At 34.6% G+C, this 141,411-nt stretch overlaps 2 protein-coding genes and 1 long non-coding RNA gene across 7 annotated transcripts; 1 reads left to right on the top strand and 2 right to left on the bottom strand.

The window, feature by feature from the left end:
* Positions 1 to 3,245: 3,245 nt before the first annotated feature.
* LOC127860966 (uncharacterized) lies at positions 3,246 to 12,874 on the bottom strand. 2 transcript variants are annotated; one of them, XM_052399299.1, is made up of 6 exons: positions 12,555 to 12,874; positions 8,583 to 8,723; positions 6,577 to 6,699; positions 5,385 to 5,687; positions 4,746 to 4,895; positions 3,246 to 4,098 (listed from the first exon to the last, which is right to left on the bottom strand). In XM_052399299.1, exons 1-6 carry the CDS (start codon positions 12,616 to 12,618, stop codon positions 4,001 to 4,003), a joined length of 879 nt encoding a protein of 292 aa, XP_052255259.1. In that variant the 5' UTR covers positions 12,619 to 12,874; the 3' UTR covers positions 3,246 to 4,000. The 2 variants fall into 2 exon arrangements, with proteins under 2 accessions (XP_052255259.1, XP_052255260.1); XM_052399300.1 differs by having other exon boundaries at positions 6,577 to 6,706.
* A 36,588-nt stretch (positions 12,875 to 49,462) lies between these two features.
* Positions 49,463 to 119,640, bottom strand: LOC127860965 (clumping factor A-like). Of its 4 annotated transcripts, XM_052399298.1 has the most exons (8): positions 119,505 to 119,640; positions 116,853 to 116,939; positions 114,181 to 115,111; positions 113,480 to 113,645; positions 113,227 to 113,329; positions 112,749 to 112,818; positions 51,067 to 51,146; positions 49,463 to 50,339 (listed from the first exon to the last, which is right to left on the bottom strand). In XM_052399298.1, exons 1-3 carry the CDS (start codon positions 119,534 to 119,536, stop codon positions 114,217 to 114,219), a joined length of 1,014 nt encoding a protein of 337 aa, XP_052255258.1. In that variant the 5' UTR covers positions 119,537 to 119,640; the 3' UTR covers positions 49,463 to 50,339; positions 51,067 to 51,146; positions 112,749 to 112,818; positions 113,227 to 113,329; positions 113,480 to 113,645; positions 114,181 to 114,216. The 4 variants fall into 4 exon arrangements, 1 of the variants encoding a protein (XP_052255258.1); XR_008039985.1 differs by lacking the exon at positions 114,181 to 115,111 and having other exon boundaries at positions 119,505 to 119,565; XR_008039984.1 differs by lacking the exons at positions 114,181 to 115,111; positions 119,505 to 119,640 and adding an exon at positions 117,122 to 117,149.
* A 5,216-nt stretch (positions 119,641 to 124,856) lies between these two features.
* Positions 124,857 to 130,109, top strand: LOC127859994 (uncharacterized). Its single transcript, XR_008039558.1, has 4 exons — positions 124,857 to 125,017; positions 128,050 to 128,245; positions 128,769 to 128,895; positions 130,036 to 130,109. It is a non-coding gene; the product is annotated as an uncharacterized LOC127859994 (long non-coding RNA).
* Positions 130,110 to 141,411: the final 11,302 nt, after the last annotated feature.

Below are 141,411 nucleotides of genomic sequence, written 5' to 3' on the forward strand. Positions count from 1 at the left end.
AATTCACAATGAATAAACTAATAAGGATCTTGTGTATTCATTTTTGATACAGTGTATTCATGGTTCAAATCTCATTATTGCTGGTATGACACACCGTACTTTGTACGACTAAACAATGCAAATGAAAATAAATCCAGAAACAGAAACTTAAGTGAAATGGCGAGTTGATACGGATTAAACTGTATATAGTTCAATATAAGTATTTACAAATATACACAATCGATCTTTAAAAAAATAACATGTTTTTTTAATTCCGTAGTATTGTTCTGATATTCTAGATGTGTTTAGAAGATCATCATATTTGCCAAACATTTACAGGGATATTTTTATGATATAATATAATAACATTATCACTTACAAGCGGGTTTTTAAATTGCCTCGATCAAAATTACATTCTCAACCTTATTCAACATATAAATTATTGTGTTCTTTATTAATTAGGAAACATACATGCATTCCTAAATGAAAACTTTATTTTTAATATACATTCTGTTTTTGACGGTGAATTGTTAGCATGAATTAGCTTTACACATAAGTATATAGTCTCTGTATGGGGGAATTAGGTAGAGTCCGACAGATTCCTGTACAATTGAGGTTAATAAAGGCAATATTTCAAGGGCCAGAACTTCCTAAATATATATAAGCAATATATAACTCCCGGCATTAAAGTACAACTGCATTTCGCCCTGAAGAATGTCCATGAGTATAAATGAAAATCCATTGAAATAATAAGAGGAGATGCGTTCACAAGAAATTATTCTGATACTAAGTATATTGAAAAAATAATCCAAGGGTCATTATTTCAGTTTAACGGTAAGCGATATTTAAATTTCCGAATAAAAGACGGGAGAGCTTATGTCCGCCCCTATGAAGTTGACGGGATGGTTTTTATCCGGATGCCTTATATCCCTATTATATGCATGTAAAGTGATAATGTCGAAAGAAAAGCGTGTGGCACGAAAATTGACTTTAAATACTCCAGACTAAATTTTAGGGTCGGCAAGAAAAAAAACGTTGGGTCGGGTTACCGGAAACAATTTTACGCTTTAAAACTGTACCTTTAAAACAGAAAATGTCATAATTTGGTAGGGAAATCAAACATTTTATACCAACCTACAGCGCACATCTGATATTGAAAAAATACTCTTGCATATTTTAGGAACGTCATAAATTTTCCTTCACAACGATATTATTTTAATTCAAGTCGGTAGAAAATATTGCTTTTATAATTACTTTTATCTTTTCCGAATTTTACGCAAAACATAATTAGGCATTAGAAATCATAAAACTTTACCAACTTTGGACACTAACAAGAGTGCTAATTTATATTGTAAAACATTATTGTTGCATGTTTAACAAGAGTGCTAATTTTATATTGTAAAACATTATTGTTGCATGTTTTACAAACCTAAGAGGACCTCTCTACTAGGACACCATTATAATTTATATGAAAAAAAATATATAGCTTTAATAATCACTTAAACATAGGTTTTCCTTAAATGTCGGTATCTCTGTTTTTTGTATTACATGTATATATTGTGGAAATGCGCATTTTTCAGCTGATTCGTTTGATATAATTAAAATTGTATTAAGAAAACATGTACATCACATGCGCAATTTTCTGGATGGACGGACTTTTTGACGTTACGTCATAGCATATTTTGATAATAACATGAATATAATATTGACACATCATTTAAATGTTATTAACCTATACAATTACAACTATTAACGTAACACTTGATCAATATCAAATTTTGTATTTTGCAAGATTTGTTTTTGAATACACGTTTAAAAACAACAAATAAAATAAGTTGTAAATAAAATTAGTTTAACACAAGACAAACACATACCATATCTCCAGGTTAATTTCAAAACTGTGTTGACTGCCATTACTACGAAAGTACACGTTTTTAAATGAAATAACGAAAAAAATCCTGAACTTCTTCCATTTAGCTTTTGTTTTGACATTTTTATTATCTTATATTTATTCAAATCAAGTTATACATGAACAGCACATTCGTCTTTAAATACTACTTGTATGTATGCGCTGCCCTGTATCTTTTTGAGCAACAGTATTTAAAAGTATTTTATTAAAATAATAGACTTGCAAAACCAGCATAAATGTTGATAACATGTCATCAGGCTAACGGAGTTCACATTTTGCAAATGCATTTTGTGTTTTGACCTTTTTTGTCAGTCATCCCGGTTATTCACAACATCATGAGGCGTTTATGACACAAAGGTTGCATTATATCAAACCATTCAGAACAGTAGTATTATGTTATAACGTATTGGGTTGTTGGTTACATGGTTAACACGTACTACAGTATTTTTAAAATGGTATCAACGACATTGATAAGAAATGAAGCATTAGGAAGACTAGCAAGCACTGATTAACAAAATATAAAAATGAAGTGTCTTGAACATTACACGTGTTTATATTTGCGTACACAACCGGATTTATAAGCGGGATATTGTGAGTAAAACGCCGAAATATATTGCTTACATCATTATTTTGTTTACCAAATATCTCCGCTCAATATTTACGCAATTGCTTTCGGATTGGCCAAACGCGTCCAATTATGTCGTATCATATGATCAAATGTTTAAGTTATCTTCTTTGTGAGGAAAATCTATTTTTTTCCTGTTTACGTATGGTGTTTTATCTCAACATAATCTTCCGGTCTTTACATCCATGTCAGTTGGATTTGAATGAATTTTCTTCCTGTCCAATTGTGTCGTATCATATGATCAATTGTTCAAGTGTTCTTCTTTGTCAGGGAAAACTATTTTGTCCTGTTTACGTGTTATTTGGTGTTTTATCTCAACATAATATTCCGGTCTTTACATCCATGTCAGTTGAATTTGAATGAATTTTCTTCCTGTCTTTTTAAGTTTCGGTTTTGAATTATAAAATTGGAAACCAATCAAGCACACGAGAGTAAGTTGTACTTCAGGAAGTAGTGTGATTTTGCTTTAAATGTATGATATTGCTTCATAAGCTCACCTGAAAATACGTCATGATGTTATAAGTCAGTCGTAATTGTATGTAGTGAGATCTACCATTCAACACGGTTAAAACCACAGCGGTGTTTTAAAACAGTATTTCAATATATAATTTTCATTTTTGCAGATGAAATAAGCCAGGAAATGTAATGTTCAAATTATACATTATATATATGTTTTTTATACATAATGACTATTTACCGTCTTTGTTCAACTTTAATATAAATTGTAGTTGATTTAAACGGAACACTTCACCCAATCAACGGAACTGTACGTAATCCAACTCGGCTTTCGGCTTATCACGTCCCAACGTCTCGACGTTTGTAAGTCTAGAAATTTAGTTAGGTAGGAGTGATGTGACACACTCTGGGTTTTCCGGAAATTTTCGGGTTTTATACCTCCCTTTTGGTATTAATAATGCATTTTAAAATTTAAGACGAAAGTTCAACATTTACGGAATAAACGAGCAAACCAGTCTGTACACTGCCTATTAAACAGACGGGCCGAATGTTGAAAATGCGGCATGCTAGCCTCCTGGTCTCTTATCATGCTTGTAGAATAAGCGAGACCATTGTGCAGGAGAGTGCCCATATTTTAGCTTGATTGCTCCGCAAATAGCACTGACAATGTTATCGGGTGCCAACATCCGGTTTTGTAAATTTTAATAACGGCTTTAATACAATCTATTTTTTTTTGTATTTATCAACCCGACTGGTTGTCCACGGACAACTTAATGAAAAAAAAACAGTTGCCCGGACAAGCAAATGTACGACTCGGGCAACTCGGACATTTGATTTCGCCACCCATGGTAAAACAGCTCAGTTCCTCATGAATGCACATCGATAAACAGCTCAGTTCCTCATGAATGTACATCATAAAACAGCTCAGTTCATTATGGGTGCACATCGTAAAACAGCTCAGTTCCTCATAGATGCACATTGTAAAACAGCCAAGTTCCTCATGGATGCACATTGTAAAACAGCCCAGTTCCTCATGGATGCACACCGAAAGAAGTTTGTTGTTCTCGAGCACTAAAAGAAATCTTCCCGTGTTCAACGGACACATGTAGACCGTCAAACGCCGTATCGTCTGAAATCAACAGAAAATGACTGGATTTAGACGTGTAAAGAAAACGCCACGTGCGCAGAGTGGGCGGTATATTTGCGTTTATAAATTCCGGTCACTTTACTATAAAAACAACGTGAGAAGGGACTACCTACTGACCGTACTGCCGAGGTGATTTAAACATAAATGTCTTAAATTTTACGACCACGTGACTATTTTACCGCGTGAGTGGGGACTACTTTCTCAGACCACTACCGAGGTGATAAGACTGTAACCGCTTTTCAAGACATAAATAATGCAGAAATGTATGGCTACTTTAAGCGTGTATGAGGCTGGAATACCAACAGACAAAAATCTTTAAAAAAAATCCGAGAAGATAACTGGTCTGAGGAGCTGCGCAAGTTTATGCTAACTGGGCTACAACTATGGCTTGTTAAGTATTCACAAACCTTTCCCTTTATTTGCTATGTTGATTTTTAAACCAGTTTCAAAATTCAAACGGTATATAAATAATTTTTATGAGCAGACTCGAAGTTCCCTTGAAAAAAAAACATACTTCATGGCCCAACGGAATTTTCTTTGATTTGAGCGTATAACATAGTTTTTGCATGCCCCATTTTGAACTCGTCCGAGATATGATTGATAAAATAGGCATGGTCTTACAGACTTACCCCGGTTTGGATCCATGTCCCATAGGAATCGTTTGCACTGCCAGACGACAATCACGAGGGCGAAACCCGCGATGAGGACAATAAGAGCGCTAAGGATCCCGATCTTAACCAATTCCGGTTCCGGTGTGTTGGACTCATAATCACGAGTCGCTGTAATAGGAGTGATTACACCTTAGTAGTGATCATACATTAATACACCGACACATCTACATATTAAACATACTCAAATTACAAAAAGCGTTTGCCAACATTTTCTAGGCAATCGAATGTCTCCATTTGCCTTTATTTAATCGATTAATTCATAAAAAACTTTCTTCAAATGAGCCTCGTTTAGGTAAAACTGGGCTAAAGGATATGCGTAAAGTACCTACCCAGATTAGCGTGTGCACTTAAAAGAACTATCTATTGACCTAAATAAATAGTCGCATTATTTGCAATTTAAAAAAAAAACTATGTTCTTACTATGGTGCATTTAGAACTCTTTTTTTCATCTCTTGCTCAACTGATTGTGCACTGTTTATCAGTTTAAGAACAAGGTGTTTCATCTTTGTTCGTGTAAGAATTTTAACTAAACATATTTATGCCACTTTGCTGTTTAAAGCTATTCCCACCAAAACAACAAAAGATCGACATATTTACAGGGTTCCGTTGTATTCTCTGAAGACACTGAAATAACTTTCGTCCAGAGTGCTTTCGTAAAGTTATAAGCGGGAGAGATTATCACAGATAACATGAGATCAGCGCTGTCGCGAATGTTCCACGAGAAAGTTTCGCAGGACACAACCCACGTGTCCCGTTCTGCGCATGAGCGCACCCATGCGCGAACGCTGGTATTGTCTCTTGACCAATCCAGAGCGATTTCGGAAGCATTCACTCCGGATACGGCTAGTCTTGCCGTCACGTTTGTAAAATGCGACTCCGTACTTAGCTGCACGTCTATACCTGGAAAAAGAGAATTATTTTATATAAACAACGATTTTGGGTAATATTTGTAATGTAAATATATGTTATGCATATAAATTAGTAGTTCCGTTTCACATGTTACAAAGTGCTTAATAAAACCATATGCTTTATATAATTACATGTATACATGGTTCCTTTTTATTGGCCTTTATACTTTAGTATAAGTAAGTTAACACAACCTTTGAATCTAGCATAACATAACAAATAATGAAAGCTGTTTATGAAGCATAAAATGTGGAAACACTCTGATTTAACATACACAAAAACAACACTTTTGAACTAGCATTATATTAAGACAAGCTTGTATTACAAGGTAAAGTTGGAACAAGCTTTATAACTAATACTGAGGGGTCAATAGAGCTTTTAATCTAGTATGACAAAAACGGACCAGTTGTAAGTAAAGCATTTAATTGGGGATTACAAACTATTTATCTGCTCGCTAGATAATATTTTTTCTTACATTGAATATTCCAGTGTAGGGACAGAATACGTTTTTCTCAATAATTAAACGGAGACAAATTACAAATAAGCATTACATAGGTTCAAACTTTCAAATTAGCATATGCATTATGTCATAACCCGGCGTGTGCCACAGCACTTCTACCTATTGAATTATTTAATTCATTAAATTTGGTAATAATTTTTAATTATAGCTTGAATTTCCAGCTACCTGTTTTTAAGGAAAGATATTTTTGATTTTAGTGTGATATTATGTTGTGAAGCGAAGTACCACAAACCAAACTGACTTACTTCCGGGAACGGGCATTGAGCACGGTACCTAGGTGGGAAGCGTGTGTACCAACCACTGCGCTAACCGGGCTAAATTCGGCTCAACTTCTTTACATTAACTATGACCGAGTTTTCGTACCAATCAGGGGCACCATGTAGGTGTCGGCTCTCTCCCATAGCCCCGTGAGGTTGTGCCGGTGTTCCAACGCAGTTGCTATGGGAACGGATGCACATTGGACGTCGGTAGGCAATGCTTGTAAATCTGAAATCTGTATATCTTGCAATACTTGTGTTCGAAATATGTATAGCAACGATTTTATTCGAATGTCCGAATATTCGAATAATACAAATTAATCGAATTTGTCTGCGATTTGATTCGAATACCTGCTTGTCAACGTGTTTATATTAAGATATAAAGGATTTGTGTCAAAACCGACCTTTCGTCTTACTGTTGTATTTACGTGTTGACCGTTTAAAATAACGGGTAATCCAATATATTAAATTATCAACCATGGCCTATTGTAAAGCGAATAATATTATTAGTTTAATTAAACATTTGTTTTCTGCGACTTGCATTTATTGATTTTGAAAAAAAACTACAAATAAACAATTGAGTCGAATTCTGAGAATACTGGGCATAATGCATGTGCGTAAAGTGTCGTCCCAGATTAGCCTGTGCAATTCACACAGGCTAATCAGGGACGACACTTTCCGCTTGTATGACAATTTTCGTTTAAATGAAGTATCTTCTTTGCAAAAATCCAATTAAGGCGGAAAGTGTCGTCCCTGATTAGCCTGTGCAGACTGCACAGGCTATTCTGGGACTACACTTCACGTGCACGCATTATGCCAAGTTTTCTCAGAACGCGACTCAATTGTTCATGCATTTCTGTTATATCTACGCGTCAAAAGTCTCTAATTTTTAAGTGAGTAACGTAACATAACCGTGTTAGAACTCGAGAGCCATACGGATGACATTTCATGCTAAAGTAGGTCTGTTTGTATGGCAACTTACTGGATCCATTTACCCTCAAAATCTACGAATATTTTGTACAATATTTCGAAAAAACTATAGTTGACACATTAATAATCAATGTTCCTAATAGCAATAGCCAAACTTTCAACGCTTGATGTGGTCTTTTTGTAACAAAGATCAAAGATTTAACCATCGTCGGACTGCCCCGGTATATTCATTACGTTACTCTCCATTCCTAGATAGATGAGCGGAGCGTAATCAGCAGCCGTGGGTATCCGACGATGAGATTTCACAAGAAACAAAATACTCATTTTTGTGTGGGGGATGCGTAAAAATATATTAAATACGTTTGTGTACAAAATTTGTGTACGTGTGTCGTGTGGCGGGAAATTAAAAGTGCCCCCACACAAAAATAATGAACGAGCATTTATCTCTTTAAATACATATTACCATACCACATCTAGCGTTGAAATATTGGTTGAAATATTGGCCATTTCAATAAGGAACATTGATTTTTATGTGTGAACTTTATTTTTTCGAAATATTGTACGATATATTCGTTGAGTTTGAGTATTTATGTTACTTTAATTGTAGGGCCTGATGTTACTTTAATTGTAGGGCCTATGTTTGTGTATATGTTTTCATGAATGTTCAAGAGTGTGCTTTATATTCATGTATATTGTTACACGTTTTCATAATAAGTGTGTAACAGCTGTGTTCATGATAAAATATCATATATACTAAGATCTTGTTCACATAGTTTAAATACCAGGCGATCTTATATTCGAATAATTTTATAACCGAATATTTGAATACCAATTGGCTATATGTTGCCATCTCTAGTTCGTAATCAAACGCGCTAAACAACCGTATGTTGACAGAAACAATTCTAAAGTCGACGTCCGTTCACGAGACAATTTCATGTAAATTATCACCATTTCTTGCACTATAAACATGTTTTTGCATTTCACGCGTCTTACCGACTGATGAATGTATTATAGAGTTAAATACTTTACGAATATATCGATGAAATAATTATTACATTCTTTATTATTTTTCTGTTGTAACATACCGATGTCAGTCCCATTTGTTTTAAGATTACAAATATTCCGGCAATAACAAATAGAATCTTCCAAACTACGAATAAATTGATTTTCTGTAATTAATACCTGGAAATTGAAAAGTCATCGTTTCGTTCATCCATATTGCATCTCCCCGTTTCCACACGACAACGTGGTCATCACGTGACTTTTCGTGGCCACACGTGACATTTGCAGGTGCTCCTACTTCTATGACTTGAGGTAAAAATGCTTTAAAAGAAGCATTCATAATAATAAATGAAACATAATTAAGCCGATTTAATTGAAACAAGCAAATTCGTTGAATTGATATCCACCGCCAAATAAAGTGTGTTTATGGATGAGTGCAAATCGCTTGATATATTGTATGGTCCTAAAATAGTTAAGTGTAGGGTAATTGTTTTGTGCAATCAATTCCCCTCATCTCATTGATATCTATAAACCCATGCAATTTCATATTGAAATCGTGTAGCGTATCTGAGATATAGCCCTAAAAAGTTACACAAAACAAAAACAACAAAGGGCAATAACTCTAATTTAGAAAGGTGTTTCTTGTGCATGGTTCTTGTTCAAGGCACTTCTCATAATTGATATCAATATACCCATGAAATTTTATGTTGCAGTAGTGTATTGTATCTGAGATATAGCACTGAAAAGTTACATCATAAAAAGTAGTGTTTTGACTCATGTGAATTGCACTTCTCCTCATTGATATCTATACAACGTTGATGTTTCAGGTTGATATCTTATATAGTTTCTGAGACATAGCCATGAAATGTTTAGGAACAGAGGGATGAACGGACTGACGGAATTCCAGACTAACGGACGGACGAACAGATGGTAGGACGGACTGACGAACGGAGAACTCCATGTCTATATCCCTCTGCCTTTGGCGAAGGATAATAAATAGGAATTTAATATATAAGCAAAATTTAAGCGAATCTAGCATTGATGTTTGATAGCTATCTATTCTACAGATAAGGTAAAATCTATATAAATATTATCTTCTAAAAGATGTTTGAGGTTTGCTAGCTGTTTATACTACATGAGATGAAAACATAAATATGAATTATATTATCCTTCTATATTCTACAGGATTTGAAACCCGATATATTCCTGCGATATGCTAATAGAGCGCTGGGGTTTGGTATCTATACATTCTACAGGAGATGTAAACATAAATATTCATGCGGTTTACTAACAGAGCAGTTAGGTTTGCTTCCTATATATTCTACGGGATACGTAAACATAACTATCCCCGTGATTTGCTTATAGATTAATGAGGTTTGCTTCTTCTATATTCTAAAGGCTATCTCGATCTATCTTCTCGCGCGATTCGCTAATAAAACCGTGATGCTTGCTACTTCTACAAGATACATGCCAGTTATACCGATTCATTCCCACGAGTTGCTAATAGAGCGATGAGGTTTGCTTCTTATATATTATACAGCTTATGTTAACCGATATATTGCTGCAATTTGCTCATAGAACAGCGACGCTTGCTTCTTCTTTATTCAACAGGCTATGTATAGGAGTCGCTAATCAGGGATGACACTTTCCGCTGTTTGACATTTTTCGTTTAAATGAAGTCTCTTCTTAGCAAAAATCAAATTTAGGCGGAAAGTGTCGTCCCTGATTAGCCTGTACACAGGCTATTATGGGACGACACTTTACGCACATGCATTATGCCCAGTTTTCTCAGCACGCGATTTATATATTACTGTGATAATATTAACAGAGCAGTGATAATACTAACAGAGCAGTGATAATACTAACAGAGCAGTGAAGTTTCCAAACTTCAATATTTTACTCGGTGTGTAAACTATTTACATATTCTGCATGCTATGTAAAGTAAAACCTATATATTCATGCAATTTACTTATACAGCGATGAGGTTTCCTGCAATCGAGGCTGATTTACATATAGATTAAACAATCACATCCGACACCGAAATAGATGATAGTAGTTCAAAGCGTAATCGGAAATGTAAACAGCCCGGGTTCTATTTTGAACTTTGACCCGTTGAGCGCTACATCAATATGCGTCTTCCTTTCCACTCTGGTAACCACATCCGCGAAGACTTTACACCGGATGTTAGCCTATTATCGATCACAAATTTGCAGGCAAAATACTAAAAAAAGATTAGGCAGTCGCCAATATCAAGTAATATGTTTATAATTATTTTCTGAATTACATAATAGACCACAATACACTAACGTTTGTTTGCATTATACTAGTATATATGAAACTCAATAATCTGTAATTTTTTATAAAATGCTCGCTGTCAAAAAGCAGAACAAGTAGTGGGGACCGGTAAATGCTCTGTGATCATTTGTTTTTAAATAATATTTTTAGACACAAATGTATTCCAAATTCAGCTGGCTGTCTTTACATTATAATCTGTTAAAGGGGCCTTTTCACGTTTTGGTAAATTGACAAAATTAAAAAAAAAGTTGTTTCAGATTCGCAAATTTTCGTTTTAGTTATGATATTTGTGAGGAAACAGTAAAACCATGCTCTAAAATAGCCATCATATGCATCTTTTGACGATTTAAAAACCTGAAAATTATTAAGCGTTGCAACGGGAAACGATAGATTAATTTGGAGAGTTCTGTTATTGGCGTTAAATTTTGTGAAACTGCGAGGATAGCTTATATAAAGTATAAAATACATCATTCATTGTATAAGGAAGGATTGCCGAGTGATCTAAGTGGTAGGCTTTTTACTCCAGGACTCCAGGAGTCAGTGGTTCGAGCTCTGCTGAGGGTTACTTTTTTCTTTTTTCTTTTTTAAATTTTATTCTTGATTTTTAAATTGAGCTTTTTAGATCCAATGTTTACATTTATAAATATAAAGCATTTTACTGACAAACTTCAAACATGCCAAAATCTGTGAAAAGGCCCCTTTAATAAAATTTAACCAACGCATTTCCGTAATTATTTTAAGGAATGGTACATTTTCGGACAGTGTCATTTTATCCGAATTCATCTTAACGGTATTGGCGTTAATCCCATCACATAGCACGCGTGTGTTTTGCAACCAAATGGTGGTCGGTCATAAACCTACAAGATTAATACAAAGGTCAGTGAACCGTTCCGTTTACAGTATTTGGGTAAATAGAAATGTGTACTTGACACAGCTAATGAATTTACCCGATAGTTTTATGTATTTACACAGTTGAAACGTTTTTCGCAAGGAAACAATACGATCTGCTTAATGTATTGTTTGATATTATTTCGATGAAAACTGTTTTCAAACAATGGCTTTTATTATGCCCCCGTGGGGCATATAGCAGTTGAACTGTCCGTCAGTCAGTCAGTATGTCAGTCCGTCCGTCCGTCCGTCCGAAAAAAAAATTTACGTGGGCCATAACTTTTGCAATATTGAAGATAGCAACTTGATATTTGGCATGCATGTGTATCTCATGAAGCTGCACATTTTGAGTGGTGGAAGTTCAAGGTTAAGGTCATCCTTCAAGGTCAAAGGTCAAAACAATAATATTGACGAACACATTTCTTGTTAAGAGCCAATAATGATAATCTGCATGCTTAAACATAGTACTTAGTTGGTAAATGCCTAGTAAGATCGTTGTCGTTATTTAAGGGAACATGCCACCGCTCAAAAACTGAAAGGTGAAAAATAGGCTCCAGCAGTATTGCACTTCATATGAAGTAGCTTAAAAACAATGATTTAAGTACTAACAGCGTAATAATTGTAAGCTTACTTATGGTACATTTCTGTTGAATTTTAATAATTAAAGGTTCATACTACAGTATATACAAACCAATGTGTGCACTATGCGGTCAAAGTTCAACATTAGAGTATATGTGTCTGTAAAACAGCACCAAACATATTGACGTCGATAAAATAGGCATATTTTCATGGTATCTGTTAACTGTCGGACATTTACTTGTGTGAATAGTTTTGTGTTTCTTAGTTTTCCAACAAATTTTGCTTTTAATCATTTTTAAATGCCCCAAAAATTAGAGAAATCACGGTAAAAAAATCGGCATTTAAGTGATCCCATGTGAAGTAAATAACTAGCTAACGCAATTTACATACCTGTTACGAATTCACATGTTATCGCAATAGTTATTACAACACTTCGCAAACACAAATAAACCATCTATGATCCACGTATACGCTCTTTTACATTAAATGAAAATTATTGATAGCATAAACACAAACGTGCTAACGCTAATCGTACAGCGCACTCCATTTAAATAATATTCGTATAAAAGGTTAAAGCAATAAGAAGTTAAAAACATGTAAGTTTATGCAATCGCAAAACAACATTCCACACACAACTGTTGAACTGAATCGGTTTATCTTTATTTAAAACGCTTTGAACAACACAGCCGTTTGCCAAGTGTATATTTACATGCTGCGCAATGAATCGTGACTAAATTGAATACCGTATATTGACAGTATATAACCGTACGCTTAAAATAAACACACGCAAGGTAACCGTCTAAAAGATGGCAACGAAGAGCAAATTTGATATTCAAATACTCGGTTATAAAGTATTCAAATATTCGATCGTTCGGTGTTCGGTTATATGTGTGAACCAGAATTGACAGGTTTTATTATGCCCCCCCCCCAAAAAAAAAAAAAACATTTTAGGGGGTGCATATAGTCGCCGCTTCGTCTGTCCGTCCGTGTGTCCGTCCGTGTGTCCGTCCGTGCACATTTTTTGTCCGGGCTATTTCTCAGCAACTAATTACCGGAATTCAATGAAACTTCATGGGAAGCTTCACTACCATGATATGTGCATATTATCAGCGGGTTCTGGTCGGATGATTTTTCACAGAGTTCTGGCCCTTCAAAATTTTCTATAAAAAATTATTGTCCCCCCCCCCCCCCCCCCAACTACTGTGCCCTCAAGACGTTTCCTTTAAAGGGATCTTTTCACGCTTTGGTAAATTGACAAAATTGAAAAAAGTTGTTTCAGATTCGCAAATTTTCGTTTTAGTTATGATATTTGTGAGGAAACAGTAATACTGAACATTTACCATGGTCTAATATAGCCATTATATGCATCTTTTGACGATTTTAAAACCTAAAAATTATAAAGCGTTGCAACGCGAAACGATTGAATAATTTGGAGAGTTCTGTTTTTGTCGTTAAATTTTGTGAAACTACGAAGATTGCTTATATAAGGTATAAAATACTTCGAGTATATGTACTCGGCGGAATAGCTCAGTAGGCTAAAGCGTTTTTACTTCAGGACTCTGGCAGGACTCCAGGGGTCACTAGTTCGAAACCTGGTCCGGGCAATGTTCTTTTCCTATTTTTAATTTTATTCTTGATTTTTACTGGAGCTTTTACGATCCAATGTTTACATTTATCGATATAAAGCATTTAATGAATAAGTTAAAAAATGCCAAAATCTGTGAAAAGGCCCCTTTAATCTGAATATATAGTGCAATATTGTGACAAAAAAACCTTTGGGGAGCATCACCCGTCTCCGACGGTTATTTGTTTATGAAAGCTGCTACAAACATACTATGAAAACAGGCAACACTAAAGTTTAATTTAGTTTAAACCTATATATTTTAGCTTGATTGCATAAAAAGCCTAAAGCTTATTTCAAACACTATCGAGTCCGTTTTCTGGGACTAGAACCAGTTCTTAGTGTCTATGGGGGAAATCTAAAGAGCGATCCCACAGTTGGGATCTAACCCGTGACATCCCGATCGCAAGGCGGACACCTTATCAATAACACCACTGCGACTCTCATATAGGCAACACTATACATGAAAATACCCAACAATCAATTTAAATAAAAGAGATTAACGCGTACATATGTCTTTCTTACAAGTAATCAGGTTGTCATACAAACAGATCGACTTCAACATGGAATTACATCCATGTGGCTGTCGAGTCTTTCCGCGGTCGTTTACGTTTCTCACTTAAAAATTGCATTATTTGATGCGCAAGTATTTGTTCTGTTATAATGGGAATGCAAAATTATAGTTGTTATTAGTTTACAGATGCAGGTTGCAATAAGGATTAAAGATTAACACCATAAAGCACGTTTAAGTGATTTTTATAATGCGCTTGATAAAAGACAATGCTTGAAACTTTCATCCATTGGAATAACCGTTACATTGAACTGTCAAAACGTTAATACGTCTTTAGGGTGAAAAGTCGTTTTGACACCAATCATGTGTACCTGAGATAAATAGGCGGAATGATATTTTTAATCGGAGAAATATAGTTGTTTTTTGTGTACTGTTTGCGCTTTTATAAAAAAAAAATAACAAATTAAGAAACAGGTTTTCCTATAACAAAACATATTCGAATAGTGTTCAATATTTGAATATTCAAACATTCGAATATTCGTTCCTATCGCTAGTTTAAAGTAAATGTTTAAAGATTTAAAATTAATGTATTCTATCATATTTCATTAAATTGTGTAAGTTTGTAGAACAAATCAGTTCCACATTGGAACTAAAGAGCTTCACAAAAAAAACAAGATAACGATTTCAACAAAAACAAAATGTATATGGTGCACTCCAACCGAGATTCGAACCGGATTCCTTCCTTCGGATTAAATGAAACCGTCCTACACATTCGGGCACCCCGACTATTATCGGCGATCGTTTGCTGTGAAGCTGACTAAAATCACGTTTAACCTCAATTACGTAAGTTAGATAATTACTGGGAAAGGTATTAACACATAAAGTAGCGAAGATTTTCTAATTTTTAGGAATGCAAACTTACAAGAACAACATTTCCTCAATATCTGCTGCATATATATAGGGATAAAAATTTACACAATAATTAACACAGTTGAAAAAGTTATCAATACATCTTCTTCAACAACACTAGAACTGATTATTAAAACTGGTACTGTTTCTAATTGCATGTCATTAACGTGATGTTTTATTCATTCCCATACTGAAACGATCATGTTTACGCCTAAATACGCGCACTAGAAATAGCAATTATTAAGCTCTAGATCACTCACGGTCCCTTTAAGTCCATACTCGACAGCATGACGATAATTAATCGTCATCGCGAAAGTACGATCGTGCTGTCATGCTATCGTTATCATACCGTCAAGTATCGAGATGTGACTGTTCTGTATGTAAGATCATGCTTACAATAAACACAACGGTGACGTGTTTCAGTAGTTACACAAAGAACAGGAACCGTGATCTTGTATTGTTCACGTGAATTTGTTAAGGGAGGCCGTTTAACAAATATAAATTTAAGCAAGTACTCCGCCATATTCTGTCCCAGACCTGCGCTGAAAAAGGAGGAGGTTTAAGCGTTTGGTCAGCAACCATACTCTTTCAAAACCTTTTGCTGCAAAAAAAAACAAAATACATATATCACCGACCTGGGGGAGGCTAAAGGGCGTTTGACGACGCACAATCAAATCCAGGAACCACAACACTATCGGTACATGGAATGTCCGAACCATGTACGAGACCGGTAAGACAACACAAGTTGATGCAGACATGACAAAGTTCAACCTTATCATCATAGGAATCATCCAATCAAGATGGCCTGGTTCTGGCCAAAGCGGAAGACTTCCGGCGATGTTCTCCGAGCATGTCAGGCAAATGCAACACACGCTCAGGGAGTATCAATTATGCTTTTGTAGTCGACACATAGAACTCGGGTGGGAGGAACACGGACAACGGATCATGACAGCCTCGTACCATACGAACTAAAAGACGGTAAAAGACGGTCACCTAATCCAGTGTCCTCAAGAAAGACAGTAAATAATGCGAGGGAAACTTTTATAAAAGACTGTGAGACAAAACAGAAATAGCATCATTGTAATGGGCGACTTCAATGCAAAGATCGGCAGTTACAACCGAGGATATGTGGATAGCATAGAGCATTAAGGGCTATGCGCCCACGTAGTTGTGTTCCTGGTTCGCACAGGCAGAAGAGTTGGACAGAAGTTTCAGCAAAAACCAGAGTTACAACACAACGCTGAAAGCATGGAATGAAAGGTTCAATAATACTCTCTCCAACAAGTTCCAAGTCCTAGAGGAGCTGCTTAAAGAAGATGCGATATAGCAGAAGTGGCAGAAAGTGAAAGTAAGAGTTACCTCAACATGCCAAGAAACATTTTGGCCCAAGTCGTGCACCCACAAAGAGTGAATTTCAGGCTCTAGAGAACGTTGAAGAAAGGAAAGAAAAGAAGACAAGTATCATAACAGCAGAACAATATCAGAAAATGCAAATGAACAAGAAGAGTGCACAGACCCAAACAGGAACGTCAAATCAAGTTTAATATGAGACGACGGAACCACCTAGTTACGCTGGCAACAAAAGCAGAAAAGGCAGCACACCAGAACAGATTAAAGGTCCTGTCCTTCATCATCAAGAAAACGTGTGCCAAGCGATAGATGCCAGTAAGTGACAAAAACAGAAGAATGATAGGAGTTTACGAAGGGTGGTAGAAGAGTTGTATCGAACACTTCCAAGAGCTACTACTCAGAACGCCAGATTTTGTTTGATATGTCAATCAAGTGCTCCCAACCCGCGAAAGAAGTGATCCGCAGCAGCATCCATGTTTTCGAGTTATATATATATATATTTTTCATCTATTATAAAGACTGTTTTAAAACGGTTGTATCGAGGACGATTATCAGATTGATATTGTATCGACGTTTAATAATAATTATAACCCTCATACTTTTTTTTAACATTGTGTGTGGCTATTCACCTATCTCGTATTTTAAATTGTGGTTGTTTTTTATGTTATATAAAATCCGATATGCTTCAATCGACTTAATTGTTACCACAAGGGTCACAGATTTTCATTGCACCTGTATTTTAATAAATCCATGCATACATGTTAGGTATGTGAAATATTAAAGCGGGTATATACGATCTTGTCAAATATTTATTAATTAATAAAAAATGTGTTAAAAACTTATTGTACATATATTTCAATATAAACTAAAATAAAAGTGAAGAATAACATGCGTCGAAAAATGCTAAATAAGCCAGATATTTAATTCTGAAATCGAAAAGAGCTGTACAGCCAAATTCGCCAACATGTATATAATGCATGTACGATGCGAATCTAAATTTAGTTTTACGGTTCATTTGAAATTCCTGCAGTGATATCGATTCATACGACGCACGAACACTTACTAAAATGACGAATGCATAGGTTATTGTAAGAAAATATGTACGAATTATCTTCGTCACAATCGGCTCGAGGCGCTAATTTGTATTTGCTGCATTTTATGAAATTCGTCTTAAATGTATAAATTTTCTTGCATATTGTGTGTTATTATAACATATTTGTATCAATATATTACAATTCAACACATATAAAAATCGTATAATCTCACTTTAATATTGGCAATCATAATAATCACATAATCGTTTCTATCCCTATGTTTGCTATGCCAAGCAAGCCAATATTATTATCCTCACCGATTTTCCGAAGATGCTGAAACTGTGTCAGATTTGTTTCGAGGAAATAACTAAGTTATTGACGTCTGATCAGTGACTAGTAAGCCATTTGCATGGCTTCTAAGTACTGGAATACATGTACTTTATATAATACATTTCTTTATTTACTTTTTGTTGTCTTATAAACTGTGTTTCTAATTGACACGCATAATATGATAGGTATGTAAAATGTGGCATTTAAATAAAATATGAAACCTAAACAGACAAAAGTAATTGATTTCAGGACGTTCGTCGAAGAATTTTAAGATTGGTAGTTGTGTTCTTTATTGTTACCAGGCACACTTAACATACAAACACAGTACGTTAAATTAAATGAAAGTGTTGGGTTCGTTACGTTTCTAATGGTCACTCCTTTGCATCGCTTGCATGTCCATTCAGAGACATGTTAAACTAGTATTTGTACGTGCTCACACACAATTAAGTAGATCTACTGTTGACTTGAAAGGATGATGGAAGACTGTCAAAGTCTAATGCGCAGTCAATAAACTTAGTATATGTTTTCTTATAAAACAGTTTTTCATAGTTGATAATGAAATCGGCTTCTCCACAAAATGCATGTTTTACTAATCAAACATTATTATATAATATAGAGGCTTTAAACGTGATGCATTGTTGTTATATATGTTAAAATTTATTGAACAAACTTTGTATATCCAAGCATTGAATTATTGTCATAAGGGGTGCTTAAATTGGGTTGCAAATGTTAAGCAATTGTTAGATTAATACGGATTTTCCCAATATTTATAAAACTGTGAATAAAATAATGGCCATGTTTTGAATGTGAATTTTAATGCAGAATCGTTGACACCTTAAAACAGAAATTGTTTGAAATATGAATACTAATTAGATTTATTGCGCAAGAGGTTTCGTTCATAATTGGTAAAATTAAGTTCATCTGCCCACTCGTAGAGAATATAAACCGAAAGATATTCATGTAACAAAATCCCTCGTGAAGAACGTCATTGTCTCTGTTGTAATCAGCGGGGATGAATTCCGCTTCATTTGTGTTTGTTCATGCTACCGTTGACTACGACAAATATACATTAAACGTATTCATTACATGAATCCATCTGTTGTGAAATTCCGTAGTGTATTGACATCAACATGTAAATTTAGCACTATCAATCATTGCAAATATGTAAAGAAAACTGTATCTATATTAAATTATTTTATATGTAAATACCACGTACTTAGTGTTTTGTACTTCTCTTGTAATAAGTCTATGTTTCAATTTTACACATAGATTGAACCATTTGAGGTTTTTCTTTTTTGTATTTTTTGTTTAAATTATGTCATATATACCATAGTAAATAAAAAGTAATAGTTTATCCTATCTGCTTTTATAGTATTGCGTTTTTTTAATCGTTGTCGCTCTCTGAACTTATTTGTTTCGAAATTTTATTATATGAGTCGTTCTGACAAAACTGGGCATAATGCATGTGCGTTAAGTGTCGTCCCAGATTAAACTGTTCAGTCCGCACAGGCTAATCAGGGACGACACATTACGCGTTTATGACATTTTCCGTTTAAATGAAGTCTCTTCTTAGAAAAACTCCATTTTAGGCGAAAAGTGTCGTCCTTGATTAGCCTGTGCGGACTGCACAGGCTAATCTGGGACGACACTTTACGCACATGCATTATGCCCAGTTTTCTCAGAACACGACACATATATTCTTCAATTGTAAGGATTGCAAAGGACTTATATTGTCCTTTATTTTTTTATAATGATTACTGACACATTCATTACGTTAGATATAAAAGTGTACATTAAAGACGATGTGCATATGTATGAATCTTAATAGACTGTCTGTTTTGTTGTGTTCTGTTTATGCGATTTTAGTGATTATTATTCCACTCTTTCGCATTTAATATTTAAATATGTTGTACAGAAATATGAATATTGAAGTACTCATTATGAAGAAGTGAAACTCCAGCTGCTGGAGCAGTATTGAATACTTATTATAAACAATTAGTTGGTCCTTTATTTAAGGCAAGTGACCGATTGCCCAAACAGTTCAAAACAGCACACTTTCCTATGCAATTGAATGGTTATTAATAATTCATAGAAATATTAAGGTTTTTACTTGACAGCTCATCCTTTGCAATTCAGTGCTTACTTAATATAATCAACGATTTGAATCGATAGCAGCCGCGGGGCTGCAGTGAAAGCCGGATATCACGCGATTTGGTTATTCCCAAATGAATTAAATTTCTAAAGGCTACATATGAACAGTTTGTTCCGCGTTGTAGTTAGATGAATACGGTATTGAAAGTGGTACAAGTATACTTATATTTAATTGTATGTTCAATAGAACTTAAATTCAATGTCGTAAAATGTGCCTAGAATATAATTTCGCAGGCTGGAGTTGCTAAAAAGAAACAGAGCAACATACGCTTTGTTTATTTTGTTTTCAAATTGTAATTTTGGTTATTGGTTTCAACGAAATTGGAAACAAACAACAAGGATACAGAATGCGGTTGTTGGTATATTGTTTCTACCTCTTGGTTCTATGGTGTCATGACAGTCTTGGCGTTCAGGGCGATAATGATACACAGACGGAACATGATTTGCACAAGCGACTGTTCCAGACATACAACTCGAACATAATGCCACGTCATGCGACGTCGCTGGACCCGTTTGACGTCGGCATCGAGCTTTATCTGATGTCGATCGATGAAATTAACGAGCTTTCACAAACTATTTCCATAATGGCTTTTTTAGAAATAACCTGGAAGGACCGTTTTTTAGGGTGGGACCCCTTGGAATATTCCAATATAACTTCAATAAAAGTAAAAGTCAAGGACATTTGGTATCCGGATGTAGTTCTTGAAAGCACATTGGACAAACACACTGATTTGATGGATGAAGCTGGGAATGCGAATATTAAATCTGATGGCAGTGTCGTCATGTGGCCTTACGGAAGGTACACGGTTTCTTGTAAAATATTTATTGGACAGTACCCATTCGATAAGCAGACGTGTTTATTCGCTTTTCTATCATGGACCAACCCGAGTTCGAAACTCGTTTTAAGCAGCGCGTCGACGGAAATAAGAAGATTTGTTTATAAGGAAAATAGCGAATGGGCGCTTAAACGCGGACAAGTACTCTTCGAACGGCGACCATACGGCAATGACACATGGGATCACGTGATCTTTTGTTTCGAGCTACAGCGCAAATCCCTGTTCGTCGTCATGAACATAATGCTGCCGATAGTTTGCATTGCGTTTCTTAACACGTTTTGTTTTATATTGCCGTCAGATTGCGGGGAGCGGATAACGCTCTGCATTTCCTTATTTCTCACACTGGCCGTATTCATGACGATTGTCAACGGGTCCCTCCCAGAATCATCTGACGAGGTGTCGAAATTCGGCGTCTACGTTGGTCTTCAATTAATCGGATCCGGCCTGTCGACAATTGCTACCGTTTTGTCGCTGCAATGCTATCACGAAGACGACCATACACGTGTACGTTTATGCGTCCAGTTGCTTGTAATAGCAATGTGCATGCGAAAGCGCTATCAAATACATCAGAAACACGCCAATAATGAAGTCAATGGAAACAAGAATGACGGCGAAATCGTTATCACGGAGATTGATACGCTCGACGATTGTATACAAATCGACAAACGTCTGTCTTCTGGTAATGGCAATCGAACGACACATAATGTACCTCCGGTTACCTGGAAAATGGTTTCCTGTGCGTTGGACCGCTTTTGTTTCATTGCTTCAATAGTTTGGCACGTGGTTCTATTGTGCATTCTGCTCGTAGTCTTGGTTTCATAAAATTGTGGTGGGTTGAATCAATTTTGCATAATTAATAGCCCACCGAGGACTCTTATCGAAAAATGAATCATCGATAAACAGATAAAAAGATACCTTTGGGCATTCAATCCGGTAACTAATTTTTTATTCATTACGTTGGTTTTCTATGTAACATCAATGACGGTGCGTCCAGTGTGACATTGTCGTTTGATGTGGAATATTGAACACTGTTATTGGATGTGTGTATTCGAATTATAAATTAAGACTTCAATAAATCATTAATTAACCAACCTGGTATTAAATGGATACACGTTAATTAGTTTAATGTGCTTCTGTACTGAGATATTGTAACCAGCATTTTTTAACTATGCTTTTTTCCAAACATATTTGGCTTCATTGCGACTGCATGTATTTTTCGTAGCAATTGCAAATGACCTGTTAACTATTTGTCAATATTTTGCTCTAGAACGCGTCAATGTGTAGGCGCATTTAATCACAAGTAGGCTCGTAAATTTATTAAAAGTGGCTGTTCAAATGCCAGAATGTATCGCGACATATAAAATTCCTTTATTTTACATATGGATTTTGAGGTCCAACGTATTGTTATGAGCTTATTTTTCCTTGCAATTTAACATGATGAAAAAAGTGCATCACATGGCCTTGATTTCTGTGAATATTTGGCGAAATGTATTTAACGATACTGTTTTTAACGGAGAATTTTAGCCCGGCCTTTTGGGTCAAGAGACACTGAGCTTCAAATATTTTTACCAATACCCGGTCAATATAAGTATCTTGATGTTTATAAATATAAACCAACGGATCGGACGCATTGCTTGTTTCAATTCTCGCCATAACATTAAGAAATGGCGCTATTCAAACGCAAATAAAACATTTACTTAACGTATTTTGATTTTAACACACACATATCAACAATAAATCAAACTGATGCAATCAATTTATCGTAAATACACATGTATTTGAAGCTTGGTTTTATGTTATAAAAATAGATCAGTTAGAGTTCAATTCATATATATATATATATTTTAGCCTTGTTCTGGAAAAACTAGCGTAAATGCATGCGAGTCAAGTTTCGTCCAGATTAGCATGAGCAGTCCGCACAGGCTGATAAGGAACAGCACTGTCCGCTTTCATGAAATTTTCATTTATAGAAAGTATCATCGTAAAGAAAACTCAGTTAAGGCAAATGACAACCTTGTTTTATGTGCAGGAATAAAGCTTGACGTGCAAACATATTGCTTTGTTTAATTACTTAGTGACTATAACCCGCGTGATTATTTGTGCAAGTATAGATTATTTTTTAATTAATAGTTTAATGTGTGTATGTGTGCGTTACGATTTGCGTTAATGAAGACACAATAACAGAAAACTCACCTTCTGCGACTGTAGGTGATATCTGTAATAAGCACAAGTGGGTCTTAACGAAGCTAGCAATGGAATAAACAAAAAGCATATCACAAAACACAAATCTTACGCCAACAAACAATATACAAAACGCGAATAACCACACTTTATTAGTGTGATAATATGCCATATGGTAGTTCAACTTAATATACATTAATACTTTATTACGACACAGTTATAATTAATACACTTCAACGTGAAATACTACAAGCTGTAAAGCAAACCATTAAACGTTTGTGTGTGTATATGATCAACCATTGAACAAAGCCGTATAAAAAAATCAAGTACATGATAATATTAAATATGATGTTATTTTTTTATATTTGATGACACACGCATAAAAATTCATTTGCAACTGTAAAATTCCACAGTCTGCACAAGATGCAAATTTAACTTCATATATATGTATAATTAAAAGCCCATAACCCCCCCCCCCCAAAAAAAAAAAATCAACGAATCTTGGTTACATGCCTCCAATAACAATGTCATCAGGTCGAAACTTAAGGAAAAACATTGTTACCATTCTAGAGGCCATATAGTTGTTAAATGTTGATAACACTTGGTCAGAAAGATAATTTTGAATATATTGAATATCATGTAGGTAAAACAAAGGTCACCAGGTCAAGTGTTCGACAATAAGCGAACTTGAGCAACGGTGAGCTCTTCAGAGCCACCATAGTCCTCTTGTAATATAATTGTAATGATACAAGATACAACGATAAATCTACTATGGTACTCATTTGCTTGTAACAATATATTTTTGCATCAAACATCATTTTTACACACAGCTATGCAATGTAACTATGTCGGCGGCAATAACAAAATAACCACACGCCACATTTGAGATAATAGTATGGTCAATTTTATGGCAGAAATATTGTTTAAACTTTCAATATATATGTATTGATTGAGTTTACTTGGAAAATTATGGTGGAATATGAACTTCTTTACGTTGAAAATAGTGCGAACCGAGCCATTAGGAACGGCCCATGACAAAATGTCCACCATGTTGGATCACATGATAACATTTTTTTTTGTTTTGACCAATCATTTCGAGTGTGGATGTAGCGTGATTTGAAAGTTGTCAAATTGTATGTCGTTTGCCATTTGGAAATGTTCATTTCCAAAATGTTTCTTTTTACAACTTTGCTAAGTATTCAGGCTGCAGTCTTGGTATACATTTATCAGAATAATGACAATCTCTAGTAAAGACACTCTATGTACATTTTTTTCAGCATTCAGTGCAAAAAAATGTTTGTTAAATTGTCTTGTTGTCAATGTATGAGCAGACCTTTTTGAAAATGTCCTATATCTTATGAAGCAAACTAAAATGTAAGTGTTTGACTAGAGTTGTTCTACTCATTAACTTTTATGAGCCACTCTCTGGGAAAATAGAATTTAATGCATTTGAGTAAAGTCGCATTCCAGATTAGTCCGTGCTGTCTGCACAGGTTAATCAAGGACGAAACTTTGCGTTTTCATGGAATATTTTGTTTAAATGAAGTCTCTCGTAAACTTAAACCAGGTCTAAGCTGGGAATGTTGTGTGCTTGATTAGCTTGTATTGACTGCGCAGGCTAATCTGGGACGATACTTAACGCACATGCATCTCCCCGGTTTTCCCAGAGTGAGTCTCTTTATCAATTAAACCTTTACCACTTAGATACGTACTTAACTCGTTACCACTTAGATACGTACTTAAATCGTTATCACTTAGATACGTACTTAACCCATTATCACTTAGATACGTACTTAACTCTTTATCACTTAAATACGTACTGAACTCTTTACCACTCTGATACGTACTTAACTCTTTACCACTTAGATATGTATTTAACCCTTTACCACTTAGATACGTACTTAACTCTTTACCACTTAGATACGTACTTAAATCTTTGCCACAAAGATACGTACTCTTTACCACGTACTTGGTCACTTTTGGCAGGCCTTTTCTGCTTACTACTTTGACCCTTTACCGCTTATATACGTATTTTACTCTTTACCACTTAGATACGTATTTTGACGCATGTGTAGTCCCTCAGAAATTTAAATTTGTTTAAAGGCCTTTCTTACTAGATACAAGATTTAAAGGCTTTATTTCCAACCCTAAGATACGGATGAGCAGCAAACAGCATAAAACATTAACAGACTGCGAGTTACTCACAGGCTGAACTGGTTTAATGCTGTTGCACATAGCAATTTTCACATTTGTTAATAAACTCTAAAGTTAACATCCACCAAAAAATTGAATTTATTTGTATATATTGATTTCGTTGATTCTATACTTATTTTCGGAATAAATATACTTAGACAGTACTAGGATGTCTTATTTGTTGGTGGTTTTAATAAGCTGAATTAATTCAAACATACTCGGCCTATTATAATAATACCTTGTATAAGCGAATGCGTAATTCTGTATAACAATTGCACTAATTATAAAGTGGAATTTAGCCTCCATATCGCGGCTATTGTACAGTAAGCTTGTCCTCTCATCTCTCGGAAGTCTATCAGAACCGTACCGAACTGTTTCTATTATAAAAGATACATTTTAACAAATTGGCATGTATCGACGTTTATCATTTAATGCGTTATATTGATAAATGTAAACATCTAAAAAGATCCAGTGAACAGACAAATAAAGAGAGAAACAAAAAGTAACCCTCAACTGGGCTCGAACCACTAACTCCTGGAGTAAAAGTCTAACGCTTAGACCACTCAGCCATCCATGCTCATACACTGAGTGATGTATTTTATACTGTATATAAGCAATCCCCGTATTGTCACAAACTATAACGAAAACAACAGATCTCTCCAAATTATTCCATCGTTTCGCGTTGCAATGCTTCATAATTTTCAGGTTTTTAAATCGTCAAAAGATGCATAAAATAGATATTTTAGAGCATGGTAAATGTTCAGCTTTACTGTTTCTTAACAAATATCATAACTACAACCAAGATTTTTTTGGCAATTTAAGAAAACGTGAAAAGGTCTCTTTAAAGTATGCGATGATAATCAGAGTCGAGACAATGCGCGGCGGTAACAGAGTCGAGACAATGCGCGGCGGTAAGTCTTATTAAAGAGTTTATCGAGAGCACTTGCTGGTTAAAACGAATAAGTTAAATGTATATATAAATGTTTTAATAAAGCGCTAGAGTCGACGTCGGCTCTAAGTTTCTGTAAAAAACAACAACATCGATTTGATGTTTGAGTAAATTCGTTTTGGCCATGATTAAAAGGATTTGCCCAAACGACGCTTAAACCTAACTCATTTAAAAGTGTATGCAGCTTCGTGGCCCATGACTTGTTTACTCATGTCAATGTTATGATGTATAGTATGCTGTTTTAATAAACACGTTTCATGAATACAAAATATGTAACCGGAATTTCATTATTTGGACATAATGTTAGATATACATAGGATACCGTCCTCATTCCAAATAAACAGCTGCATTACAGGTACCTTGTTTAGTTTAGTTTAAACCTATTTATTTTAGCTCGATTGCGTCGAAAGCCTTAGGCTTATATAAACGCTCTCGAGTCCGTTTCCTGGGCCAAGAACCAGTACTTGGTGTCTTTGGGGGAAATCTAAAGAACGCTCCCACGGTGGGGATCGAACCCGTGACCTCCCGGTCGCAAGGCGGACATCATATCCATTACACCACGGCGACCTAAAAGGTACCTTGTTTAACGCATAGTACTGCAATATTTCAGGTATACTCGTTCGATTTCATTGGATTTATTAAACCCCAAACCTCACAAGAGCAGTCGCGGATGCAAAGGCGTCAAACGACTGCAAAGTAACACGAGGAGTGACGTCATATTTATTTACATTAACTGACGAAACGTGGTGTGCCTTTGCTGTCTTTCCGATCACATGCTGACCATTCAGATGAAAACCTCCTGTGTAATGAAATACTAGTCCGAGACAGTTAAAATTATAAACATCTTGAAATTCTATATTATTGTAAGAAATGTAGGATGAAAAGTCGTGTTGACACCTATCAAGTAAACATGAGATCTATAGGCGAAAAGGAATGTAATCAGAAAAATGTAGTTACATTTTGTGTACTTTTTACGCTTGTATTAAGCAAAAAACATATTAAAAAACAGGTTTTCAAATAGAAAACAAATAATCAAATAAATTTAATTACTTGAATAATTGTTCCTATCACTAATTTAAAGGAAGTGTTAAAGGATGTCAAATTAATGTATTTTAACGTGTTTCAGTAATTGTGTAAGTTTGAAGAAAATCATTTTCACAACGGGATTAAAGAGCGTAAAAGAACTAACGAGAAAACGATTTTAACAAAATCAAAACATATAAGGTGCACTCCAACCGAGATTCGAACCGGATTTCTTCCTTCGGATTAAGTAATACCGTCCTATACATTCGGGCACCCATTTTCGGCGATCGTTTGCTGTGTAGCTGACTAAAATCACGTTTGACCTCAATTTAATTAGATAATTATTCAGATGGTAAATTAAACAACAAATTAAACTGCGGCGATTTTCTAACTTTTAGGAATGCAAACTTACAAGAAAAACAGTTCCTCAATACCTGCTGCATATATATATATAGGGGAAAAAAATGACACAATAATGAACACAGTTGAAAAAGTTATCAATACATCTTCTTCAACAACACTAGAACTGATTATAACAACTATTACTGTTTCTAACTTTATGTCATTAACATGATGTTGTATTCATTCCCATACTGAATCGATAATGTTTTTAGCCTAAATACGCGCACTATAAATAGCAATTATTCAGCTCTAAATCGATAAACCCACAACGATTAAGACATACACGTGCCTGACAGCTAACGTCCCGGCTTCCTTTCGATGGCGTTCAAAAATGGTTCATTGTGCATGCATGGATTAATTCTTAAGTCCATACTCGACAGCATGACGATGATTAATCTGTCATGCTATCATTATCACACAGTCAAGTATCGAGATGTGTTACCGTTCTGTGTGTATGATCATGCTTATAATAAATACAACGGTCACGTGTTTTAGTAGTTTACCCTACATAAAGGACAGGCACCATGGTCTTGTCCTCGTCACAACAATTTGTTAAGGTAGGCCGTTTAACAAATTTAAATTTAAGCAAGTACTCCGACAAATACTGTCCCAAACCTTCTCTGAAAAAGGAGGAAGTTTAAGCGTTGGGTTAGCTACCATTCTCTTTCAAAACCTTTAGTTGCAAAAACGAAAACAATAGACATCACCGACCTGGGGGAAGCTAGAGGGCGTCTGACGCCGCGCGATCCAATCCAGGGAGCACGACCATCCTCAGTACATGGAATGTCCGAACCATGTTCGAGATCGGGAAGACAACACAAGTTGATGCAGACATGAGATATAACATTATCATCATATGAATCATCCAATCGAGATAGACTTGTTCTGTGCATAGCGATCGTGCTGTCGTGCTGTCAGCACACGCCCAAGGATTGGCTATGATGCTTTCAAGTCGGCACAGAGAACGCTAGATCGCTGATCGAGTGAAAAGACGGACAACAAATCATGACGGCCTCTTTCCATTCTTAGACGAAGAGGGTAGATATAGACATAATCAAGTGTCCTAAAGAAAGACAGTAAAGAAGACGAGGACAACTTTTATATCGGAACAAACAGGAACATCATCATAATAAATTATTATGATGATGTTCCTGTTTGTTCCGATATAAAAGTCGGTTGTAATTACGATCATGGCTTTAAATTATCTTATTATTATTAATAATAAGATAATTTAAAGCCATGATCGTAATGACAACCGATAATATGAAAAAGCATCGGGCAGCAAAGGCTAGGCAAGATTAAAGACAATGGCGAGCGTTTCACGGACCTGTGCGCCACATGTAACCTGGTTCTCGCAGTTAGTGTTTTCGAACTCCGATGGATACACAAGGCAACTTGAATGTCACCAGACCTGTCAAGAAAAAACATATTTACTTACGGTCCATCGTGAGGACGTTTCGTGTCTCTCTTTAGGATGTGCGCAACAAACGATGGAAAGAATATTAATCGGATCATCATCTCCTTGTCGTCTGATTTAAACTGAAGTTGATGAAGAGTCGGAAAGGGGTTTCAGCCAAAGCCAGCGTTACAACACCTCTACGCTGAAAGACACCTGAAAGCATGAAGAGTTCGAGAATACTCTATCCAACACGCTCCAGGTCCTAGAGGAGCTGCTCAAAGAAGAGGCGATATAGCAGAAGTGGCAGAAAGTGAAAGTAAGAGTTACCTCAACATGCCAAGAAGTACTTTGCCCCAGGTCGTGCACCCACAAAGAGTGCATATTAGGCGTTAGATAACGTTGAAAAAAGGAAAGAAAAGAAGACAAGTGTCATAACAGCAGAACAAAATCAGAAAATGCAAATGAACAAGTAGTGTGTATAGACGCAAACAGGAACGTCAAACGAAGTATAATATGAGACAAGCGGAACCACCTAGAGACGCTTGCAACAGTAGCAGAAGAGGCGGAACACCAAAACAGTTTCAAGGACCTGTCCTCCATCATCAAGAAATTAGCAGAAAAGTATGCCAAGCGAAAGATGCCAGTAAGGGACACATACAGAGGAATTACATGAGTTGACGAAGGATAGAAGAAGAGTTGCATCGAGCAATTCCAACACCTACTACTTATAACGCCAGCTCCTGCTAACCCAGTTGATATACCGACAGCTGCAATTGATCAAAATTATCCGCAGCAGCATCCATGTTTTCGAGTTATATAAATTTATATAAATATACATTTTTCATCTATTATAAAGACTGAAATAAAATATTAAACCTAAGCAGACATCGGTAGTTGATTTCTGGACGTTCGTCGAAGATTTTCAAGATTGTTAGTTGTGTACTGCATGGTTACCAGGCACACAAAAACAACACTCACAATTTAAATCCAAAAACAGAACGTTAAATTAAATTATAAGTGTGGGTTCGTTACGTTTCTGATGGTCAATTCTCCACAATGCTTGCAAGTGCTTTCAAGACATGTTTAACTAGTATTTTTTCACACACAATTAAGTAGATCTACTGTTGACTTGAGAGTATGAAGGTAGACTGTCAAAGTCTAATGCGCAGACAATAAACTCAGTATTTGTTTTCTTATAAAACAGTTTTTCATGGTTGATAATGAAATCGGCTTCTCAAACAATGCATGTTTTACTAACCAAACATTATTATATAATACAGGGGCTTTAAACGTGGTGCATTGTTATTATATCAGTAACAATATTATTGTATAAACTGTGTATATCTCAGCATTGAATTATTGTACTAAAGGTTGCATCAATTGGGTTCAATATGTTAAGCAATTGTTAAATTTATACGAATTTTCGCAATTTTTAGAACTTGTGAATAAAATAATAGTCATGTTTTGTATGTGAATTTAAATGCAGAATTATTGACACCTTAAAGCAGGAATGGTTTGGAATATAAATATTAATTAGATTTATTGCGCAAAACGCTAAGTTTATAATTGGTAAAATTAAGTTCATCTGCCCACCCGTAGGGAATTCAAACCGGAAAATGTTCACGCAACAATATCCCTCGTGAACAACGTCAGTGTCTCTGTTGTAATCATCGTGACGTAGAGGATGAATTCCGCTTCATTTGCGTTTGTCATGCTACCGTTTACAAAGACAAATTTACACTAAACGTATTTATTACATGAATCCATCTGTTTTGAAGTTCCATAGTTAATTGACATCAACGTGTAAATTTGACATCAATCATTGCAAATATGTAAAGAAAATTGTTACTATGTGAAATTCTTTTATAAATACCACGTACTTAGTGTTCTGTACTTCTCTTGTAATAAGTCTATGTGACAATTTTACACATAGATTGAACTATTTGAGGTTTTTCTTTTTTTTTGTATTTTTTGTTTAAATTATGTCATATATACCATAGTAAATAAAAAGTAATAATTTATCCCACCTTCTTTGCTAGTATTGCGTTTCTTCTTTTTTGAATCGTTGTCGCTCTCTGAACTTATTTGTTTCGAAATTTCATTATCTATACTTCTATTTTAAGGATTGTAAAGGACTTATATTGTCCTTTATTTTTTTATAATTATTACTGACACGTTTATTACGTCAGATATAAAAGCATGCATTAAAGAAGATGTACATATCTATGAATCTTAATAGTGTTCGTATGTCTGTTTTGTCTGTTTTGTTGTATTCTGATGAAGTAAATGCTAATGATTATTGTTTCACTCTTTCACATTTAAATGTATTTTATAGAAATATGAATAATGAAGTACTGATGTCATAATTTCCCTATGCAATTGAATGGTAATTAATAATTCATAGAAATATTATGGTTTTTACTTAACAGTTCATACTTTGCAATTCAGTGGTTAATATAATCACCGATTTGAATCGATAGCGGCCGCGGGGCTGCAGTGAAAGTCGGATATCACGCGATTTGGTTATTCCCAGATTAATGCAATTCCTAAAGGCTACATATGAACAGTTTGTTCCGCGCTGCTGTTAGATGAATACGGTGTTCAAAGTGTTACAAGTATAATTATATTTAATTTTATTTTCAATAGAACTTTATTCAATTTCGTAAAATATGCTTAGAATATAATTTCGCAGGCTGGAGTTGCAAAGCGACATACGCTTTGTTTATTTTGTTTTCAAAGTGTTATTTTGGTTATTGGTTTCAACGAAATTGGACACAAACTGCAAGGATACAGAATGCGACTGTATGTATATTGTTTCTACCTCTTGGTTCTATGTCGCAATGACAGTCTTGGCGTTCAGGGCGATAATGATACACAGACGGAACATGATTTGCACAAGCGACTGTTCCAGACATACAACTCGAACATAATGCCACGTCATGCGACGTCGCTGGACCCGTTTGACGTCGGCATCGAGCTTTATCTGATGTCGATCGATGAAATTAACGAGCTTCGACAAACTATTTCTATAATGGCTTTTTTAGAAATAACCTGGAAGGACCGTTTTTTAGGGTGGGACCCCTTGGAATATTCCAATATAACTTCAATAAATGTAAAAGTCAAGGACATTTGGTATCCGGATGTAGTTCTTGAAAGCACATTGGACAAACACACTGATTTGATGGATGAAGCTGGGAATGCGAATATTAAATCGGATGGCAGCGTCGTCATGTGGCCTTACGGAATGTACACGGTTTCTTGTAAAATGTTTATTGGACAGTACCCATTCGATAAGCAGACGTGTTTATTCGATTTTCTATCATGGACCAACCCGAGTTCGAAACTCGTTTTAAGCAGCGCGTCGACGGAAATAAGCAGGAGTGTTTATAAGGAAAATAGCGAATGGGCGCTTAAACGCGGACATGTACTCTTCGAACGGAGACCATATGGCAATGACACATGGGATCACGTGATCTTTACGTTCGAGTTACAGCGCAAATCCCTGTTCGTCGTCATGAACATAATGCTGCCGATAGTTTGCATTGCGTTTCTTAACACGTTTTGTTTTATATTGCCGTCGGATTGCGGGGAGCGGATAACGCTCTGCATTTCATTATTTCTCACACTGGCCGTATTCATGACGATTGTCAACGGGTCCCTCCCAGAATCATCTGACGAGGTGTCGAAATTCGGCGTCTACGTTGGTCTTCAATTAATCGGATGCGGCCTGTCGACAATTGCTACCGTTTTGTCGCTGCAATGCTATCACGAAGGCGACCATACACGTGTACGTTTATGCGTCCAGTTGTTTGTAATAGCAATGTGCGTGCGAAAGCGCTATCAAATACATCAGAAACACGCCAATAATGAAGTCAATGGAAACAAGTATGACGGCGAAATCGTTATCACGGAGATTGATACGCTCGACGATTGTAGACAAAGCGACAAACGTCTGTCCACTGGCAATGGCAATGGAACGACACATAATGTACCTCCGGTTACCTGGAAAATGGTTTCCTGTGCGTTGGACCGCTTTTGTTTCATTGCTTCAATAGTTTGGCACGTGGTTCTATTAAGCATTCTGCTCGTAGTCTTGATTTCATAAAATTGTGGTGGGTTGAATCAATTCTGCAAGATTAATAGCCCACCGAGGACTCTTATCTAAAAAGGAATCGTCGATAAACAGATAAAAAGATACTTTTGACCATTCAATCCGTTATTTTTTATTCATTACGTGGGTTTGTTATATAACATCAATGACGGTGCGTCCAGTGTAACATTGTCTTTTGATGTGGAATATTGAACACTGTTATTGGATGTGTGTATTCAAATGTTTAATTAAGACTTCAATTAATCAGTAATTAATCAACATGGTATAAAATGGATACAAGTTATTTAATTTAATGTGGTTCTGTACTGAGATATTGTAGCCAGCATTTTTTAATTATGCTTTTTTCCAAATATATTTGGCTTCAGTGCGACGACATGTATTTTTCGTAGCTGTTGCCAATGACCTGTTAAATGTTTGTCAATATTTCGATCGAGAATGCTTTGTTGTGTAAGCGCATTTAATCACAATTTGACTTGAAAATTTATTTTAAAAATTGCCGTTTAAATGCCATTTTGTATCACGAAATATATATAATCAACGACTTTTAGCCCGAAACTTCTTTAATTTTACATGTGGACTTTTTAGGTAAAAAATAGTTTAGGTGCTTATTTTCCATCGTTATTTATCATGGTGAAAAAAGCCTCGCATTGCCTTAATTTCTCTGAATATTTTGAGAAATATTTTTTTAAAGATATCGTTTTTTTATTGCACAACAATCTAGACGAATTCTTTGTCGTGCGGTGTAAAAGAAGCTAGACCAGAAGTCACATCTATAAGACAAACATCACAAAATAAGATTAGGTAATTGAATTCCTCTGGGTCTTAGGTGAGCGCCCCGCTTCTCTAGAACAGAACCTGTATGATAATTACGGAATGTGTTTAGAGCCATCGCAAATGCATTGGTGGAATTTTTACTTGATACTCTTTAAATTGATGATAACTTCGCGTTATAACGTTACAGTGATAAAAAACTCGCGACAAAGCGATGCAGATAATGCTACCTTTAAGTGACAAAAACGCGCTACGACGAAAATAGTATTAATGCGATACGATTTGGTATTATCACAAAGAAAGTAATTGTTATAAGAAAAAACGTTCGGTGCACGTTTCATGATGGTGTAGAGAACGTGAATTCTGGGGTTTTCAATCGGTTTAACTAATTAAGCAGTAAAACAGTTAACTGCCCTGCTCACTGGCGGCCATCTTGTTTAACAGACCTTAACCTTGTTTTTACAAAGTTTAGATATTGCGACAACATTTTTTTTTTCATAATTCATATCGATAGGGACAAAAATGTCACTTCTTGCCATTTCAAAGGTTTTCATTATTGTCATATGAGTAACTATGACTTACCTTTGATAATTAAATATGTGTTAGTATTACTTTTCCAACACACAACCATGTACATACTTTGGATGAATAATCGACAACTCTTGTGGAAGAACACAAAGGCGTGTAGAAAGAGTTATCTCTAAAAAAATAGCCACGCCTTAACAAAATCCAATGGATATTTAGGTCAATTGAAGAGATAGTATTCACTCCTTCTTTAACCTGTATCAAGGATTAAAAAGTATGAAAAAGATCAATTGAAGCCGTTTTTTTTTTGGTTTTCAGAATGAGATTTTGGGAGAAAATAAATGAAATAATCCGAAGGAATGAGCAAACTTTATCTTAATCATCATCAAATACAACTTCTGTTGAGTCATTTATTTGATACATTTAATTCTTCAAATGCATCCATTCGCAAATTGGCATGCACTGCGAATAATATGATTTATAAAATAATTTCGAATATTTAGCAAAACTTTCAATAAACACATTATGATCTATACTTTTCGCGGAATAGTACATTAATGTATCATAAAAGTAGTGCTACGTCATAGTTACGTGGATTTTTTGCTCAGCACAGGAAGTCATTAAGAATCGAAGGCTATAAATACATCAGGTAAAATCAAACTACTGTCAGCGATTGCCTCATCTAACTAGTAATAGCGCGTTACGCTAAAATTTTAGCCGACTCTGTGTCAGGGCACATGTTGTTAGCGTTTGGAAATGATATTAATTAGTAAAACATCATTTTGAATAAAAATAATCGAATTATAAAGAAAATTCAACTTTTCTATTAACAAAATCACTATCAATTATATATGTAACAAGGTATTCTTGTTATCGCGCTGACGTCACACACGTGGCAGTACCTTAGCGACGGTGAAAACAATGCCCTAGATACGGTCGATTAACAACGCTGATTGAGCTATCTCTGCTGGCATTTCGCCAATTGCATTCCTATTTGGAAGTTGAAAAGTAATTGACATGACGCCTTATCTATGATCGCTCCGCCCACTAGAATTGATCCACCAATCAGCGATCGATTAATCGGGCGCACTCGTTTGCAACGACCTGTCCGCCATTTTCTAGACAAGCTACATGTTTAGGTTCACTTTTATTTCAACGAGTTTCTTTTGTTTTCCACTTTAAAATAACGATTAAAATGGTTAAACGGTGTCAATGGGGTTTATGTAACTCGGACAATCGATATCCTGAAAGATTAGTTGGTGACATTTAATTTATATCGTTTGTAAGCCGAAAAGAGATCTTGAGAAGTGTAAGAGATGTATAAATACATGCGGTCGTCACCACGAACAACTGAACGTCAACACTGTCAAAGACAATTATAATATATTTTTATCGGATATACAAGCAGATTTAAATAGTTTATGTTATCGATCTGATTATCACATAATATTTCACTTTTTTTAATAGTTTTATCAGTTACTAGGTCAGAAGCGAGTTTCATCTGCATTACTTAAAGAGAAATAAAACCCAGCATGAAGCCTAATTCATGCTGTGTTTTATTACTCTGATAGTAATGCACTTAATTGAAGGTGTAAAAAGGGTTAATGCAACTCTGACATTTGGTATCCAGAAAGATAAGTTAGATGAATTAAATTTATACCATTTCCAACGCGGCAATACGGTCTTGACAAGAGCGAGTGGAAGCTTCAAGAATTACCGAGATCCCCTTTATAGAACATTTAATTTATTTCACAAACTTGAAATGTCATATAAGCAATAACTAAGCATTATTAAGTATGTATTATGTCACGTGTGCATGTAAAATAATTGAGAATTTTGGTACCCAATTCGTGTAACTTTACGAAATCCCCGTTAAAAATCGCGTTTCTGTGTGTGTCAGAAACAAGTGAAAACCATTTTGTTATTATTTTAATAAAGACGTATCGATAAATGCTATTGAAAAAGAGTTAGTATTACTGATATTAGTTAACCAATGAATGCGGTAACTTCGGGGAAGTCGGTACCTGCGCGAGCGTCTGATATAGACCGTTCCATAATCGATAAATTGACCGCCGCCATATTGTCAGTCACGTGACTGTCCGCCATTACACTGCTGCTAACTGGTGCGAGTCTGCGATTCCAAAAGCCAAAGACGTAGAGAATACCCGCTTTACCGTTGTCGGATAAATAAATTACTTAATGAATTAATGTGAGGCGATTATCACATTTTTGTTGTTTAAATGATTGTTTGAAGTTGAGATTGATTGTTACAAATAAAATTTTAAAATGCTTTCGTGTATTTGTTTTTTTTTTATATCTGTAATCAAGTGGTAATCATCGGCGAAAATTTGCCGGTTCAGTCGCTCATACTATGTCTTTGATTAGACTTGTTACTTTTAACGTTTCACAAACAATTCACGCATGTATTGTTGTGTTGATATTAATAGCCGCAACATCAAGCAATTTATATTTTAATTAATACTTATTAAAGATTCTCGCGCAATTAATTAGCGCTAATTGTTTGTAATTGGTCTCATTTGGTAAAAATCTACATTCCAAAATCATAACATATTATATTAAGTACGGTATGATATTTTTGATACGCCTTCCATTATTTTTCTTGTTCTAACTGATATCAAAGATAAAAATTGTGGTTTGGATTTATATTTAATTTTTTTAGATGAAATTTTGTCACGTTAAAAAACGAGCTTTTTATCATGAGAGAGTGATATTGATCTTGACGACCTTTTATGTGATTATTCGGAAGATGAAGAGAATATGGTCTATGTGATATATCTATATTTTCATCTGTGAATCATTTAACAGCTATAAAGCTAAAAAATACTAAAAGATGTATTTTATAGGTCTTTGAAGTAACGCAAAACATATGGATAACGACACCAAATGTTTAGTCAATTAATCCACACAAAAAAACTCCGAAAAAAACACCTAAATAATATTTCAAAAATATATTATTAAGCGCCAAACGAATTTATTAATGCATTTATTTGCAACTTTAAAAACGCGGCATAAGCATCAAATTAAAGATTATCTGAAGACTGAAAGGCCAACAATTTGACACAACAAAGAGCTCTATGCATAAGCCGTGATATTTTTTGCAGAAAAGCTTCAATAAATTACAATAGTAATACATCTAATTATAAAAAACATAATTATGAATGGCATGAGTACGTTAGTGTGATAAACACGTGAGTAATAGAAAGTGTAAGGGGTGCATTGAAAATATACGTACTACAAAGCCCTATTAAAAGCGAAGTGCGTGGCAGTATTTACATGTAATTTTAATTTGATGGGTTTTGTACAGAGAATGACGCTATTGAGGAATATAAACATACAACTGAAAAACACAACTTTACATGATGCAATTTGAACTGTGTATTCATGTATATTGAAAACTCGTTACTAGTGAGTATGAGTGGCAAATATCTAACATTTTAACACACATATATCTATATTAATATTTTTTTTTTAAACATTATTTACCTCCGTTCGTGTCAAATGTAATTTCTTGTTTTTATGATGGCGTTCGTGCATTCCCGTAACATTAAATCTTCATACGAAATGACGTATTTTTAATTAACCGATACCCGCTAAATACGATTAAACGGGCTAGTACGGTGTACAATTTCTGATATTCTATATTGGACATAACTTTTAATTTGTACAATATGTAACATATCTAATGAACGCAACTGGTAAGTATGTCGGGGGTAAAATATTAAACCAAATGACTGCTTAATACTACCAGAAATAGAAGACATGGTGGAATCATCAATTGTGTTTAATGACCAGACTGTCATCTGCCACCCAGTGTGGTTTATGACACCCCGGGATGACGCCATGTTGTTAGTTAAGTCTGGAAAATATCTGATCAAAACGAGATAATCGGATTATGCAGAACAAACGGGCAATTCAACACTGGTATGCAAAGGATTACGCGATTTTAAGATTGATGCATATAATCAAATGATAAATATTGCATTTAGTTTAATTAAATGTTTTTTTTTATGTTTCAACGTGTTTATTTTCCTAGACAAATACCTAAAAAATGCACGTTTTTCAAACATTTTTCTGTTAAAACACTAGCTTAACATCTCCTCTAGCAGAAAAACTTTATTTCATACAATTTGCATGACAAACAAAAAAGTTTTACAAAAAGAAAGAAATTCACCCGTTGAATAATCGGTGCTCTCTTATATATGTTACCGGTTGTTTGGCAGTAGTGTAATGGCGGACGCGGAGAGTATTCAGGGGAGATAATTGGGTAATTACTAAATTATGGAACGGTCTATTGGGGACCAGACATAAGCCACCCAGGACAACCCCCCCCCCCCCAATGAAAAAATGAACATTTGGACAATTTCCCCCCAGAAGAAATGACAGGTAGGATATAAGCCCCCCAGTGCTTATTTTGCATCTGGACATTTGCCCCCCAGTGCTTATTTTAGAAGTGGACATTTGCCCCCCAGTGCCTAATTTTAAACGACATTACTCGATTGAGCAGATAATCATGTCCAATTATCACCACCTTTTAATCCTTTTGATTTATTAAATACAGAAGCCTTTAATTTTCATTAACAAGTATATGATCAAAGCCACATGTAACACCTTTAACAAGCTGATAATCCTTTTGATTGATTAATTAAAAAACAATTCAAATTCTTTAAGATGTTTGTTTTACCTAAGATTAGGCAATTAAAGTGAGTTTCTGGACCTTTTTTATTTCGAATTATAATGATCCAAGTTTCTATGATTATATATTTATGAGATATGAAAGAATACTGAATCCAAATACATAGATATACTAGTCTAATGGAAACAACATATGATATTAGCACTGGGGGGCAAATGTCCACTCCTAAAATAAGCACTGGGGGGCAAATATCCAGATGCAAAATAAGCACTGGGGGGCTTATATCCTACCTGTTATTACTACTGGGGGGCAATTGTCCAAATGTTCATTTTTTCATTGGGGGGGTTTTGTCCTGGGGGGCTTATGTCCTACAATCGTCTATTGGTAGCCTTATTTATTTATAATAGCCTGACCGTATTCCATTTCGTACAACGCTAATTTTATATCAGACAATGTCCAAACTTACTGTGTTGTTTTTGCGCTTTAAATTATAGTGATTGATAAATGTCCCATAAGCAATGTTTTATATGATTAATATCACTTTTATACGCAATAACATGTGGGATTGAGGTATCCACCCGGCGTCAGAAAGCGCGTAAAACTTTACCGAATTCCCAGTTATAAAGCGCTATTTCGTGTCAAATACACAGGTAGGGGAGGATGTTTCGGTAATAATTTTGTTAATAACACGGGTAAATACCGGTGAAGTGTTAATTTATTGCAAATACCACCATTACACGTAATAACGGGTTCGATTTCGGTAAGCGCGCAAGCGTTTGAGAGCGTGTTTAATGTACCGATTTAACCGTTATGAATAGCTGATGTTCTCTTTATATTTTTTGCATTTGCAGAATAACTAAATGGCATCAACCCCTTTACAAGTGTAATATGGTGTTAAAGGGATCTTTTCACGCTTTGGTAAATTGACAAAATAGAAAAAGTTGTTTCAGATTCGTAAGTTTTCGTTTTAGTTATGATATTTGTGAGGAAACAGTAATACTGAACATTAACCATGCTCTAATATAGCCATTATATGCATCTTTTGACGATTTTAAAACCTAAAAATTATAAAGCGTTGCAACGCGAAACGATTGAATAATTTGGAGAGTTCTGTTTTTGTCGTTAAATTTTTTGAAACTACGAAGATTGCTTATATAAGGTATAAAATACGTCACGCATGTGTACTCGGCGGAATAGCTCAGTAGGCTAAAGCGTTTTTACTTCAGGACTCTGGCAGGACTCCAGGGGTCACTGGTTCGAAACCTGCTTCGGGCAATGTTCTTTTCCTTTTTTTAATTTTTTTCTTGATTTTTTACTGGAGCTTTTACGATCCAATGTTTACATTTATCAATATAAAGCATTTAATGAATAAGTTAAAAAATTAAAAAATTGCCAAAATCTGTGAAAAGGCCCCTTTAAACAAGTCCATAAAATCATCCGGAATATCGCGTAAATCTATATGCAGTCTATAGGCAAAGAAGCCATTTTGGTGTTCGCTTGTCTAGGTTTTCTTCCCGCTGAGCCACATGATTAAGTGGGCGGAGCGATCACTGATAAGGCGTCATGTCAATTAAATGTGCTGTAATTGTAATATCACTTCTCGTCCCTGACATGTGTTGTATAAACCAGTTGATTTTTATGAGTATGAGTGACAAATATATAAGATTTTTAACACACACATCTATATACATTTTTTTTAATTATTTACCCCCGTTGCTGTCAAACGTAATTTCTTGTTTTTATGATGTCGTTCGTTTGTTGCCGTAACATTTAATCTTAATACGGTCTGTAGGAGCGATTGTCCGGGATTCGCAATGACGTCGTTTGAATAAACCGATTCACGCTAGATACGTTACTTGTGTTTTACGTAAATTTTATAATTATTAAATGCTTTAATTTTTTTATAAATTAATCGGGCTAGTATCTTTACGGTGTACAATTTCTGATAATCTTAATTGGACATGACTTTTAATTTGTACAATATGTACCATATCTAATTTTAGCAACTGTTAATATAAGTATGTCGGCGTTAATTATTCAACCAAATGACTGCTTAATACACACAGAAAGAGACAAGACAAGACAAGACAAATATTTATTCAGACTTGCACAGTGTACATCGTCTAAACACTAGATATTTCACAAACAATTATGTCACAGAGATAAACATAGTAATAATATAAACATAAGGAGCATTGTATACGTTTAGGAAAAGTTACAGAGATAAACATAGTAGTAACAATAACATAATCAGCATCGTATACGGTTACGAAAAGGCAAGGTAATATATGGAGGATTGCTATATAAATTAATTAACAGCATTAGTAATATTATTTCTTAAAATCAGAGCTTCTTTTACAAATTTGGCTAACTTAATAAGTTCAAATTTATTCGTTGTATTCAGCAACTGGTGGAATTTGTAAACAGAAGGCCTATTGTAATAACATTTCTTTAAATAGTTTTTCTAATATCAACGTATAATGGACATTTACAGACAAAATGGTACTCATCTTCAATATCTAATTCGTTACAACAAAGGCAAAAACGTTCATTTCGTGGTATATTTTGACCAGCATATCTTCCAGTTTGAATTCTCAGTGGTAGGCTGGAAGATCGAAGCTTTGCGACATAGTGTCTTAGTGATTTAGGTAATAAATCTAAATAATTTTCGTATACAAATGTTGACTTAAACACACGGTACATATCTAAAACAGAGCTATTTTCAATGGATCGAAACCACTCTTGTTTATAAGTATCAATGACAACAGTTTTAAACTGTGGTATAACTATTTTAACATCGACGGAGCTTGGATTATTAAACACGTATGAAAAACCGTAAGTGTCTAACAATAGTTTAACATTAGATACCCAATTAGAACGACCATTTTGACAATCATTTAATGCTTGTATATAAATCGATTTTAAAATTATGTTATCAGTTTCAATAAGTTTAAACCAATATTTAACCATTTTAACATATCTATGGATAAATAGTGGGTATCTTCCTAACTCGCCATACACTACAGCATTACAGTTTGCTTAACGTTTAACAATCTTTTACAAAACTTTAAGTGTATCCTTTCCAATGCCATGGATTTTGCTTTACCCCATATCTCACATGCGTAATTCAGTATGGATCCAACAAAGGCATCGAATAGCTGTAATTGTGTTTTTGGTTTTAAGTCAAACTCTTTACATTTGTTAAATAAAATATTCATAGCTTTAAGTGCTTTTCCACATAAATATTCTTGATTTAAATTAAAATTTCCAGTGTAATTAAAATCAGTTCCCAAATAATTAAAATCATTTACTACTTCTATTTGCTGACCTTCAAATGTCCATGTTTCAGATGGCAATAATCTACCCCGTTTGCGAAACACCATTATTTTAGTTTTATCGGTATTAACCTTTAATCCCCAGCATTTACAATAATTTGAAACAAGATTCAAGTGTTTCTGCACTTCCGCGGGCGATTTACCAATTATAGCCATATCATCTGCGAAAAGTAACAAAATCAATACAATGTCATCAATACTTAGGCCGGAAGAGACGTCAATCTGTAAAAACAATTCTAAGTCTTCTACAAATAAGGAAAACAACAAAGGGGACATAACTTCACCTTGCCGTAATCCTACAGCGTAGTTAAAATAGTCTGAGTAGAAGACATGGTGGCATCATCAATCGTGTTTAATGGCGCTGTCATCTACCACCCAGTGTTGTTTATGACACCATGCTGCTAGTTGTCTGGATAATATCTGATCAAGACGAGATAATCGGTTTATGCAGAACAAAGGGGCAATTAAACACCGGAATACAAAGACCTACACGATTTTAAGATTGATGCAAACAATCAAATAAAAAATATTGCATTTAATTTAACTAAATTTAAGGTATCAATGTGTTTGTTTTCCCAGTTAAATACCTATATGGTTAATGTATATATATGTTGTATAGATCTATTTGAAATTGACATATTTATTGTTTGTTTTTAATCTAATTTGTTTCAGTAAAGTAGAACAACTTGTTTGCATGTTGAAAAAAATCTAAATTTAATCGTTTAAATATATAAATAACGATCACGCTCTATTTCTCAATGCAAATAAAATAGCGCAGCGCTAAATATTGTTTTCACCGTCTTCAAGGGGCCCGTAACTCTAACTGACGCAAGTGCCCGGATGTTACGATATTATGAATTCAACTAAAAATGACCCGAACACGTGTTGCATCGCTTTGATCAGCCATAACTTCATCAATTTTGCAGCGATTTCCATAACGTTGGTCTTATTCAACGCAGAAATAAATTTCCTTTCTGGAAATGTACATACCTTGTAATATGTTTACAAAAAATGCTGGGTAAAATTCTAAGAAATAACACGATACACAACTCGCGTGACCTACTCATCACCGATTTGACCCGATCAAAGACTAAAATTTTCATAGTTTATTGACATCAACATGCAAATTTGACAGTATTAATCATTGCAAATATCTAAAGAGAACTGTATATATATGAAATTCTTTTATAAAAACCACGTATTTAGTGTTCTGTTCTTGTCTTGAAATAGTCTATGTATCGATTTTACACATAGATATATTTGAACTAGTTGATGGTTTTATTTTTGTATTTTTGTTAAAATTATGTCATTTATACCATAGTAAATAAAAGTAATAGTTTATCCTATCTGTTTTGATAGTATTGTGTTTTTTCCTTTTTGAATCGCTGTCGCTCTCTGCTTTTATTTATTTCGAAATTTCATTATCTTTACTTTTATTGTATCCTTTATTTTTTTAGTTATTACTGAAACGTTAAATACTTAAGATATAAAAATATGCATTTAAGACGATGTACATATGTATGAATCTTAATAGACTGTCTGTTATGCTCTGTTCTGTTAAATGAGATGTTATTGATTATTGTTCTACCCGTATTCATTCAATATTTAAATATTGTTTTACAGAAATATGAATATTGAACTTATCGGATAATAATTGTCCTAAGCAGTTGAAAGGTAATACATAATTCATAGAAATATTGAGGTTTTAACTTGACAGTTCATGCTTTGCAATTCAGTGCTTAATTTTACCAACGATTTGAATCGATAACGACCGCGGGGAAACCGTGAAAGGCGGATATCACGCGATTTGGTTATGCACAGATTAATGCGATTCTTAAATGCTACATATGAATAGTTGCATGTCGTAGTTAGATGAATATGGCGTTGAAATTACTTGCATTACAAATATACTGATATTTATTTTTATTTTCAATACACCTTAATTCAATTTCGTTAAATGCGCCTAGAATATAATTTCATAGGCTGGAGTTGCTATTAGAAACACAGCAATATACGATTTGTTTATTTTGTTTTCAAAGTGTACTATTGGTTATTGGTTTTAACGAAATTGGACATAAAATACAGGGATACAGAATGCGGGTGTATGTTTATTGTTTCTACCTCTTGGTTCTATGGTGTATTGACAGTCTTGGCGTTCAGTGCGATAATGATACACAGACGGAACATGATTTGCACAAGCGACTGTTCCAGACATACAACTCGAACACAATGCCATGTCATGCAACGTCGCTGGACCCGTTTAACGTCAGCATCGAACTTTATCTGATGTCGATCGATGAAATTAACGAGCTTCGACAGACTATTTCCATAATGGCTTTTTTAGAAATAACCTGGAAGGACCGTTTTTTGGTATGGGACCCCTTGGAATATTCTAATATAACTTCAATAAATGTAAAAGTCAATGACATTTGGTATCTGGATGTAGTTCTTGAGAGCACATTGGACAAACACACTTATTTGGTGGATGAAGCTGGGAATGCGAATATTAAATCTGATGGCAGTGTCGTCATGTGGCCTTACACTGATTCTTGTAAAATATTTATTGCACAGTTCCCGTTCGATAAGCAGACGCGTTTATTCGATTTTCTGTCATGGACCAACCCGAGTTCAAAACTCGTTTTAAGCAGCGCGTCAACGGAAATCACCCGGAGTGTTTATAAGGAAAATAGCGAATGGGCGCTTAAACGCGGACAAGTAATCTTCGAACTGAGACCATACGGCAATGACACATGTGATCACGTGATCTTTAGCTACAGCGCAAATCCCTGTTCGTCGTCATGAACATAATGCTGCCGATAGTTTTGTTTTATATTGCCGTCGGATTGCGGAGAGCGGGTAACGCTCTGCATTTCCTTATTCCCCACACTGGCCGTATTCATGACGATTGTCAACGGGTCCCTCCCAGAATCATCTGACGAGGTGTCGAAATTCGGCGTCTACGTTGGTCTTCAATTAATCGGATGCGGCCTGTCGACAATTGCTACCGTTTTGTCGCTTCAATGCTATCACGAAAACGACCACACGCATGTACGTTCGTGCGTCCAGTTGTTTGTTTCGGCAATGTGCATGCGAAAGCAACACGCCAATAATGTGGTCAATGGAAACAAGTATGACGGCGAAATCGTAATCACGGAGATTGATACGATCGACGATTATAAAAATAACAAACGTCTGTCTCCTGGAGATGGCAATTTCGCGACACATCATGTACCTCCGGTTACCTGGAAAATGGTTTCATGTGCGTTAGACCGGTTTTGTTTCATTGCTTCAATAGTTTGGCACGTGCTTCTATTAGGCATTCTGCTCGTAGTCTTGGTTTCAAAATAACGTGGTGGATTGAATCAATTCTGCAAGATTTCTAGCCCATAGAGGACTCTTATCTGAAAAAAAAATCGTCGATAAACAGATACAAAGATACCTTTGAGAATTCAATGCGCTATTTTGTATTCATTACGTGGGAATGTTATTTAGCATCAATGACGGTGCCTCCAGTGTGACATTGTCGTTTGATGTGGAATATTGAACACTGTTATTGGATGTGTGAAATCGAATGTTTAATTTAGACTTCAATTAATCATTAATTAATCAAAATGGTATAAAATGGATACAATTTAATTAATTTAATGTGTTTCTGTACTGACATAATGTAGCCAGCATTTTTTAACTATGCTTTTTTCCAAACATATTTGGCTTCAGTGTGACTACATGTATTTTTCGTAGCAATTGCAAATGAACTATTTGTCAATATTTTGCTCGAGAACGCGTCAATGTGTAAGCGCATGTAATCAACATTAGGCTTGTACATTTATTAAAAGTGGCCGTTCAAATGACAGAATGTATCGCGACATATAAAATAAAATACTTCCTTTACTTTACATATGGACTTTTGAGGTCCAATGTAGTGTAAGGCGCTTATTTTTCATCGCAATTTACTTTGGAAAAAAAGTGCCTCACATTGACTTGATTTCTGTGAATATTTTGCGAAATATATTTTTAACGATACTGTTTTAATGGAAAATTTTAGCCCGGCCTTTTGATCGTCAAGAGACAATAAGCTTCAAATATTTAAAAATATACCCGGTCAATATGAGTATCTTCATGTTTCTAAATGAAAACCAACGGATCGGATGAATTGCTTTTTTTCAGGTTTCGCCATGGCATTAAGAAAATGCGCTATTCATATGCACAGGCAGCAGTATCATAAAAAAAATAAAAAAAATTGTCCCCCCCCCCCCCCCCCCGGACCATACCCCCCCCCCCCCGAGCTTACCCCAGGGGTTCCAGATTGTTAAATGTACACCTATTGTGTATGGTTTAACTTTCCAACAACGAATATTGACAAAAAATAACAGTTTAAAAAAAACCTCTTATAGTTATTATATATACACAAGGTATGAAACGCACTATATGCCTATTGCTGAAAGATTGTGGAACACTGGACGTGACCTTTTTCATCGAAAACACACATGTTCCCATGCAGTTGCCGACAAAATCCAACTGGATTCGTTAAAAGACAGTAAATAAAACGAGATTACACTACTAACCGATCTCCTGCTCGGCTAATAACTTTAATATTTATTAAATTTATATACATTATTTCTTTATTACGCTACGGTTATTATTAAAAGACTTAAACGTGATATATTTACAAGCTGTAAAACAAAACATCAAACGTTTGTGTGTGTAAATGATCAATCATGGAACAAACCCGTATAAAAAGCCAAGTACATCATAATATTAAATATGATGTTTTTTTTTTTTTCATATCTGATTACACACGCATGATGTAAAAATCCACACGAGATGCAAATTTAACTTCATATACATGTATACTTAAAAGCCCATAAACCCTCAAAATCAACGAATATATCGTAAATATTTCAAAAAAAAAAAGTTAACACATAAAAAAGGTCAAATAAATATAACAAAATACAAATTTCCCTTTCTTTACTTTTGAGGGAACAATATATTAAACACATGTTCATGTACCAAGTTAGTGTTCGTGTGTCGTATGAATATATATCGTTGCGGGGAATTAAATTTAATAAAATGCTCTACACAAATATAGAAACGAGCATTTTGTACAATGTATCTCTTTAAATCCATACCACATCTAGCGTTAAAATATTGGCAATCGCTATAAGGACTGTTGCTTTTGTGTGTGTCAACTTTATTTGTATTATTCCAAGTGTTCCTGGGTATGAATTATATTTTTTCAAATCAGAGATTTGTTCTCTATTTAGTAAAAATGTTATCTTTCACATTATTTACTCATATCAATAAGTCAAGTGGTTCTTGATGGAAAAATAACCCTGTCAGTGATGCTCGATTGGTCATTGTCGGCACGGGTACTACGTACATGTAGCCCGGGTACTCTTAAGTATACTCAAATGTACCCCGGGTACGGAAAAGATGGTAACACGTACCCGGCCAAGTTAGACTGTACCCGAGTTTTATTCCCGCCCAAAATCTGATATCGTAAATAGCGCAACCGAATACGAAACAATATTTTCTTTGAACAAAATCCTGCTCAACATGCTTTTTGAATAGAAGTTTCGATAATATAGAGGCCATTTTACAGAATTTTGACATTAATATGAAAAAAGAATGAAAAAATAGCCGACAATGACCAATTTAGCATTAGAATTACCGGGTACGTTTCAGTATATCTGTCGCATCCAGTCCGCACAAGCTAATCAGGGACGACACTTTTCGCCTAAACTAGAGTCTTTCTATGAAGAGAATTTCTAATCACGAAAAAAAAAAGGAATTTGTCGTCCCTGATCATCCTGTCGGACTGCACAGGCTAATCTGGGATGATACTTTAAGCACATGCATTAAACCCCCTTTCCACAGAGCACGGGCTCAATTGCATTGCTGACCATGATGTGCATACGGGCCAGTATGATGCAATAGGGGATGACACAGGGTCGAGATTTCAGACTAACAGGGCACTTTCCCCATTTCCGGGCGCCACTTGCAGCACGGACGACGGTTACCTCAGACCAGTGACTGCAAAGCTTTTACGGGACAAATCTTTTCAACTGAAAGTGATGGGCAAGCCATTAAGTCAAACGAGTTTCACTTAATCCATAACACCAGTGACATTAGAGTTTTCATTGGAGTTACACGCATCTTTTAAAACAACGGACAAGCTGTTGGGGCGAGCAAGTGTCCCATAGTCCAAAACGACGGGATAGAAGAGTTTTGTATTCACACGTATTCAACACTGTATAGAGAGGAGGACTAGTTTATGTGAGCCTTGTTCTGAGAAAACTGGGCTTAATGCATGTGCGTAAAGTGTCATCCCAAATTAGCCTGTGTAGTCCGCACAGGCTTATCAGGGACGACACTTTCCGCCTAATATTGATTTTCTATAAGGAGGGACTTCCTTGAAACTAAAAATACCATAAATGCGGAAAGTGTCGTCCCTGATTAGCCTATACAATAAACGGCGTTTAAAATTAGCACCGATGGGTGTGTAGTTTAGGCCCTTGCTTTTTAATAAAAATGTCAGCGGTTCGAGGCAAAGTGTGATTAAATGTTTGTTGTTTTTTTCTTTCCTTAATTATATTATTGTTTATCATGGAGCAATTTAGTTCCGATGCTTACATTTATCTATTAAAAGCATTTCATGACAAACTTCAAAACATGCCAAAATCTGTGAACAAGTCCCTTTAAGTCTAGCTTTATTCAATATTGCAATATTGTTCGATGGTAAAAACACGTAGTTGGTAGAATAAAATCAAATGCACTATGCTTATATGATTTATGAACAACGTAATTACTCTTAGTTTTCGGACACTTAATTTTTGGACATCCCAGGATTTTAGCAAAATAATTACTAATATTTTAATAACTGCTACTATTACTACTACCGTACTACTAATAATTTTTCTACTTCTACTACTACTACAACAACAACAACTACTACTACTACTACTACTACTACGACGACGACGACGACGACGACGACGACGATTACTACTACTAATACTACTACTAAAACAAAAATATGAAAATACAAAAATTAAGCAAAACTAGGGTGTACAAAATAGGTTGCCGATATGACATAAATGTCTTACCTATTTCTTAAAATGAACATTTACACACAACTTAAATGCAAATAGGGGAGTTAATCTTCATTGTCTCCATAAAAAGAACACACATACTGCATCAATTTAGAAAAACACATAAGCTAATGGAAAAAAATGTGGATAACAAAATTTAACTATTGAGACTTTTGATAATACTAATATTTAAACTTGAACATGCATAATGCAATATTACTGTCCGAATGAGCGAGATGTTTTACGGTGGACGCCTTTTGATCCGTTAAACCCGGATACTGCCGTGTCAATCTTGCCGGGGTTGTTTGTTGTTGTTGTTGTTGTTAACATTACTTTCATGCTGTGTTTTTGAGCTTTTAATTCCGTTAAATCAATTTCTCTTCAGCACTTGTGTTATTTGTCTTTCCTGTAGCGTCTTTTACGAGCTCATTGGCCACTATTTTCTTAACTACAGCGACTTTTATAGGCACGTCGGCCAATGTGTTATTTTTCTTCCCGACAACGACATTTATAAGCTCTAAGGCCAATGTGCTATTTTTATACCATTGGTGTCTAAAAAACCCCAATGGGATAGCGTCATTTTTTTCCTCATATATCGTCATAAAGAAGCTGAAGGGCAAATCCAGACTATGCCTCCACTTTACCGGCATTTACAAGCCGTCCGGCCTGCGCAAAATCATTGTCCCCTTGACTTGCATTCTGAAGTTATTTGGCCACAGCAACATGTATCTCAACTGGAGCGTCATTCTTAGCGATTCGAACTATTGAATGAGACGTCGTACAGATGCGTTTCTCTCATCTGTGAATTAATATATAGAGGAGAAGATAAAACCTTTTGATCATCTGCTAGCCATTTAATCGAGACGAGTTATATTGTCCATAATACAAGATTAAGAAAACATAAAGAACAAGACTATTGCCAAGCAATATATGTCCCCTACCGGCTCACCATTGTCAGTTTTATTTTTTGCCACAGCAACCAGAATTTGTGACGTAGGAACAAAATGAAATGACGTGCATAATGTCCATATTGCCATCTATCAATGTTTCAAGTTTCATGACAAAGTATGAAGAATTTTTAAAATTATCGCAGGATCCAGAAAAGTGTGACAGACTCACAGACTCACGGACTGACGGACTGACGGACACACAGAGCGCAAACCATAAGTCCCCTCCGGTGAAACCGGTAGGGGACAATACATACAACTTTATAATACAGTTTCGGGAACCGCATTGGACCGAAAATGAAAATATTGGGATTCAGGCAGGTTTAAAAGTATGAACATGAAGCTTTGCGAAATCACGAACGCAATTACTAAAGTTTATATTATAAATTGGATATCCAAGTCAGATAAAATAGAATAGTGCTGGTATTTAACTATCATCAAATTCTTATCGAATATCGCACTTAAAGCTCTAAGGTGAAATATTTTACGAGAAATGTATCGAAATTTAATATAGTTGTACCATACAGAACAGGCATACTTATGGTATCAAAAAGCATCAATTTAAATGTGACAACATACCTGGAGAGACATGTATGTTGGTTTCCCCTGACGCTCTGTAATGTCGTCGGCGTCGATTTCATGATATACGATGTTGTCGTCTGTAAACGGAGATTCGTATGTTTTATAACATTGTGAATAAAGTTAGGTCTGAACGTCGAATTGTCTTGTCATGGAGCATACTTCTGATAATTCGAAGTTATATTAAAATTCTATTAGGGATATACAAGTCACAGAGCGAACACGATATACGGACCTAACTATACACCCATTGACCAACGAACGACAACCATATGCCCGCCTTTGGAAGCATACACAGTTGACTTGTAAGATTTTAGGTCACTTTATCTACTAAAACTCATACAGAAAAACATTCAAAGCACATTTAAGTCCACGTGAACACAAAAGGTTGTTTCAAATTTGTGAAATATGAAAACTCAACACAAACACGAAATATCGAATAAAAACATCTTACAAATCACAGCGCAATATATGTTTTTGAACACGTCAATATATAATCAAATATTGATATGACTACTTAATTTCGCTGTACATGTTTAAATGGAGACAATAACTCAAGAAAAGTTTGGTTGTAAAACTGCGAGACTAATACCCGAACATTTAATAATTTCATCTATCATTAACACATCGAATCACTTCTTTATTTAGCAATGACGATATCGAACAAATGTATGATGTATTTATGACGTCGACATATGAAAGAGCTGATGTCATGAAAAAAAATGTGTTACATTATGCAAGCACAACATATATATATATCCACAGGTACTTGAAAAAAATATTTTGGTCCTATATATATATATATAATGCAAAATATACCTTACTTTATATAATAAACGAAGCCAAAACGTTCATCTTTCAACGTTGCCCCTATTCAAATGCACCAATATTTTACAGACGCACATAGAATGCCGGAAATAAAATCAAAAAGCATCGGAGCGATCAAAACATTTCTTTTAAACCAGAAGAAACAACAAATTCTTTAAGGACCACGGAGGATTACAACATATTTTGTTGTAATGTAACCTTAAATAAATTTAAATTAATTTGCGGTTCCCGCGAAATACCCGCCAACGAATCAAAACAATGTTATTTTTCTTTATCATTTGATTGGATCCTACCATTAGGACTTTGCTCGCCCTCATATGTACACTAAAAGCATGCGGTTAACGTCGGTACAAATCATACATCATTTTGAAGAATGACGAATCATAGGTGTGATTTTGTTGCGAATCCAAATTCAAACTGGATCAAAATATTAAACACAACAGAACGTATATGTGCTTGTTGAAGTTGACAGAATGATTGAAATGTTATTAAATAAATAGTTTAAATAACTATTATGTGTTGTGGTGGAGCTGGGGTGCGGATTATAGTATCAGAAGTAGTGTTGGTGAAAAGCCGGCGAAATAAACTTTAAAGTAAACTGTTCACAAAGGCGACCAAATTTGCGTATTTCTACATAATAATAAAGAAGTATATATGTTATAACATAAAGCCTGTGTATATATATATATATATATATATATATATATATATATAGATATAGAGATATAGATATATATATATATATATATATATATATATATATATATATATATATATATATATATATATATATATATATATCTATATATATATATATATATATATATATATATATATATATATATATATATATATATATATATATAATAAAAGTAAAAACACGTGTCTGGGATTTTAAATATATATTGATTTAGCCAACGCGTTTCGCATAGCTCATCAGGGCATAATACAATATATTACAACGTCAAATGTCATGGAGGATAACGTCATATCAATTATGACGTCATAACGTCAATAAATATTAAATGAAATTTAATTTGGGTTTAAATACATGTATAAAATGTTGTTCTTTTGCTAACCTAGCTGAAATTTTGTTCGAAAATAGCTTATAAAATGGAAATATTTTAAATTTTGGTTCATTATGTGAACATTCATCTAAATGTTTACTTAAAGGCATCTGTCTTGTTGAGGGGTCTCGCATTTGTTGTTCATGGACAGATCGCCTATTTCTAAGTTTATCGCCAGTTTGGCCTATATAATATTGTTTGCATCCATCGCATACTAATACATTAATCACATTTTGTATATCACATGACATATTAGTTTTTATTTTGAACATTTTGCCATTAAAATCAAAAGAATTCCCTTCAATAATATAACCACACAGGGCGCATCTAGGGTCATTACATTTGGATACTCTTGGTTCTTGAGATGAAAAGTAAGATTTGGTTAACAGACGTTTTAAATTAGGTGGCTGTCGCTTACATTTTATTATCTTCTAATTTGAAATTATTTTATTCATAACCGGGTCTGTTTGTAAAATGTCAATGTTGTTTTTTAATACGCCAAACAGTTCTTTATTTTTTGGATTTTGTGTTGAAATAAATGGAATTATATTACTCTTGTCTTTTTGTGTTGATTTTGAAAGTAATTCATGTTTAGGGATGGAAAGTGCTTTTTTAATACCTGTATTTATAATAGATTGTGGATATTTTCTTTGAATAAGGGAATGCTTAAGTTCATTTAAACGTTTTAGTTTAAGTTTATCATTCGAAACTATGGTGCAGATCCGTTTCGCTAAAGTGAAAGGAATATTTATCTTTGTGTGTTTATTATGACAAGAGGTAAAATTAAGATACTGTTTAGAATCAGTTTCTTTGTAATATATATCAGTATTAATTTCAGTATTGTTTTTTATAATCAATATATCAAGAAATGGTAACTCGAGTGTGCTTGTTTGCATTGTAAACTTGATATCCGAATGTAAGTTGTTTAAAATAGTATAAAAGTTTTGAAGTTCATGGGGAAATTTTGTCCAGAAAATAAAGCAATCGTCTAGAAATCTTTTCCAAAATGTTTTTATAAAAGAAAGAAAGTCATCATTATAAATTGATCCAATTCTTGCATATAGTTTTTTTTCTAAAAATCCCACTACCAATGTAGCGTATGTTGGCGCGAATTTAGTACCCATTGCAGTCTCTTTAGATTGGTTGTAGTACTTATCATCAAAATTGAAGTTATTATTTTCAAGTATTATTTTTATGCCTTCTTTTATAAACCGTTGCGAAAACCTTTCATTAACCGAATCTGGATATTTTTGAAGCCAATAATCAATAGCTTCTAAACCAAGAGTATGCGGTATATTAGAATATAAATTAATTACATCAAATGATACTAATGTACTTGACTCTGGAACTTGTGAAGGTATATGTTTTAGGAAATCTATGTTATTTGTTATATTGCTATTGACATATTTTACAAACGGTTTTAACAAGATATCCAATAAAGAACTTAAACGACTTGTTTCACAGTTAGTTCCAGCGACTATTGGGCGAAAGTTTAAATCGTCTGGATCCATTAACTCTATATATTCTGAATTGCTATGATTAATTGCATCCTGAATGATTTTACTTTTATGAGTTTTTGGAAGACCATAAAATAGACTTGTTTTCCATTCGAATTTTACTAAGAAATCATTTTCCTGTTTAGTTAGTTTATTATTTTCCTTTAGTAAATTGCGTATTTTTGAAAGTGTTATTTGACTACCATTATCAGGGATTTGTTTATAATATTCAACGTCATTTAACATTGCTAATAATTTTCTTCTATAAAAGTCTGTATTCATTATAACAATTCCGCCACCCTTATCTGCTTCTTTAATAGTTATGGATTTGTCTTCTGCTAATCAATCTATAGCTTTTCTTTCTTTTAATGATATGTTATGTTTAGTGTCATTTTCCATTTGAGAATGTTGAAGGCAAAGTGTTCGAGTAACATTTATATAATGGTCTAGTGTATTATTTCTATGTTTAGGTGGATAAAAGGACGTTTGATTTTTTACAATAGAATTGTTTGTATTATTATGATCACTATTATTAAAAAACTCTTTAAGCCTAAGTGATCTATGAAAATCATCCACATATTTTATTTGATCATAATAATCATTTTTATATTTAGGTGTTGGTGTAAATTTAAAACCCCTCAATAAGACGTCAATTTCAGTTTGAGATAATGATCTTTTTGAAAAATTGTAAATTTTTGTAAATAATTTTGAATTTTCAGCAATGTTACCTAAAGTTTCTATGTCGGACTGCTCCACTCCCTGCCTCCTTCTAAAAAATCAACGTTAAATTCGCTTGGTTTTCGTCGTTATCTTGCAATATGTCGTCGCTCATATTGTTGTTGTTTCTATAGTTTCTTCTGTATGAAGACCTTGTGTTATCTCTTATATTGCTTCTGTTTGAAGTGGAATTGTTTCTTTGGAAATTGTTATGTAATTCGATGTTGGTATTATTAATTTTTAAAAGAACTTCTCTTACAATACTTTCCACATCTATATTTTGTAAACAGCTTGTTTGATTTTGTTGCAGATTTCTTCTTTGCGAATGTTGTTTATTGGTGTTTCTTTCTTGACTGTTGTAGTTGTATGTTGTTTTCTGATTTGGTAGTTGGTGGTATTTTTTCGGACAGCATCCGCATATGAAGAGGGTTGATTTTTGTTTACGAAGTCTTTTTTTTAAAGAATGGATTTTTATTTTCATGTTCCTTTATGAATTCTTCTTCGTATTTTGAAAGCCATTTTTCATTCTTTCCCCATCTTTTATGTGAAATTTCTTCATTTCGTTGCGTTTCCGTTTTCCAAAGTTCTACCAGTGTCCGTGCTGTTCTTCCGTTGCATTTTGAATGTATCAATTTGAATATTTCTTCGTCGATGCGCTTGAATTTCTCACAGTTTGAAGAAGCACGTAATGACTGCAATTCTGTTTGGATATTGAAGTCATTCAATACGGCCCTTTCTCTAACTGATTTCTGATCGATATTTTCATTTGGTATTTCTTTTTTCTGTAAATGTTTTGGTATTACCATTGGAGTTGACCTTAACCATTTAGAATATTTTTCAAAATGGCCTTTATTTTTTATCATGGACCAGTACGTACTTTTTCGTATTTCCATTTTGTTGTGCCATATATTTGATATTTCCATTTTTATTTTTAGTGCTTCTCTTTCAAATATGTTATTGTTTTCCTCGTTATTTTCGTGGTTCACGGATATTTCGGGCTTCGGTATATTTTGAGAAATTTCATGTACAGCTGATTTTATGTATATATATACATATATATATATATATATATACGTTTCACCTTATCTTAACTTTCACTCATTATTTGGTGAATATTATTACTGTAAAAAAATATTAAAATGTTCGGTTATTTAGTCTGAAACGGAATAGAATATATTAGTTTACTATCGACATTAGTACATGCAATATTTTTAGAGGATAGTCAATACGTTCAGACAAATTAAACTTAATAGTTAAATTTTAATTATATTTTCAATTTTCAGACCAATAGGTAAAAAAGATTGTTTTGTCTTTGCTAGAAAAATGGGGAAACAATTATCTCTATAACTTATCGGTATCATATCAAATGGGTGAATTAACATACATATAAATGCATTAAAAATGGTGCCAGATAAAATTGTCTTATCTTTACAATGGATCGTCCGAAATTATTATTAGCAGTCTTAAACATCTTCATTTTCCGTTGTTTACATAGAACGTATAGAGAAAATTGATTTATTTTTATCAATGCACTTAAAAGGCAACCACAAAAAATTCATATTGGATAAAACTGTTTCAACTTGTTTTGTTTGTTAAAAAAGGGACAGAGCACATATAACCCACAAGTATTTGTAATATAAGTGGAGGAATTCGTTTAAGATAGTAATGTATAACTTTCCGTGTGCTCTTCTGTTTAGTCATGTATAGATTATATCAGCTCAATATATAATTCACCCGCGATGAAATAGACGAGTGTATACATGTACTTCAATAACCACGTTCTTTTCGACCTCATCTCTGACTTTATGTTTGTCTGTTTACTGCTTTCATAAAAAGATTCCTTCGAGTTTCAGCTCAAATCATGCAAAGTCGTGTCCTTTTGATATGAAGTTGTATATGTGTATTTGTTTTCATCATATATTAAAACATTCAAAAGTTAGTCTATTTTCAACATTTTTTAAACAAGGTTATTCTTTATTATATAAATTAATATTAATGAAAAATGTAAAATAAAAACACACTTCGTATGTCCTTAGTGGTCCGATGGTATAAGTTTTGTTATGATACATTGTACATAAACATTATGAGTGTAACATTCTTTTTACGCGTCACGTTGTGTCTTTCATGTGTTCATTTTCTGACTGAAGGTACATTTGATTGTGATCGTTTAGACGCGCGTTTGGTTTGCAATTATTTCAAGGGGAAGTATGAGGCTCGGTTAGCTCTTAATCCGGTTACAACCCTTAATGCTTTGCAATGACCTTTTCCAGGCGGTGATTCGCGTTTTTATGATTGTATGGTTTACTGTATGCTTATAATCGATGTTCTGTTGTACCTGAAGTGGATAAGAAAAAGAATTGCTCTCCTGATATAGTGTCTGAAGTTTCGTCGTTTTCTTTATAATGGCAAACACATTTCTTTTTTTATATGGCCTTCAAACATATTAAAACATATTCACATTACACATACCATGTAAATAAAAATTATATGAAGCTGAAAAATAATAATAGTAACAATAACAACATCAACAATAATAATAATATTGATCACAATGACAATAAGTACATAATCATAACAATAATAATTATCGTCAAACTCATGATTATAGTGGTATGAATTTAACAATCATATTCGAAACATCGATTCACTGCAATGTAAAAACAATACTTAAATACATTTCAATTGTATTACACATTATAACACATACTATTGATATATAACATTAAATTCCATTTACATATTAAACAAAAAAATTCTCAATTTAAAAAGGGGTTTAAACATACATTCTTCAACATCATTATAAAGAAACATTTTAAATATGTATGTACAAACAATTACAATTATAATGAAATAATTACTAGGTCGAACACTAATCGAATCCGCGAGTTGTAGTTGTTGATTTAGTAGTAACCGTAGCCTAAAATTAACGTTATATTTTACTAAGAAGTAGAAGCAAACCAATAACATTTCTTTTTCTTGATGATTTAGTTTTATCGTTTGATAAAGCAGTGTACAACCAGGCATTATTATTTGTGAGCGTAAGTATGGGCTTAGCTACGGTTGAGACCGTAGCACGTGACTGCCTGTGTGGATAACTCCATTAAATTTAAGCAGACGACGAATGCTAAAAGCGTCTGCTCTAACCACCGCATCTGCCTGTTCTCACTGGTACACTACATAGTGTGCATTTAATATATATATATATATATAATGCAAAATATACCTTACTTTATATAATAAACGAAGCCAAAACGTTCATCTTTCAACGTTGCCCCTATTCAAATGCACCAATATTTTACAGACGCACATAGAATGCCGGAAATAAAATCAAAAAGCATCGGAGCGATCAAAACATTTCTTTTAAACCAGAAGAAACAACAAATTCTTTAAGGACCACGGAGGATTACAACATATTTTGTTGTAATGTAACCTTAAATAAATTTAAATTAATTTGCGGTTCCCGCGAAATACCCGCCAACGAATCAAAACAATGTTATTTTTCTTTATCATTTGATTGGATCCTACCATTAGGACTTTGCTCGCCCTCATATGTACACTAAAAGCATGCGGTTAACGTCGGTACAAATCATACATCATTTTGAAGAATGACGAATCATAGGTGTGATTTTGTTGCGAATCCAAATTCAAACTGGATCAAAATATTAAACACAACAGAACGTATATGTGCTTGTTGAAGTTGACAGAATGATTGAAATGTTATTAAATAAATAGTTTAAATAACTATTATGTGTTGTGGTGGAGCTGGGGTGCGGATTATAGTATCAGAAGTAGTGTTGGTGAAAAGCCGGCGAAATAAACTTTAAAGTAAACTGTTCACAAAGGCGACCAAATTTGCGTATTTCTACATAATAATAAAGAAGTATATATGTTATAACATAAAGCCTGTGTATATATATATATATATATATATATATATATATATATATATATATATATATATATATATATATATATATAATAAAAGTAAAAACACGTGTCTGGGATTTTAAATATATATTGATTTAGCCAACGCGTTTCGCATAGCTCATCAGGGCATAATACAATATATTACAACGTCAAAATGTCATGGAGATAACGTCATATCAATTATGACGTCATAACGTCAATAAATATTAAATGAAATTTAATTTGGGTTTAAATACATGTATAAAATGTTGTTCTTTTGCTAACCTAGCTGAAATTTTGTTCGAAAATAGCTTATAAAATGGAAATATTTTAAATTTTGGTTCATTATGTGAACATTCATCTAAATGTTTACTTAAAGGCATCTGTCTTGTTGAGGGGTCTCGCATTTGTTGTTCATGGACAGATCGCCTATTTCTAAGTTTATCGCCAGTTTGGCCTATATAATATTGTTTGCATCCATTGCATACTAATACATTAATCACATTTTGTATATCACATGACATATTAGTTTTTATTTTGAACATTTTGCCATTAAAATCAAAAGAATTCCCTTCAATAATATAACCACACAGGGCGCATCTAGGGTCATTACATTTGGATACTCTTGGTTCTTGAGATGAAAAGTAAGATTTGGTTAACAGACGTTTTAAATTAGGTGGCTGTCGCTTACATTTTATTATCTTCTAATTTGAAATTATTTTATTCATAACCGGGTCTGTTTGTAAAATGTCAATGTTGTTTTTTAATACGCCAAACAGTTCTTTATTTTTTGGATTTTGTGTTGAAATAAATGGAATTATATTACTCTTGTCTTTTTGTGTTGATTTTGAAAGTAATTCATGTTTAGGGATGGAAAGTGCTTTTTTAATACCTGTATTTATAATAGATTGTGGATATTTTCTTTGAATAAGGGAATGCTTAAGTTCATTTAAACGTTTTAGTTTAAGTTTATCATTCGAAACTATGGTGCAGATCCGTTTCGCTAAAGTGAAAGGAATATTTATCTTTGTGTGTTTATTATGACAAGAGGTAAAATTAAGATACTGTTTAGAATCAGTTTCTTTGTAATATATATCAGTATTAATTTCAGTATTGTTTTTTATAATCAATATATCAAGAAATGGTAACTCGAGTGTGCTTGTTTGCATTGTAAACTTGATATCCGAATGTAAGTTGTTTAAAATAGTATAAAAGTTTTGAAGTTCATGGGGAAATTTTGTCCAGAAAATAAAGCAATCGTCTAGAAATCTTTTCCAAAATGTTTTTATAAAAGAAAGAAAGTCATCATTATAAATTGATCCAATTCTTGCATATAGTTTTTTTTTCTAAAAATCCCACTACCAATGTAGCGTATGTTGGCGCGAATTTAGTACCCATTGCAGTCTCTTTAGATTGGTTGTAGTACTTATCATCAAAATTGAAGTTATTATTTTCAAGTATTATTTTTATGCCTTCTTTTATAAACCGTTGCGAAAACCTTTCATTAACCGAATCTGGATATTTTTGAAGCCAATAATCAATAGCTTCTAAACCAAGAGTATGCGGTATATTAGAATATAAATTAATTACATCAAATGATACTAATGTACTTGACTCTGGAACTTGTGAAGGTATATGTTTTAGGAAATCTATGTTATTTGTTATATTGCTATTGACATATTTTACAAACGGTTTTAACAAGATATCCAATAAAGAACTTAAACGACTTGTTTCACAGTTAGTTCCAGCGACTATTGGGCGAAAGTTTAAATCGTCTGGATCCATTAACTCTATATATTCTGAATTGCTATGATTAATTGCATCCTGAATGATTTTACTTTTATGAGTTTTTGGAAGACCATAAAATAGACTTGTTTTCCATTCGAATTTTACTAAGAAATCATTTTCCTGTTTAGTTAGTTTATTATTTTCCTTTAGTAAATTGCGTATTTTTGAAAGTGTTATTTGACTACCATTATCAGGGATTTGTTTATAATATTCAACGTCATTTAACATTGCTAATAATTTTCTTCTATAAAAGTCTGTATTCATTATAACAATTCCGCCACCCTTATCTGCTTCTTTAATAGTTATGGATTTGTCTTCTGCTAATAAATCTATAGCTTTTCTTTCTTTTAATGATATGTTATGTTTAGTGTCATTTTCCATTTGAGAATGTTGAAGGCAAAGTGTTCGAGTAACATTTATATAATGGTCTAGTGTATTATTTCTATGTTTAGGTGGATAAAAGGACGTTTGATTTTTTACAATAGAATTGTTTGTATTATTATGATCACTATTATTAAAAAACTCTTTAAGCCTAAGTGATCTATGAAAATCATCCACATATTTTATTTGATCATAATAATCATTTTTATATTTAGGTGTTGGTTGTAAATTTAAAACCCCTCAATAAGACGTCAATTTCAGTTTGAGATAATGATCTTTTTGAAAAATTGTAAATTTTTGTAAATAATTTTGAATTTTCAGCAATGTTACCTAAAGTTTCTATGTCGGACTGCTCCACTCCCTGCCTCCTTCTAAAAAATCAACGTTAAATTCGCTTGGTTTTCGTCGTTATCTTGCAATATGTCGTCGCTCATATTGTTGTTGTTTCTATAGTTTCTTCTGTATGAAGACCTTGTGTTATCTCTTATATTGCTTCTGTTTGAAGTGGAATTGTTTCTTTGGAAATTGTTATGTAATTCGATGTTGGTATTATTAATTTTTAAAAGAACTTCTCTTACAATACTTTCCACATCTATATTTTGTAAACAGCTTGTTTGATTTTGTTGCAGATTTCTTCTTTGCGAATGTTGTTTATTGGTGTTTCTTTCTTGACTGTTGTAGTTGTATGTTGTTTTCTGATTTGGTAGTTGGTGGTATTTTTTCGGACAGCATCCGCATATGAAGAGGGTTGATTTTTGTTTACGAAGTCTTTTTTTTAAAGAATGGATTTTTATTTTCATGTTCCTTTATGAATTCTTCTTCGTATTTTGAAAGCCATTTTTCATTCTTTCCCCATCTTTTATGTGAAATTTCTTCATTTCGTTGCGTTTCCGTTTTCCAAAGTTCTACCAGTGTCCGTGCTGTTCTTCCGTTGCATTTTGAATGTATCAATTTGAATATTTCTTCGTCGATGCGCTTGAATTTCTCACAGTTTGAAGAAGCACGTAATGACTGCAATTCTGTTTGGATATTGAAGTCATTCAATACGGCCCTTTCTCTAACTGATTTCTGATCGATATTTTCATTTGGTATTTCTTTTTTCTGTAAATGTTTTGGTATTACCATTGGAGTTGACCTTAACCATTTAGAATATTTTTCAAAATGGCCTTTATTTTTTATCATGGACCAGTACGTACTTTTTCGTATTTCCATTTTGTTGTGCCATATATTTGATATTTCCATTTTTATTTTTAGTGCTTCTCTTTCAAATATGTTATTGTTTTCCTCGTTATTTTCGTGGTTCACGGATATTTCGGGCTTCGGTATATTTTGAGAAATTTCATGTACAGCTGATTTTATGTATATATATACATATATATATATATATATACGTTTCACCTTATCTTAACTTTCACTCATTATTTGGTGAATATTATTACTGTAAAAAAATATTAAAATGTTCGGTTATTTAGTCTGAAACGGAATAGAATATATTAGTTTACTATCGACATTAGTACATGCAATATTTTTAGAGGATAGTCAATACGTTCAGACAAATTAAACTTAATAGTTAAATTTTAATTATATTTTCAATTTTCAGACCAATAGGTAAAAAAGATTGTTTTGTCTTTGCTAGAAAAATGGGGAAACAATTATCTCTATAACTTATCGGTATCATATCAAATGGGTGAATTAACATACATATAAATGCATTAAAAATGGTGCCAGATAAAATTGTCTTATCTTTACAATGGATCGTCCGAAATTATTATTAGCAGTCTTAAACATCTTCATTTTCCGTTGTTTACATAGAACGTATAGAGAAAATTGATTTATTTTTATCAATGCACTTAAAAGGCAACCACAAAAAATTCATATTGGATAAAACTGTTTCAACTTGTTTTGTTTGTTAAAAAAGGGACAGAGCACATATAACCCACAAGTATTTGTAATATAAGTGGATGAATTCGTTTAAGATAGTAATGTATAACTTTCCGTGTGCTCTTCTGTTTAGTCATGTATAGATTATATCAGCTCAATATATAATTCACCCGCGATGAAATAGACGAGTGTATACATGTACTTCAATAACCACGTTCTTTTCGACCTCATCTCTGACTTTATGTTTGTCTGTTTACTGCTTTCATAAAAAGATTCCTTCGAGTTTCAGCTCAAATCATGCAAAGTCGTGTCCTTTTGATATGAAGTTGTATATGTGTATTTGTTTTCATCATATATTAAAACATTCAAAAGTTAGTCTATTTTCAACATTTTTTAAACAAGGTTATTCTTTATTATATAAATTAATATTAATGAAAAATGTAAAATAAAAACACACTTCGTATGTCCTTAGTGGTCCGATGGTATAAGTTTTGTTATGATACATTGTACATAAACATTATGAGTGTAACATTCTTTTTACGCGTCACGTTGTGTCTTTCATGTGTTCATTTTCTGACTGAAGGTACATTTGATTGTGATCGTTTAGACGCGCGTTTGGTTTGCAATTATTTCAAGGGGAAGTATGAGGCTCGGTTAGCTCTTAATCCGGTTACAACCCTTAATGCTTTGCAATGACCTTTTCCAGGCGGTGATTCGCGTTTTTATGATTGTATGGTTTACTGTATGCTTATAATCGATGTTCTGTTGTACCTGAAGTGGATAAGAAAAAGAATTGCTCTCCTGATATAGTGTCTGAAGTTTCGTCGTTTTCTTTATAATGGCAAACACATTTCTTTTTTTATATGGCCTTCAAACATATTAAAACATATTCACATTACACATACCATGTAAATAAAAATTATATGAAGCTGAAAAATAATAATAGTAACAATAACAACATCAACAATAATAATAATATTGATCACAATGACAATAAGTACATAATCATAACAATAATAATTATCGTCAAACTCATGATTATAGTGGTATGAATTTAACAATCATATTCGAAACATCGATTCACTGCAATGTAAAAACAATACTTAAATACATTTCAATTGTATTACACATTATAACACATACTATTGATATATAACATTAAATTCCATTTACATATTAAACAAAAAAATTCTCAATTTAAAAAGGGGTTTAAACATACATTCTTCAACATCATCATAAAGAAACATTTTAAATATGTATGTACAAACAATTACAATTATAATGAAATAATTACTAGGTCGAACACTAATCGAATCCGCGAGTTGTAGTTGTTGATTTAGTAGTAACCGTAGCCTAAAATTAACGTTATATTTTACTAAGAAGTAGAAGCAAACCAATAACATTTCTTTTTCTTGATGATTTAGTTTTATCGTTTGATAAAGCAGTGTACAACCAGGCATTATTATTTGTGAGCGTAAGTATGGGCTTAGCTACGGTTGAGACCGTAGCACGTGACTGCCTGTGTGGATAACTCCATTAAATTTAAGCAGACGACGAATGCTAAAAGCGTCTGCTCTAACCACCGCATCTGCCTGTTCTCACTGGTACACTACATAGTGTGCATTTAACAGCTTGTAAGACAACGTTGGCCAGTCTAGTGTTTATCATTGAAATCTACGTATTTGCTGCTTTCATGGAAAACGGGCCTTAATGCATGTCGAATAAGATTAGCACGTGCACACTGATGAGCTGTATCAATGATTTGGAAAAAAAAAACACATCTCGACCCGTGTTTTCAGACAAACTCTTAATAAATTTGAATGGGTTGTGGTCATTTCAAACTTGCGATATAAAAAGCTATAACATAATTTTGAAAACTGAGTTGCGTCTAAGATTATACAACAGCGAGCAAATTCAGTGCCTTCAGCGCTTTGATTATGTTATGTGATGGTCCAATGAAAGAATACTATTTTATGTGTATTGCTTTAAAGTGGCGGTAGAATTCATTAGCGCTGTTACCTCAGCCGAATTTAATTAGCCCCCGTGCGGTTCTAATGGCCGTATATCAAGCCTTGGCATTTTGACACTGTATTGGCGGTAAATCGGAACAAGAAATTGTGTTAAGCGATTAATTGTGATTCCTTCTAATGACATAAATCATATTCGGACATCTTATTGGTTGAACTTATTATTGTGTTTCTTTTGAACCCGCTTTTCGAAATGTATTTAGTCATTAAATTGTTCCATGCGTATATAATGGAGATGGATGCGTAAACATAACCATTCGCAAATGCCAACTGTTTTGTGAGTGAATTACCGTATCATTTGTTATATCTTGATCCATTTGACAAATATCGGTGTGTTACGTTTTTGTGTGAATAAAATGTATATGTAACAAACGCACACACATAATTTTTCTCAAAATTAAAATAGCCATAAAAATCAAAAGAAGCAATACATGTATTTTCTTTTATTGTATACCCATGAATGTATTTGACCAGCATTGAAATTGACAGTTAATGCATATCCACTATATCGATGCAAAACACGAGATAAATGTAAGAATTATAAGTACCACACATGCATGAAACTTTACTGATAATATTTCTCAAAATGCTAGATGACAGAAACAGTTTTATCTTTGAAAATTGTAAGATTTTTTTTAAAAAGAATTATTATTTTTCAAATATTATATGCAATACACACATTAGACTAAATCTACGATCTAATAAACAAAACTGTATACGTTTATTACTAACTGTATTATGTAATTGCTACAAATTACCATTAGTACTCAAAACAAACGAGATGATTTTAATTTTCAAATTGTGAATTTCCCTTTCCTATATGTCCAGCTTATGGTATCTACATTTGACAATTTGTTCGATATGCCAGAGCGTGTTCGTGAGTTATGGATTTTACTAAACGTAACCGTATATTAACAAAAATGATGTTAAAACAAGGGGTTTTATATAATAACTTGCGTCATAAATTTACTTAATTGTATTCCAAATACACTTCTTTAGTTTCTTAATATTATGTTTCATTAAAATGACATTTATCTAATGGAATATCCCACCCATCATTTTATGGTGATGTTTTAAAGCATGTTCGTATATGTAAATATCGTAACGACAATATCAAGGATAGACTTTCTAGTTTAATCCAATGTTGTGTTAAAAGGGTATGCTACCAATGTACTGAAAAATACGGTGTTGTTACTTTACAATTAACAATTTGTAGTTTCGTTAAACCATCTAATGAATGCCCCTTTAACGTTCATCTCGAAGTTGTGAAGCCTTTGCATAGACACGCGTTTAATTATTTTACAACACACAGACACTAAAATACATGAAGAACGCTCAATGTACATTACGTTGCTGATTTCGATTAGATGGCATTCATTTAAGTACTTCTCAGTCTGGAGGTTTTGTTTGTATTATAAATACATGTATAAATTTACATTCATATAATTAATTGTTTAATTTCTTAATTTCTTAAAGTTAAAATTAAACAACCACCGCCACTACTTTCAACCTATAGTGGAATATTGTTAGGAAGTCAGTATCGATTTTTATTTATTGCTTAATATTTTGGTTCTAATAACATACACAACCAAGCTGTAAAATTTGGCTCTTTACACCCATAATTGCAACTTCTTCCTGCCATTGCGCGACGATGCTCTGAATAATTAACTATATGACGTTGTTTCATGAAAAAACATCAAAAGAAGAGAAGTAATTGATACTTGTTTGTTCCTTCATTGCATCGTGCCTCTAAAAAGTGTAACTATGTTGTTCTGGTTTCTTCTGACCATTGAGTAATTGAGCAGCAATTAAAATGAACACGTTCTTACGTTCTCCTTTATTGCCGTTTAATTTGTGTAAAAATCCCCTGAGAATAATGTTTATTTACACTTATGTGTGTTTTGAATATCGCTAAGCCAAGTGTGAGGATCGGGAGCCCTCAAAACCGGTTTAAACCCCAATGCTTAGCATTGACCGTTCCAAGGCGATGACCCCAGCTTTATTCAATGTGGTTTGTTTTGTGCTGTATTTTGCTGTTCGGCAATTTGTCACTTTCCATAAATAAAGGACCAGGTGCGGTTGATAATAGGTGCGCTATGCTGCTGGCGCAACTGTAGTGTCTCCTTTGTATACTTTACTCATCAGCTAAAAAAAGTCACGAGTGAAATACTCCTTAGCTCATAAAATTATCTGGATAAAATATGTTTTAAATACCCGAGTATTTACACGGCGTTTAAGCGACTAGGTATCCTCTATGTTATTTATAACACAAAATGCACCCTCTCCGTCACAGTACCTGTCACTATATGTTAAAAGTCAACATGAACACTTACCCTTGGACCAACTAAACATTTTTTTTATAATTGACAATCGCATATATAATTGTTTTATATTTTTCAATCGCCGAGATTAAAATTTTAATGCTTTCACGGAATATTATAGACATTGTACTGCTTATGTATGGTGTATTTTGCTGATAAAACTATCTGCTGTCATTTAAAACTGAAAACAGTTTAGAACACTTATCGGACATTTGATCAGTACAGTAATGTTTTTTTGTAATAATTAAACCATTTATTTAATGATCGGTAAATATCAGCGTCATTTATTAAACAAATGCTTACCTATCTTATTCTGGTCTTACCTATTGCACACAAACTATATAAATGTGGTTTAAGATCATACACATACGTGTATGTTACATCAAACGATATGTCAGTTTGTGTAATCTCTCCAAAAGTAGAACCTGTACTCTCTCCGCTCACAATATCATTTATCTATTTGATAAGGAAAGAGAATGTAATGGATATTATGGCTGGTCATTTTTTCTTTAAAAATAATCATAACAAAACACTAACAATGCGATAGATATTTGCTCTCGGTAGAGATCTTTGAATGGAATAAAACGTCATAACTGTAACAATTAACGAAATCAAAATACAAAAAAATACTAATGACTTAATATCACAACACGATTCTATTTCAATCAGCCATAAAATAAAGTCTAGTATAAAACAAAACAACCAAAATAAAATCGTTATGAAACATGTTAACATGTCCAGAATAAAATAATACATCAGTCATTAATTTTGTTACCAATGTAGGCAAACATCGTTCCGTAAAATCAGTTACGGTCGACATTATCAAAAACATAATTTCTAACTTCTAGTTCAAAAAGTGTTTTCTTTTAAATTAAAAACACTAACACAATATTGAGATGCTTTACTAAATCAGTATTTATTAAATGGCAATTCAAGTATTGCAGTATTTGAGAAGCTCTTGTTCATTTAAGCTGACAAAACCATTCCTAGAATAAAATAAACACTTTCTTTTGAAAACGATATTTTACTTGCCCCACATTATAAATATGCGCCCATTGACAAGTTAATCTGTGCGATACTGTTTACTGATAAGCCCGGGAGCGCGCAATGCTCAAGAGCATGCATCTTCAGTGCGCGAGTTCTTAAAGCAGCGGGTTCTCCGAGCGATATATAAATATAGAAGAAACACGGGAAACGTTCGGAAGACCCAATAAACATTTTAATCACGAATATATAGGACCCAACAATTAGGTTTTACATCATGCAGTAAATGAATTCAGAAACTGACTTGGAATCTTGTGCTGTACTTCAAATTATTGGGTCCAAATTTTATTGGGTCTTGACCCAATATGTTGGTTGGACACAATAATTATTACAAGTCGGTGAGTTTAAAACTATATATATAACAAAGTCTCTATTAGCCTTGTTGTATTTAAAAAAAAACGCTGTATTTTTTTTTGCCGAAGCTTTCGACCTCACGGTCTTCATCAGCGGCCATTTTTTATTTTCAGATGTTTTATTATGAACGGAAATGACGTCGTGCATTTCCGGCGTCAACGTTGTTTACGCGCCCTTTTATTAACGTTTATTCTTGCACGTTGATGCCATATGGTCGGTATGTCCTTAGTTTTGACTTCCACAATTGCACCATGGTTTTGCGGTACTCGTCCGACCCGCTGAGTTTTTCGAGTCCCATTATTTGGAAATCATCCATGGAATGTCCGTCGGTGTAGAAATGTTCAGCTACCGGGTCACTGTGCTGTGTGCGAATACGCGACAGATTCAATAATTGTCGCTGGTACAGAGTTCCGCCGGTCTCTCCCACATACACGAACCTGCGACAGCGACGACAGTTGACCGCGTACACAACATTGGATCATTTGCAATCAACATTGTTTCTGACGTTGTACTTCCTGCCGCTGGGATCTGTGAAATATTCCGCCTTCATCATATACGGGCAAATGGCGCATCTCTGCGCCCCACAGGGCCCGCTCATATTGGGTTTTCGTAAGAACATCCCATTGTGTTTTATGTGCACTAGTATGTCTTGCAGGTTGCAATCCCGTCTGAAGGCTACTAATGGGGGCTCAGAGAACACTTCCTTCATTCTATCAGACGACGTTGGAAAACAACACCTTCTCATTCAACGACGAACACTTTATACAGACACAAGGGACGGCTATTGGCTCACGCCTCGGGCTGAACTATGCATCAACCTACATGGGTGCTTGGGAAGAGGAACTGTTCCGGCGGTCAGAAAAGCAACCACTCGCATACTTCCGGTTTGTGGATGATGTGTGGGGCTTATGGACGCATGGTATCGAGGCACTTTAAACTTTCCACACACAAGGAAATGGAATCAACCCTCGCATTAAACTCGAGCTCCGCTATTCTTCAGAAAAAACTAGAGTTCCTGGACACGGTGACATCAATAAGGAACGGGCGCCTTCAAACCGACCTATATACTAAGCCTACCGATAAACACCTGTACCTACACAGGGATTCTTCGCACCCGGAGTCTACAAAGAAAGCAATACCGTATGGTCTGGGTGTGCGTGCGAAAAGAATCTGTTCAGAGGAGGTTGCCTACCGGAAGCACAGACAGGCGGTGAAAACACAGCTCATGAACCGTGGATATGACGGGGCGTTTGTAGAAACCGAATTGATAAAGGTCGACAATAAAAAGAGAGTGGACCTTTTGCGCGAAAAGACAAACTTGGAGCATAATACAAGGATTCCGCTGGTGATAACGTTTTCGCGCGCACTACCCAACATCGGCCGTATCATCCGTAGACACCTACACACGCTGCACACGTCTGATAGAATGAAGGAAGTGTTCTCTGAGCCCGGCGGAACTCTGTACCAGCGACAATTATTGAATCTGTCGCGTATTCGCACACAGCACAGTGACCCGGTAGCTGAACATTTCTACACCGACTGACATTCCATGGATGATTTCCAAATAATGGGACTCGAAAAACTCAGCGGGTCGGACGAGTACCGCAAAACCATGGAGCAATTGTGGAAGTCAAAACTAAGGACATACCGACCATATGGCATCAACGTGCAAGAATAAACGTTTATAAAAGGGCGCGTAAACAACGTTGACGCCGGAAATGCACGACGTCATTTCCGTTCGTAATAAAACATCTGAAAATAAAAAATGGCCGCTGATGAAGACCGTGAGGTCGAAAGCTTCGTCAAAAAATAATACAGCGTTTTTGTTTATATATATATATATATATATATATATATATATATATATATATATATATATATATATATATATATATATATATATATACTGATTACACTATTCAGTTTTGTATATTTTCTTTTACATTTACACATTTCATATATTTACATAAGCGAATTGTGGAAGTAAACGTTTAAAAATGAGTGATATGAGTTTTGCAGAAGTTATTTTCTGAAGTGATTGCAAGAGGTTATCAAAACAATACAGATGTTATAAGTAATATCATATATGCAAACCTTTTTGACTGAAACATATTTGCTGTGCTATGTGTATAATAACATGAATTTATTTCGTTTATGCAATCGTGGATTACGATAATACATGTAAAAACATTCTCAATGTCTTGCTGATGATTTTATTTCCAAAATTAAAAACAGTCCAACAGTCATTTATCTAATACAACTTAAATAGTCGACCATAAAATGACAATCCAAAAGTTATTCAAAATATGATAATTTAAATGTTATCCAAAATATGAGAACTCTTATGTTAAACAAAATATGATAATTCCATTGCTATCCAAAACATGACAATCCAACAGTCATCAATAATATGAAAATTCAAATGTTATCCAAAATATGACAATTCAAATGATATCCAAAATATGATATTAATTTAAATTTTATCCAAATATGATGAATCAAATGTTTTTAAAAATATCATAATTAAATCGCATGTTAAATAAACAATGAAAATTCAAATGTAATCAAAAGAATGATAGTTCTAATATTATCAAAAATATGATATTTCACATGTTATCCAAAATATGAAATTTCAAATATTATTCAAAATATGACAAATCAAATGGTATCCAAAATATGACAAATCAAATGGTATCCAAAATATGAGAATCAAACAGTAATTCAAAGTATGATAATTCAAATGTTATCCAACATATGACGATTCAATTGTTATCCAAAATATGATAAGCAAAATGTTTACCAAAAATATGACAATCAAACAGTCATCAAAAATATGATAAATCAAATGTTATCCAAAATATGATAATTTAATTTTTATTCAAAATATAATGATATTAATTCAAATGGTATCCAAACTAGGGTATTAATACAAATGTTATTAAAATATGATATTAATTCGAATGCTTTCCAAAAACCACAATGTAGTACTATCAAAATGTTATCCAAACTATGATAATTCAAATGTTATCCAAAATGTGATAATTCAACTGTTATCCACATTATAATATTTCAAAATTATCCAAAATATAATAATTCAAACGTTATCAAAAATATGATAAATCAAATGTTATCAAAAATATGATCAATGAAATATTATCAACAAGGGACAAAATTGTCACAAAACCAGGTTTTCATTGTGAAAAAAAAATCTGATAAAGGGAGAAAACTCAAACTGAACTTTTGAAATGAACAAACAAAATTAACCCCCTTTGTAAGTTTGTTTTTTTTTAAATCTATTTTTAGTCGTGGCGAACTTGACATTGGAGATATTGACGTGATTCTTTCGTGCGACACACCGTCCCATGATGGTGAACAAATGTGCCAAATGATTTTAAAATCTCACAATGAATGACATAGTTATGGCCAGGACAAGCTCATTTATGGCCATTTTTGACCTTTGAACTCAAAGTGTGACCTTGGAGATATCGACGTAATTATTTCGCGCGACACACCGTTCAATGATGGTGAACAAATGTGCCAAATGATTTTAAAATCTGACAATGAACGACATAGTTATGGCCCGGACAAGCTTGTTCCGCCCGCCCGCCAGCCAGCCCGCCAGCCCGCCAGCCAGCCAGCCCGCCAGCCCGCCCGCATTCGCCAATCTAATAACCAGTTTTTTCCTTCGGAAAACCTGGTTAAAATATGATTATTCAGTTTAAATGCAACAATCTTCCTAAATATTTGAAACCAAAAATTGTCAAAAATATGACATTCTGTCAGTCGCCCAAATATAAATATCTAGAGGTCATCCAAAATATGACAATCCCATAGTAATCTAATATATATCAGTCTTTTAAAATATGACGATCTAACATAATCCACAATTTGGCAATCCAACAATTGTCCAAAATATGACAATCGGCATACATGTGCAACTCATCCAAAACATGAAAACCAACTGTCATCTAAAAATATGACAAACAGTCCTTTAACTGGGACAATCCACAAGGCATCAACATATATCAATCTACATGTCATACAAAATATGGGCATAAAACAGACATCCATATATAGATATGGCTTATCAACTGTAAGAAGATCATCATAATGATAAAAAATATCATATCATTTATCTGTATTTATTCTATTTATTGGCAGGTGCACATAGAAATGTGGGATTTGCAGTTTTTGAAACTTTTACATGTCATAGTTGATATGTTTTTGCAAACAACTGAACGGGACGTTAATTTAATATGTTTTTATTTGTAAATGATTACATAATCTTTGTATGGGTAAAACTGAGACCAATATTTACCGTTTTACTGATTTTTGTTAATGGCGTATAAAGATTGGCCAGCAAATCATGTAAAAAATATATATGTATCTAGTATTTATTCGTTTTTTTAAGTATAATGTATATTTCCCTGTATGACGCAGAAGATCAATTCATTCATAGTAGCTTGCGAGTGTTTTGCTTAAGTTTTGTATCTAATGGTCATGATTTTTCTTGGCTCATTGACTTTCTATAGATAAAATATGTTCATGAGATTTCATTGTATTTCCGCCGGTAATTCATACATTTAAGGACCCATGTATGATCATGATTGGATGACAGTCTTCGTGAGCATAGCTGAAGATTCGGAAGAGCGCAAGAAAAATATCCCGTTCAAATATAACATATTTAAAAATGTATACTATATTATATCATGAAATATCATAAGAATAAATAAATACCAACAAGGCAAGCAATGGACAACATGAACATTGATGTATAATATTTTATAAGTGAACACCTTATCAAAAACATTTAATGGGAGTGAAACAATTATTTCCATAGACAGTCAATGAACCTGTCAAATGTTGAAGCAACATATATCTGTATGTTTATTTTTTGTATGAAAACAAATTAAATCAACTATTAAATTCAAAATACTCGCTAAAGAGTTTTTCGAAATTCATAGGCGCTTATCACCGGTAACAACTTGGTTTGATCTTCGTTAATGTTAGCTAGTCAACAGTACCCAACAAATTCATGAAACATTTACATGTATGGTGAATAGAACCATATTTAAAATATTCGATCAGTCACCTAACTGTGTGCTGGTGAAATCTTATACAACTTAAGTTCGCAGAATTCTTTATTGTTGTTTGATATCGCCAACCTAGTGCCATCCTTAGACACACATATGCTGTTCGGCATCTTCATATCCACTTGGTAGGTACCCAGTATTTCACCGTCCACAGTCAGCTGCACGATGGAGTTCTTCCTCATACTGCACACCAGCACCGTGTCACCAGGCCCTATACAGGTACCACGAGGTTCCTTTATGTTCTCATCAGTGACTGCTCTAGAGGTGCCCTTCAAGGTGTCGTACATGTACACTGTGTGAGCGAGCTTTTCAGTCAGCACCAACGTGTTCTTTGACTGAACATACGTGCACTTATTCTCACCTGATCTGTACGTTTTATCAGGAAACTTCACTCGATCAAAGTCCGACTCCACACCATCCACTGATATAATTCTGGCAGGGCGCGGATCATTGAACGTACTCACAACCAATTTGGATGGAGACGTACAGCATAAAGAGTAAACCTCGGATGTTGTTTTGATTTCCCTGGTCAATGTTGTGGAATGGTCAGTACTCACGGACAGAAAAGAGACGATCTTCTTACTTAGTGTAACTGCAAGTTCATTTTGAGACATATATGCCACGTCTCTTGGGTATGTCTTGAACGTATACGGTGTTCCAAGTATCTGCAGCTGCTCATCCAGTACTATTAATTTACGATTAGAATTATCCACGGTTAACAGTCTCCCATCAGGCAGGAAATCTAGTCCTGTGAGGAAAGGTTCCTTCTCGTCATCTCCAGTCTTTGGTAGATTTGCAGACAAAAGCAGCTCCAGGCTGAATGGCCGTGACTTTGATGATAGACAACCTAGAGCAATAATAATGATGATTATGATCATAATTATCGTGATCATCAACAGCAACGACATAATCTTTTTGTCAGTATGTTGACGAGTGTATACATCATACTTAAACACGGATATTTACAATAAAATCATCATCATTAAGATCATATTGATGTTAAATCTTGACACGTTGTTGTATAAGTGCAGACGAAAAAATACTCATACGTGTGTGCTGTTTCTGTAAAGTAAATCCCTACCTGACACCTAAGGCGATTCGTTATAAACATTAAAGTTTTTCAATTTGGTCGATCATATATACAAATGATCAAACAACGTACTCCATCGGAGTACCAATTTAGAAGTATTAATATCAAATGTGTTTACAATAACCTTTCATCTATTGCCTATATGAATAGATAAACTCAAAGCCCTTTAACCGAAAAATAACAGTAGCGAAGTAAAAAAGATAGCCAGAGGGCTAGGCTATTTGGGAGCCCATCACATGATAACATATTATATGAACACTTTGCAGAATATTAGGAATGTGGTAGTAGATATTAACAAATATGTCAGTTGAATGCACTAACAAATTATTTGAGATTTTTTTATTCGACGAGTCTTGGCGACTGTATTATAGACCTACGGGTATCGTCATATTTTTATAGTAATATTTTTTATTTCATATTTATATTTTAATCTAAATAAACGTTGTTTCCCTCGGGCTGGCCCGACCAAAGGGTTAAATGTGAATATCAGTTTTGTTTATGGCCAATTAACACAGCAAAGAGCAAGCCTCTTCGCCCTTGAGATTTAGATTTTAAGAAAATATTTTTTCAAGATACATATATATTCTTAAAGTCGCCTATCATCACCACCGGAAATAGATGACCATCGAAGCGAAAGTAAACAAACCAACCATGGAGAGCAGTGAGTGTTTACCTAAAATATCTAATAATTACTCGCTCCTGGATAACCAGTGCGTGTAAGGCATCTTACAAAACGATTATTATGTTTAAAAATGTGTATATTGCAATTCGTATTGATGAAGCTTTATTTACACAAATTTATGACTGCTTGGTACCGGTTTGAAATTGATACTTCTCGAAGAAACAGCTTTTATTTTATGATTACATGGTTTATCACCTTGTATGGAGTTGATTTCCTATTCTTATAGGCAATACATACCATCGTAACGCTATTGCTGGTCTTAGTTTGATTATTGTTCGTGGAAATCTATTAAAACAAAATAACTGCAGTGTACGGCGAATAATTGTTTATGGCAAAAGTCGTGTACCGTGAAGAGTAAAAGTCATGTACGGCGAATAGTTGCAGCGTAATGGCATTTTAACACTAGTTTAATGACTGATTATAATCTAATAAATAGTATAGTGAAAACATTCCCTTGAATGTTAATTCATTTTAATGTTTAACCCATTTACCACGCCTATGCAGTAAACTGCTAATTTTTAGTGGTTGCAAATACCATTTTCAGGCGAAAACTCGTTCTGATTTATGATCAAAACATACACTGCGGGAACACGTTACACTTGTTTCGCTTTTTAAAATAAAATCTATCCATAATATAGAGTTATGCTAAAGAGAAGTAACCAGAATTAAGTATAAGCCACTGCAAACCGAATTTTGAATACGGTTAGCAACCCCAGCAGACGAGATGCTTATCAGCTGGTCAGTGCCACTGTGGGAAATTCCAATAATTGATATAGTCATCCCAGAAAATAAATTAACTCTTCATTATTAGATTTTGAATCTAAATGAAATTATATAGACATTAATAAGCATTAAATTTGCTTTCCAATGAATATAGTTTCAATAAAGTATCCATTGATGATGCCTTGCAAAAACAGAAGTTAAGTCAGTTTATCGTATTAATCTTACAGATCGCTATCTTTTCATTTTAAGGCGCGCTTTTTTTACACGTACTTGTTTATTCCTTTTATTCGGAATATTATAACTTTCATGAATATTAATGATTGGCACATGTTCAGACTCGTCTTTAATTGGTCTACAAAAATATACTTGAATCAATGCATTATCTTAACTGGTGACAGAGAAAATAGGCCCCAAAATTGCCGCAAATTAAAATGATTTAAAGAAAATATTTTTTCAAGATACATATATATTCTTAAAGTCGGGTCTTTGCCCTGTTTAATGATGTATAAATCTTAATTTTAATCTTTGTTTTTGCCCCCCGCATTAATACGCAAACACAGCACATGTGCTGAAATTTAAACAATGGCGATGCCATGTGCGTTTGCGATTGAACGCTACAACGCTGTGAACAGAAAGTAAGCCGAATGCAAATAATTACACGAGTTGTATAACAAACCCTGATTGGAATCCACTTGTAAGTAAATATTTTATCGATTCATCTTAATTTTAAAACATAACTAAGATGAAATACACTAGAATCGTATTAAACTAAAATACGGACTTAACAATGGTCGATCGATGTAGCAGATGCCCGTAATTCAAAACATTTTTTTTAATATAAACAATGCAGACGTATTCTTTGGTCATAAACGGTCTAATCGTAAAGAATACAATTGTATTTATTTGTTTAATACCAAGATGGTCACGTATTTGCGAAATTTTCATTTATTTTCCCTTACAAACTCATAACTTTTCGCCGTACACAATTTAATTTTATTTTTCTATACGCCGTTCACATCAGGTTCTATTCGCCGTACACAACGAAGTTTATATTTTAGCCAAACATTTGCATACTAACTCGATTTTTGGGCTGAATCTTGCAAAAACCGATAGTATTCATAATTCTTTTTGCACACCATTGAAACATTCTGTAAAATTAGTATACTTTCCTCGGATATAAGGACAAAATATGTCCTAATGAACTTAACTTTCGGTACCAGGTAGCTGATTGTTGATCTATTTTAACACTCGAATGTATTAATAAAGAACTCCAACTACTTACGATAGAAGTTTGATATGTCCACTATTAATTTGTCAAACAGTTTTTGAAAAACGTTTGCGATAAAAATGGTACAACTTATTCTTTTCACGAGCACTTCCTCCTGCGTGATGTTTACTTTCGCTTCGCTGGTCATCTATTTCCGGTGGTGATGATAGACGGTGAAAATAGTTTTTTGTTATATTACATATCATATTTTAATCAAAATAAACGTTGTTTCCCACGAACGTGGCCCGATCTTAGGGTTAAATGTGAATATCAGTTTTTAATGGCCAATAAACACAACAAAGAGCAACCTTCTGAGCCTTTGAGTTTTAAAGAAGAATTTGTATGTTTTATTGAAGTCAATATAAATCATTTAAGCCACGGAGTGAGTCAAAATGTCAACCCTACGTCATCATTCTAACAATCCTTTAAAGCGCCGCTATATAATGCTCCGAGCCATAAATGACACCATCGGTTTCAGAGAAAAAATATTTATTCTATATCTAAAAAATGTTGCGGACACTCGAGTATTTTTATATACGTAATCATTCAGTGGACACTAAAGTTTTGAACAACATAAAACAAAGGTTTCTCGTGATCATTCCTATGAAGTCAGGTACACGACTAAATGTAATTCAAAACATTCTAAAACGATCGTATGCGATCATGTCTGCATTGGAGATAGACCATGTAAAATCGTTGCCTGTAAATCGTGTAAAGATTTCTTCAGTGCGCAAAGCAGCGTATCAGACAGATATAATATCGTTTCTAAGCCTGAAATCGAAGACAAACACCGTGACAAGTCTTTCCACTCGTGGCGTTGCGGAGAATCGCACGACAATAGGAAAATAGCTTTATCGTATGACCCAAATCTGAATGTCAGTGATATCACTGTAAGCTACGAGTGAACAATTGTTCGTGATGGTTCGAACAATAAAATGTCACCAGTCATTACTGTGTTGGCCACGATCGCATCAGTAATACGTTGGACATCGCAAACCTATGTATATTTATTATTCCTAGACATCTGTTGCGGTTTTATATGTTTATAATCTAATCCAGTCTATAGGTTATTTATGTAATTATATAAAGGTTTTGTCAAGCCTATGCATTTGAAGTTATATATAACACGACCGACTATTATGAAACTATGCAATATTTATAATACCTGGGTTGTTGCTATCACAGTTTAGTTTTATGAAGTCGTTTCCCATCTTAAGAAGTGTTGACAGCTCTCTTGGAAACGACACTGTCACTGTTGATGACATTTTAAGATTTGTATGTTCATTGATATTTGATTCCCATGCGTTGTGCTTGTCTTGAAGAATTTTCGAATAAATGTATTGTTGACTGGGCGTTCCGTGTTCTAGAACGGCTTGACATATTGGCAAGACTTTATACATTTCTTCTTTAATTTTAAACGAGGCTTCACTCTTAATTCTAAAGCATTTGACTTCTGCTCTTTGGAATTGTTCTGCATCAGTTATTAATTTCTTCTTTGCTTCTTCAAACAGTTGTACGATGCGATCTCTCATTTTATACACCTCTGACGAAATTTTTGCAACTGATTCAGTCAAACCAGTCTCCGACTGCTTACAATCCGCTATGATAGCGTCAGCCTTGGACTGCAGTTTAATCATGGATTGTTGAAATGCTTGAATCTTCGGTCGTTCTTGTCCAGATGCGTTAGCTATTTCATCCACTTGGTCACATTTCCGGTGAATGAGTACACATTTACTGCAGCAGAACTTGGTATGGTCCTGACAGAAAAACTCCAATTCCTTGCCATGCTCCGGACATATGTCCATTCCTTTCATATCTACTCCCACTGGTACCGATTGCCTCTCCTGGATATTGACAATATCATGTCTGCCTGTTTTATACACTGTGTGTGGATTTTTGCACGCATCACACAAGAACTCATTACACTTATTGCAGAAAAACATAGCAGTTGTTGATACGTTTGTTTTCATACATGGCTCACAAGATTGTGTGACAGAACATTCTCCAATGAAATCACCTGCATTGTCTCGGTTCGATTCAAGTAGTTTTCCTGTCGCCATTATGAAATGAGTGCTTTAAAACTTCTTCTTTCGATTTCAAAAGTCTACTTTCGATTTTAAAAATTAAAGTTTCAATTAATATTTCAGATTTACATATCACACAGATTTAACAGAATATTCCCTCACAATTAGGATTATATATCCTATCATAAAGTCAAGGTACTGCAATCAAGATTAAAGCGTATAGCTTAAGAATCACAAAATGTCCTTTCAATGTGTGTACATATTGAACCAGTTATTTCCTAACAACGCCAGGGTCGCTCGATAAACACCGACTAACTTCGGACTACCTCGAGCGATATTTAATAGTTCTGTGGTTAACGTAAATAAATATTTCTTACGATCGCTCTTGCTTGCTCGATATGATTCATTTGTTCCCAAAATAGTTTTCATGAAAAGCATTTTGACCCCTTTTATTTATCCTCAATGCAGTATCTACCTACTTGTGAGCTATATTGATAAATTAAACTATAGCTGTGAGAATGTATTAAGATATCACAGTTAACACTTCATTTTATTACTAAAACGTTTTTTAAGATTGTCGTGAGCTTAAGAATATTTCGAATACGATGTAAACACCTTTGGTGGCTAAATTCAACAGTGTACATGTAATAACCAAATAAGCTGAAAAGCTATTGTATACATGTATCTGTCCTTAAATGATATCGACTTATGAACTATTTTATTTATTTGTTTTGAAATAAGATACCAGAAAAAGTATATAACAAGTTAATGGGATATTTATTTCTTATTCTGTGATTCATACGAACGAACGTTTGTATGCAGATTCTTACGTACATTACCCGTTTCATTAACACGTTCGCACTCTCAAAATTTCTTTAAAATCTTAGATAGATAGTTAAATCTGCGCTCTTAAATTTTAGGTTTGAAATAAATGTCCAGAATAATAAAGCGCCATGTGTTTATTTGAATAAAATGAACAATGCGGAGAAAATAGGTCATTAAAAGGCAATTTGTTAAGTACAAAATTCTTTATTTATTTGAACGATAGACAAAACATTTCTCATATGCTAAAAAGGTATTTATGTCCTCGCTTCTTAAATAACCGACCGGTGGCTAAGCTATGTCATTCTCTGTTGCTATCTCGATGTAGCGTGCTATTTGCAAGTGTGTTGATGTGCGTCTTTCAATGCTTCAAGTCTGTCTGCCTCTTAAAACGTCATTGTGAGTGGCCTCCCATCTGTGGCAAATCAGATTGAAAATTTGAACCTCAAAATGTAAATTGACTATGGTTTATTAAATTAAATTATTAACATTATTATTATTTTTACAAAGTTTTAATCTAAAAGCCACGAATGTGTAGTTTCATTGTAATTATGTGTTACGTGGTGGGAATTGTACCTGGTTACGCGTTAGATTTGCATGTACTACGTGGTAGTGTAGTACTATGAACTATATGTTTTAGTCAAACACTTTACTTTAGATACAAAATAAAGTATAATGGTTATGGTATTTGTAGACATTTAATATTTTAACTTATATATAAGAATATCTAAATATGATATGGTTTGGTAACATATAGCTTAATGGAAATAACACAAAAATGCGTCTGAAAGGAATTCTTTCTAGCCTACTTGGCATCCGGAATTAATAAATTACTGATTTCTGACTGAACAAAGAAAGGCGAAAATTGTATTTTAAATTATTATAAACAAATATCAATATTTTAACATAGTTTTCATATAAAAGCCAATAATGTGAAGCCTACATTGCAATTAAGTGGTGCGTGATGGGATTTGTAACTGGTTAAGTGTTAGGTTTACTTGTACTACGTGGTAGTGTATGCTTATGAACTACATATTTTAATCAAAGACTTTACTTTAGATTCGTCCATTTAAAAATCATGAAGTATAATAGTTATGGTATTTTAAAGACATTCAATATTAAACTGAAATGTAAGATTATCTAAATATTATACGGTTTGGTAACATGTATCTTAATGGTAACGCAAAAATACGTCTGAAAGGTATTCTTTCTAGCCTACTTTGCATCCGGAATTCATAAATTACTGATTTTGACTGAATAGGGAAAGGCGAAAATTTTATTTTATTTAGATAATTGTAGATTTTGCTAACATATTCTAGTTCCACAGCAATGTTTTAAATGGTTGAATGATTAATGAAACCTGTATCCATTGTTATGGTTTTATGTTTCGTTCCTCGAATAAAAGTGCACTGTTCGCGCGATCTGTATCATACACAAATATTTCGTTTTATATGTTGTATAAAGCATATTACAAGTGGCTTAACTGTATATTCTATACTATTTTAGTGTAATACATACTTACATTAAAGACATTGGCCCAATATTTAAAGTGTTATTATAACCCTGTCCGTATACACTTCTAAGCTCCATCCATTTAAAAAAATGTCATGTCCTTGACCGAAAACGCAATTTTAGCCCCGCTTATATTTGAGGTAACAATGCTTCTTAAGTCACGCCTACTTGGAATAAATCTTTGTCTGGATATCGTTTTAAATATTTAATGGGTAACCTAACCGTGTGGTGGTATCTTATACAACTGAAGCTTTGTGACGGGTTGAACACCGCTAGCCTGGTGCCATCCTTAGACATACATATGCTATTTGGGAGCATCATATCCACTGGGTAGGTAACGCGTATGTCGCCATGAATAGTCAGATGCAGATGGAGAGTTCTTTCTCCTACTATATACCAGCACCGTGTTAACAGGGCATACACAGGCACAACGAGGTTCTTGTATGTTTTTATTAGTGACTGCTCTAGACGTGCCCCTTATGGTATCGTACATGTGTACTGTGTGAGCGAGCTTTTCAGTCAGTATCAACGTATTCTTTGACTGGACAACGTGCACTTACTCTCATCTTTTTTGTACGTCTTTTCAGGAAACTTCACGTTAGACTCCACACCATCCACTGATAATAATTATCAGAATTATATCATATAATTCTGACATGGGGGGGATCATCGATCGTACTCACAACCATATTTGATGGAGACATACATTTAATAGAGAGGAATTGGAACGTTGTTTTAATCTCCCTTGTCAGCCTTTCGACATTGTCAGAACTCACTGACAGAACAAAGACTACTCACAAAGATGGTTGTGATCCTGCCACCGGGATTAAAACTGGTCCCACCATGGGGTTCATTGCTTCCCTTATTTGTATAACTATAGTGAAAAACTTAAAAACTCTTCCCATCTGGTTTGGTATTGGCATATAATATCGTATGGCAGTCCTCTGATAAGTTTGTTCAAATCGTGTCTATGGGTCAAAATTTGCCCCACCATGGGGTTACGTTTCTTAATTATAACTTTGTCGAGTTTGAAAATGGTTGTTGTCGGTTTAAAAATGATTTCATCTGGTGATGCAAGTTTCCTGATTCGGCTATACTCTAAAGTGAAACATTGGGGAAACAATAGAAGTCGTTTTTTCTTGTCCAATGTTCATGAAACCTGCTTAGATCATTTGATTCAATGATAACTTCACGAAGTTCGAAAATGGTTGCAGGAACATCAGCAAAGATGCTCAGAACCCTTTAGTTCTTTGAAGATTGATGTCATCGAACTAGAGCCTATGACTCTCTTGCTGATTTTTGAAGCCTCATAATTTGTTTGTATGCAGAATTGATTAATCATAGTAACGTGCATCCGGGCTACCTCTGATAATCAATAACAATTCAGGGGTCGATCCACTGTTCAACTTAAACCCACTGCTGGGATGTTAATCGAGTTGAATGTACCATGTGCATCACATTGGGCACTAAAAGTTCCTGGGTTTTCAATGTTTTAACTATTCTTCCTAAACCAATTGACCTGGTTCCAAATGTATCACAGGTCACGGGCATAAAACGTTTTATGCAAAGTTCTGCTATTGTTCAACGAGTTTTATGTAGAACTGCATTGTTTAAGTATATTTAATATTAAAATAGTATTATTTTCGCAGTGTGGATGCTATATAACATTATTTTAATTATGGGTCTAGCGGTTAATAGTATGTGTATTTTATTTTGATATGGTTACGCTTTGTTTTATTTGCAATTATCGTGTCCAGACAGAATTATTTATAAATATTTCAGATATATTTAATCTAAATATGCCATGCCTCTACCAGTTAGCATTTCAGAAAGATCGCATGTTGATCCTCGCTAAGTTATATTAAGGAGAATTTAAATTTGACACATTTTAATCTACTAATCACTATAAATAAAGTACCATGATTCAACGAATTTCCAACGCATTTGATTGTGTGAACCAGTTAGTACATATATTTCAAAAAGATCTCAAGTTGTTCCTAACCAAGTTATATTAAGTTTAAGTACAATTCAACATGTACATTTAAAGCTACTTATAACCAATTATAAAGTAGAATGATTCAATTAACTGTCTTTTGTTAGTTATAGTTTTAATTAAGTATGCGCTTTTAAATGCAACTGCTTTGAAATATGTATCATGTGAACATCATGCGATGGCATACTATAGTATGTAGAATTTTTTTCCTTGAAATTTTGCGTGTATTCGAGTAAAAGTACACCTTGGAAACGTTAATGTTGTTTATAAATTCAAGAATCGGTCGATTTATTATATAGCCATGTAGAAACCAATTTTAATGAGTAAAATAGTTAAAGTTCAAGTCATTTGACGCGAATTATGTGGATATTTAGGCAAAAAATAATAATTCAATAATTTAAATTATATATCGGTTCCAGATTACACCTTTTGTAACAATTCTGAAATCTAAAAATGTGTAATGAAGTGCAGAGGCTCTCAGTTGAATGGTATTTTCGAATGTGTAAATTCCAAATTTTCGTTTATTGTTAAATTATCTAAAGAACATTTATTTAAATGTCTGGTTCTTGAAGATGAATTGCAACATTATGACCGGCTCTCATTGTCGAATTAGAATAGGTGGGGCAATATCTACATATAGCTTGATGTTTCATATGTGAAAAAGTTCGTTTATACACAGTGCCATCCAATTATCTGAGACATTTATGAAATAAGCAGTGACAATTAAGACATTTTGTTATTTTCTTTACAAATACTCGTTAATAACCAATATGTGTTAATAGTTTATAGCTAAAGTTATTTTGGCTTTTTCGTTAAGTACATACAACTCAATTAAACGTGCATATATGTCGCTATGTCGAAACATCTACTTCATGACACGGTTATATGTGAAAATGCTAAATAGTTGACATTCTTAAAGTATAAATAGGCAAATATTACTCGATTATATTTCTTGAAAGCAAATCAATATCAGAGAGTTACTAGAATGTGAGTAAACATGAGGTGTTACGCATTGTAAAATGTCTACCATGTTTGCTGAATCTACTTAACCCTCCACATAATGACTTAAATAAACGTTGACAAACTCGTTTTAAATAAGTCACCAGAACTCGGCAAAAAACTTTTATAAAGTGACAGAATTGGAGCAATGTGACATTAACATGTCGTAATGGGCGCTGGGGGAGAAAATCCCAATATAATGAATCGATTGTGAAACAAAAACACCTAACATTGTCTTAATATATTCGAACTTCTTTATTATCATTGCGTTTAACGTGGTCTGGGATAAATACGTGTTGCTGTTGTTCGCTTAGTCTTGTTGCATCGTCAATGTTGTCGTCTTGGCAATGTTGTCGTCTTGGCGACATTTCCGCCGTCGCAACAGGTATGCGCCCGTAACGGTAAGAATACATCCCATAATGAGAACAGCGCCTGTGTGGAAACATGATGTGTAAGCTACATGTATATATTCAAATAAACAGTCATATTATTTATCAACATGCAGCTGTTAGCGTTTGAGATTTCATTGGTTGCTGTATTAAAAGGTTTAAGTATGAATTTCATATTACAGGCACCTTTAGTGGTACTTCGAAAAATCTACAAAGCTTCATGCAATAGCCACTGTTGCACTAGTGGTGCCAAACATATAAGGCCCATATCTGACAAATAGTTGCCACGTCATGTTAACACTTGATTTACTAAATTTACTCATCAAATATCCGTATTTATTCACACACATACCAATTTACAGACCGTCTATTAGTCAGGAACAAAACTTGTAGCCTACACTGGATTTACGTTTTTAACGTGACTTCAGTTAAACGAAAAATTCCGCGGAAAGTGTCGTCCCTGATAAGCCTGTTCGGACCGCACAGGATAATCTCGGACGACACTTTACCAACAAATCAATCACTCATATAATCATGCACTCATACCTGACATCATGAAACTGTAGTGGTAGGATGAGGTCACTTCATACTTTTAACTTGACAATTATATAAACAGTATTGTCCAGGATATGATAACCATAACATATATGGTCGTTTCTATCGGGTGTAGAGTAGAATATTAAACTGCTATATTTTATAAGTTCAATTTCAGTTGGTTAGATGATACCGCTTAATTTATCAAAAATAAACATACCCTGATACAACCTCACAGCTATTCCATAAATTGCACTAAGTACAGTTCCAATAAGCAAATATCACTATGTTTAATGGCTGTAACACAGACGATTGCATATATTGCACTAATTACATTCGTCCAGTCAATGTCTTTTTTTTCTTTTGTGTACCCGTTGGAGCCCAATTGGAACGATATTTTGAATACGTTTATTTATTGTACTTGTCATAGCATTAACGTCGCCTCTTCACCTGCTACCGGAGGCCCAACGATAAAGCCTAGCCCGCAAAAGAAGTACTCTAGGCCATGCGCGTCGGATGTCCGGTCCGCACCGACGAAATCCAGAGTAATAGGCGCCATCAAGGAGTTTGAGCCACCTGTAAAAATCCACGCTATCACAGCGAAGGCGAACTCCGCTCCGCCAATGCTTGCGTACCAGGGATATAATATTGTTAGAGCACCGGATACGCTAAGGCAAACAATCTTGATTATTAATGAGTCTTGTTTATCTTGAACGAAGGAAATCGCCGAGATGAGTCATCAGGATGTATTGCGGACATATCCACGTCGTCTTTTACCTTAAGTTATCTCTGGGAGAACCGGGGTTTAATGCATGTCCGTAACGTATCGTTCCAGATTAGCCTGTGCAGTCCGCACAGGCTAATCAGGGATGACACTCTGGGCCTAGATGAGTATTTCGTTTTTAAGAGATTTAGTTTAAACAAAAAATCGCGGACTGCTTATGCTAATCTGAGACGAAACTTTTCACATGCATTAAGAACCATTTTCACATACTCATTCGTATACTATTGGCATGTTGAGATGTATCTGTATCATCACAACATGATAGTGTCAAATAGTTCCATTACTCTTAGTTAATAAAATAACACTTGCAATGTAAGTCATAGAAATTACTCAACAATTATGTTGGTATTATTGGTTTAGTATAAGGCAGTGTAATGTTACATTGCCACTTTGATATATATAATGAAATGTAAAAAAACTCTCAATAATTTACGACAAGTTTGAGTTTACTTAGAATGATTTACTGTGTAGATTAAAAAAATATTTGAGTGTAGTTTGTTATAAAAGTAAAATTATTTTATTAACTTAATTAAATTACAAAAATATAATACAGAAAAATAAACAATTAGTTGAGTAATTGTTTTCATGGACAATGTCAAAGTTCTTCATATTTCTGTAACTATAATTCCTATTCTGAAATAAACTCATGCTATCATATTGCAATTGTCTAGAAATGTTTAAACCAGTAATAGAAATACCCTATTATATATTTCTTTGAAATGCCATTAAAAAACGTTACCAAAAGCCATTCATGTAAACAAGTTTTAATAGATAATTCAATGTTTTCTATTTTAAAAGAAATGTTTCACAATTGTTATAGTTCCACCAATGGGATGAGCATTAAGCTTATCACTTGTCCGTCCGTCCATGTTTACGTCTCAAAGATTGTGCACTAAACAACTGTTTAACTGCAGAATAGATTTAGGTCTAAACACTTACAGCTGATAGACCTTAATGTGTAGATGATTTCTGCTACCGAAAATATTGCCATTTGTGTGTTTCTACTATATCAAGTCCCAAAATATTGTTTACTCCACTCCTTTTTTAACCAGCTGGATTGATTAGGCTAAAAAAAGAAAATGGCTACATCACCATAACAATTTATAGGTGAAGGAACCAACATATTTTCTGTTATTATTGCCCTTTGCGCTTTTTTCAAATGTTCAGTTTATTTTTTAGTGATTTTCTGTTTGAAAGCAAATCCTAGTTAAGATACAGATTTATTTGTTTGTTTCCAAACATGTAAGATGGGTGCATCAGTGTGTAGTACACTTCTAGTAAACAATTGAGCCTCACCTTCAGAAAAAGATGTGTAATTCATGTGCGTGAAGCAATGTCCCAGATTTTCCTGTGCAGGTTGCACCTTGTATGCATTCATTAAAGGTAATCTGTTAGCCAAAATCATGTTGAGGCGGAAAGTTTCGTCCCTGATTAGAATGTGCGGACTGTACAGGCTAATCTGGGAGGACACTACACTAATGAGTTGAGCCTCTTTTTTTCAAAGGCAATGTTGGATTCCATTTTAAGTTGAATATATTGGCCAAACCCAAAGCTCTGAAACCATCCATTTAATGTAAATTTCTTATTCTCCATAGGAGGAAAGCCTGGCCAAGGAAAGCAAACTCTTGGAGAAACACTACGACCACTACTTTGACTATAAAATCATCAACAACAACAACACGGACACTATTGTGCAGCTTGAGTCAGCCATTGAAGATGTGTGCTCCACATCCCAGTGGGTGCCTGTCAGCTGGGTGTATTGAAAACATGAGAGCGGTGGGTGGTGGAGGTATCAGATGGGTGATCTGAGGGTGGATATGAGTTAGTGGGGAATATGGGCATAGCTAGCTGGTAGGGAAGAGGATTGGGGTAGGGGAATGTAGGTATAGATACCTGTGGGCGGAGGGGGTACATTGAATGTGGGGAATTTGGGTATAGCTAGCAATGGGATTTGTATATGGGAGTGGGGGTATATCTAGCATTTAGGGCAGGGAATTCAAATAGAGCAATATTGAACTTGTCTGCTCCATGCTCTAATGGGTACATGTTGTCTTGGTTTATTAGGCAAATGGCACCTCACGGGACTGCAAATCAATGGGTATCATATCTGGTACAAGATAATGTCAATGAATCAATATGTTTCTGTAAACCCAGATATGTATTAAATTATATATGTAAGGTTCAGCGGATAAAGTTGGAAAGCAGGATGTTTTTTGGGGGCTTAATAAAATTTTGTTGTAATTAAAAGCAAGGTGGTTGCATGTTTGAAATATGAAATTTCTGTTAAGCGCTAAAATGGGTATGCATTAATGCGGTTAGTTCCATACTGATACATGATAAAGTTTAGTTGCAACCGTTGTCTGTATTGAACAGAGCTCAGGGCCCGTATTCACCAAACAATTGTTAGACTAAAGTCTAAGAATAAAAAAAAATCTTTAAATTAGATTATTCAAGAATTTCTTTAATGTTGAGCCAAACTCTGCAATAAACATCTCTATGTGTATATTATTCGTCATATATAACATTTTGTTAATGACATAATCACCAGTGAAGACCTTATATTCAAAAACTAAACACATTTTTCTTGGTTCTAAGTCTATTCTTTATTCTTAAGTCTAAGAATCGGTTGGTGAATACGGGCCCCGGTCAGCAGGACGCTCTTTTTGGTACTCAAAATTACACGTTTGTAATAACAGAGAAATTGTTTTGACTTTTATTTGAAGTTTGCATTTATTTTATTGATACTCCTGCTGTGGCTGGATATTTGACTGTGAAACATGGTTTGATATTGTGCTATGATAGCAGCTGTTATTTATATGTTATTGGTGTCCTGAAAATATGAGGCTTCCACACAACAAATTTTTAATAAGTAATATTAAAAATTTATATTTAAAATGCATGTTCGGGACTTTGTGTGAATTATTGTATCTTAAACAGAAATGTAAAACAGGTACAGCTGCCAGCCCTCGAATTTATTATTTTGTTAAATGTAATAATAGATCATAAATCATAATGATACAGTGTCATATTATAATGTATGTTATATATATAATTTTCACAAGGAGCAGTTTTCAAAACAGATTTCTTCATGCCCAATGGGAACAATGAAATTGAAGAAATGGACTCGTGCAAAGAGTCAATTGTTGAAAGGAAAACATTATTAAAACTGAGCAAAGCATTAATTGCACGGTTAGGTCAGCTATTGCATAGCAACTATGTTAATATTTTGTTTGTGATCTGTATATTTTGAAACTTAGCCAGATATAGTATGCACATATTTTTGTTATTTTGTTTTTCTTTGAATACGTTTTGAGTTTGAAAAATTAGATGAGTTGTGAGTAGAGAGTTTATTTTTACATACATTTATTATGTTTTATAGATTTTGTTATTCTGTGTATATAATGTAGCTCACATTTATTGGGTTCTTTGAACGTAACATTACATTATTTGTTTTGAATTTATAGTTGATTAGATTGTTTTATTTTTCAAAGATGATTGAGGTATTTTTTAGTTGATAGAATCAGGTACATAAGTTAAACAATTATAATTGAATCCTTGGACACAAAATTAGTTTATATAGTTTCCCGTAGGTAATTATATTTGATGTATATATGCATAAATTACCTTTAGTTTAAAATATATTTTGTTCCATATACATTCATCAGATAATAAACAGAATTATTTATGTTCATGTTTCTTATTACAATATTCAGTTTTTTATATTTTCTTTTAGATTTACACATGCATATAATAACCTATTATCATCTTATGTTAAGTTCATATATATTTACATAAGCACTTTTTGAAAGTAAAAGTTTTAAGATGTGTGATGTGAGTTTTTGTTAAAGGCATTTGCTGAAGTGATTGCAATAGGGAATCAAAACAAAACAGATGTTTCAAGTAATGTAATAAATGCAAACCTTTTTGACAGAAACATTTTTGCTGTGCTATGTGTATAATAACATGTGATTATGTCTTTTATGTAATCATGTATTACGATATTACATGTACAAACCTTCACAATGTCTTGCTGATGTTTTTATGTCCGAAATTAAAATGACAACCCAACAATCTTTCAACTAATAACACTCAAATAGTCAATCCTTATATGACAATTCAACAGTTATACAAAATATGATAATGCAAATGTTATTTAAAAAATGATAATTCTAATGGTATCCAAAATATGCTAATTCAAATGTTATCCAAAACATGCAAATCCAACAGTCATCCAAAATATGATAATTAAAATGTTATCAAAATAGTGCAATTAAAATGTTATGCGAAATATGACAATTCAAATGTTATACAAAATATGATAATTTAAATGTTATCTAAAATATGATAATTCAAATTGTATCCGAAATATGATAAATTCAAATGTTATCAAAAAATGATCAGTCAAATGATATTTCAAATATTATCCAAAATATGATATGTCACATGTTATCCAAAATATGATATTTCAAATGTTATCAAAAAATGACAAATCAAATGTTATCCAAAATATGATTGTTTGAAAATTATCCAAAATATGACAAGCCAACAGTCATCCAAAATAGGAAAATTTAAATGTTCTAAAAATTATGACAATTCATATGTTATCCAAAATATGATAATTAAAATGTTATCCAAAGTATGACAATCAAACAGTCATCCAGGATATGATAATTCAAATGTTATCAAAGATAACGTAAATTAAAGTTTAATCAAATACTTAAGATTTACAGTACATCGAGGTGTAACAGAATGTTTCCTTAAACATTAGGATTCTGTATAGTTGTATTATGTCAAGGTTATGCAATCAAGATAATAGCGTATAGCTAAACAAATCACAAAATGTCCTTTGAATGTGTGTACAAATTAAATTGGTTATCTCGTAACAACGCCCGACTCGCTCGATAAACTCCGGACTACCTCTAGCAATTATTAATAGTTCTGAGGTTGACGTACATCAATCTTTCTGACGATCGCTCTTGCGTGCTGAACATGATTCATTTGTATCCAAAATAGTTTTCATGAAAAGCATGTTTACCCATTTTATTTGTTCTCAATGCGGTATCTACATACTTGTGAGCTATATCGACTATTTTAATTATAGTTGTGAGAATGTATTATGACATCACAATTAACACTTCATTTTTATTGCTAAAACATTTGTTGAGATTGTCGTGAGCTTAAGAATGTTTCAAAAACGATGTGTAAAACTTTGATGACTTAATTCAAAACTGTACATATAATAACCGAATAAGCTTAAAAACTACTATATATTTATCTGTCCTTAAATTATACTTATAATTTACTTACTTAGAATTATTTCATAAGTTCCTTTAATGTGTTTTGAAATCAGGTACCAGAAAAATATCTAACACGTTAATGCGTCATTGATTTCTTATTCTGCGATTCTTACGAACGAACGTTCGTATGCAGATTGGTAAGTACGTTATCCGTTTCATAAACGCGTTTGCACTCTAAAGATTTCTTTTGAATCATGCAATAGTTAAATATGCGCTTTTCAATTTTAGATTTGAAATGAAGTTCCAGTATATTTAACCGCCATGTGTATATTTGAATACAATGAACACTATAAAAAAATGGAAAATTTGAAAGGCAAATGGTTTAAACAAATTCTTTATTTATGTAAACGATGAAAAATATGTATTATTGCTTAAAAAGGTGCGTATGTTCTCGCAACGTAAATAACCGACCGGTGACGTTGCTTTGTCATTTTTTGTTGCTGTCTAAATGTATGGTGTTTGTGTGTGTTTCAATGCTTCGAGTCTGCCCGCCTCTTAAAAACGTCATTGAGAGTTGACTCACATATGTAGCCCATCTTATGGAAAGAAAACCAAAAGAGTAAATGAACCATGGTTTATTAAGTTATAAAATGTAATATAAAAAAAAAATCATTTAAAAGCCATAAATGTGTAGACTACGTTTTATTTACGCGCTGCGTGATAGGAATTGTACCTGGTTACGCGTAAGTTTACATGCATTACGTGGTAGTGTAGGTTTGTGAAATATATATTTTAGTCAAAGACTTTACTTTAGATGTGTCCATTTCAAAATCATGAAGTATAATAGTTATGCTATGTGTTAACATTGAATAGTATAACTGATATATAAATTAATCTAAATATGATATGGTTTGGTAGCATAGAGCTTAATGGAAATAAAGCTAAAAACGTCTGAAAGGTATTCTTACTAGCCTACTTGACATCCGAAATTCATAAATTACTGATTTCTGACAAAGAAAGGCGAAAACTGTATTTTTTTATTTAGAAAATTATAGATTGGATAAACATATTCTAGTTCAACAGCGGTGGAAAGGTTAATGAAACCTGTATTCGTCGTTACCCCTTGATGTTTTATCCCACAAAAACTAATCTGTATCATACACAAATATTTTGTTTTACAAGTTGTATTAAGCATATTACAAGTGGTTTAACTGTATATTTTATATTACTTTTAGTGTAATACACACTCACATTAGAGACATTGACCCACTATTTTAAAGGGTGATTATAACCCTGACCGTTTACACTTCTTAGATCCTTCCATTAAAAAAAATATTATAAAAATAAAACGCAATTTTAGCCCAGTTTATATTTGAGGTAATCATGATTTTCTTTAACGTTTAAATATTCGTAAGTCACGCCCACTTGGAATGATTTTTTGTTGAGATATCGTTTAAAATATTTTATGTCTAACCTTACCGTGTTCTGGTGGTATCTTATACAACTGGAGCTTTGCTACGGGTTGCCATCCTTAAAGGGATCTTTTCACGCTTTGGTAAATTGACAAAATTGAAAAAAGTTGTTTCAGATTCGCAAATTTTCGTTTTAGTTATGATATTTGTGAGGAAACAGTAATACTGAACATTTACCATGGTCTAATATAGCCATTATATGCATCTTTTGACGATTTTAAAACCTAAAAATTATAAAGCGTTGCAACGCGAAACGATTGAATAATTTGGAGAGTTCTGTTTCTGTCGTTAAATTTTGTGAAACTACGAAGATTGCTTATATAAGGTATAAAATACGTCATGTATGTGTACTCGGCGGAATAGCTCAGTAGGCTAAAGCGTTTTTACTTCAGGACTCTGGCAGGACTGCAGGGGTCACTGGTTCGAAACCTGCTCCGGGCAATGTTCTTTTCCTTTTTTTAATTTTATTCTTGATTTTTTACTGGAGCTTTTACGATCCAATGTTTACATTTATCAATATAAAGCATTTAATGAATTAGTTAAAAAATGCCAAAATCTGTGAAAAGGCCCCTTTAAACACACATATGCTATTTGGGAGCATCATATCCACTGAGTTGGTAACGCGTATGCCGCCATGAATAGTCAGATGCAGATGGAGAGTTTTTTCTCCTATTGCATACCAGCACCTTGTTAACAGGACACACACAGGCACAACGAGGTTCTTGTATGTTCTTATAAGTGACTGCTCTAGATGTGCCCTTCATGGTGTCGTACATGTACACTGTGTGAGCGAGCTTTTCACATGTACCAACGTGTTCTTTGACTGGACATACGTGCACACACTCTCCTCTCATTTGTGAGTTTTCTCAGGAAACTTCATGTTGTCAAAGTTAGACTCCACGGAATCCACCGATATTATTCTGACAGGAAGGGGATCATCGAACGTACTCACAACCATGTTTGATTGAAACATACAGTCTATAGAGAAGAATTTTGACGTTGTGTTGATTTCCCTTGTTAGCCTTTCGACATTGTCAGAACTCGCTGACAGAACCGATAATTCTCTAAAAGTTTGTTGTAATCCTGCAACTGGGATCAAAGCTGATCCCACCCTGGGGTTACTTGCTTCCGTTATTTGTATCATAATAGTGAAAACTTAAAAAATCATCTCATATGATTTCGTATTTGGCATGTAATATCATATGATAGTCCTCTGCTAAATTTTTTCACCTCGCGTCTTTGTGTCACAATTTGCCCCACCCTGGGGGTAAAGTTTCTTAATTATATCACTGTCGAGTTTCACAATGGATTTTGTCGGTTGAAAAATGTTGTCATCAAGATATGCAAGTTTCCTTTTTTGCTATACTCTAAAGTGAAACATTGTGTAAACAATAGACGTCGTATTTTCTTGTCAAATCTTCATTAAACCCGCTTAGATCATTTATTTCGATGATATCTTCATGAAGTTCGAAAATGATTGCAAGAACATCAGTAAAGATGCTCAGAACAGTTTAGTTCCGTGAAGTTCGATGTGAACGACCTAGAACCTATGACTCTCTTGCTGTTTTTATATGCCGAATAATTTGTTTGTATGCAGAATTGATTGTTCATAGTAACGTGCAACAGGGCTACATTTGATAATCAACAAAAATTCAGGTGTCGATAGCCAGTTCAACCTTTACTAATTGAAGGGACATTTAACGAGTTAATTGTACCATGTGCATCACATTAGGCACTAAAAATTCCAGAGTTGTCATTGTTATAGCTATTCTCCCTAAGCCAACTGACAGGGTTCCAAACGTATCACAGGTCACAGAGATAAAAAAACGTTTTATGCCGAGTTATGCTGACTATTTTTCGACGAGTTTGTTAATGTTGTATGCAGAAATGCATTGTTTGGTATATCAAATACTAAAATAGTTTTATTTTCGCAGTGTGCATGCAGTATAATGTTATTATTGTGGGTCTAGCGGTTAACAGTATGAATATTTTATTTTGATATGGTTACGCTTTGCTTGATTTACATTAAATTATTGTGTGCAGACAGAATAATAAATACATGTTTCAGTAATATTAAATTTAAATATACCATGCTTGTACCAGTTAGCATTTCAGAAAGATATCAAAATATGTTAAGGAAAATTAAAGCCGATACATTTAAATCTACTAAGCACTGCAAATAAAGTAACCTGATTCAACGAATTTTCTTTTATGAACCAGTTAGTAAATATAATTTAAAAAGATCTCAAGTTGATCCTTACCAAGTTATATTAAGGAAAAGTGCAATTCGATACATTTAAAGATACTTATAACAAAATATAAAGTAGTATGATTAAATGAATTGTCTTGTTCACAGCAGCATTATAGTTTTATTTAAGTATTCGCTTTTAAATGCGACTGCTTTAAAATATATATCCTGTGAACCTCATGTGATGACATCCTCTAGTATTTCGAAGTTTTTTTTATATCCCTGGCGTTTTTCTTGTATTCGAGTTACATTGGTAACTGGAATATAGTTTATGAATTCAATGATCGGTAGATTAATTATTTTATATTATATCAATGTTTAAACAAATTTAAATGAGTGAAATAGTTTAAAGTCCCAGTCGTTTGACGCGAATTATGTGGATATTTCGGCCAACGATGATGATTTAATAATTTAAATTACATATCGGTTTCAGATTACACCTTTTTTAACAATTCTGAAATCTAAAATGTGTAATGAAGTGCAAAGGCTTTCAATTGAATGGTATTTTCGAACGCGTTCATTCCCCATTTTCGTTTATTGTTAAATTATATAAAGCAAATTGTTTAGGCTTAAGTGTACGGTATTTGTTGAGAATATTTATTGAAATGTTTGGTTATTGATGACGTATTGCAATATGATGAACGGCTTTCATTGTCAAATGCGATTAGGTGGAGACAATATTTACGTCTAGCTTGATGTTTCATGTGTTACGAATTTTGTCTATATACACCTGAAATACTTACTAACGTCGTCCAATAATCGAAGACATTTAGAAAATAAACAGTGACAATTTAGACATTGTGTTACATAAAAATACTTTCCATAAAAACTACTCGTAAAAAGCCAATTTGTGTTAATAGTTTATAGCTTACGATTTTTTGGCTTTTTTGTTAAGTACATACAACTCAATTAAACGTACATATATGTCGCTATTTCGATAAATCTATTTCATGACAATTTTATATGTAAAATTACTGAATAGTTGACTTTCTAAAAGTATAAATAGGCAAATATTACTCGATTTTAAATATTGCTTGAAAACAAATAAATATCAGAGAGTTACTGGATTGTGAGTAAACACGATGTGTTATGAATTGTAAAATTTCTACCATGTTTGCTGAATCTTCTTTATCCTCCACAAAATGACTTATATAAACATTGACAAACTCGTCTTAAATTAGTCACCAGAACTCGGCAAGATCTTTTATGAAGTTACATAATTTGAACAACATCAAACTAACATGTCTTAGGGGGCGTTGGGGGGAGAAAATCCCGATATTGATGAATTGATTGTGAAACAAAAACATCAAACGTTGTCTTAATTTATTCAAACTTCTTAATTATAATTTCGTTTAACATGGCCAGAGATAAATAAGTGTTGCTGTTTTTCGCTAAGTTCTGTTGCATCGTCAATGTTGTCGTCTTGGCGACATTTCCGCCGTCGCAATAGGTATGCGCCCGCAACGGCAAGGATACATCCCAGAATGAGAACAGCGCCTGTGTGGAAACATGATGTGTAAGCTACATGTACATATATCCAAATATTATTTATCAACATGCAGCTGTTAGCGTTTGGGGTTGTATTGTTTGCTGCATTGAATGGTTTTAGTATGTATTTCAGATTACAGGCACCTATTGTGGTACTTCGAAAAAATTCAAAGCAGCATGTAATAGCCACTATTGCACTAGTGGTGACAAACACATAAGGCCAATATCTGACAAATAGATGCCACGTCATGTTAACACTTGCATTACTAAATAAACTCGTCAAATATCCATATTTATTCACGCACATACCAATTTACAGACCGACACTTAGTCAGGAACAAAACTTTCAGCCTACACTATATTTACGTTTTTAACGTGACTTCCGATAAACCAAAAATTCCACAAAAGTGGAAAGTGTCGTCCCTGATAATCCTGTTAGGACTGCATGGGCTAATCCAGGACGACACTTTGCCCAATGATCACTTACTAATATAATCATACATTCATACCTGACATCATGAAACTGTGGTGGTAGGAGGATGTAACCTGACAATTTATTTAAAAAAAAACGTGTTGTCAAGGATATGATAACCATACCATATATGGTCATTTCTATCGAGTGTAAAGTTAGATTATTAAAAACTGCTATAACTGAATAAGTTCAATTTCAGTTGGTTAGATAATACCGCTTAATTTATCAAATATATAAACATAAGCAAATCTCACTATGTGTAATGGCTGTTACACGGGCAATAACATATATTGCATTAAGTACATTTGTCCTGTCAATCTCTTGTTTTATTTTGGGTACCATTTAGGGCCCAATTAGAACGATATTTTGAATACGTTTATTTGTTGTACTTATCATGGCATTAACGTCGCCTCTTCACCTGCTATCGGAGGTCCAGCGATAAAGCCAAGCCCGCAAAAGAAGTACTCTAGGCCATGCGCGTCGGATATCCGGTCCTCACCGACGAAATCCAGAGTAATCGGCGTTTGAGCCACCTATAAAAATCCCCGCTATCACAGCGAAGGCGAACTCCGCTCCGTCTATGCTTGCGTACAAGGGATATGATATGGTTAGAGCACCGGATACGCCAAGGCAGCATATATGTATTATTAATGAGTCTAGTTTGTCTGTAACGAAGCTAATCGCCGATATGAATCGTCCGGATGTATTGCATATTCCGAATATTTTCATAATTAACGTCACATCCACGTCGCTTTTACCTTTGGTCAGCATGAAATTTGGTAAATGCATGAGACAGACGGACAACATAAAGTTCCAGGTTGTTGTACTGAATAAATATAGCAGGCATGGGGCATAAAACTAAAGAGAAATATCGAAACAGACGAAACCTTTACTGTTAAATTCCGTGATTTTGCTATCTTTTTTTCGTCCACGTTTTCTGTCATTTTGTAACTGTAGCTCTCGGGAATTCGGTCTGCAAAGCAGCGCAATGAAACATAGTTGTGCTGTTATTCCAGCGGTCATAAGAAACATACTCTTTAGCGCGTATCTGTCCAGAAGAAAAAATGTCAAGGGCAAAGCAACAAACATTGCGAACCCAATCACCGCCTGGCTCAGCGCGATTACGAACTTCTTCCGCTTCTCGATATAGTACGCCAATACGACGACAAGAGGCACGCTAACCAAGGCATTTCCCGTACCTGAAAATGTCGACACAGTTAAACAGTTTTAAGAATATTCAATGTTGTTAGATTACATAACCGCATTATCACAATCAACAGAAATAATGACATTTCCGTCATTATAACTTTTACGCGAATACATAACATTTTTTTTTTTCGATTTACAATAGTCATCATGCTATTGCCGGTTAAGCGCTATCTAGAGTGATATATTATTTAAACGAAACTAAGTGCTGTAACCTCCTAAAACCCCGAAAATAAAGACAAGGAGATCTATGTTTTGTACGAAAGCACTCGCTACGTATGATGACGTCACTAGGATTGCACCAATCAACATGCTTGTTCGGCAGGAGTAGGTGTCCATTACTATAGAAACCAGTGGACCTAGAAAGAAACATAGCCATGAAAAGACAGGATATGAATACAATACGTATTGCTTGCTATTAGGTAGTGTTCAATTTTATTTCAGAAAATATAATTTGAAAGATGTCTATTACATCGGTCTATATACACTATGTGAACGTTCGGGCGTGTCAAGTTTTGTTTTGACACCGCTATAGATGCTATGTGCCAAACATACCTCTGGGCCTGCGATTGCAGAGAAAACCGCTTGGGTAAGATTTTATTTAGGCCATTGTCATGATCTGAACAAACTTGGTAGGTTACCATTATACGATGTTACACACAAAAGATTAAATCCCTGATTCTTGTGGTTTCAGAGAAGATTTTAAAAGGTCATTCTATTTAAGTCTCTATATATAAATCTTCTGACCCCCTAGACATGGCCAGTTTTAAACACGGGGTTTTACTTGAACAAACATATTAGAGGCCCACTAGCCAAGTTTATACACCAAATCTTACTGCACTGATTTTGTGGTTTAAGAGTAAAACTGTTTTTTTATTAAAAAATATTGTTTAAGTTCTGGTTACCCACATGTGCAATGTACCGGAAACGTTTTTTTTTAAAAACATTAAAAAGTTAAAAGAGGTCATCCAATGATCATTCCTGTGATGTTGTGTTACATTCTGCCTATGGGAAAAGGGGATTAAGTCGTTAGAAGAAAAAGTTAACGCACTATCGGACGACCGACATGACGGTATTCTAAAAGCACCCCGTGAGCACTCTGTGCTCAGGATAGCAAACGATAGACCAGTGTTCGTTCTCATGTGTGTACAACTATTCAGAAAGTCGATATCAATTAATGCAACAACGAGTAACATACGACACAAGAAACAAGAGGTTTTTTTAACTCAACCAACATTTCATTAAGACAAACAATTTGACAAAGTTACATGAAGATTGGGCATCACATGTTACTTCTACAGTGTAATTAAGGTTTTTTTCTTTTTTTACCTAACTTGTGACGTAGTTTTTGGCCCAGCATGAGACAGTTTCGAACTCGTTTTAGGTATTTTTATAACAAATGTTTTGACCAAGTTTCATTAAGATCGGACAATAAATTATAAATGTGGTCTTTATAGTACCCACGTGGCAAAATGTTGACGACGAACGACGGACGACGGACAAAAGGCGATCACAAAAGCTCACCATGAGCACGCTGCGCTCAGGTGAGCTAAAAAAAACAGGTTTCCTACCCAGCAAACTCAAAAGGCCAGAGTTGAGAGAGCCGATGACCGACGTCTTGGCAGCGTTCTCGCCGTAATGCGTCAGCAGGGCGAAGTAGATGACGCCGCACATGAATATTGACGTCGATAAGAGGAATATCCCAGAATACACCGCGACAAGCACTAGCCATGCCCATCCCTTGTCGACGTCGTTGGCGCGTTGTGCTGCTGCTGCCTTCGTCATGGTCTTCGAAAAGAATTTATTAATGCGATATAATTATACTAAGAAAGTATTGTCAAATGTACCACACATTATCGAAAACTTAACATGTAAAAGTTTAGGTAAGTGAAAACGTGCAATCTGTTTGCGCCAAATGTAATTTTGGTAATAATATTGGCTTTATTTTTTGTGTTTCTGTTCAGAAAAAACTGGTTTGAAAATCCGATTAGTAAGTATTTTAAGTTACCGATTCAGAATGACAAATCGTTGTTTATTTTCTGATAAACAATAATACTGCAAACGTTATCTAATTTTTTCACGTAGACGCCATTGTCTGAATACAACTTGCTTGTGTATTGAGAGATAGACTACTCAAACCATAAATTATTCAAAATAAATGACGAAATGTTGCATTTGAAAATAAAAAAGTACCGTTTAATAATATCATAAATAAAAACAAGATGTGTTTGTGAAACACAATGTCCCCCTATATGACATTTGACCTTGAAGGATGACCTTGATCTAGACCCTTCACCACTCAAAATGTGCAGCTCCATGAGATACACATGCATTTCAAATATAAAATTGCTAGCTTCAATATTTCAGAAGTGACATTACATGAGCAATTTTGACCCATATATTTGACCTTGACATGCATGCCAAATATCAAGTTGCTATCTTCAATATTGCAAAAGTATTCATAAAAAAAACCGATTTGGGCCACATATATTTGACCTCTGACCTTGAAGGAAGTGCAGCTCCATGAGATACACATGCATGCCAAATATCAAGTTGCTATCTTCAATATTGCAAAAGTTCTCATAAAATGAGCGATTTTGGCCACATATATTTGATATCTGACCTTGAAGGATGACCTTTACCTTGACCTTTCACCACTCAAAATGTGCAGCTCCATGAGATACACATGCATGCCCAATATCAAGTTGCTATCTTGAATATTGAAATACTGCAAAAGTGTACATTAAATGAGCGATTTTGACCCATATATTTGACCTTTGACCTTGAAGGATGACCTTGACCTTTCACCACTCAAAATGTGCAGCTCCATAAGATACATATGCATGCCAAATATCAAGTTGCTATCTTCAATATTGCAAAAGTTATTTCAAATGTTAAAGTTGGCGCAAACCAACCAACCAACCAACAGACCAACCAACAGACAGGGCAAAAACAATATGTCCCCCACTACTATAGTGGGGGACATAAAAATAAATATTTAATGTTTAATAATAACGCTTGAAAATCTGTACATGTCTATTTTAAAAGCATATTATCTTTCGATTCAACTAACCATACTCAGATGTTTTATTCATGGATCATTATAGTAAGTTCATTTATACTTAATCGGCTATCGCAGGCACGCAACAGTACTGGAAAATGCGTCAGCTAATACGACCTGTGAACGTAAAATAACAGCAAGACAGTATTAACAAAAACATAGAGCCCACAAAAAAGTACTTACACGTACAGTGTGTGTTTATTTCCTTTGATTTTGTGTTCTGTGACATGAACATAAACAATATCAGAAAACAACGAAATAGCCTATGTAAACGAAAACTATAGCACGAAGCTGGACGACTATCTTGACGAGTATGGTACCGTTGCCCGACTATACATCGAACGGATTTAGCATTTCGATTAACATTTATTTATGGCATGCGTCACACAACTTTGCGGTTATCTGATACAAAGAGCGTTTAAAGGCACTATTTCGTAGATCAAATGACGATATGACCATGTTTCAACTGTTGTCATAGAAAAAGATAAACATACACTCTTGTATGAAAGGCGGCAAAGTAACACGATACACTACGGTCATCAGATATATATCGTTACCTTAAATTCTCAAGCATCAACCGTTGTGTTTTACAGAACCGGTAATCTTGATATGAAATTGTAAACATTTTAAAGCGAAGCAATTTAATCATTTGGAATTTTTATTGACTGGTCAAAAGTGCTGACTTTAAACCACAACATACTACAGCCATATAAGCACATGTATTTAAAACACTTTCAAGGCAATAACATTTACCTACTGAAACAAAATTAATCACTACGTGACCCCCTAAACATAAACGTTATCCACCGAAACACAAATATGCATCCCCGAAACACCAATATGCATCCCCTAAACACGAATATTCATCCCCGAAATAACAATATTCATCCTCTTTACAACAACATTAACCTATGAAAACACATTAAATTTCCCCCGAAACAACAACATACCCGCCGAAACAACAACTTTAAACCCCAAACACAAAAAAATTACACCCCGAAACAACGAAACATCCCCCCTCCGGAAACAACCTATCCACCCTCCGAAACAGTATGAACTGGGGAAGCAACAGATTAACCAGTGAACATACATTAAGATTAATTAACCGGTTACATGTTGAATAAGATGTTAATCTGAACTTTTTAAAATAAATGGAATATAAAATATATCATTTCTAGCACTCGATATTTGCCATTTAACGCTATCGCTACTTCGAACAACATGTCATGCCGACGACAGGGTAAGAACGTGTCAATAAACGAAGTAAATCACCCAAAAGCAAGTTCCTTTATGGTTATAAATAGAGATTCAGATTTGACAGTTGCCATTATTGTTTTTTTTTATCGCGAAACTTTAACTTAAGTATGTTGGGAGTTTAGGCTAACCGCTGTAACTGAGTCTCACGATAACATTCAATAGTTTGGAACTTTGATGTTTTGTAAACATAATGACAAGACTAATTGGACGCCCATATACGATGGTTATCAATACTAATTGCATCAATACAAATTTTTTTTTTGTTGAGATCTATCCAGTTAAAGTCATATTTGCTTCATCAGAATATACTATTTTTACTATTAATTAGAAAATCCCAACACAACCATCATCCCGACCCCCGAAAACAACAACAAAAACAGTGGGCAATTGCATATCGTATTTCCAAAGTGATCAAGGCGCTTTTTACTCAGATTATCTGGGTTCAAATCTAAGTGGCAGAAACGCATTTGTATTTTATTTACATTTAATTTTATTTATATTTCTTCTCGTTACGTTTTTACTTTGGCATTTAAGTTTGTTTGCTTTAATATGTCAAGCTTTTTCTCCGAAAGACTCGATTGATATATCCGGATATAATTGTGAACAAGACCCTTCAATGGTTTTTGTTTGCACTGAGGTATTATGTTTGACATCTACACGTGAAAAATATGATTATGCTGTGTTTTATAAACATGGGCTAAAAACTCCCATTCGTGCAATTGTTTTACAACAATCAATACAAAAAGTCATCAACATCACCGTTGGTGTTACTTTATTTTAAACATACAAATCCTTAAAACTCCACAAAGCATCGAAGTTAAAACTCACGTGTTGAGCGCACAAGATGTTCGTCGACAAACCAAGAAAGATTTATTTACTATTAGCTGCACATTTTTTATGCAAAAATCCGTAACCTTATCAGTATCTTTAGAAAAACCGAAAACACTTGTTTCAATTGACCTACATACACCCTTGTCCTAGTTGAATAATCCAGCTGCTGTAAAAAGCTCAAAGCATTTAAGAAGAACAAATCCGTATCATTATCAGCCCATGTCGAGTGTGTTTATCTCAACATTTTTAAGTATTTATCGAAGGTTGTAACTCCGGGTCGACAAGGTGTTCGCCAACACCGGGTATTTGCAACAAGAATAAATGATTTTACAGTGGATGAAATGTTTTATTTACTATGCTCGAAAAGCTCGAGCCATTTTTTATGAGTACTTCAGGTATAGAATAGGATATTGACTAGAAGTTTTATTATATGAGCCTCGCTTTGGAAAAACGGGGCTTAATGCATGTGCTTTAATGGAATTTGTTCGTTTAAAGGAAGTCGTTTCTAAATGAAAGATCAAGTCTAGGCGGCGAGTGTTGTCACTGATTATCTCGTGCGGATACGCATTAACCCACGTTATCCCAGAGCGGGGCCTATATGTATGCATGTTAATGAAACATAAGTATTGTGTACCTGCCTTTGTTTTGGAAGGCGATTGGTTTGGTGGTATTATGACCATCACACTAACATAGATGTCGCGATTTCGAATCACATTATTGTTTCTATGATACGTGTATTTTATTATGTTTTATTCCAAAGTATTTGTTCGTATAATTTCCGTACCCGCGGTACATTGTAGAATACTTAAGAGCTGCCGGGGTACTTTTAATTAGTACCTGAGCCGACAATATTCAACAGACAATCCGTGACATATATCTCGACTGAAGTGAATAGGGACACTTTCAATTAAACACAATTGATAACCGGGTAAACGTGTTATCATTTTCACGTGCTGCCTAATTTGCATTATATATACTGTTAGTTACGTTCGAGATGGAGATCTATGCAAATGTGAACAGTATGCCGATAATTTGCCCGTTTGTTTGTCATCATGTTTGCTCACCGTGCTCTGTGAAAAGGGGGTTTAATGCATGTGCGTTAAGTGTCGCCCCAGATTAGCCTGTGCAGTCTGCACAAGCTAATCTGGGACGACACTTTCCGCTTAATTTTTGGCTAAGAAGAGACTTCCTTTAAACGAAAAATATATAAACGGAAAGTGACGTCCCTGATTAGCCTGTGCGGACTGCATGTGCCTATGTGAAATTCATATCCAATGCCTATAGGACATTTATAATGAGGTACAGTGTGACCTGCACCGGTTGATTCATGTTATTCCTCCGTCGTACTTTCTACAAATCATTGAAGTGATAGAACCGTCAGTTACGCACGATGTACATTGTCAAGTAACAAGTCACTAAAGTCATAAAAACTGTCATTTATACATAGCCAAGAAAAAATTACCGGCGGTATGGCGAGTGGAACTTACAAAATGGTATTAATTGTGTATTCATACACTTCATGAGTTAGATCTAAATTCTGAACCAATCTGATGATTGTTTTTGAAAATATTAATATACCGTTATTATGTTTTATTTTTCAATACCTTTGTATTTGCATGTTACAAAATATTTAATGAAAGGTATACACTACGGGATCATAAGGTGGTTGAATTCGGTGGAATTGTTCACTTTTTGATAAAAGCAACAAACTTTGCTCATTGATAGTTTAAAGTATTTAAGGCAAAATAGGCTAAGGACCCAATTCATATTTACAAAATGGCCGCCATTTTCAAAATGGCCGCCAACCTATAAAAAAAATGAGAAACTATCGAGGCGCTGATCGTTTGTTGCGATCTTTTACAAATCAAATGAAATATAACAATACTTTATTTCTAATAATGCTGATAATAAAAAATCTTAGCAAGAAAAACATTTATTTTAAGTATTTGGTAAATTTTGTACTTTTTGTAAGATCAAAGGGTCATTTTTTGGGGGGGAAATTATGCTTTTTTGGCAAATATTCGTTTACTTTAATAATAAATAAATCCATAAAGGTCGCCGAGTTTTAAAAAATGGTACTTTTTACATAAAAGTTTTATATTTTGTGCAATACAAAGTTTTGGGCTGACGGTGTACATGCAAATGTGTTATTTATAAAGTCTTACTTTAAAGAACCACATGTACATTGTTTAAATCAATTAACAAACTATATCCCAAGTTGAAATATGATCATAACACATTGATATGCTGCCCTATATGTGTGCATCTTTTTTCAAAACTATTTTCTTCATGCTATTCATGAAATAACCAACATATAACCATCACAGTTACTTCCCTTTGTTTGAAATACCCCCATTTTATGTGAAGCAGACAATCACATCCTGTACAGTTTTTCAAAGTTTTTCGTTAAATGTTTCCGTACTTTTGAAGATCTACTGATATATTTAGGTAAGTAAACATCTTTAGATATCATTCTCTTTTTTTAAATTATTTTTATCATTACAATTGCCTAAGAAGAGTCCTGCTCAAAGATTTAAAAAACGTGTAGAAGTATTCGGATGGGTACTAGTTACTGGATTGGTGGATTGATGAAACAACTTGCCTCTATTTTTAACAAGTTTATCTATGTGTAAATGAGAACTCAGAGTGTAAAATGTGATGATTTGTTACCTGATTGGGCAATCATTAATATTTGTATAAAATTATAGAATAATTTATATATATAGTGTGAGATCGTTTGTTATATCACAAGTGATCATAGAAACTATATTTTCATGAGTTGCGCAGTACATTTCAAGACACAAAATGACGTCATTAGTGTGACAAAATGACGTAATTATACCAGCGAAATTCTCCAGTTAAACTCTTTTAATGTAAATAAACGGTGAGAAAGCATAAAATAAAAAGAAAATTTGTTGGATGCCGGTGGAATGTCGCTTTTAATTCACTCGTGATCATAATCAAGTAAGTAAATTTTTTCACTTGTCCTCAAAGATAAACTTAATTGAAAGTGTTGATATCAACCGCCACTCAAAATTGGAAAACGGACCAGGGCGACTATATCACATCATTATTATATTATATCTTATCGTAATACAAACAAATTAGTGTTTAAACAAAGGCTACACATTGTGTTTTATTTTAAAGACCAAATTATATATATTTATCTCATTTGCATATTCATGAATATTAATGAGAAACTAACAAAATCGGATAAAAATTACTATTTATGATCATAACTATGTAACTATACAATCAAATTTGATGAATTTGTTGTCTATAACTAGGTTTCAAGGGGCAAAGAACACATAAAGATCATCGGTGCTTGTTGAAGTTAACAATAGGACACACAAATCCAACATGGCGTCCAAAATGGCCGCCAAGATGGCCGCCAAAACCTATAAATGATCTTAACAATGTAAATATCCACTAAAATTTGATTATTTTGGTGGCTATACATAGGTTTCAAGGGCCAAAGAACACATTAAGATCATCAGAAATTATTTAAGTTTATGTTTATTATATTACACACAAACACAACATGGCGTCCAAAATGGCCGCGAAGATGGCCACCAAAACCTGTAAATGATCTTAACTATGTAACTATCCACTCAAATTTGATGAATTTGGTGTCTATACTTAGGTTTCAAATGGCAATAACACATAAAGATCATCAGACATTGTTTAAGTTTACAATAGTACACACATATCCAACATGGCGTCCAAAATGGTCACCAAGATGGCCACCAAAACCTATTAAATGATCATAACTATATAACTATCAGCTCACATTTGATGATTTCTATACCGAGGTTTCGAGGGGCAAAGAACACATTGAGATTGGCAGACATAGTTCAAGTGTATTATGTTAGACAGAAATCTCACATGGCGTCCAACGACACAATACGAAGGACCACAAGTCCATTACTTTTGACGTGATGCGTGTTATGTGAAATGCCATCGTTTGGACCTGCCGCGATTTTTGGATTTTGACAAGAGGATCGATATTTTTCAGCTTCAGGCAACACTGAGTTGGCAGGGAATGATGCCTATCTTGCATCAGAACAAAATTCTTGCCTATGATTAATAATTATGAACAATGGGGACAAAGCGTGCATTCTGTCAACATAAGCCTTAGTTTGCAAACTTGCCACAACCTTCACACCATTGTAACGTTTGACCAACCCTTGTATTGGAAGGCTGCCGAAAACATCATTGATGCGCCACAAAGTAGTTGAAAATGTTGTTCAGAATTTGGGATGTTTAATAAATGTGTGAACTTGTGGGGGGGCCAAAGGATCCCTCGTGGAAGAAACTGCTCTCAAAAACATACTAGAGGCTGTTTATGGAGAAAATGCAATTGTGCACAATGTGACACAAAAATCTGTCCAGGGCTTCACGGTACAATCTTCTTGTTGAAAAGTGAATACACAGCCAGGACCCAGGAAGATCCAGACATTCAGATACTTCTGGATCATGCCAAGGATTTGTACTCTAACAACGCTAGCAGATGATACATGTTATGCGATTTTGATCAAACTCGAGAGGGCTACAAAGAAAAAGAAACATGAACTTGCCATGACCGCAAAGACACGCATAGGTTGGCTGAATTATCAGCTAATGATTACAAATTCAAGCATATTGTACTGTGTGTTGGCTGGTGCATTAGCAGGCAGTGTCCGATATGCTATCCATCTTTGCTGGGTGCATTACTTGCAATCTGCTTATTACTACATGTATCTGCAGCAAAATAGCAACCTAGAGGAAATGCACCCGAATATTAATAGAAAGTTTGGTATTGGTTTTCACGTTGTTCGTAGGAAAAATCTGTGCTGGGCTGGCCTAGGATGTGATCTTGTCATTTAGCAAACATTAATGATGTTTTTATAGAGCACATGTGGTCTAACTCGCGACAGTGGAATTACCGCATGTGCAAACCTCTTGGACCCTATCTGCAACATTCGAGCACAACAGTGCGATGCAGGATTTCACAGAACTGATCTTTACTACAAGTCGACAACACAAAGACTCAAATGAGGCGTGCATCAAAGGTGATTCTTCTGATCTAGAGCAAATGCAGACAAAGATAACAACCTGCTCACCATACACAGCTGACCGTACTCTGAGAAACATGGTCAATGGGATAGTGGCTGGGTCAGATATGAATGTTCGTGCAATTGAGGCGGTTTGGAAAGCGATCATACGAGATATCATAGGAAAGTCAGTCTTTGCCTATAAATTGACGAGAAAATACAGAGCCAAAGCTTTTGGGAATAGATTGGCTGTTAAGATCGCTTCTGACCGTGCTTTATGAACTGAGCTTCCATCCTGCTGCCTTCTTTGAAGCCAAGAACATACTTTGTACAGCAGATAAGCCTCAGATCTCGACACACACATCATGTGAGGCTGTGATAAATTGTATTCATGAAACAGATGCATGATGGTGGCACTTTGCTGCATTGTTGACCATGGAGAAGGGCGGCTCAAATAACGCACTAGCCGAGTCTTATGTAGATTAATAAAAAGGCATTACGAACAAGAGACAGTGGGATTCGATGGCTACGAAGACAGTCATTATAACAAAAAACAACACGCACCGGAGACGATGAAACAAACGTGAATCATATTAAGAGTTTCAGCAAAGAAATAAAATGCTCATGTAAAAAAGGAAGACTTTTTGTCTCGTGACAGAAACAAGGCTCTGATCAGCACAACTCTGAATGAAGTGGGATGCTATGTTCCAAATGTCGTAAATTGGATTTTATTATTATTCAACCGCTTAGTGATAACCTCAATTCGAGTAAAGTGTTCATTGTTTCCTAAACTATGGCGTTTACATAACAACCATAACGTTTGAGTAACAAGTTATGGACTTGCGGTCCATCGTATTGTGTTGATGGCCATTTTGGACGCCGTGTTTGATTTCTGTGTAACATAATTATCTTACATTTTGTCTGATGATATAAATGTGATATTGATGTATTCTTTGCTCCCTGAAACCTGGGTATAGGCATCAAATTCATCAAATTTGAGTGGATAGTTACATAGTTATGTTTTATGATCATAAATGTTTTGGTGGCCATCTTGGCGGCCATTTTGGATGCTGTCTTGGATTTGTGTGTAATGAAATAAACTTAAACAATGCCTGATGATCTTAATGTGTTCTTGACCCCCTGAAACCTATGTATAGACACCAAACTCGTCAAATTTGAGTGGACAGTAACATATTATTAATAGGTTTTGGCGGCCACCTTGGCGGCCATTTTTGACACAATGTTGGATTTCTGTGTAACCTTATTAACTTACACTTTTTCTGATGATATAAATGTGTTATTTGCCCCCTGAAGCCTGGGTATAGACACACAATTCATCAAATTTGAGTTAAAAGTTGCATAGTTATGATCATAAATAGGTTTCGGCGACCATCTTGGCGGCCATTTTTGACGCCATTTCGCATTTGTATGTACTTTATTTAACTTAAACAATGTCTGATGATATAAATGTGTTCTTTGCCCCCTGAAACCAGGGTATAGACACAAAATTCATCAAATTTGAGTGGAAAGTTACATAGTTATGATCATACATAGGTACTGGCGACCATCTTGGCGGCAATTTTGGACACCATGTTGGATTTTTGTGTACTATATTAAACTTAAACAATGTCTGATGATCATTATGTGTTTTTTGCCCCTTGAAACCTAGGTATAGACACCAAATTCATCAAATTTGATTGTAAAGTTACATAGTTATGATCATAAATAGTATTTTTTCCCCGATTTTGTTATTTTCTCATTAATATTCATGAATATGCAAATGAGATAAATATATAATTTCGTCTTTAAAATAAAGCACAATGTGTAGCCTTTGTTTAAACACTCATTTGTTTGTATTACGATAAGATATAATATAATAATGATGTGATATAATCGCCCTGGTCCGTTTTCCAATTTTGAGTGGCGGTTGCCATGGAAACTGGTTGATATGAACACTTTCAATTGAGTTTATCTTTGAGGACAAGTGAAAATTTTTACTTACTTGAGTTACTGAACAACTTGGTATTGGTGGAAATTTATCCCAGGGGGTGCATGGAGAGCCCTATTGGGACATGGCCGATAAGGACCAAAAAATTTTTTTTTCAAGTACCTGTGTATATATCACTTCCAAAATGAGCCACGCTTAAAGTATATCACTATGAAAACATCTTGACTTTGGTTTAAAAGGTAAGGCTTGTAATACAAACTATATCTTTTAAAGATAAGTGCAAGTTACGATTTTGATGGGTGAGCTGAAATTTATTGTAGATGCTATTTCGCTTAATTCCAATATTTTTTTTTAATCTGTTGCAATCATCTCTCGTTAATTATTAAATCTACGACCTCTGATTCAGGTCTATGGTTTTATTTAATGTACTAGGAATTCTTCCAAGAAGTGTGTATGGCTGATCATTAAACATTGCAGACAATTAGGATATTCATTGATATCTTTCAGCCTCTTGATATCTTACATATTGTAAATTTAACATATGAAAAAAAAGATATTTAGTAAAAATTTAGTTAAATAAGGCGATCAGTACAACTAAGTGTGTGACGGATGCATAGAAACACTGTACATGAAATATTTCTCATACTTACGTTTGTTTTGTAAAAGATGTGCTCCGGGTTGCGATTTTACCATGTATATTATAACAAAGAAGGCTATTGGCCTAATACAAAGTCAGAAATAATAAAGCTTAATCCTATCTAGATGTTCAGAACAAAACGGGGTTTTAATTTCGGTATATGAAATGATGCGCGTAATTTTACTTCAGACCATTTAGTCTTTATCTGAATGCCCCAAATGTTTGAAACAAGATTTTCATAACAAATAACGTTATTGTGTCAATACAAACATGCTACGTAGTTCTTTGATTGTACGATTGAATAATACATATGTTCATAGGATAACGTTTAATGAACGCTTCACCGATCTGATTATGATATTCATACAAATATTTATTATTTGAATGTGATCATTTTTTAATACGAATGTCAGTTGATATGCGTCAGATACATTATACTAGAATTGTGTTTCTCGATTCATATGTCTGCAACAAATATATTTTATGTAAAGGCACTTAAATGCTTTAAATTGATTAATGTAAACACCGAAACTAACTTATCCAGTTTAAAACAATAATTAATCTAAAAAGAGAAAATAAGTTATCCCCACCTGGGATCACATCACTTATCATTGGCGTAAAAGTATAACGCCGAATCCACTAGGCAATATGTACTGCTAACAATTACGAAATATTTTGTACTTTATATTAGCAATCCGCGTATGGTATCAAAATATCATGATAACAACATAACTCTCCAAATTGTTTAATCGGTTTGCGTGTGTTAACGATGATTATACGTAAACGAAAATGTATTTTCAATATGATTCTTCGTCATTGGTGTTATTTCGCTCTCATATGTACATTGTTAATTTAATTTTTGAATCCGTGACTAATTTTTTTTTAAATCTCATTTTAACAAACTGTAAACAAGTCTCTTTAAGTCTCTTTAAGTAAATATTCGTTTGTTTCATGTTCGGTTTCGTGTTAATTTTCCGATGTAAACTAGTAGTTAAAGTAAAAAATAGTGTAAAGATCTTCCATCCAACACATAACGTCTTGTGGGTGAAGCCTCTGCAGAATCTACTTACCTACGGACTGACTAATGGAATTAACTTCCACCGTCCTCTCACATTTAATCTCATCGTACTCGTCATCATCCTGTTTAAAAAGAACAGTACAAAAACTAAAAATTCCTTAAATAAACATTACCCAAATATAAACAAAAAAGTAAAATCAACCTTGTGTAATAAAGGCACTGTTCGGAGTACAGTTCAGATAGTTTTAACTTCAGTTGTTCAATCTTAAAATTAAACAATGAAGCCCCATTATATTGATTTCCCACTCAATTCGTTTCAATGATAGTGCCATGGCGCAATAAGTTAAATGTCTTTCAGCTTTACAGATAAAACAGATGTCAAATTTTTCCTTAACTAATCTATTTCAAACCCAGATTATATACGTTTTTAACCACATTTAAACATGTAAACCGTCAGGAAAAGATAACATGCAATAGCAAATGCATGCTTTCCTGTTTGGAGCTGTGTATGCATTAAGATATCGACTTACTACATGTAAATAGTCATGTGGTGGGTGGTGCGACACGCCTACGGAGCAAAATGGCTGTCCTCCAACGGCACTTGGCCCAGGATCCATGCTAAGTATCGTCTGTCTGTGAAATGTAAACAACAACAATGACGTCGTATTAAATTAGTTTGTACAAGTACTTATCTGGACATATTGCCTTTAATTTTTATTGAAATATATAATAGAAGCCGAAATAAATGGGACACAATATGAAATGCAATATAATTGAGAATACCCATTGTTTAATTGTTTCAAGCTCTGTCTGGAACGTCGTCGACACTATCCCCGAGAGCAGGCGTACACAGCACCAATTATGCTGACAATAAATCCCGCTATCCATATTCCTATCCCTCAAGTGACGAGCCAGTTGACTGTCATGGAGCCTTTGTTGTCATCATATCCTTTAATATAAAACAACGAAATGAAACGTAACATGTGATTAGCATCCTTAATTACAAAAATGTTGGCCTTTCAAGAACTGCGGCCAAATAAAGGCAGTTATTGTTTGGTATAAAATCTTATTTATTTCATTTAAAACAATTTAATGATTATGTAGCACGTCTCGTGTTTGTGTTTATATGAATCAACAAGCCTTATAGACTGGTCATATGCATTGTTTAATACATCGATTTGCTTAAGTTGTGTTACTTGAGTAGAAGAGGTAGTAGATGATGTAGTAGATGTAGTAGACTCGTGAGTATATCACATAACTTGTGTACTCGATATAGTATATTGTATAGTAGATGTACTACATTGTGTAGTACATGTAGTAGATTGAGTATTAGATGTAGAAGAGTGAGTAGTATATGACATAGAATGTGTAGTAGTTGTAGGCGATTGTGTATTAGATTTAGAAGATGGTGTAAAATATATAATATTGGTGTCATAGAAAATGACAATAATTTCTTTCGTTTGTCCGATCTATGAATGCATTACCAAAGTATGGTGTACGATGGGTGTCTCTACTGAAATTTACACTGGTGTCGAGTTCACAAAAATGCCGCTGTCGTTGTTGATGCCGCTGTCGTTGCTGATGCCGCTTTCGATGTTGTTGCCGCTGTCGTTGCTGGTGCCGCTGTCGTTGTTGATGCCGCTGTCGTTGTTGATGCCGCTGTCGTTGCTGGTGCCGCTGTCGTTGTTGATGCCGCTGTCGTTGTTGATGCCGCTGTCGTTGCTGGTGCCGCTGTCGTTGTTGATGCCGCTGTCGTTAATGATGCCGCTGTCGTTGCTGGTGCAGCTGTCGTTGTTGATGCCGCTGTCGTTGTTGATGCCGCTGTCGTTCCTGGTGCCGCTGTCGTTGTTGATGCCGCTGTCGTTGTTGATGCCGCTGTCGTTGCTGGTGCAGCTGTCGTTGTTGGTGCCGCTGTCGTTGTTGATGCCACTGTCGTTGCTGGTGCAGCTGTCGTTGTTGGTGCAGCTGTCGTTGTTGATGCCGCTGTCGTTGCTGGTGCAGCTGTCGTTGTTGATGCAGCTGTCGTTGTTGATGCCGCTGTCGTTGCTGGTGCAGCTGTCGTTGTTGGTGCCGCTGTCGTTGTTGATGCCGCTGTCTTTGCTGGTGCAGCTGTCGTTGTTGGTGCAGCTGTCGTTGCTGGTGCAGCTGTCGTTGTTGGTGCCGCTGTCGTTGTTGATGCCGCTGTCGTTGCTGGTGCCGCTGTCGTTGCTGATGCAGCTGTCGTTGCTGGTGCCGCTGTCGTTGTTGATGCCGCTGTCGTTGTTGATGCCGCTGTCGTTGCTGGTGCAGCTGTAGTTGTTGGTGCAGCTGTCGTTGTTGACGCCTCTGTCGTTGCTGGTGCAGCTGTCGTTGTTGGTGCCGCTGTCGTTGCTGGTGCAGCTGTCGTTGTTGATGCCGCTGTCGTTGCTGGTGCAGCTGTCGTTGTTGGTGCCGCAATATTGATCAGAAAAAAACAAGTTGCATTTTCCTGATATCCCCATAAATCGCCAATCTTTAATAACATGATGTATATGTAGTCGCCAAGTTCATGTGTGATAATCGAATAATATTGATGGATACATATTACATTAGATTGCCATGTATTGTGTTATGTTTTGGCTATGTACACTTGTATTTTCCGAACAATATTTACTTGACTATGGCTTGGCTTGACTATTACAATACTATATTCTGATTGGCGAATTCACCATCACATAAAGATGTGCAATAAACGTTCAACACCTGATGGGAATATAACCCTGCGCTGATTTTATCACTCAACTATTTTAAATCCTTTTGAACAATGGCTTGCGATTCAAACAAAAAATTGAAATATTTAAATTTAAATTATTTCTTTTTTGTTTAGCGTTAAGCTGAAACATTATCGATTTAATTATGTGCTAGATTGAGTGTTATGTTCGAAAATCAGTTAATAAAATGCGACATGTTTTAGGGTAGTGCAATAGAAAATACCGAACAGCATAAACATTCACATATATTTAAACACACTTCCTTTAATTTGAGTCTATCGGGTGATTTTTATAACATCTAGTACAACTACAACACAGATTATGTTTAAGTGACGTTAGTAAATATTATTGTGTGCAAGTCTGAATTACAATTAATTTCATGTTCATTAACTTGATACGTATATTTAGCAATATCGCTGGTAGTACTAGGCCAACTGTAGTTATCAAAAAAAATCAGGGATTCTTCAACAAAGCGAGTCAGTGCCGGTGAGAACTCATCAGGGTCTGAGTGTATATATAAATTATGCAAATTATAAAAAGTCAACATATATATCGAATCTTCGCAAGAATAGCGAACGAATTCATAGCCGGCCCTATAGATATATGGGTTAATCTGCATTTTTAAATATCAATCAATGAAGATATTTCAAATATCAGGCTCAGTTTAACATCTGTTAAACAACGGCATTTAATATATATCGTGTGACGTGTTCTAGTTATTTGACAAAGAATGAAGAAGAACAGTGATAACGACGCAATCAATGTTGTAAAACTGACTTTTCGAATCAATATGAGCAAAACAGTGTATGATACATGTTTGGATAGTTTGTGGGCTGGTTTTTATTTTATCCAGCGTCATTCTGTTTATAGCTTGCTTTTATTCTTCTATTGAAAACAAGTTGTCATTTGAATGCATTCATTGTATTCGTATGTAAACAAGACGAATTTTCTACGTAAACAACAAGTAACGTTTTGGTCTTAATGCAGTTCATAGTAATAGACTGCAATTAATTTACTATCACATTCCCACATAAATGAAATAGCACCCGTATTATAAACTTAGGTGTTTTATAGTTATTGTGATAAATATGTATTCAGCATAATCTTAGTATTTTATATGCAAAATTGTTCGCTCCGTATTTATGTTCTCGAGTTTCCTTTAATACTTGTTGGTGTAATGGCATTTTAAGTATAAATTATCCTAGTAAAGTTTTCTTGAGGTTCCTGCGCTTTTTGTAGATGTGTCTTTGTGGTACCTACTCATTTAATATAAAAAGTACTCATCATATTAAATATATTTTGCTGTTTTAGAATAGAGCTGTATATTCCATAGATAGTTGTTACAAATGGATAATTAACCATTAACAAATTATAACGGACAAAAACTAAGTGTGCGATATAGTAAAATGTAAAAAAGATAGGTTTACCTGTAAACGATGGTGTGGAATCGAATGTTTGAATCGTCGTCGATGTCATTGCAGATTGAGTAGATCGGGTTGTGAGTGTTGTAGAAGCTGCATGGAATACAAAGATCGGAAGTTTAAGTACGCTTCCTTTTAATATTTATACATATTTAAATTAAATTTAATTTAATATATATATATATATATATATATATATATATATATATATATATATATATATATATATATATATATAATAAAACGTTTTTATTAAATTTGCCGTAGCTTTCGACCTCTCGGTCTTCTTCAGCGGCGTTTATTTGTGAATAAGCATATCATCTTTAGCGGAAGTGACGTTATATAATCGCACGTTACATTGCTCGCCAATTTTAGTCTTTTGTGTTTAGTCCATATGGTTTGAACGTCCTCAATTTGCGCTTCCAAAGTTGTTCGATGGTCTTCCGGTACTCGTCGGTTCCATTTAATTGTTCGAGTCACATGACCCGGAAGTCTGCGACGCTGTGGCCGTTTGTGTAGAAGTGCTCGGCTACCGGGTCGTTGTGTCGAGTCCGTATCCGGGACAGGTTAAGAAGATGTCGCTGGTACAGGGCATCTCCCGTTTCTCCTACGTATACGAAGGTCTTACACCGTTCTCAGTGTACAGCGTATACTACATTGGTGGATTTGCAGGTGACCTCGTTCCGCACATTGAAGCTTTTGCCGGTGGTGTCGCTGAACTTTTCAGCCTCCATCATGTATGGACAGATTGCGCACCTCTGTGCCCCACAAGGTCCGCTCCTGTTGGGAACTCGGAAAAACATCCGGTTGTGCTTTTTATGAACCAATATGTCTTGAAGGTTGCAGTCTCTTAGTGTTAACTTTCGTTTAAAAAGTTAATGTATTTTTTAAAATAAAAAAATATTTTTTTAAATATATCTTTATCATTTTTAATTTTATGTATCAAATAATGTCTCGATACTTGTCTGCAAATGTGTCGTTTTATTGGTGGTAGGTTTCACTGTCATTGGCATTGTTGTGGATTCAGATACATTTGCTGTTCTTGAAGTTACTGCGCTTTTTGTAGAGGTCTGTGTGGTACCTATTCATTTAATATGAAATGTACTCATCAAATTAAATAAAATTTGCTGTTTTAGAACAGAGCTTTAAATTCCATAGATAATGACTTTAAATCATGCAAAATATAAGACCTTAAACTTGTTTGAATTTTTGCAAGAATAGCTTCAACGCTGAACGAATTCATAGCCGGCCGTAAACATCTATGGGGAAATGTATTTTTTGAAATTACCCGTATCAATGAAGATATTAAAAATATCAGGTTCAATTTAATCTTTTTACACAACGGCATATGGTATATATCGTGTGCCATCTTCTAGTTATTTGACAAAGAATGAAGAAGAACACGACGCAATCAATGTTGTAAAGCTGACTTTTCGAATCAATATGAGTAAAAAGGCTTATGATACCTATTTGGATAGTTTGTGGGTTGGTTTTTATTTTATCCAGCGTCATTTTTGTTATTGCTTGATTCTCTTCTCCTATTGAAGACAATAAATTTGAATGTATACATTGTATTCGTATGTAAACCAAACGCGTATTCTGCGTAAACAACAAGTACCTTGTTGGTCTTAATGCAGTTCATATTAATAGACTGCAATTATTTTACTATCACATTATCACATTAATGAAATAACACCCGATATTTTAAACTTAGGTGTTTTTGTAGTTATTGGGATGAATATGAATTCAGCATAATCCTAGTAATTTTAATTGCAAATGTTTCGCTCCGTATTTATGTTCTGGAGTTCCTTTAAAATAATTTTTCATCTAATTGTATTTTTAAATATAAATAATCCTAGCATATGTTTGCATTTAAATGAACATTGCTCTGTTTCAAATTTGGATTCACACATTCTAAAACTAATTACTATTTACATGATCTTAACATGGGTAACATGCGTCCAAAAAGAAATCAACTAGACAGGCGTTGCTAGATAAAAACTGATCACCCAAAATAAAGTGTTGACTTTGGTAGGTTCGTCCATCTTTCAAACAATAGACAAAATAGACATCGTTGTCTGTTGCAGTGAAATTAGCGATTCTCAAAGCGTTCGATGATTCCTGGTACTTCGACGCATCGTTAAGCAATTTTATTATGCGTGATCCTCTTATCCATCTATAGCTTGAATGGGTAAAATAATTTATGAAGAATTCATTGGGATGAAAGTGCAGAACTAAGTTTGTCCTATCCATTTGTGCTGTAATATTACCACAGGCTGCAACAAAAAAAACATGAAATTTTCTATATCACTGCTCTTTTGCAACCGATAACGGTGCAATGTTTGATTACTCGATTCAATTTAAATTGATAAAAACATTTGAGATGTGTGTGTTTTCTGTTTAAAATGTATATATAATGTCTGAAGGTTCTGACTTTCATTTAAAAATAATAAAAGCAAATTGCATTCGTTCTGCTAATATAATGAAATAATAACAAAAGAAACAATATATAAATAATTCAATAATAACACAATATACGATATAATTTTAATGTAACGAATTTAATCTTAACTCAAATGAAAGTGTACAATTTTTTATTCAATATATTAAATAAAACTGCAACTTTAATTTGATGTAATAGTGGTAATTTTTACTTACATGGAGCGGCAAAAGAATACTGAAAAACACATATCATAATGAAATAACTGCACGCCATTGAAATTGAACTATACAAGTAAGACATAATTTGAACACTTTTTATATGTTGCATTTCCAACTACATTTACCAAACGCTTCAGAAGCATGTTTGGATGAAAATCTTCCGTATTGCTTGTTCTTATGAAACTTATTGATCAATGTCCGTTACTTGTTACTCAAAGAATCAGACTATAATTTCCGTGATATAACTAAAAATGCCTGTCCAACATTTAAATGTTTATATGTTAAAATATTTATACGTGTATATAGTTTTGCTAATTGGATACATATATCACTATTTCTTCGTATCTGTACCTGGCTTTCATGCGTTATTTTTTTAAGGCGCACTTGTTTTTATTATCTATATTCAACATAAGATTCGTGTCATGGTGACAACACATTGGTTCGACTCTTAAAGCAGCTGCTGAACAAAAACCTACTCGCTCGTTTCTCTCACCGGACATTAAACCGTATCAAAATGTTCTCAGGCTTCATGAAGGGCAGGAAAAGACATATTTTCAAACGTGACTTAATAAGGTCGCCGTGGTGTAATGGATATGGTGTCCGCCTAGCGACTGGGAGGTCATTGGTTCGATCCCCACTGTGGGAGCGTTTTTAGATCTCCCCCAAAAGACACCAAGTACTGGTTCTAGGTCCAGGAAACGGACTCGAGAGCGTTTACTCGAAGCCTAAGGCTTTCGATCCAATCGAGCTAAAATAAATAGGTTTAAACTAAACGTGACTTGTTCTGTTTCTTGCACTTGTCAATTAAAACGTTTTAAGGTTAACAGAAAAGGGCGATGTAGATGTGGGATCCCGTTGGCCCTCTACCCGCCGAGTATAATACTAGTTTCAATGGTTTCAATATTTGCGATAGGTGATAAACTGCTATCGCGTTTCTTTTTTTCAGGATTCACCAAGACAATAATAGATAACAAACGTTTTCCAGTATTTGATTTTGAATTACATAATTTTTAAAACGAACGTATACCGTTAAACAGGTATAGCACATGGTTTTATCATAATCATCAATATCCGTGAGTATGTGAGTATTCGGCAGTGATTTTTCTTACAAAATTTTACTTCCATTACTTCTAGAGGAGAAAACATTTACCCCCAAATAACTCGTATATTAACTGTAATACAAACATTCTCCTTAAACAGATTTCAGCAATCAGTATTCAGTATTACAAAATAATATATGAACTTTCAAAAGGGTTTAACATGTCTATATATTCAGATTAAAGGACTTGTTTGGAATTTTTTTGCTTTCTTAATGATAGAATTAAATAGGTTTTCTGTTCTGCATATTAAATGTCGCCGCTTTGAGAGCTAAGATGAATTAATCCCAGCAAAAATATCAATCCAGAGAGAAACGGCATTATTCGATACAAATAGGTCCATACGGCTCTTGATCTGCTTTACTATTCCAGTGGAATGGTAAGTGTGCTATTATTATCTGCTTTACTATTCCAGTGGAATGGTAAGTGTGCTTTTATTATCTGCTTTACTATTCCAGTGGAATGGCAAGTGTGCTATTATTATCTGCTTTACTATTTCATTGGAATGGTAAATGTGCTATTATTATCTGCTTTACTATTCCAGTGGAATGGTAAGTGTGCTATTATTATCTGCTTTACTATTCCAGTGGAATGGCAAGTGTGCTATTATTATCTGCTTTACTATTCCAGTGGAATGGTAAGTGTGCTTTTATTATCTGCTTTACTATTCCAGTGGAATGGCAAGTGTGCTATTATTATCTGCTTTACTATTTCATTGGAATGGTAAGTGTGCTATTATTATCTGCTTTACTATTCCAGTGGAATGGTAAGTGTGCTATTATTATCTGCTTTACTATTTCATTGGAATGGTAAGTGTGCTATTATTATCTGCTTTGCTATTCCAGTGGAATGGTAAGTGTGCTATTATTATCTGCTTTACTATTCCAGTGGAATGGTAAGTGTGCTATTATTATCTGCTTTACTATTCCAGTGGAATGGTAAGTGTGTTATTATTATCTGCTTTACTATTTCATTGGAATGGTAAGTGTGCTATTATTATCTGCTTTACTATTTCATTGGAATGGTAAGTGTGCTATTATTATCTGATTTACTATTCAAGTGGAATGGTAAGTGTGCTATTATTATCTGCTTTACTATTTCATTGGAATGGTAAGTGTGCTATTATTATCTGCTTTGCTATTCCAGTGGAATGGTAAGTGTGCTATTATTATCTGCTTTACTATTCCAGTGGAATGGTAAGTGTGCTATTATTATCTGCTTTACTATTTCATTGGAATGGTAAGTGTGCTATTATTATCTGCTTTGCTATTCCAGTGGAATGGTAAGTGTGCTAATATTATCTGCTTTGCTATTCCAGTGGAATGGTAAGTGTGCTATTATTATCTGCTTTGCTATTCCAGTGGAATGGTAAGTGTGCTATTATTATCTGCTTTGCTATTCCAGTGGAATGGTAAGTGTGCTATTATTATCTGCCTTGCTATTCCAGTGGAATGGTAAGTGTGCTATTATTATCTGCTTTACTAATCCAGTGGAATGGTAAGTGTGTTATTATTATCTGCTTTACTATTCCAGTGGAATGGTAAGTGTGCTATTATTTACATAAACTACCGATGGGGAATGTTGATTTTATTGTCAATGATTATTTAACCCAACGTTAAAGCCTTACTGAAATGGTTAACAGGTTTTCTTTCGCCGCGTTAGTGTTCTTTTCTTGTTTCCATTAACGGAAGTGGCATATGAATATGTTTCACATGAACAATCATGTCCGCATTAAGGAGCATGTTTAATTATTATTTTCTTATTTTTTAATCGAACATTAAAAGACGAGTCTTATGTAGTAATTGTAAAATTAAATAAACTGACAATAAGGATGGATATTTCCCAATTCAGACATTTGAATTATTATGAATAACTCTAAATGACATGATTTCTTCACACATGTGCATTGTTATTTTGCATATTTGTGTTGTTTCACCGCTTGATGTCATATTATAGTCATCTTGAATTGACATTGTATGAAAGTTTAAAATGTACTTTTCTATCTATAGTGTATATTTATTGTGTGTTTTGTTTTGAGTATTTATAAATGATCTGTACATTTAAGAGAAAGTTAGAACTTGTGCGGATCCGTTCTCAAATAAAACCATTGATTTTTTCCCCAAACATAAGTGTGCTTGCACACGTGTTGAATGGTAAAAAGGAGCATTTTAATGGGTAACTAAACGTGCTTGACGTAAAATATACAATTAAACCAGACAGCTTATTGATAAAAAGAAAAGAAAATATATAAATCTACATACCTTTTTTACCATTTTATATTTTTCATTGTTGGTGTAAATTACCAAATCAATAATTATAAGGTGAAGATTGGGTGGAAAAACTTTCAATATCCATTCTTTGTCTGGAGTATTTGCAAAAGCGTGTACTTCCTGTCACTGTGTTTTTAAAAGCTCGTGCTACCATTACGTCTGCGCGTGTAACTCAATGGACATTAACAAGTGCAGACGGGTTCCATGAAAATAATTCCATATAAAAAACGGATGCGAAAGTTCAAATGAAGCCACAATTGCCTGGCTGCCAATAGTTTGTAGAGTGTTGGTGGAGGAAAACAATTCTGACATAGTTAAATTATTTTTCGAGTTCTAAGTTTAACTAAATTTTACAAACTGTTATCTCTGACAATTGATAAACGCCCCTTACAATATGTCCAACTTGATTGAAATCTAGAGATAAAAACATAACTATGTTGTTGTTTAGTCCCCTTCACACCAGATTGGCATACTTACTACGACCAAACCAGTCAGTTGTTTCAAATCGTCGATAGTCGTAGTAACGGACAGGCGTTCCTAAACGTCCACTCGATATTATGTTCGACAATAAGCGAACCTTGAATCAGCAGAGCCATCATAGTCCTCTTTTACTTTATGCTTTCCGGTGGTTTATAGAGAAATATCAGTTAATTAAAACTGATAATTTCACTGTTTCAAACAGTGAAAATTATCAGTGAAAATTATCGATAATTTTCATTGTTTACTGTGAAATGATGTCATTTTTTAGACGAAATGATGTCATTATCCCAGCGAAATTCTTTAGTTAAACTCTTTAACAATATATATAAACTGCGAAAAAAGCATTAAATAAAAAGAAAATTTGTTGGAATCGGTGGATTATCGAGTTTTATTCACTCGTGATCATAGAAAATATATTTGTTCACTTGTGGCTGCGCCACTCGTGAAAATATCATTTTCTATGATCACTCGTGAATAAAAATCGATAATCCACCGAATCCAACAAATATCCTCTATGTTATACAATTGTAACGATAAAAGATACGACGATAAATCTAATATTGTACTCATAACCTTTTAACAATATTTCTTTGTTTCAAACATAATGTTTACAAACAGCTATGCACTGTAACTATGCCGGCGACAATAACAATATAACGACATGCCACAGTTCAGATAACAGCGTAGTCAATTTTATGGCAGAAATAGTGTTTACACAAACAATATATATATATACTGATTGAGTATAATTAGCAAATCATGATAAAAATGAACTTCTTTACGTTGAAAAGAATGCGAACCGAGCCTTTTGGAACGGCCCACGACAAAATAACCGCCATGCTGGATCACATGATAACACGATTTGTTCTGACCAATAATTTCTTAAGTGCGTGTAGCGTGATTACAATTTTATGAATTTTAGCGTGAATTTTATGTCGTTTGCCTTTGGGAAATGGCCATTTTCTAAATGGTAAATATGAGGGCGACCAACAACTTCCCAACTGCATTGCATTTGAGAGCAATAATTTAAGTTGAAGGCAAAATATTTACTTCGTGCATGCAGTAATTATTGTGTATGTAGGGTGTCGTTAAAAGTCGCATGTTTACTCTTTCGTCTTGTTTGAGAAACAAGAATAATTGGTTCCTCGTGTACGCACGATCCTAGCGATTGAAGTGAAGTAAAATGTGCTATATGGGAAGCTTTAGACTTATGATTAAACCCATTTTAACAGTTTTAAACATGGACTCGCCCATACTGGTAAAACATTCACGTACGCAAGCACGCATATTCAACCATGAATGAAAACTATTTCGAGCATCCGCAAGGGTACTCAAAAAAAATGTATACGTCATAAGTTAAGATCTTCATTATGAGCTTTATGACAACCGACCCCGATGCTATTTATTCACTATCCACGTGACTTCCGGCTAAACGGCGTTTTCCTCTCGCATGTACACACGGAACCGCCTCGCCTAAATCCCGCCCTTTATTTGAGTGATGACCGCACAGCATACCTCGAGGGTCGGCGGCTAGGCAACACACCGGTCAGTTAATGGCCGCCCGCCGGCCAGTTCCGGCCGCTCCTGACCGGCGCGTGGAGGTTGGTTTGTAGAAACGCCGACAGGATTTCACTTGTGATTTTCAAGTCAGGACATACACAAGGTAAGGAAGGGTACCGTTTGATTTTCCTGTATTTTTCCTGCGTAGTTCTTTATCTGATTCTTCAAATATCTAGTGTTTTAAGATTATATTAGCGTCTTTGTATTCCCAACTTAGTTATATATGTTTGTTTGTTCATAAAACACTTTTCTGATAGATCTGAATAAATTTTAAAAACAACTGTGAGGCTCTTGTCGCAGGTTTGCCTTATCAGGAGAACCTTGGTATTATTGGACGCAATACATCTAGCTGTTATATGATATGGGTTTTTTTAGAAAAAAATACGGGTATTTTCATGTGTCTTTAAATCTTTAAATTTCTCAAATTTTAATAAGACGCTTTTTTGACAGTATCATTGCGTCACCATTAAAGGGGCCTTTTCACGTTTTGGTAAATTGACAAAATTAAAAAAAAATCAGATTCGCAAATTTTCGTTGTAGTAATGATATTTGTGAGGAAACAGTAATACTAAACATTTACCATGCTCTAAAATATCCATTACATGCATCTTTTGACGATTTAAAAACCTGAAAATTATAAAGCGTTGCAACGCGTAACCATTGAATACCGGTACTTTGGAGAGTTCTGTTGTTGTCGTTATATTGTGTGATAATACGAGGATTATTTATATCATGTATAAAATGCATCTTTTATTGTATGAGCACGGATGGCCGATTGGTCTAAGCGATAGACTTGTAGAATTTTACCCCAGGAGTCAGTGGTTCGATCCCAGTCGAGGGTTACTTTTTTTTCTTTTTTTAATTTATTCTTGTTTTTTATTAGAGCTTTATAGCTAAATGTTACATTTATCAATATAAACTCAGCATTTAATGATAAACTTCAATATATGTAAAAGAAAAAGGCTGTGAAAAGGCCCCTTTAAGTTTAAGCTGTTGATTTACTACAAATTTTCTACGTAAATGCTATAAATATGATTATATGAGAGTATTTTGGTTACGTTTTTTTTCTCTCTTTTTTCCATAATTATAAGTCAAAGGTTTTATTGCGTTTTCTTGACAAAAAGTGTTTTAAGAATTACCCTCTGACCTTGATTCTCAATGAGCCCTAAACATCATCTGTTTCATATCTGTTTTACATCGAAAAAAGTAGGGAATGTAGATTTTTCGTTAACCTTTTTACGATTTCTAAGTTCTATAAGATTATGCAATGACGGGCAGAAATTTAATAATCTTTTTACTATTCTTTGTTTTATTAAGTTCAACTAGTCTTAGTTGGACTGTGTAAATATGACCGAATTTAGCGCACACAAAAAATGTGATTTTACCCATTTATGCATAGCGTCTTTAAAAAGGGCCTTGGCAATCAGCGTAGACCCAGATGAGACGCCGCATGATGCGGCGTCTCATCAGGGTTTGCGCTGTTTGCTATAAGGAATTTCTGTAAGAAATTTCTAAATATAGAAATAAATATACTAGACATCCCTAATTTTTGAAATCGATTGATCCAATTTAGAAGGATGGGAGAGTCCACTAGGCATAAATGGGTTAAGACAAAATTTTTGTAAACTCAATCTAGAATACCACAAAATGTGAACAGTCAGCTCATAAAACATGGTCGGTCGGGTTCGAGGAAACGAACAACTTTTTCCCGTCTTAATTCCAATGTCGTTATTTTTTTCATGAAGTGTGTCGCAGGAATAAATGCAATATGATACGAAAAATGTGGTTATAACTTTTCGTGTGTACAATTTATTGTTCCAGTGTTTTTAAGAAAAATACAAAATAATGTGACAAAATTGTATTTGTCCATGAGATAATTTGTACAAAACTTTCTCCTACGTGTATTTGTATAAGCACTTCCACAAAGCGTCAATTGTAAGGTATGTATTTATCACGAGCTACTAAAATTAAAATAATTGCTACATATACAATTAATCAGATAGACATACCAAATGTGTTAATGCAAAACGAAAATACATTTGTTTCGAAACGAGAAAAACATTTGTTTCGACTAAGATTGCAAAAAACACGAAAATCATTAGCTACATGCATTAAGCCCGGTTTTCCCATAACTAGCTACATGCATTAAGCCCGGTTTTCCCATAACTATCTACATGCATTAAGCCCGGTTTTCCGATAACTAGGATCATATGCCTTAGGTGTACTTATCGACTCTTTGATCAATCGTCTGCTTTATACACTATTTTGCCAAACGACAATATTTGGACATCACATGTGATACTGTTTTCATATTTTTCGTTCTCTCTTGTTCGTGGATGTGCGAAATAGAACTGCGCAAACTTGATGCATCGGAGCGACTAATGCACACGTCGATTCACTAGTTCGTGTTATTGTCTTAGCGGATTTAAAAAGCGCTAAAATGACAACACGCCATTACGACAAATATAAACGCCGGCACGAATATTATGACATTTGTCATTCATAATGGTTTGCGTGTCTGAAGTCCGCCAATACGACAACACGCCGTAACGACGATACATGTATGTAAAATCCGATACGACAAATATGAACTCCGATACGACAACTGTAAACGCTGATTCGACAAATATAAACGCCGACGAGACAAACCTAAATGCTGATACGACAAATATAAACGTTGATACGACAAATATTTACGCCGATACGACAAACCTAAACGCTGATACGACAAATATAAACGTAGATACGACAAATATATACGTAGATACGACAAATATAAACGCCGATACGACAAATATGATATGTGCGGGTTTTTTTTGTCGTGTGTCCGAGTGGAAATGGAGAGGTCACGGGTTCGATCGCTATCGTGGGAGCGACCTTAGATCAATGCACCAAGTACTGGTTCTAGGCACAGGAAACGGACTCAATAGCGTTTCAAAAAAGAAGTAAGCACTGTAAATACAATCTAGCTGAAATAAATAGGTTTAAACTAAGCTCGCCACAAAAAAAACGCCATATGGACAAGTATACACGCCGCTGCAAAAATGATGACCATGGTAGGGCTTTCGTGTTTGCTTGCTGTCGGTTTTTTTTCTGCGTAAAATATAAAGCATTGTTTGGTGTCTAATATTTCAGGACGACACCATGAAGTTGTCCGGAGTGTTGCTCGCTACGCTCGTGTGTGCACTGCTAGTGCTACCGGGACTGTATGGAGAGGGATACGGAGAGGGCTATGGACAGGGATATGGGCAGGGATATGGGTACGGGTACGGGCAAGACTACATTCCAGTACCCTTACCCGTTCCCCGCGGTGGCGGCGGTCTGAGCGGCTGTAAGTGGATACATCCAGATAAGGACTAGTGTTGTTGTATTTTCCATTGAGAACCCCAATGGGTTGGGATTAAGTAAGTGTGTATGGGGGGGGGGGGGGGGCTATAATAAGCATTGTGTTGCAAGTGTACATGTCCGCTTAAGGGAAGATTTTAAGGTACATGTATCGTTCAAATTCGGAACCCGCGATCTTAAATAAAGTTCAATATCGTTATTTGTAAACTTCTTGTGTGTAGTGGTAGTGATTCAATAGGGTGTGAATGACCCCTAGTGGCATGTCGTTTTGCAGTCTGTTCAGGTTTTATGCTGTTTGCTGCTCATCAGTATCTAAGGGTTAAAATGAAGCCTTTAAAACATGAATCTAGTAAGAAAGGTCTTTAACTAAATTTAACTTTCTGGGGTACTACAAATGTGTCACATTACGTTTCTAAGTGGTAAAGGGCTAGGCAAGACTATCAAAGCGAATCATCAAAGAGCATCGATCAGTTTTTCACTAATATTCTGTTTTGCTGTTTTGTTTCCAGTTCTACCCCTCATCGGCCTGCTAGTCTTGCTAGGCTTGCTATTTAACGGTAACAACCGGGGTAGTATCAATCTCGTCAACACGACACTTGGATAAATTATAACGAGCGTGGCTGTCTGGTTGTCATGGTAAGTTTGTCTGGACCTTTAATATCGACTTATTGAGCCTCGTTCAGGTAAAACTGTGCTTAAAAATTCGTTTGATTAAAGTGTCATCCTATATAAGCCTTTGCACACTGCGCATGCATTAAGACCTGTTTTGCCAGAACGAGGCTCAATAGATAGAACTTAACTTATGAAACTGTGACGGTCGGGCTCTTACGGAAAGTAAGGTTTAGCCGGTGTACTGTTAAGTAGTACTTTAGGTGGCAACAGCAAGTTTATCGTCATTTTCTGGTAATAAAACTAGTATTGATATTTCACACACAAAAAAAGGCATATGAACTATCGGACACGAAAGGAAAAGATTTTAAAATAGGCCAAAGGAATATATACGAGGGTTCCTCTTTGTCGGCTCAGTCTCGGGGTATATTTAAATAATATGCGGATCGTGGTATTTTATTTATGTAAGACCCACGCTCTGAGAAAATTAGGCTCAATGAATGGCCGTTAAGCGTCGCCTCAGATTAGCCTGTGCAGTCCGCACAGGTTAATCAGGGATGAAACTTTCCGCTTTTATGGCATTTTCGATTAAATTAAGGCTCTGTTTATCGAAAATCCAGTTAGAGCAGAAGTTTCATATGGTCCTGCGCGGACTGCACAGGCTAATATGTGAGGACACTATACGCACATGCATTAAGCCCCATTTTCCCTTAACGAGGCTCATATATGTTTATCTCAACAAATGCTCTATTTATCTCAACAACTGCTCTGTTTATCTCAACAACTGCTCTGTTTATCTCAACAACCACTATGTTTATGTCAACAAAAACCCGCTCTATTTATCTCAACAACTGCTCTGTTTATCTCAACAACCGCTCTTTTTATCTCAACAACCGCTCTGTTTGTCTCAACAACCGCTCTGTTTATCTCAACAACCGCTCTGTTTATCTCAACATCTGCTCTGTCTATCCCAACAACTGCTCTGTTTATCTCAACAACTGCTCTGTTTATCTCAACAACTGCTCCGTTTATCTCAACAACCGCTCTGTTTATCTCAACAACTGCTCTGTTTATATCAACAACTGCTCTGTTTATCTCAACAACTGCTCTGTTTATCTCAACAACTGCTCTGTTTATCTCAACAACTGCTCTGTTTATCGGTTTCAGGTCTTCGCGCTCTATGTCTCGAGTTTGCTGGTCAGGGCTACAGTGTGTGCATTTCATGTATAGTTGTATGCGTCTTTGTATTTTTATCGTATTTTGTTATCAGTTTTTCTTCTTTGACATCGTTATAATTAAATCAATGTAAGAACGAATTATTGCGTTACTGCTTGTTAGTTGTAATTTTTAATTGTTTTTTTATTCATTACGATTCATTATTAACTTATTCGATGCAACCCTCAATATACCTCGACACGTATAACGTCGAATGAAACCACGGCGCTACACTCAACCGTAGTCACCGTAATTGCGATGCTTGCAAATTCAAATACAGGGTGCCGGATCAACGGGGTTCACAGATAGTTACACACGGGCTGGACAGAATGAAAACACGCCAACAACCATCACCACGACCACCACAACCATCACCCCATCATCACCACTACCATCCCCACCACCATTACCATCAGCATCACCATCACCACCACCATCACAAGGAACATCACAACCAATACCACAACCAACATCACCCATATCACCACCACCACCACCATCACCTCCAACACTATCAACACCACCATCTCCACAACACCATCATCACAACCATCAATACCAACACCACCATCACCACCACCACGACTTCCATCACCTTTTCCAACACCATCACCACTACCCAAAAATCACCAACATCATCATCACCACCTCCACAGCCACCATCACGACCTTTATCACCACCACCATTACCATCAAAACGACCACAATCGTCACCACCACCATAACCACCATCTACGTCACCAATACCATCGCCGCTGCCAAAACCGCCACCATCACTACAACAACCACCATAACAATCACCATCATCACCACCAAAACAACCACAACCACCACTACCATCAAAACGACCACAATCATCACCACCATCACCACAACCATCACCACCATCACCGCCACCATCACTACCACGATGAACATCATCAACATCACTATAACTAACACCACCATTATCACCAAGACAATCATCACAACCGTCACCAAATCATCAACATCATAATTACCACACCGTCACCAATTAACCGCCACACGACCACCACCATCACCACCAATATCACATCACCACCATCATCGCCACTACAATCACCGCCATCATCACCATCAACATCATATTCACCATCATATTCACCAATATTACCACCATCACAAGGACCATCTCCACCACCATCACCAATACCACCATCACAATAACCATCATCACAACCATCAACAAACACACCAACACCACCATAACAACAATCATTTCCATCACCATTATCGTCGCCATCGCCCACACCACCACCATCACCACCACCATTACAATCACTATCAACACCATCACAACCCCCATCAACCCAAAAACTTCAATCACCATCAACTATATCACTACCACTATCACCACCACCAACACCATCACCACTATCGCCACCTATACCTCCATTATCACCACCATCACCACCACCAATTCCACCACAATCACAATCACCACCACCACCAGACAATCAGCAACAACATGACAAATTACCTCCATCATCACCACCATTACCATTTCCACAACCACCATCACCACCATCACAATCACCACCATCACCACCTATATCTCCATCAACACCACCATCACCACATTTTCCAGCACCACCATCACCACCACCATCACAAGCACTACCACCAACACCACCATTACCACCATCACTACCACTATCACCCTCACTACTTCCATCATCATCACCACCAGCACCACCACCATCGCCCCCTTCAACACCATCCCCACCATAACCATCATTATCACGACCACAATTCCTTTAGCCATCTCTACAATCAACAACACCATCATCATCACCACCAGCATCACCATCTTCCCCAACATCACCACCACCACCATGACAATCACCCCCACCATCACCTTCACCACCAACAGCACCACCTCTATCACAATCACTACCACCACCACCACCGTCATCACAAACACCATCATAACCATCACCATTATGACACCACAACTATCGCCTCACCATCACCACCATCATCACCAACATCATCACCACAACCATAAACACCATCACCACAATCAACACCACCACCATTACCACCACAGTAACCAATATCACAACTAACGTCACAACCATCACCACCACCGTCACAACTATTACCATAACCATCACACCACCATCACAAACACCATCAACAACATCATCGCCACCACTATAACATTAACCACCATCATCACCGCCATCATCACCATCACCAACACCATCCTCACAACCATCAAAACCATCACCACAATAACCACAATCACCAGCACTATAACCATTACCATAAACTACCATCACCATCATCACCATCATCATCTTGCAAATCATCATTATTTTCCTTGTTAATCTAACAAAATGTATTTTCTTATAAATAGTAATTATACATGGATAAATTAGACATCTGTGTTAGTATTTTACGGGTTTTTTACACATAAATATAAAAAATATTATTCAGTCGCTCCAATTTCTTCAATATGCAACGATGTTCAACCTCCACGGAACGGCTACATTGAGGAATCTTCATGGCATCCGTAAACGTTGCGCCATACTTTATCAGCAGTGGAACCGTCTGACACGAACTGGAAACTGACCTAAAAATAAATTCAACGCTCCTTTATTGAAAATCAACAATTAGCTCCTTTTTCTCCTTCTCCAGATCTACCCCCGCCGAATACTCACATTGAAAAGCAGATCAATGTATTAAAGCCGCATATAAATGCAAAAAATAAGCATAAATCAAAACGAATGGACAGTGTTTTCTGTCTGCATACCATAGAGGATATTTGTTGGATTCGGTGGATTATCGATTTTAATTCACGAGTGATCATAGAAAATAATATTTTCACGAGTGGCGCAGCCACGAGTGAAAATATATATTTTATATGATCACGAGTGAATTTAAATCGATAATCCACCGAACCCAACAAATTTTCTTTTTATTTTATGCTTTTTTTCACAGCTTATATACATTGTTAAAGAGTTAAAATAAAGAATTTCGCCGGGAAAATGACGTCATTTCGTCAAAAAATGACGTCATTTAACATAAACAATGAAAATTATCGATAATTTTCACTGATAATTTTCATTGTTTGAAACAGTGAAATTATCAGTTTTAATTCACTGATATTTCTCTATAAACCACCGGAAAGCATAAAATAAAACAGCAGTAATTCTTACCAAAGGAAGTCAACAACAAACGCACCTCACAATTATCTCTTTAAGCATACCTGTCTAACGTCATCTTTGACCTTTAAAAATGATATCACTTATCTTTTAATTAACAACAATGGCAGAGATCACGGTCCATACTTCGTTCTGGTATAGGTGACCTTCAGCGGTTGGTCATGGTGTCTCGGAGCCCATGTAGAGGTCCTGCCCTTATCCCAATGCACGGGCAGCTGTTGAACAAACATATGTAAGAGATACCACCACGACGTATATTGGGAATAGACAAAGAATACATCGGCAATATTTTTGTCCAAATATATTGATTACATTGCAAAGTGTTCCAAATGACCATGTGCTTTTTGTCCAAATTAGTTGCAGATAAATAACGTAAACTTGTATTAACATAATAATTATATAGGTAAATAAGAATACGTCCATTTGCAACAAAAGGTCAGAGTTTACGTTATACTGCAGCACTGAAAAAAAAGAGATAAGATGGTGCAAGACCTTGCTTACTGCCTTTGGTAAACAGTATTGCTTTTGGAAAACAGAACGAACACGCTCTCGATTAGAGTTGATTTTCAGACCTAAGGCGTTTCAACACTGTTTACGCTGACTCGGACTCGCTTTTGCACCATCGACCCATGTCAGTGTGTTTACGCTTGCGGGCAAAAAAGTGTGTCCCTCGCTGTAAACTGAGGAGCCTTGCCCGAGTTTGAGCGTCAACGATGTTAAAACGTCCTAGTTCTATAAATCAAGTCGAACGGAAAGTGTTGTCTGTCTGCATACCAACAGCAGTAATGCTTACCAAAGGAAGTCAACAACAGTCGCACATCACAATTATCTCTTTGCGCATACCTGTCTAACGTCATCTTTGACCTTAAAAAAGTATTCACTTATCTTTTTATTCACAACACTTGCAGAGATGACGGTCCATACTTCGTTCTGGTATAGGTGACCTTCAGCGGTTGGTCATGGTGTCTCGGAGCCCATGTAGAGTTCCTGCCCTTATCCCAATGCACGGGCAGCTGTTGAACAAGTATATGTTAGAGATACCACCACGACGTATATTGGATACAGACAAAGAATACATCGCCAATATTTTTGTCCAAATATATTGATTGAATTGTAACGTGTTCCAAATGAACATGTGCTATATTTTTTCCATATAAGTTGCAGATAAATTACGTTAACACGTATTAGCAAATATAGGTAAATAAGAATACGTCCATTTGCAACAAAAGGTGAGAGTTTACGTTATACTGCAGCACTGAAAAAGAGATAAGATGATGCAAGACCTTGCTTACTGCCTTTGGTAAACAGTTTTGCTGTTGGAAAACAGAACGAAAACGCTATCGATTAGACTTGATTTTCAGAGCTAAGGCGTTTTAACACTGTTTACGCTGACTCGGACTCGCTTTCGCACCATCGACCCACGTCAGTGTGTTTACGCTTGCGGGCAAAAAAGTGTGTCCCTCGCTGTAAACTGAGGAGCCTTGCCAGAGTTTGAGCGCCAACAATGTTTAAACGTCCTAGCTCTATAAATAAAGTCGAATGGACAGTGCTGTCTTTCTGCATACCAACAGCAGTTATGCTTACCAAAGGAAGTCAACACCAATCACACATAACAACTATCTCTTTAAGCAAAACTGTCTAACGTCATCTTTGACCTTTAAAAATAATACCACTTATCTTTTTATTCACAGCAATGGCAGAGCTGACGATCCACAATTCAGACGGGTATATGTGACCTTCAGCGGTTGGCCTTGGTGTATCGGAGTCCATGTAGAGTTCCTGCCCTTATTCCAATGCAAGGACAGCTGTTGAACAAATATATGGTAAAGATACCACCCACGACGTATATTGGATACGGATAAAGAATTTGTCCCTAATATTTTTGTCCAAATCTATTGATTAAAGTTTTTTAAAATTCCAACTGACAATGTGCTTTATTTATTCCAAATTGTTGAAAGTTCAACACGAGCCGTTAAAGTACACATACACATTTAGGCGCACGTGTGGATTTGTTTAATGCCTATATTTTTCATGGGGAATATAAAACACATATAAATTGGTTTTAAGGTTATGCTCCTTTTCATTAATATCATCATGTTTATTTTATACTTCGAGCGGTAAATTAGTCACCTAAAACTATTTAGTTGCAACAAGTTCTACATCTTCATTATGTATCATTTTCAATTAACTAAAACACAGTCTAAAAACGTATATTTCTCACAAGCACCGTCTCAATTGCAAAGCACACAACGATACAGCATGCGTAACACAACTTCATATTTACCTTATCAGGTGTACAACACATCCATCAGATATAATATCCTGACAACCAATGGTCTTAAAAATCAAGTTTCACACCTTATTATATCACCTGATCACATCTCAGAAAGTTGCAATGCGCCATTAGAACAACTCAACAAATGAAGTGGTGGTACATATTTAACCCTTTACCACTGAGTAACGTATTTTGACGTATGTGTAGTATCATAGAAAGTTAAATTAAATTAAAGACCTTTTTTCTTAATTCAAGTTTAAAGGCTTCATCCCCAACCCTTAGATACTGATGAGCAGCAAACAGCATAAAACCTGAACAGAACTGCGAGTAACTCGCAGGTTGTTCTGGTTTATGCTGTTTGCACATAGGCATTTTTGATTTGCTTCTGAGTGGGAAAGGGTATATCGAGTGAAGGTTTTATGCGGTAAAAACATCGTCCGATTTCGAATAAGATCGTGTTGGCATCTAGTGCCAGGAAAAGCACTGAGCAATGTTCAGTTATCATCTAGGTATTGGGCAAAGCCTGTGCAGACATAGGACGGCTACCTGTACGGATATCAGAATTTAAAATACACTACCGAAATAGTATAATGTCATGTCGAGAGAAATCGTTTAATTATCTAACCACAAATGTTTGCGTACTCTGTCAGCACGTCTTGAAATCGTTCCTGAACGCCTGAATAGGCTACCATTATTTGCCAGTTTGCTATATTTGCTTTTTGAATTCAATTTTGCATCGAAATGCATTGTGCTAAAATGTGCCATTCACAACTCGCAATGATATTAAAAAAGACCCGCGTCTACGAAAATGGGTCTTCTGCCATATGCGCCCATCATAGCTTTAGCCCACTCAGTCTGCGCATCTCTCACTCTGGTCATGAGATACATAGTGAGGCCATAAAACACTGAGTGATTTTATAGCGGACAGCATCGCCTCTGACCAGACTACGCAAATGCACAGGCTGGGCTTGAGCTACGCAGGCCAAAACGCCATAAGACCCATTTACGCATGACGTGGCTATGCATGTGTGATTTGAATGTTTCAAAAGAAAACTGCGTGTTAAATATTAACATACGATATATTTTGATGGTGAGGAAATACACTCATAATAAGCCATATGAGGACACATATGATGTGAACTCTCGAAGTATAATTTGTATCTACTAACACTAATGTGTGGTCTGACTATAATAACACACATTTCATGCGGTGAATATGCGACTTACAAGTGAAAACAAAAACACAATAGTTTAACTTTTGTTTTCAATTTGTAGACCAGTTTCACATTACTACGACTGTTGCTATTTTTAGATACCACGTGACGCGTCGAATTTCAGAACGAGGCTGAACATGTAACTTTATTGAGCAGAGAATATCGATGAAATTTATTATATTTGTTGATTGTTTTTGTTAACTTTCCGAAGATTCACGAGCACGGACACTGGTTTTAATAACGTCAAACATATGCATACATGCATCTGTTTAGTAAATACATGTATAAGTAATTATAATATAATCATGAAACATTCTAACATCTAAATAATAATTTAACGACATTATATTTAGTATCATAAGTGTGTCTTTATACATTTTATTTCATCTTTACAAAAATACGAGTCAGATTAGGCAAATAGGTCACATCAGGCAATATCTTACACCAAATGCCACAAAATCCTAGGTCAATTCACTTGTCACATCTCGGCTAGACTATTGCAATGCACTGCTGTTATGTTTATTTTGTTTTTAATTTAATACATTTTCTTTTGCAGTGAATGACAAATTGAAGAATTCTATAGACAAGTGAAAAAACCGGACGTGGTGTAGACTTGTCTGCCCATGCATGCATATTGATAACTCTTTATACGTGACTATAAGTGACAAATATATAATAATTCTCTAATCTTTGTATTTTTCGGAAGTATTATTTAACCCCGTTGTGATCAACGAAGGTTTTGAAAATAATATTGTTCTGTTCGCTAACGCACACACTTTATAGAACTACGCCCTACTTAATGACGGAGTTTTCTTTAACCGGCTTCCGCTAAATACATTAAATGTTTAGCATTACAATTTTTAAATATTTAAAATTATAAAAAGTTATAAAGCGCTTTAATAGGTATCCGGACTTTCTTTCCCACGGACAATCGTTCCTACGCTAATTTTGACAAAGCCTTAATTCGTTCATACGTTGTTTTGACTACCAGGACATTCGTTCCAACGTTATTTTGTCAACACTGACAATCGTTCTAACATTATTCTGACAGTCCGAATATTCGTTCTTACATAATGTTCACAACCCGGACATTCGTTTCTACATATTTTTTACATTCGGACATTGGTTCATACAATTAAAGGCAATACCTTTACTGTGAAACGATATGTACATGTATATATAGTAAAGGGCAATTCCTTCAAATCCAATTCAAACATGGAACTTCTAACGAACGAACGCGGTCAGACTATGTTATGCTTCGAGGGTCACTCGTAAGCCAAGAAAACACACGTCTAAGTCTACAAAAAGGTGGCCATCACCGATTTCCGCAGGGTTTTGCATATTACATATATCAGTGTTAGTCGATATATTCGAATATTTTTTTAACGTTACCATGCTCGTACTCACGAAATATTTAATGGGGCCTTTTCACAGATTTTGGCATGTTTTGAAGTTTGTCATTAAATGCTTTAAATTGATAAATGCAAACATTGGATATAAAATGCTCCAGTAAAAAATCCAGAATAAAATTTAAAAAAGAAAAAAAGGTAACCGTCAGCAGGGCTCGAACCACTGACCCCTGGACTCCTGGAGTAAAAAGTCTGCGACTTAGACCACGCGGCCATCTTCCGAATATACCGCATGATGTATTTTATACTTTATAAAAGAGTACTTTCACCAAAATATAACGGCAACAACAGAACTCTCCAAATTATTAATTCGTTTTGCGTTGCAACGCTTTATAATTTTCGGGTTTTATAATAGTCAAAAGATGCATAAAATGGCTATTTTAGAGCATGGTAAATGTTCAGTATTAATGTTTCCTCACAAATATCATACTTAAACGAAAATTGCGAATCTCAAACAACTTTTTTTCAATTTTTGTCAATTACCTAAACGTGAAAAGGCCCCTTTAAAATATTTATTTACATTTGAATAAGAATATGATAAAACTATGAAAAATAGTACACTATTTTAATAATGACACATTAAAAAGGCCGATTAAAAATTTACGCAAATAACTAAAAATTGACGCAGTTTGTGAGCACTAAATTAATAACAGTTCGAACGATAAACTAAAAAATCTTATCAAAACTGTCATTTTTTTAAATCAGAAAAACCGCAACATAAATGGGCAAGCATCACAATTCAAAAGTAGAAAAGCACATCTCTCTTAAATGTCATTTTTAGCGAGGCTGTTTTCGGAGAAAACCCGAGGTATTGTCATAGCCTGCTCGTCGTCCGCCGTCCGCCGTCCGACGTCCGCTGTCAGCCGTCCGCCAGCGTCGTGCTTAAACCTTTACATTGGCTCTAAAATCAAAGTGCTTCCACCTACAATTTTGAAACTTCATATGTAGATGCACCTTGATGAGTTCTACACGCCACACGCATTTTGGGTCACTAGGTCAAAGGTCAAGGTCACTGTGACCTCTAAAAAAAATTCTACAAGCTTTCGCAGCCGAGCGTGGCACCCGTTATGCGGTGCTCCTGTTAAGAGATATTGTAGAGCTTATTATAACAATTCGCATTTGTTGTGGGACATCGTTTAAATTGTTTATGTGTTTTATGTCATGCATTATTGTGGTAGATCAATCAAGTCTTAAATCTATTAAGACAAACAACAACAATACTCTATCAGACGTTTACCAATTCATTATTTTATAATATTAATCAAACTGTTACGATGGGTGTACCCTTGACTAAAAAGAAGTAATATGAGAACCGAAATATAGTCACTATTAAAGGGGCCTTTTCACAGATTTTGGCATGTTTTGAAGTTTGTCATTAAATGCTTTATATTGATAAATGTAAACATTAAATTTTAAAAGCTCCAGTAAAAAAATAAAACATACAATTTAAAGGGATCTTTTCACGGTTTGGTAAATTGACAAAATTGAAAAAAGTTGTTTCAGATTCGCAAATTTCGGTTTAGTTATGATATTTGTGAGGAAACAGTATTACTGAACATTTGCCATGGTCTAATATAGCCATTATATGCATCTTATGACGATTTAAAAACATAAAAATTATAAAGCGTTGTAACGCGAAACGAATTGAATAATTTGGAGAGTTCTGTTGTTGTCGTTTAAATTTGTGAAACTACGTAGATTGCTTATATAACGTATAAAATACGCATCTATGTATGCTTGGCAGGATAGCTCAGTTGCCTAATGCGTTTTTTACTTCAGGATTCCGGGGGTCACTGGTTCGAGCTCTGCTTCGGGCTTCTTTTTTTCCTTTTTTAAATTGTATTTTTTATTTTTTACTGGAGCTTTTAAAATTTAATGTTTACATTTATCAATATAAAGCATTTAATGACAAACTTCAAAACATGCCAAAATCTGTGAAAAGGCCCCCTTTAAAAGACCGGTAAAATTGCTCCTCTAAGTAATAATATCACTTTGTATCTTACGGATAATATAGTTTATGTACCCCTCAAACACATGATCATACATGATCGTAAAATACTTCGTAAAATGTATGATTCTATGTGTGTATGTCTGTAATATCTTACGAAGGAAATAAAAAAACTTGTTTAAACAAATAATATAATATCAATTATTAAGAAAGTGTCAGTCTGTATCCTTTAAACACCCGTAATGAGATATAACGCGCTGAACGTCCGTCCCCTGGTCGAGACGTCAGCCTAAATTGACGTCAGATTACGTAACGCGTTACAAAATAAACGCGACGTTTCCTGTACATGTCGCACCAATATATATGACACTCGAAATATTGTTTCAATTGGCAACGAGGTTTTCTACCAGATACCGCTAATCGTATGTAGATTTAGTTTGAATTTAATTATTTATATTTCATTTCAGTGATGTTGTTTGTGTACAATTTAATTATATTTCTTGTTGTTTGAACACAATTTAATTATATTTCTTTTTAATGACATTTCTTTTAAATTGTGATTAAAAAAAACTATTTAACAAAACTCGGTCGGCTATTAACAAAAGACACATAGGACTATTGGTAAAAGCTTTATTCCGGTAAGGTAATTACCGTAATAAAGCTTACGTAAACATTTCACATGATTTTCTATATGTAACACTCAATGTTTTCTGCCTATAAAATGATACCATATAAACCAATTACAGAAGTTAGGCACTACATAGTGTAAATCATGAACTGGAAAGACCTGAAAACGAAAAGTCGTTTACATAATTGTTTTAATTAATTTAAATAATTTAGATAATATTGCTGACGAAGCTGGTGAAATAGGCGTGAATTAAGTGTGAATTAGGAATAAATTCTTTGTTAATTAGGGGTGAATTCGGTATGAAACCATAACGCAAAACTCGTATTGTAAGGTATTCGATCAACTAAACCCGCATTGCAGAACGTAAATACACATCAAATAAAAATGTGTGTGTCGGGTTATAATAGTATCGAAACAAATATAATTCCTCTTCGTTGCTTATGGACCAATATACAATGCTTTTTCGTTTTCGAAGCGTGTCTATTTTATCTCCGTGCGAACGCGTTGAAAGATAACTTAATATTAGGTTCGCTACATTTTTCATAAAACACAACAAATGCGAGGACAAATCCTAAACTATCCCTCCGTAAAATAATCAACATTTTGATGCAGAGGTATATATATTTAAACCAGTTTCGAAAAAGTCATGTCGTGTAAATTAAT

The sequence above is a fragment of the Dreissena polymorpha genome, chromosome 15, assembly GCF_020536995.1.
Source record: "Dreissena polymorpha isolate Duluth1 chromosome 15, UMN_Dpol_1.0, whole genome shotgun sequence".
Classification (NCBI taxonomy): Eukaryota; Metazoa; Mollusca; class Bivalvia; order Myida; family Dreissenidae; genus Dreissena; species Dreissena polymorpha.

What these genes read in the sequence shown, in the direction of transcription:
- LOC127860965 (XM_052399298.1), bottom strand. Translation starts at nt 119,536, where the DNA reads ATGTGTTTTTCAGTATTCTTTTGCCGCTCCAT. An exon ending in GTATTCTTTTGCCGCTCCAT is followed by an intron (nt 116,940 to 119,504) that starts GTAAGTAAAAAT and finishes TATTCCATGCAG; the next exon opens with CTTCTACAACACTCACAACC. An exon ending in TTCCACACCATCGTTTACAG is followed by an intron (nt 115,112 to 116,852) that starts GTAAACCTATCT and finishes CAACAACGACAG; the next exon opens with CTGCACCAGCAACGACAGCG.
- LOC127860966 (XM_052399299.1), bottom strand. Translation starts at nt 12,618, where the DNA reads ATGGTTTATTTGTGTTTGCGAAGTGTTGTAATAACTATTGCGATAACA. An exon ending in CTACATGGTGCCCCTGATTG is followed by an intron (nt 5,688 to 6,576) that starts GTACGAAAACTC and finishes CTCTTTTTCCAG; the next exon opens with GTATAGACGTGCAGCTAAGT. An exon ending in AGAGAATACAACGGAACCCT is followed by an intron (nt 4,896 to 5,384) that starts GTAAATATGTCG and finishes CTCCTATTACAG; the next exon opens with CGACTCGTGATTATGAGTCC.